At 39.4% G+C, this 144179-nt stretch overlaps 2 protein-coding genes and 3 pseudogenes across 3 annotated transcripts; 4 read left to right on the forward strand and 1 right to left on the reverse strand.

Annotated features, from left to right (window-relative positions):
- Positions 1-9388: 9388 nt before the first annotated feature.
- On the reverse strand, positions 9389-27346 carry Mtm1 (myotubularin 1). Of its 2 annotated transcripts, none has more exons than NM_001399293.1 (15): positions 27250-27346; positions 23471-23541; positions 22933-23005; positions 22522-22616; positions 22021-22131; positions 19278-19379; positions 17844-17927; positions 17181-17330; positions 15901-16089; positions 14848-15033; positions 13176-13382; positions 12793-12885; positions 11609-11722; positions 11034-11210; positions 9389-10476 (listed from the first exon to the last, which is right to left on the reverse strand). In NM_001399293.1, exons 2-15 carry the CDS (start codon positions 23531-23533, stop codon positions 10312-10314), a joined length of 1809 nt encoding a protein of 602 aa, NP_001386222.1. In that variant the 5' UTR covers positions 23534-23541; positions 27250-27346; the 3' UTR covers positions 9389-10311. The 2 variants fall into 2 exon arrangements, with proteins under 2 accessions (NP_001386222.1, NP_001013065.2); NM_001013047.2 differs by having other exon boundaries at positions 9389-10479.
- Positions 27347-27574: 228 nt separating this feature from the next.
- Positions 27575-83062, forward strand: LOC102553826 (uncharacterized; annotated as a pseudogene).
- Positions 62643-75440, forward strand: Rrs1-ps15 (ribosome biogenesis regulator 1 homolog, pseudogene 15; annotated as a pseudogene).
- On the forward strand, positions 76780-82202 carry Egln1-ps6 (egl-9 family hypoxia-inducible factor 1, pseudogene 6; annotated as a pseudogene).
- A 53076-nt stretch (positions 83063-136138) lies between the features above and the next one.
- Car13l1 (carbonic anhydrase 13 like 1) lies at positions 136139-144165 on the forward strand. Its single transcript, XM_039078103.2, has 2 exons — positions 136139-136210; positions 143107-144165. The coding sequence occupies exons 1-2, from the start codon at positions 136139-136141 to the stop codon at positions 143905-143907; spliced, it is 873 nt and encodes a 290-aa protein (XP_038934031.1). The 3' UTR covers positions 143908-144165.
- Positions 144166-144179: the final 14 nt, after the last annotated feature.

Raw genomic sequence — 144179 nt, forward strand, 5'->3', positions numbered from 1 at the left:
TTGTGCTGGGAGTCTTCACTCTCTTCTATACCTATTATTCTTAGGTTTGATCTTCTCATTGAGTCCTGGATTTCCTGTATATTTTGGACCAGTAGCTTATCCATTTTACATTATCTTTGACAGTTGTGTCAATGATTTCTATGGAATCTTCTTCTCCTGAGAGTCTCTCTTCTATCTCTTGCATTCTGTTGGTGATGCTTGTATCTATGGCTCCTTGTCTCTTCCTTTGGTTTTCTACATCCAGAGTTGTCTCCCTTTGTGCTCTCTTTATTGCTTCTGTTTCCATTTTTATTTCCTTCACCTGTTTGATTGTGTTTGCCTGGAATTCTTTCAGGGATTTTTGTGCTTCCTCTCTATAGGCTTCTATTTGTTTATTTATGTTTTCCTGCGTTTCTCTAACGGAGTTCTTCATGTCTTTCTTGAAGTCCTCCATCATCATGATCAAATGTGATTTTAAATCTAGATCTTGCTTTTCTGGTGTGTTTGGATATTCAGTGTTTGTTTTGGTGGGAGAATTTGGCTGCAATGATGCCATGTAGCCTTGGTTTCTGTTGCTTGGGTTCCTGCCCTTGCCTCTCACCATCAGGTTGTCTCTGGTGTTACATTGTTCTGCTATTTCTGACAGTGGTTAGACCCTCCTATAGGCCTGTGTGTCAGGAGTGCTGTAGACCTATTTTCTTGTTTTCTTTCAGTCAGTTACGGGTCAGAGTGTTCTGCTTTCGGGTGTGTAGTCTTTCCTGTCTACTTGTCTTCAGCTGTTCCTGTGGGCCTGTGACCTGAGTCCACCAGGAAGGTTGCTTGAAGCAGAAAAGTTGGTCTTACTTGTGGTCCTGTGGCTGAAGTTGCTCCTGGGGAGCTGCTTTTGAGCTCTCCATGAAGGTTGCAACCTAGAGGGCTTGCGTAGCCTTTTCCTGGCCCCCGAACCCCTGCACCAGGGTCCCAGATGGCATTAGGTGTTTTCCTCTGCAGTCAGAAATGTGAGCAGAGTGTAGTCTCTTCTGGCTTCCCAGGTGTGTCTACCCTCTGAAGGTTTAGCTCTCCCTCCCACAGGATTTGGGTGCAGGGAGCTTTCGCCTTACATGAGTTCTTGTGGAGTCGTGTCATCCCGAGATTTGAGTGAGGGTCTCCCAGCTTCAGGGGTCTTTCAAAACAATACTGAAAATAGAAAAGACACAGAAAATACTTGAAGATTTTTTTGGGAAAATAATCCTCAAATAATTAAAGACACAAAAATATTTAAGGAAAATTACAAGATTGTTTAAAAATAATATTGAAAATAGAAAAGCCACCAAATAGATTTCTGGAAAAAATTTGACGAAATGTTGGAAAATAATCCTCAAAATATAAAAGATACAAAATATTTCAGAAAAAATTTGAAGATTTTTTTTGAAGAAAATCTTCAAAATATTAAAGACACAGAAAACATTTTAAAAAACTACAAGATGCTTGTGAAAATAATCCTGAAAATAGAAAAGACACGGAAAATATATCAGGAAAAAAATTGATGATTTTTTTAAAAATATTACTCAAAATACAGAAGACACAGAAAATATTTCAGACCAATTCAAGATTGTTTTTAGATAATAATCCTGAAAATGTAAAAGACAGACAATAAAATATTTCAGAAAAAAATCAAGATTTTTGAGAAAATAATCCTGAAAATAGAAAAGACAACAAAAATATTTCAGAAAATCTTGAAGAATTATTTTGAAAATAATCCTCAGCATATTAAAAACACATAAAATATTTAATGAAAAAAATAAAAGTTTTTTGTGGAAATAATCTTGAAAACAGAGAAAAAACGAAATTATTTCTGGAAAAAATTGACGATTTTTTTTTATAAATAATACCGAAGTATAGAAGACAGGAAATATTTCAGAAAAAGTTCAAGATTTCTTTGGAAATTAATCCTCAAAATGGTAAAGACAGCAAAAATAGTTATGGAAAAAATACACGAATTTTGAGTTAATTATCCTAGACATTTATAAGACAGAAAACATTTCAGAAAATCTTCAAGATTTTTGAGAAAATCATCCTGAAAATAGAGAAGACACAGAAAATGTTTCAGAAAAAGATTTGATGTTTTTTTGGAAAATAATCCTCAAATAATTAAAGAAACAGGAAATATTTAAGGAAAATTACAAGATTTTTATGAAAACACTCATGAAAATAGAAAAGATACCAAACATGTTTCTGGAAAACATTGATGAAATTCTGGAAAATAATCCTCAAAATGTAGAAGACACAGAACATCTCTCAGCAAATTTAAAATTTTTTGGAAAATATTCCTCAAATATTAAGCACACGGAAAACATTTAAGGAAAAACATTGACAATTATTTCGAAAATAATCCTGAAAACATAAAAGCCATAGATAATATTTCAGAAAAAAAACAAGGACTTTTAGGTAATAATCTTTAAAATATAAAAGACACAGCAAATATTTTAGAAAAAATTTGAAGATTTTTTTTGGAAAATAATATTCAACATATTAAAGACACAGAAAAATGTTGAAGGAAAAATATAGGATTTTTGTGAAAACAATCCTGGAAAGAGGAAGACAAAGAAAACATCTCACAAAAATTTGAAGGAAAAATTTTTTGGAAAATGATCCTCAAAATATTAAAGACACAGAAAATAATTAAGAAAAAATAAATATTTTTGTAAAAATAAGTTTGAAAATAGAAAAGACGACGAAAGTATCTGGAAAAAATTGTCGAATTTTTGAAAAATAATCCTGACAATATTAGAGAAACAGAAAATATTTCAGAGAAATTAAAATTTTTTTTGGAAAATAGTCCTCAAAATATTAAAGATGCACAAAATGTGTACAAAAAACATTGACTTTTTTGGTAAATAATCCTGAAGATATTAAAGACAGGGAAAATATTTAAGGAAAAATACAAGATTTTTATGAAATTAATCATGAAAATGAAGACTCAAAAATTTTTTTTGGAAAATAATTTTCAAAGTATTAAAGAAATGGAAAACATTTAAGGAAAAAATTGATAATTATTTAGATAATAATCCTTAAAATAAAAAAGACACAAAATATTTCTGAAAAATTCAAAATTTTTTAGATAATAATCCTGAAAATATAAGACAGAAAATATTTAGGAAATAATCCTGAATATAGAAAAGACTCAGAAAGTATTTCAGAAAAATCTCAGATTTTTTTGGAAAATAATCATCAAGTAATTAATGACACAGGAAAATTTAAGAAAAAAAAATGATTTTTTTTTTAAAAATAATCCTGACAATACAAAAGACACATAGATTGGTTCAGAAGAATTCAAGATTCTTTAGTTAATAATCCTGAAAATACAAAAGAAAATAAAAAAATTTCAGAAAATATTCCACATTTTTGGGAAAATGATTCTGAAAATAGAAAAAAATTCAGAAAATATTTCATAAATAATTTGAAGATTTTTTCATAATAATAGTCAGAATATTAAAGATACAGAAAATATTTAAAGAAAAAATAAATGTTTTTGTGAAAATAATCCTGAAAAATAAAAGACAATGAAAATATTTCTTGAAGGAAATTGAGAATTTTTGGAAAACATTGATTAAAATATAGAAGACACAGACAATATTTCAGAAAAATTCAAGATCTTTTTTTTGGAAATTAGTCCTCAATGTATTAAAAATACTGAAAATATTAATGAAATAGATGAGAATTTTTTTAGATAATAATCCTGAAAATATAAAAGACAAAGAAAATATGTCAGAAAAATTCAAGCGATTTTGGAAAAATAATCTTCAAAATATTAAAGATACCGAAAATGTTTAATAAAAGATGGTGATTTAGATAATAATCCTGAAAATATAAAACACACAAAATATATTTATGAAAAAAATTTGACATTTTTTGCATAATCCTCAATATATAGAAGACACAGAAATATTTTAACAAAACTCAAGAAGTTTTTGGAAATTAATCCTAAAAGTTTTAAAGACACACAAAACATTAACGGAAAAAAAAATTTTGAAAATAATCCTGAAATTATAAAAGATGCAAAAAAATTTCAGAAAAATTCAAGATATTTAGATAATAGTTCTGAAAGTATAAAATGTACAGAAAAGATTTCAGTAACAATTCAAGATTTTTCCAAAGTAATCCTTATCATAGAACAGACAGAAATTATTTCAGAAAAAATTTGAAGATATTTAAAAAAAAATATCCCTCAAACTATTAAAGACACAGAAAGCATTTAAGAAATAAAATTGATGATTTTTTTGGAAAATAATTCTGCAAATATAAAAGACACAGAAAATGATTCAGAAAAATTCAAGATTTTTTGGATAATAATGTGGAAAAAATAAAAGACACAGAAAAGATTTCAGAAAACGTTCAAGAGTTTTGGGAAAATAATCCTGAAAACAAAAAATACACAGAAAATATTTCAGAAAAAATTCAAAAATCTTTTTGTAAGATAACCCTCAATGTATTAAAGAACCAGAAAACATTTAAAGGCTTAAAGTGAGGATTTTTTGGAAAATAATTCTGAAAATATAAAAGACAGAAAATATTTATGAAAACATTTGAAGATTTCTTTTTGGAAAATAATCCTCAAAATTAAAGAAACCAAAATCATTTAAGGAAAAAAATTGATGGATGGAAAAAAATTGTTTAGATAATGATCCTTAAATTAGAAAAGACACAAAAATATTTCAGAAAATTTCAAAAGTTTTTAGATGATAATCCTGAAAATGTAACAGACACAGAAAATATTTCAGAAAATATTCAAGGCTTTTGGGAAATAATTCTGAAAATAGAAAATACACAGAAAATATTTCAGAAAAAATTCAAAAATTTTTTGTTTGGAAGATAATCCTCAAACTATTAAAGACAGAAAACTTTTAAGGAAAAACTGAGGATCTTTTGTAAAATAATTCTGAAAATATAAAAGACAAAGAAATATTTAAGAAAACGTTTGAAAAATTTTTGGAAAATAGTCCTAAAAGTATTAAAGAAACCGCAAACATTTAAGGAAAAAAAAAAAAAACCAAGTAATAACCCTTAAAATATAAAAGCTGGGTTGGGGATTTAGCTCAGTGGTAGAGTGCTTGCCTAGGAAGCGCAAGGCCCTGGGTTTGGTCCCCAGCTCCGAAAAAAAAAAAAGAACCAAAATATAATATTATATATATACATATATGACAAAATATTCAAAAAATTCAAAATCTTTTAGACAATAATCTTGAAAATAGAAAAGACAGAGAAAATATTTCAGAATACTTCAAGATTTTTGGGAAAATAATCCTGATAAGACAAAAGACACAGAAAATATTTCAGGAAAAATTTGAAGTTGTTTTGGGAAATAATCCTCAAAATAGTAAGGACAGAAAATATTTAAGGAAAAATACAAGATATTTGGAAAATAATCCTGACCAAAAAAAAGAGACAACAAAAATATTTCTGGAAAAATAATTGATGATCTTTAGAAAATAATCCTTAAAATATAGAAGACACAGAATATATTTCAGAAAAATCAAACATGGTTTAGGAAAATAGTCCTCATAAAGACACTGAAAATATTTAATGAAAAATGAGAATTGATAGATAATAATTCTGAAAATATAAGACACAGAAAATATTTCAGTAAAATTCAAGGTTGTTTTGGGAAAATTATCCTAAAAATTGAAAGGATACTTCAAATATATCTGAAAAATTTTGACATTTTTTTAGAAAAAATACTCAAAATATTAAAATTCAGAAAGTATTTATAGTTAAACACAAGAATTTTGAAAAAATAATCATGAAGATATAAAAGACACCAAAAATATTTCTGGAAAAAAATTGACAATATTTTTGGAAAATAATGCTCAAAATATAGAAGAAACAGAAAATATTTAAGAAAAAAATCAAGATTTTTTTGGTAAGTAGTCCTCAAAATATTAAAGTCACAGAAAATATTTAAGGAAATTAATTTAGAAAATAACAAGACATATAATATTTCAGAAAAATTCAAGATTTGTTAGATTAATAATCCAGAAATTATAAAAGACGCAGGAAATATTTCTGGAAAATACTTTAAGACTTTTTTGAAAACTATCCTCAAAACATGGAATACAGACAAAATATTTCAAAAAATTCAAGATTCTTTACATAATAATCTGAAAATTAAAAAAAAAAACGCAGTAAATGTTTCAGAAAAATTCAAAAGTTTTGGAAGAATTGTCCTGAGAATAGAAAGACACAGAAAATATTTCAGAAAAAAATATGAAGATTTTTTGGGAAAATAATCTTCAAAATACTAAAGACACAGACAACATTTAAGGAATAAACGTGATGAGATTTTGAAAAATATTTCTGAAAATATAAAAAACACAGAAAATATTTCAGAAAAATTCAACATTTTTTCTTTTTAGATAACAATGCTAAATATATAAAAGACACAGAAAGTATATCAGAAAATTTCAAGATTATTGGGAAAATAATCCTGAAAATAGAAAAGACAGAAAATAGTTCAGGAAAAATTTGAAGATTTCTTATAGAAAATAATCCTCAAAATATTAAAGACAACGAAAATATTTAAGGAAATATTCAAGATATTTGTGAAAATAATCCTGAAATTAGAAAAGACAACGAAAATAAACAAACAAACAAAAAACAAAGGAGACCAAAAAAAAAAAAAAAAACCCAACCAAACAAAAAAACCCCTCAAGAAACAAATATGGAGCAGCCGAGATTTTTGCTAGAAAACAGACTATGTTTTAATAGTTGAATGGAAGCCTGCGCTGTGGTTGAACCCACCCAAAGGAGCTGCATCGAAAAAATGGTGGCAGGGTGGGGCAGGGCAGGGCAGGGCAGGGCAGGGCAGGGCAGGGCAGGGCAGGGCAGGTTGAACTGCCCTCAGGTTGAACTGAGGTTCCTTGAGGTTTTTTTAATTTTTTAATTTCTCCACTCCACTTGTTTACGGATCTTTAGTGCAGTGGGAATGCAAACTAATTTCAAACTCTAGATGTTGGCCTTCACGGCTGGTTATTTTTATTTTTATTTTTTAATCACCATGAATGAATATGAATCACACAGAGGCCACTACGAATTAATTTCTTTTTGCTCCAACACGTTTATTTTATTTTTTAAAATTTATTTATTATATATGTGTGTACACTGTAGCTGTCTTCAGACACACCAGAACAGGGCATCAGATTCCATTACAGATGGTTGTGAGCCACCATGTGGTAGCTGAGATTTGAACTCAGGACCTCTGGAAGAGTAGTCAGTGCTCTAACCAATGAGCAATCTCTCCAGCACCTCTATTTTTATTTTCTAATCACCACGAATGATTATGTATCACACACACGTCACTAAGTTCTCTGCTGGTAGGGGATGCGCCTTGCTCTGTAGAGGCTGTGAATGCATGAAGCTCTACATTCGACCCCAGCATTGCATAAAAATAATGCAAAAAAATATTAGAATATTAATATTAGAAAACTGTCATCCTATCTTTATATATATAAAACTGTTATCCTATTTTTATATATAAAATATGTACATAAATATAGAAAACTGTCATCTTATCTTTATATTTAAATTATATATAAATAGAACACTGTCATCCTATCTTAATATAATATATATGTCAAACTGTCATCCTATCTTTATATATAAAATATATATTTATATTATAGTGTTTGGGAAGTAGATGGAGGAGGACCGGGAATCCAAAGGTCATCGACTACATGGAGGACACCCTGGAAACTTGAGACTCCTTTTTTTAATTTTAAATTCTTTACCTTCTCACCCTTTGAATGCGTGTTTGGGGCAACACTATTGCATTTTATGTAGACCTTGAATCTTTTTCCTGTGCAATAATTTACATGTTGTCTATGTTGTTGTTTTGGGCTTTTTTGCACCAACCCGTCAAGGAGTGTTTAGGGTGTACTTCCAAGGATGTTTCTAGATCTTTCCATTATTAACTTAGGGTGTGGCAGGATACGACTGAGAGACCGGTGCAGGAGGATCAGATGTTCCAGGCCAGCTTCGGTGACACAGTGTGCTGAGAGCTAACCTGGGCTACATGAGACTTCAGGTCAAACAACAGATATAACAAAAGAAGACAGATACTACTCCGGACAGAGTAAGAGTGAAGAAAAGCTGGAAAAGCAGGTAAGCAAATAAGATGGACGCTGTGCGCGTCTTAAACATGCACAGTTGTGTCCGTGGAAACACTGTCAAGTTTTAGTTAATTTATTACTATTATTATATTATTATTATTATATTATCATTAATTCATTTATCATTTTTACTATTACCATGAAAATATTTTCATGAAATTTCATTTATTACAGCAGGTCTTTTAATATTTATTACAGTGGAGATATTTTCACAAATTCCTGTGATGAAAATATTTTCATTATTATTATTATTATTATTGTTATTATTATATTTATTTATTATTTTTTAATATTTACTACCATGGAAATGTTTTCACAAATGCCTGTGAACTGTCAGTGTTAGTTTTTTTCCCTCTTATGCAGTGACACTTTTTTTTTTTTTTTTTTTTTTTTGTGGTTCTTTTTTTCGGAGCTGGGGACCGAACCCAGGGCCTTGCGCTTCCTAGGCAAGCGCTCTACCACTGAGCTAAATCCCCAACCCCGCAGTGACACTTTTTAACTTATGAAGCATTTACAGCATCTACAAAAAGCAAAAGAGTATCTAATGATTTTTTTATACTTACAAAATCCATACATTATCCTACTATATCTGAGTATTTGGTGGGTCTTATTTGGTGGGTCATTAAGCTATGAAATAAAAAAATTTACAAAGATAAATTTAATCTCTCTTAATTCCCTGAAAACAAAACTACATCAGCCATAACTAACCCTTGACAAATCGCTGTGAAACATTGATTCAACTTTAGCTTTTACAGATGTATAGATATATCTAGATATATTAATCTAGATTAATATATCTATATGATATGTTATATCATATTATATGATATATTAATATATATCATATGATAATTATATAATCTAGATTAATATATCATATAGATATATTAAAATAAAGATATATTCACTAAACAAATCAGTTCAGATATCAAACAGAACTGCGCATTTAAAAATTTTACTTCATGGGGTTGGGGATTTAGCTCAGCACAAGGCCCTGGGTTTGGTCCCCAGCTCCGAAAAAAAGAAAAAAAAATTTTTTACTTCACACCGTAAAACAGAATGAAAAAAACCCGAAAAAGCAAATTGCCCTGTACTTCACGTAATAATGCGCAGGACTAGTTTTATGCCCTCGTGTGGGGCAAAGAACCCAACACCATTTAAACATGCACCCGGGGCCTTAATGTAAAGAAAGAGACGCTCAGGGGATGATTTAGGAAGCAAGGCTGAGAATGATGGGGAAGAAAAAAAAAATCAAACCTCGCTGCTTTTTCGATATAAAAATATCTTTAATATAAAAATCCGCTTCTCTTTAGAAACGATTGGAGAATCTTTTATTTTCGAAAATTCAAAGCTCGTCTTTACTTTTTCTCCTTATCCATGCCCTGTTCTTGGGATCCACTGGGGAGGACACCGGGCACAACTCAGCTTTGGCAGCCATGCCCATCTCTGATGTTTGCACTGATTTTAGAGAATGCAAAGCAACCCCTCTGGATTTAAAAATAACATTTCAACTAAGCCCACGAAATACACATTATATACGTAGAATTTATTTAATTAAATATAACTATATAATGTATATAATCATTTGTATAATTAAATTTAACTTTTATTTTAACTTTTTTATCTTTGCAAAATAAGTGGCTGGAGGAAAAATCCATTTTACAAAAAAAATCTCCCCTCTGGATTTAAAATAACGTTTCAATTAAGCGCACAGAGTACATATTATGTATGTCTGGATTTATATAGAGGTAAACTAAATTTAACTTTTTAATCTTTGCAATATAATTATAATAATTTATATAATTATTGATATAATTTAATTTTAATCTTTGCACAAGCGCTTTGTAAAAAAGTGTGAGGATTTTTCCGGGACCCCCCCTACTCTGTACTCACGACTGGCACACAAGCGCAGTAGATTCCTTGCAAAACATGTTACAGGAGGTGCACACTCACGAACTTTACACAAGGCGCACACTTGCACGTATCACACAGGGTACACATTCACACATGTCACACAAATCGCACACTCACACGTCACAAAAGGCGCACACTCACACGTGTCACACAAGGTTCTAGGGTGTTAGTTCGACTTCTACACAGAGGCGGAGACTTTATATCCCCTTTGCACAAGCGCACAGAACGGAAGTTGGTGACGTCACTTATTCAGGGTTTGGGGCCCGGAACCCCCTCAGAAGTGAGTTTGCATGCGGGGAGCTATCTGTGCGGAACCGGAAGGCGGGGTGGAGGAGTCAGTGAGCTTGGTGGGCGTGGCCAGCTGCAGCTCCTCCAGCTTCTTGATGTAATCGTCACGCAGGGCCAGGAGCTCATTATATCGCTGCTCCATGGGGTGGGGCTGCTGGGGAGAATCACAGACACAGGTCGCCATGTTTGATGGTAGCCATGTTTTATGGTGGCCATGTTGTTTTATGGGAGCCGTGTTTGATGCTAGCTATCCATCCGCCCACTGCCTTCAGAAGAAGCCCCTAAGGACTGACACATGCATCTTCTTTCCTTATACACCACGATGTGTGCATACACGGTGGGGAAACAGCCACCGTCCTAAAATACACAGCGCATTGAGTGCTGCCCGGACATGGAGTGCACATAGTTCTTCTGCGCATGTGCATTGCATCTTTAAGGATTTATCAGCTGATACAGACCCAGTCTCAGATTTGACTTATCAATGACACAAAAAATTCACTAACCACAGGTATACGCTGCTATCTTCTAGAACTTTTTCTTTTCTTTTGAGAGAGGGTCTCATGCAAGCCTCAGATTGACCACGTGGCACAGGCTGGCATCGAACTCCTGACTCTCCTACCCTTCGCCTCCTAATCGTTAGACATATACCACTGCACCACACTGCTCGGGAAACAAGTAGTCGCGTGAGAGGGTCGTCTTCGCACTCACCTGCTGCCGGATCCTGGGGTTCCACCGGATGTAGTAATTCACCCACAGTTCCAGGTGGCGCACGCTGGTGACCGGGTAGATCACGCGGTTGCTCTCCCTTGCGTAGAACGGGTTTGTGAATTCGTCTTTGTTGCTGTTGATCAGGGACCACACAGACACCGTCCTTTCTGCGAGTCTCTGTGCCGGGAGAGAGCGGAAAAAACATCGCTGATGAGACAGCTCCATGGTTAGAACACTGAACTATACCTGGTTTCCGATTCATTTTCTGTTCGTGGGAAATATTTGAACCGGGGCTAGAGGAATAGCTCAGTGGTTACTAATAAATTTTAAAATTCCTATAAAATCAATAAAATTCTCAGAGATTAAATTTTAAAATCCCCCCTCACGTCGCTTTCCACGGAGCTTCACACGGGAGAACCTGTGCACTTTAAAAAAATCACTATTTGTGGAGCGCAAAAGCTTCATGAACTTCCCTAACCTTCTATGTCAGCAGCTGTGTTCTGCTCACCTGTCCCTCCCGTGCCATCTCATGAACTTCCCTACCCTCCTAACGACAGTAGCTGTGCTCTGCTCACCTGTCTCTCCCGTGCCGCCTCACAGTTTAGTAAGAAAGTCCCGAACCGGCAGCTGTACAGGTGATCCAAGATGGCAACCAGGAAGCACTCGTTGAACTCGAAAGCTGTGGGGAACTGGATCGGAAACACGCAAGTGAGAAGGACATGGGAAATCAAACTCGCATGTACACCATGAGCGTCATTACATTAAGAGAAACACACAGACACGCATGCTCACCATGGCTGGAAAGGACATGTGCATCCGCAGCACTGCAACCCTAGTTACTCATGGTGAATATGTAAATATCATGTAAATGTGGGCTGTTCCCTGAGAATATGTAAAAATTATACAAATATGGGTGATTCACTGTGAGTATGTAAACATTATGTAGATGTGGGAGATACATGTATGTAAATATTACGTAAATGTGGGTTATTCACTGTGAATATATAAATATATAAATGTTGGTTATTCACTACGAATATGTAAATATTCTGCAGATGTGAATTATTCACTGTTAATATGTAAATATTATATACATGTGGGTTAAGGGTGAGTATGCAAATATTATGCAAATGTAGGTTATTCACTGCAAATATGTAAATATTACACATGTGGGTTATTCGGCGAGAGCATGCAAATATTATGTAAATATCAGTTATTCACAGAAAAAATGTAAATATGGGTGATTCACTGTGCATATGTGAATATTATGCAAATGAAGGCTACTTGCAGTGAATATGTAAATATGCAAATTATAGGCCATCAGCACAGACCCTGGAGGATTTGTTTTTGGTTCGGTTCATTCCTGTGTATTTTATGAGACGGACGTGCATGCTTGTCAGGTCCAGGAATAAAGAAGAACCAGTGGCCACGTTGACTTTTTAAAATGTTGTGAGTCAGCAGACATGAAGTAAAATAACGTAGTGATATAAGGTCAAAGGTCACGTAAAATAATGCAGTGACATAAGTTCACATATGATGCAAAGTAACATAGTGATATGTCACATGTGACGTGAAATAACGCAGTGCTAATTAAAGAAATAATATCCTATGTACCCATTACTCGGATTCAATGCGTGTTCATTCCTGGTCATGCCCGAGCCTCTTTATTTATTTATGCACTGCTGTGTTCTGCACACGAACCCCAGATGTTATGGCGCTATGTAAACAAGTAACATATGACAGCCCCGTATGTCCTCACCTGCTTCGTCATCTGCCACACGCAGTCGATGAACTGCAGGAAAATCGGGGAGCGGTCGGCATCCGCGTGGTTCTTGTCACCGTGGCCAATTCTCTGAAATAAATGGGTGAGGAAAATTTAAAGGCTGGAGAGGTGGCTCACTCGTCAGTTTTGGGATTAAAGGCCAACACCGCCTTGCTCCGCAACCTCTTATGCAGCACAGAAACTAATTCTTTTTAAAATCCCGACTGGTTCAGTGGTTAGAGCACCGCTTGGAAGTTACTATTTACACTGGGCTGGCTTAGAACTCATTGAGATCCATCAGTTTCTGCCTGAGCACTGGGCCAGAGGGGTGGCCCAATGGTTAGAACATTGAAAGGGCGGCACTCTTTGCGTGTACTCACAGATGAAAACTTGTGTCCGAAGCTGATCCACTCCTTCTGCACCAGGATCTCAAAGCCCTCGATGCTGCGGTAGAAGCCATCGAGCATCAGCATGGCCAGCGTGGTCAGTTGAGCCGTCCGGTCCCAGCCGTCACTGCAGTGCACGAGGACTGAACTCAGCCCCGATGCCACCTTGTCTGCGACCCGGATGGCACCAGTGAGGAGAAGCTGGTGGGGAAAGACATGCAAGGTGTGTGCATAACTTCACGCACGTGTGCACACCATGGTGCATGTGTGCACATTTGTACCTAACTTTACACACGTGTGCATACCATGGTGCATGTGTGCATATTTGTACACAACTTCACACACAAGTGCACAATGCAGTGTTTGTGTGCATATTTGTACATAACTTCACACACGTGTGCATACTGTGCTGCATGTGTGCAGATTTGTACATAACTTCACCCACGTGCGCATAGCATGGTGCATGTGTGGACTCTTTTGTTGTATGTGAACCGTGTGACACATATGAAAGGTCATCTTTTCACATAAATCCCAGAGACAAACAGGAAGAAAGTTGGGGGATCCATACATGGCAGGCAGGTATGTGCAGTGGTCAGCGCTCCTGAGAGGCCTCCCTGCCGTTCTGTCTGCAGGTCTGACCTGAGGCACCTCTGAGAGGAGTCACTGACTTCCTGGGTCACCGCAGCCCAGTTTAGCAAAGCTCGGGTCCCAGTGCGTGCTTACAACAAAAAGGCGACTATTTTGGAAAATATTATATTATATATTATATATCACGTATCCTGTGCTTTCCGATTATATCCCTGCAATATTATTATTATTATATTATTATTATTGTTATTATTATTATTATTTTTAAATCACATCCCCGAAAACAAGACAGGTACTACTGTTGGCGATGATGGGAAGAAGCGCTCAGGAGCCCAAAAAGCATATAATAGAAAATATATAATATAATACAATACAAGGAGCCTAGGTAACAGTTTTCTATTATTATTACTTATTATTTATTAATTGTTATTCTTATTTATTATTACTATTATTAACTACTTATTATTATTATTGCTCATTATTCAATAAATTGGCGAATCCTAAATAAACCCACATGAGACTTATTTACCACTAATGAGACTGGAAGACACATCTCTACAGGCTCTAAAAATAAGACATAATAATATATAATAATATAATAACAATAATACATAATATCTAAAAATAAGATACAATGATGGTATGGAATCTTCAATTCAGGCCCATCAATTATAAGAAACGTAAAGCTGTTGAATGTAGAATCTTCCGCTATAGCCTCTCCCAGGACTCAAAACTTTTAAATATTTAAGGGAAAATATCACCTCCAAAATATATATTATACTGTATTATTTTTATTATTATTACTTATTGTCACTTTTATTATCATTTACTATTATTCTCATCATTATTTATTATTATTTTTATTACTATTATTTACTATTATTATTATTATTATTATTATTATTCATTATTCAATAAATTGGTGAATCCTAAATAAACCCACATGAGACTTATTTACCACCGATGAGACTGGAAGACACATCTCTACAGGCTCTAAAAGACATAATAATATATAATAATAATATGATAACATCACCTCTGAAATAGTTACCATTCTATACCTTTAAGGTTTACTTACCTTGATGTGCTCTAACCAATGGGTGGACTCCAAGCTGGACAGCCAATGAGCTTCCTCCACGTGGGGGTACACGATGTCCCTCACCCTCCGTAAGGATTCCCGCATCACGTGGATGTTGTGGATGTCCAGGAAGGAGAGCTCCGCGTGAGGGTACGCGTCCTCGCCCTCATAGCCGCCTCCCGTTGCCTGGGAGATGACAAGGTTACAGTCACATGGGTTTTCTGGTTCATCTGTCACTCACTGAGCCACACCGTCTCATTTTAAAATTTTCAAAATTTTATCTCTAACCTCTAAAAAAATTAAAATTTTAAAAAAATTTAGAAAAAATAGTTAATGTGAAAAAATTTCTAAAAATTTAGAACAATTAATGTGAAAATTTTTTAAAAATTTAAAAAAGTAGTTAATGTAAATTAAATGTAAATTACTCAAAAAAAAAATCAAGATCCGTGTCTATGATCATAAAATATATACGTGGACCCGCTCACGCTCATTTCCTACTCACACTCATTTCCTATTCACTCATTTCCTATTTACACTAATTTTCACGCTCACACTCATTTTCACACTCACACCCATTTCCTACTCAAACTCATTTTCACACTCATTTCCTACTCACTCATTTCACACTCACACTCATTTTCACGCTCACACTCATTTCCATACTCACACTCATTTTCACACCATCCTATACAATGGCCATTTACGAGTACAAATGTGTACAAAGGAATCTTTGGATAAAACGATAGATTTCAGGTTAAATGGCAGCAGCTTCCCACAATTCCCTGAGGAGGCCCCACTGCATTACAGGACAGGGGTGGGCGTGCAGGATGGCTCGGGCTCCAGGGACTGTGTTTTGCATGAGGTGACTGACAGTTGTAGATGACCGCATCAGTATTTTATCGTTCATTTATTCTTTTATTTATTCTTCCATCTGCCCATTGCTGGGATTCGAACCAATGAGACTTCGAAAATAATGACACGAAAATTCAAAATAAATCCGCGTGTCATGGCTAACATGGCAGTTCCTACTTGAGGTTCACGGGCCACGCTCACCTTGTTGGCCACCGCATTGACGCCGGGCCGCGCATCGTAAATTGTGAGCTTCGAGGTCTGCTTATTGGTTTCCCGGATGATGTCCAGGTATCTCTCATCATCTCTGCTTCTCTTCCCGCCCACACCAACCAGAGGCTGACTGCACCGCATGATCGCCGCCCTGTTCTCTGGGTGGATCCACGACAGCACCTGAGGCGGGTCAGACAGTTCAGTCTGTGGAGAGTCTCTAGGAGGGCTGAGGGGGTGGCCCAATGGTTAGAGCATGGGCTATCCTCTCAGAGGTCCCGAGTTCAAATACCAGCAACCACATGGTGGCTCACAACTATCTGTGATGGGATCTGATGCCCTCTTTTGGTGTGTCTGAAGACAGTTACAGTGTCCTCATATACATTAAATAAGTAAACTTATATATAATAAATAAATAAAAATTCTTTGCTCTTCCTCAATGCAACATACGAGGAAGAAGACGCAAAGGAAGCGAAGAGAAAAACAGTCTGCTTTCCTGATGTGGCTCATCCTTAGACACTGTTTGCAATTGGCTGGGAAGCCCAGTGAGTGGTGCTGAGCTTCTCAGTTTCCCAAAGCAATTAAAAAAAAAATTAAAAAATTAAAAATGTTTGTCATACCTTTTACTTTCAGAATATACATTCATTCATTCATTCATTCATTCATTCATTGAGCAGGTTGTGAATGGGCCGAGGGTTTGCAGAAAACCCTGTGCACACACACGTCCTCCAAATCCCGTCTCCTCTTTGCAGCATGGCTTAATCAACGTCAAGTGAGATCCTGCACCACACCGGGTGTTGCACCACGGTGCAGACGGCAACCACTGTCCTGCCCTTCCTTCCTCCATCACCAAGGTGGGCTGTGAACTGTGACAGGACCTCAGGAAGGGCAGTCAGTGCTCTAACTACTGTGCCATCTCTCCAGTCCCTGACCGAAGCTATTTTTTTTTTTTTTTTGTCGGAGCTAAGGACCGAATCCAGGGCCTTTCGCTTGCTAGGCAAGCACTCTACCACTGAGCTAAATCCCCAACCCGCTTTTTTTTTTTTAAAAAAAGATTTATTTATTTATTCATTTTATGTATAGGATTGTTCTCTTTTCACGCACGCCAAAAGAGGGCGTCGGATTCCATGAAACACGGTTGTGAACCACCAAGCAGTTGCGGGGAACTGAACTCGGGACCTCAGGAAGCACATAGCCAGTGCTCTAACCACTGAGCAATCTCAGTACTCTAACCGCTAAGGTATCATCTGAGGGAACTGGGACATGGTACTCACGGGAATCCGGTTTCTGGACCTAAAGGTTGCAACTCTTCTGAGGTCATCATCGGACGCACGGTAGGGGACGACCAGGAGGGCAGGGTAGGTGTCACAGAGCTCGTAGCGCTGATTGACGAAACTTATCCGCCAATGGCGATCGGGGAGGCCCTGCGGGGCAGAGAGAGGCCTGGAGTCGGCAGGAAGTGACTCAGTGTGTGCAGTGTCCAGGGTGTGATTTCCTTCTGCCATGACAGGCGCATGTGTGTGTGAGCACAGCGTGATTGGCAGCCTGGCTGTTTACAATGGGGATGTCAATCAAGGATGTCGATCAAGAATCCAGACAACATGAGTACTAACCACAGCATGATTAGCAGCCTGGCTATTCACGATGAGGATGCCAATCAATCAAGGATGTCAATCAACAATCCAGACAACACGAGTGCTGACCTCAGCGTGATCGACAGTCTAGCTATTCACGATGGGGATGTCAATCATGGATGTTAATGATTGGCAGCCTGGCTAATTACTATGAGGATGTCAATCAATCAAGGATGTCAATGATTGGCAGCCTAGCTATTTACCAACAATTTGCATTTAATAACAATATTAATGATTTATTTATCATTTCCTGTTGCATGTTTGCGACTCAACGCACACCACACGATGTGTTCACCGACTCACCTGCCTTCTGTACTCTTCAACCGGGTTGTAAATCGCCCATCCATCCACTTTAAACTTCTCCTCGTTCACGAATGCAAACAACGGCTAGGAGAGGCCAGAGACAAGAGAGTCAATTCCATGTGGTCCATGACAGTCTATAAATTATTCTCTGGTGTATATAAATCATTTATGCTTTAATTTTTCACATTTTTCACAAATAAATTTGTTTTAATTTTTCACAAATAGATTCCATAGATTCATTAACTGTGAAATTGCAACTCACACTGAAAGTCACAACAAAAAACAAGTGTGGAAAATTAAGACGAGTCTCATGTTAACTTCCGTCTTCAGGAATCATTACTTTTAAAACTTTGATTTTCCTATGGCTATGAAAGTCACCTTTGTGCTTTTTTCCCCCAAAATGACGGTACACACACACACACAAACACACACACACACCATACACATACATACATATGTATATACATATAGGTATATGGGCTTAGCAGGTTGCACTTATGTGTGTGACAAATAATGTGGCCTGATCCTAGTAACGTAGAAAATATTTATATAGATTTTTAAAATCTATAGAATCTATTTGATGGGCTGGGTTTGGAGCCAATTCTTCCAAAAGCTTCCTTCGGTGTCACTACGGGGCAGGAAGCGCTCATGAACCCCTCCTAAAAACCGATAAAGCCACACACCCCAAAAACCCTCTAACTTCCTCATTAAAATGAGAACTACAACCACCTACTACAGCAAAAACCCAAAACGCCAGAGAGAGAAAATGGAGGGTGGTTTTGGGGTGCGACCCTTCTTCCTCAGTCTGTTCACCCTGCTGACATTTTGGTATGCAGCTCCTTTGGGAGGGTTCAACCCCAGCGCCGGCTTCCATTCAGCCCTGGGTTTGGGACACAGCTCCTTTGGGAGTGCTCAACCCCAAAGCTGGCTTCCATTCAGCCCTGAGTTTGATCCTCATTGCCACACCAACTAGACACTGACCCCTACACTGCAGAGGTGGAAGCATGAGGATTGGAAATTCCAAGTCATCCTTGGCTAAATGGTGAATTCTAGGCCAGCCTTAGCTACTTCGAGACCATTATATATATATTTTATTATTATTATTATTATTATTATTATTATTATTATATTATGTTATAATATTAATATATTATACATATAATTGATATTTATATGTTTATTATAGATTTATAGATTTTTTTATGATTTTTCAATAGCGATTTCTTTCCCTTGTCCTCCTACTCGTGGGTGTTGACCTCGTATGTGTTGAGAGCTGGGGGTGAGAGGATGTCCGCCATGCTGGGCGACATGTGTCTTTCGCTCAGGAGGTCGGGGTGATGACAGGATCATGAGTTTTGGGTTAGCCTGGGCAAATGTAGTTCTAGAGAAGATGTTGCAGGCCACACCAATGCTCAGGCGAGTCCAGAACATTACCAGGTTGTAAGCCAGGGGGAAGGCGTGTCTGGTGAGGACGTCAAAGATGTCCCTCCTGCTGTGTCCTTCCTGCTTCAGAGCGAACCTCAGGTTCCTCAGGTCCTAGAGGTGAAGAAGAAGGCAAGGCTGAGTCTTTGGGGATAAACATGAGAATCAGCAACGTGTAAATTAGCAAACAAACAACAACAAAAAAAATAAATAATAAATGAATTAATAAAAAATAAATAGTAAGTAATAAAAATAACGAATGATAAATAATAAAAATAAATATTAAATAATAATAATGAAAAATAAAAAATAAAAAACTTTTCAATTAAGTGACAAACATGAAAATTACCAAAAAAGAAAAAACCTTTTCGGGGTTGGGGATTTAGCTCAGTGGTAGAGTGCTTGCCTAGGAAGCGCAAGGCCCTGGGTTCAGTCCCCAGCTCCGGGAAAAAAAAAAAAAAAAAAAAAAAAAAAAAAAAAAAAAAAAAAAAAAAGAAAAAAGAAAAGAAAAAACCTTTTCATGAAAAATAGCAGGCGCTGGGGATTTAGCTCAGTGGTAGAGTGCTTGCCTAGCAAGCTCAAGGCCCTGGGTTCGGTCCCCAGCTCCGGAAAAAAAAAAAAAAAAGAAAAAAGAAAAATAGCAAAAAATACAAATAAACAAAAAAAAAAAAAAAAAAAAAAACCCAACCAAAAAAAACTTTTCAATAAAGTGAGAAGATTCACCTACGTACAAGGGTAAATTATTTTAAACTATATTTCTATATGCTATCTTGACATAACATATTTGAAGGAGAGGCAGATACAGAACCATCGTAGCTTATTCTCTGCCCACCTCTATGTGCACTGCTTTGCACGAAGTTCTTAGTTATTAAATAGCCATCATATACCACCTCACAGCGCTATCTGCTACCAAACATAATCTTGTCGTTGCAACACGCAAATGCCCACCCCCTAAATGGTTGGTTGGTTGGTTGGTTTGTTTGTTTGTTTGTTTATTTATTTATTTATTTTATTCTCACACAAGGGATAAACTTTTACTGGCGATTTTATGTTCAGAGGGTTCTATATAAACCTCATTAATGTCTTCCACGTTGGATATCATTTTACCCTCAGGAGCTGTGAATTAATGGTCAGAACTGGATCTTAATGGCGGGTCTTTAATAGGCAAGAAGGACTTTTAAACCGAATCTAAATGACATAGGGTCCTCAAACATCTGTTTGCATTAAACATAGGGTTCTACCTTATTTTTAAGAATATTTATAGGTTGTGTGGGAGTTTTTCACTTCCTGCTATTCTTACACACGACAACATCCATACTTTGCACGGGTGATTTCTGTCTACCAATGGTGACCACGGTGGCCCTGTCAAACATAGGGGTGAGGAAGAGAGGATAGAATATAATATAGTATATAATATATAATATATAATATAGTATGTATAATATAGAATATCAGAATATAATATAGTTTATAATATGTATGATATATAATACAATATATGTAATATAGAATATATAGAACATATTAATTTTAGTATATGTGCTGCCGAAGCAAGCACTATAGAACATATTAAAAACACTATGTTTGACAATGTAGTAAACATTAACTGATATGAGAATATAAATAAATAAATATAAATGTAAATTTTCCTATGGATGGGGCGGCAGGTTCCTTACTGGTATGACAGTCACTTCCATGTCGCCAACCTGTGAGCTATACTGTCTCCAGTGACTTTTTCCGTAAACCATTTGACACGAAACACAAAGACCCTTCGTCAACGTAAATCTGAGCACATCTAGTTATGAAAACTATACACATCTGGGCAAGTCTCAAATCACTTTGATTGGCAGCAGGAGAACACGTAGCAGATGCCTTCCGTGACCCTTCTGTGACCCTAAAACATCTGCTATATGGACAAGTGTGTTCTGAAATAAGCATGATGAGTCGTGTACTGCCAAGATGTCTGACGGGCGAGCTAACTGTGCTGTTTGCACAATGGTTAGCGTCCTCGCATTTGGAGTGTGGCTTGGGCACTCATGGCACCATAGCAGCCAAGCTCCCTGACCCTTCCCAGAGGCTTCTATGTTGTGTCCGAGAAGTTTGCGACTGGTTTTCCCACTCACCATCCCAAATTTTATATATATATATGTGTGTGTGTGTGTGTGTATAAAATTATTATTATTTTTATTATATTTTAGCCACTGCCACTCCCAAATAAACTATTAAGCCACTGGCTCACCAACCCAAATAATATATATATAATATCTCAGCCACTGCCACTGGAATGTTTGCTGTAGTAAGGATGCACCCTGTTCACAGAGGGCAAAATCTCCTCTACGTCTCCTTCCTTGCGTCACACGAGGGTGTCAAGGCGGTGACGTGCAGGACATAAAGACCCATAAAGCCACCCTGACCACCAAGCTACCGTGATTATGGTGCCCTGACAGTCTGGGGAGGAGGAGGAGGAGAACAAAATGAAGGTTTATAAAATGTTATCTATACATTATCTAAACATGTATATGTCTCTTTTCCACCCCAGCCAGCTCATGGGTTGACTATGTCTCTGACAAAGTCTCTCTCCCAACTATGAGTCCACAACTTTACATTATTAATAAGAGATTCTGATGATTTGAAACCATAGATAACTCTCTACCTATAGATGACTCTCTATCGTTCAATGCTAATATACACAATGCTAATGTATATAATGCTAATGTATATTTTTCTTTGTGGAAGGATGTATTGAATCCCTTACTTTGCAGGTGATATCAAGGCCGTAGGAATTCTCTCCTCGACTCGTCACGCCTCCCATTTTCTCTATTCTCGATATCACGCCTAGGGGGACGTCAAGAATCGGAGCCAAGTCCTGCAGTGAATAAAAATCACAAAACTCAGTATTTCTGTCAATGTAATGGGCACATCAAAGATGTGTAAAAATAACCATCAGCTTTCAAGGTATCTTTCCTTGCATCGGTGCATTCACCACTTCAGGGTGGAAGGGTTTGAGTATTAAAATAGGCAAATAGATCATCAAAATGCATCCCCAAAATGTGCGCTAACCACTGTACTCTAACCACCTCTCCTTTATTCTGAGGAAGCATCTGTGTAGCTTGGTAAACATCTCTAAGTTGTTTGTTTATCTGTGCGGCTGGTTAAGAACCACTGTCCTGCAACAATGTGCGCTAACCACTATACTGTCCTGTACTAATGTGTGCTAACCACTGTACTCTAACCATCTCTCTCATGATCTACTCACCGTCTCCAGACTTCTCAGGTAGAGACGGTAATTGGTGATGTAAAGTCGTCCCTTTACGGGGCCGCTGAAGGGACAAATGTAGATGACTTCCTTGTCTGAGAAGATAAGAAAAGTGCCCTAAAATAAGGGAAATGGACACCGAGATACACGACAGAGTGACTAACCACTAGGCTGGGTGTTACAGTCGACAACCACCAACCACGCATCACTAACCACTAGGCTAGCAACCACCAACCACACGTGACCAACCACTAGGCTACAGAGGTCATTTCCTTACACTGAGGACATTCCTTACACTGAGCTCTCGCTCACTCACTCACTTTGGTGCACAGGTAGCCTGCTGAGCAGCGCGCTCTCGAAGAACTCTATGGTCAGGAAAGGTGTGTGGCCCCAGGCATAGAAGCTCCTTACCAGTGATGGCTGATTCCCCTGGGAGGCGAGGCCCACTCTTGCTCATATCCTGACGGACTCCATCTTGAGACACCTGCAAGTGAAAGGAGCATGGGATGGAGGTGGCTGCTTCACACCTGAGTGTGAGGGCTGACAACAGAGTATAAACAAGGCTTGGGGTGAGCGTTTGCAAAAGCGAATGCCATTTTACAAATATTCTATTTAAATCTTTCCTAAATAAAATAAAAGATAATTAAATAAAAACAAGGTTGGGTGATCAATAAAATCATGGGATGAACAATAAAAAAATCGATAAAATAAAAAATAAAAAAATAAAATCATAAAATAAAAAATAAAATAAATAAAATAAAAATAAATGAAATAAAAATAAAATAAAAAATAAATAAAATCGCATCTCTATCGCCTCATGCTGTACGAACGCGCAACGAAATTCACGGTTCCATGTGACCCAGATGACCACGTAACACAAATACTGGGAGAGAGAGAGAGAGACGTGGAAAGATTCAGAGAAGCGTGAAAAACACAAACGCAAACTCACCTTCCTCATGGACTCACGCTCCACGGGGTGTGCATCACAGTCAGAGGCTGACGAGGACGCCATCCTGGAACCTAAGGGAAACAAAATTCTCCATGAGCCAAACGTGCACCATGATTTTAGACACATGACATCAGAGAGTTAATTATTATATTATATTATATTATTTATTATTGTTTGTTATTTATTATCAACTTGCATCACTATTTCAGGCATGCGACATCCAAGAGTTATTATTATATTGTCAAAGAGTTATTATTAAATTATATTATCTATCTATTATTTATTGCTGGTTTTTTGTTATTATATTTCTATATCATCGAAAAGCTATTATATTATTATATCATCAAAAAGTTATTATTATATTACTTATTACTTATTGTTTATTGTTTATTATTATTTATTATTATATCACCAGAGAGTCAATTATTATATCATTATACTGTCAGTTATTATTATATTATTAAATTATATTATTTATTATTTATCACTTATTATTCATTATTTATTGTTTATTATTTATCATTATATCATCAAAGAGTTAATTATTTCACGAGAACACACAGCACTTGATGTCGCAGGCCCTGCTTGTATCCCGTGGCCAACACAGCAAACAGCACAAACATCTGGCCAGATGTGCACAGGCGGGAAACGTCCATAAGAGAAAGGCGTTTGAGGCCACTACATAGTCTATAGGTAGCAGTCATGATAATTAATTAATAACCTATAGGTTAGGGTACTCCATAATCTATAGGTCACAGTCACGGCAATTGCTGCATAACCTATAGGTCAGGGCACTCCATAATCTATATAGGTCACGATCACGGCCATTACTGCATAATCTATAGGTTACAGTCACGACAATTACTGCATAATCTATAGGTCAGGGCACTCCATAATCTATATGTCACAGTCGCGGCCATTGCTGCATAATCTATAGGTTATGATCACAGCAATTACTGCACAACCTATAGGTCAGGGCACTCCATAATCTATAGGTTACAGTTACGGCAGTTGCTGCATAACCTATAGGTCAGGGCACTCCAAAATCTATATAGGTCACGGTCACGGCCATTACTGCATAATCTATAGGTTACAGTCACGGCAATTACTGCATAATCTATAGGTCAGGGTACTCCATAATCTATATGTCACAGTCGTGGCCATTGCTGTATAATCTATAAGTTATGGTCACCGCAATTATTGTGTAAACTATAGGTCAGGGTACTCTATAATCTACAGGTCACAGTTGCAACGATCCTTCCATAATGTAAAGGTCACAGTCGCGACAATTTCTCTGTAATCTATAGGTGACAGTTACAGCAATCACTCCAAGGCTATGCATTTCACTCTGGTTTATATTAATATTAAATATTTAATATTTATATATTAAATGGCAGATCCCGCAGAAGACATCAGATTATTCTAGAAAAATTGTATGCACGGCGCTCGAGTTGCCATCTTAAAGAAAACAAACAAATAAACAAAAACCCTGTAATATTTACCATGTACAACATGAATGTAGTTTCTACGCCATTTAATGTATAGGCAATGTATAGGCATTGAAGTAGAACTATGGAAGAATTATATCACTCATATAATTATATATTACATATTGTATAATTATTATATATTTACTCAGGTAAATGATATATACATGCAATATATAGACAATATATAGGCATTGAAGCAGAACTATGGAAGAATTATATCGCTCATATAATTATATAATATATATAATATATTTTATACATACAACAGGCATGAAATTTCTACACCACTTAATGGAAAGACAGTGTATACACAATGTACAGGCACTGAAGCTGAACTATGAAAGGAGTTATACAATATATATTGTAATTATATCATATCCCTCACACAATTCCCCTTTGAGAATTATTTTCCGCATTAAGGAATTTAACGAGAAGCAGATTTGACTGACATCCAATTCGTAGAAATTATTTAGGATTTTCTAGTCCTCACTGAACGCAACACTGTCTGAAGCGCTGAGAGGAAACCCTTTGATTATTTATTTATTTTTTATTATTTATTTATTATTTGTTATAATTTGTTATCATATATTTATTATTCATTTGTTTATCACTTATTTATTTACTGTTTGTTATTTGTTATTATCATTTATTATTCTGATTTTTCAGATAAAAGCAATGAGCCGCCCATGTAAGCAGCTTGTAAGCATGTAAGCACCATGTAAGCACCGTACGCACGGGCTGGACCAATGGAGCCTCCGCAGGGTGAGCGTCTGGGACTCAGATTTGTTTTGTTTTGTTTTGTAATGTGCGAGTTTGACCGGAATAAGAACTAAAACGTTGGCTCCTCTACCTGTAAACGTGACGTTGGGTTTTTTGTTTTATGTTCGACACACCCTATATCAACTCCACCCCTTATATCAAATATATATAATATATGTCAAATATCACATCACATCGTATTTATGCCTTGATGATGTGCTTCCTTGTCTTCCTGGTGCACGCATAGGCCACGTTTAAGGAACACATGGCATCTCTGATGACTGGAGAGAGATAAGTTAGGCCTTTAACATAAAGAGACCAATCGTATATAATGAGAGCAATTATAACCCCAAAGAACAAATAGCTGCTTTTGCACACTTTTGCACACGTCGCAAACCTGCTGCACCGCTGCCAGTCTCCACGTCCTCCGCACACGGAGGCTCCCAAAACCTCGCTGTGACCCTGAGAAATGGCTTCAACTCCTCTGTCATCGAATCTGAGGAATGCTCAGATCCTTCCCAGTGCATATGAGGAATAAAAAGCCCGGTAGTAAAGTGGGTGGTTCCTTTGGGGTGGGTGATCCAACATGGCCTGAACTGCGGTAAAACTTCTGGGTCAGTACTGAGGGTGGACACTTCACAGTGACCCTAAATGACCTGTGATAAGAGGGATCCAGGCCTGACGGATGCCGGGAAACCCCCAGAGACCTGACTTGTGACGTCAGTTTTGTCCTTAAGTTGCCTGAAGCCTGTGTCCAGTCAGCCTTTCCCGCGCCTCAGTTTCCCCATTGAGGAAACCACTGAACTACCCTGTCAATGCCCGGTCATTTGCAAAAGGCTCTGATTGCACTGTGGCTAAGATGGATCTGGTTTAGAAACCAGCTGCAACCAGCTTGCCTCGTGTCCCTCACGTGTCCATCAAACCCATAATGTATATTTTTCACGAGCCCATAATGTATATTTTTCACACGAGAGTGGCTTTATTTCTTGCTAATTTTACTAAAATTAGTTTTCACTTCCTGAGCTCCAAAGACAGTGCAGCTCACCCAACAGAGCTTCTTACTGACCATGCACACTTTCGGTCGGGTCTATTTACACACCCGAACTCAGGAAACGCCCCTGGGGGCTTGGCCTCGGACTGATAACTTGACCTCTGCTGCGCCACGCACTGGGCAACCTCAGACAAGGAAGCACAGCGCACGCAATGCGGGGTCAGGCTCGGCCTCCGACTGATACTTGACCTCTGCTGCGCCACGCACTGGGCAACCTCACGCAGGGAAGCACAGCGCACGCAATGCGGGGTCAGGCTCGGCCTCCGACTGATACTTGACCTCTGCTGCGCCACGCACTGGGAAACCTCACGCAGGGAAGCAAAGCGCACGCAATGGTGAAAAGCAGAGCAGAGCGAGCCCACAAGGAGTAGCCTGCCTACAGCTACGGGGCCTTCGCGCTGCCCGGCAGGGGATCGGGGGTCTCCACTTCTCCCATCCGGGTCCCCGCAACGCCAGGGCCACTGAAAAAGAGAACCCACCTGAGACTCCGGGGGCCGCTGGTGCCAACGCGCTCGCCACGCCCCCGCCACGATCGCCGCGCCCCCGCCACGATCGCCGAGCCCCCGCCACGCTCGCCGCGCCCCCGCCACGCTCGCCCCGCCCCCGCCACGCTCGTCCGGTCCCCGACACGCTCCTTGCGGTCCCCCAGACGCTCGCCACGCTCGCCCCGCCCCCGACAGGCTGGCCACGCCCCTGACATATTCGCCCTGCCTCTGAGCCCTTCAGGACTGCAGGCTACCATTGCCTCCCATGCTCTCGGTTCTGATTGGCTGGACCTGGACACGTGATGGGAGGTGCGTGCTGGATGACGTAATAACCTCTTTCAGCGCTTCACCCCGGAAGCTGCTGGGAAACCTCCAGGGCAGCGTCCGTCCGGAGCGTAGAGGCCTCTGGGAATTGTATTTTAGGCACACGGTGACCTCAGTAGGCCACCCCTAAGGCTTTTGGGAAAGTCCGTTGGCCGCGTCCGGAGCGCAGAGGCCTCTGGGAATTGTAGTTTCACAACGAGGTGCTGGGAACGGGTCGGGCAGATAGGCAAGTCCGGACATCGGTGTACAAAAGGGAGAAACGTCGAGGGGAAAACTATTCCAGATTAAAATAAAGGGGTCAAAATGTCTTCTGGTTTGTGAGGTTTGGGTCAGGTGACCCTGGAAACAGGAAGTGGAAACCCGAAGCCGGGAGCGGGTGAGAATTTAAGAAGAGAGTTTAAATTTCACAAAGTGATGAAAGGTTTCGCGGAGCCTACTTATGTTTGAAAAAATATTTGTTTAGCAAATTGAACTTGGGTATCCTGTATTTGAAAACCCTACCACCAGCCAATGCAAGGAACTTAGACCAATGCCTGATTTCAAGTCCTACTTCGTTCTCCTCCTGGAAGCCTGTTGGGAAACGCCACCCACCCACCTACACAGCCTGGTCGGTCCGGATGTAGCTTCTGTCATTTGGCGTCGATTGCACATGGCCTTAGCGCTTGAAGGAATCAGTCACAGGCATTGGTTTTACTGTTTTCTTAAAAGCAAGGCATAAAAATAGTGCACGGGCTAAAAATTGCACCCCTAAGTTTAAACCCAAAGCATTGAGGCACAGGTTCAGTTGAAAACATCAATGTCCATATTATAGAATATATAGAATACAATACACAGCGCAGAGTCCGTATTGTAGAATATGTTGTACGCTTTTCCCGAATGAAGGATGGATGCAGGAGTGCACCATGAATGGTGTCACCCCAGGGGCACATGATCCCGAGTAGCACAAGAAAGAAAGCTGTGGTGATCTAGCCAGGAAAACACTGTTGCTTCACGGCCTGTAAGTCACTTCCTGTCTCTGGGTTCCTTTTCCGACTTCCTGCCTTGGCTTTCTTCAGCCCTGTGCCATGATCTACGAGTGTGTGCTAAATAAATAATTAAATGCTTTTTTTTGAGTTGCTTTGGTGTTTTTTTATTTCCACAGAAAACCAAAGCAGGACAATGGATGATGCTCCGAACAGGGTTCCATCTAACAGAATCGAGATACAAAACGTATATATATATTTATATTTATTTATATATTTATATTATTTGTATTATTTGTATATATTTATATTTATATTTTTATATATACATATATTTACACATATTTATATATTTACATATTTATACAATGTGTTTATATATTTTTATATTTATTTATGTATTATATATTTGTATATATTTATATTATTTATATATTTGTATTTGTATTTATATTATTTATATATTATATAGAAATATATTTATACATATATTTATATATTTACATATTTATATAATATATTTATACATTTTATATATAGTTTTATATATTTGTATTTATATTATTTATATATATTTATATTTGTATTTATGTTTATTTTGTTCATATAATTTATATTTAAATATATATTTATACAGATATTTATATATTTACATATTTATATGATATATTTATTTATATTTATTTTTGTATATTATATTTATATTTATATTATATATATTTATATTTATACTTATATTATTTATATATATCATATATATATATTATATTGGAAATGTCCAGAATGGGAAATCTATAGAAGCAGAAGGCAGATGAGTGGTTGCCAAGAGCTGGAGGGTGAGGGGTAACTACTGAGTGGGTGCAGGGTGTCCTTCTGGGTGACAGTACTGTTTTACACCTGAGTGGGCGTGTTTGTAGTGCGGTGCCATATTTGTTGTAAATGACACCAAATCGCATACATTTAAACGGTTCATCCTATGCTATGTGGATTCACCTCTCTTTAAAATGAGTTCTCAGTGCACATAGGACTCCAAGTGTTCCATTCTGCAACCTTCCATTAGCCTTTCCCCCTTTGTGATGAGAGGTACAGCGATGGCCGCTGGGAGAGAAAGACGAGTATATACATATACACACACATACAGTCCAACTAGGATAGAGCTGCACACTAACTAGCTTCCTGGGAGTGGTTGGATGTTGCAGTAAAATTAAAAGAGCTTGTACATCCTGATCCCATGAGTTCCCATTTCACATGAATCTGCACATTCTTTCTGTTTCTCTGTCAGCTGTCCCCATGGACACTGTCCCCATGGACAGTTGTTACCACACCTGTTACCATGGATGGTGATAGCATGGCCCCACACCACACTATCTCTAAGCATTCTATAGCCTAGCACAGCTTCCTGTCACAGAGTCTGCTCACACTCCCAACACCCTGTGCAATCATTACTCAGCAAACTGGAGCCCAACAACCAGATTTATGTGTTCCATGCTCAATGTGCAATACATCCACACAATTAACTTACAGACAATTGATAAGGATATAAACTGTCCACCTAGTAAAGATATAGTTTATTCATCTAGACATACAAATCCTGTACATATCCATCCCTTAAGAATAGTCATACCAACCTGTAAACATGCAGAGAGAATCTTAACATTTGCCTCCATGTTCTCTTAGATGCTCCCCCTCTCACTCCTGTCTCCTCCTCCTCTAAAACTTTTCTCCCACCCATCCTTTCTTCTCATCCCATGACAGGCTTCGATCTATTCTATAACTGCCTTCATCTGCATAATGACATCAACCTATATTTCACCCTTTCTGTCTAATTGAAAAAAAAAGAAAAAACATTTCTTAAAAATATAAGCTGAGCATAACTATTCTCATTTTGTAATTTAAAAGCATAAAATATACCTAACACCTAGTCCTACATTTTATCAGTTAAACAGAACATTTAGTTATCTATTCCAGCTTAAGAAAGGCTTAATATCTATGTTATATCCTGGCTAGCTTGAATACTCTCTGATAACTATTCAACTTAATATGTATTTTCAAGGTTAAGCAGCCTGAGTAGGCTATGAGACTATAATTAGTCTCCAACCCCGTCAGAAACCTGTGAATGACCAAATATCTAAAAACATAGGAAGCCTAACATGACTTGCAGAAAAGAAAAAGGTTGTAGAGACAAATCTCCACTAGCACAGTCTTCTGCTAGATACATGTGAGCACAAGTCTTCAGCCTTCTGGTCTAGGATCAACTGACAGACCCTTGAAATGCCGAAATCTTGAAGGCCTGATAATTCTGGCTTGGCAAAGTCTATCAGTCAAGTATTATGCATGTGTTCCTTTTTGGACAGTTTTAGTTTGTAGATGAAATAAGCAGTTTCTGCCCAGTGGCTACCTAGCCACAAAGTACTACCTCACCTAAAGGTAGAGATGCTCAACTTCTTCATTAAATCCACCAAAGGAGATCTGTTAGGAGCAGATGTGTCTCAACAAAAGTAAATAACTTTAAATGTCATATTTGAGGATTTCTCATGTTTTTGAAAACCATCTATTTATATAAAGTAATTTGGACTGTTGTCCATTAACTATCCCAATCTATTATCTTGAAAGCACTCTATCAATAAACGTAGAGCCATAAATTTGCTATTTGGCCCTTAATTCACATGTTTAATCAATTCAGAAATTTGGTATGGCATCAATAGAAGGGTCCAAACCTTGTATTTTTAAAATTTTGTAAACAATAAATTCTATACCAAAGTAAAGATATGATTTTACTCTAGTTATCAAATGAGTTTATGGCTTTAAAAATCCATCTAGCTAATTGCTCCTTGTTAAATTATGACCATTTCTAAATTCCTCATAGAAACAAACTTAGAATAACCACTTTCAGCCCCATCCAAATCCAGGGAATCAGGGCAATGACACATCAATAACTTCTTCAAGTTGTACCTGTGCATTGATACATCCTTGGGCAGGGGGTGGTGGTGGTGGTAGGGAATTGGAGCAGATGTTGTAGCTGGATGTGTCTTTCTTGATTGGACCCAGCTGAAAGTCCTAGAGATCAGGAATCCAAGTAGGTATGTTCTCCAAAATATAATTCTCAAGACAAATGTTTAGAATTGAGATATCTTTTTGTATGATTCTCTTGAATTTAGTTCTCCAAGCAGTCTCCCTCTATCAAACCTAATCCATATGACTCTGAAATGTGTCCAGAGCCTAATTACCCTTTTAAAAACACAAGAACAAAACCTTTCTCCCAAAATATCGTGTTTCTTAGTCTGAAACCAGAAAAGTTTGTATCCTGCAGTCTCTCCCAGAGCAATAATATAACCAAAAAATTCAAAGTCACACCCATTATGAAGACTAAACAATTTTAAAAAAGAAGTAAGCTAAACAATAGGGTATGAGCCTATTTAGGCTTTTCTAGTCTGTCCTTTCAGGAAATGAACCCAAAATTCCCGTGGAGCCCACTTTATGAGAACCTGAGCTTCCTGTTGTGGTAAATATCAAAAATAACCATGAACCCTCACTAGCTGGCATCATCGAGCCATATAGCCTTAGTGGGATAATTTATAAAACAAATTAAACACCTTCTATCAATTCTAATACGAATAAGAAGTAAGCAACTTATTGAGCCAGAATTTTAGCCTAAAATACATTGATCTGTCAAGCTCTCTACCTGGAGCCTCAGATTTTATTTATTATTAACTTCCATAATATATGTCTGTATTCTATTTTTTAACACCATATTAACTTATAAATATCACAAGTCTCAACTTAGATTCAGGGACTAATTTTCCCTAAGTTCCCAACTATGGGTGAAAATCCCCAAGTGATTCAGTTAAACTCTAATATCTTCTAAAAACAAACTTAATCTCCTTTCAATGACACCTGTCATTAAGAAGTAGGCAGCTTGTCTAACTAGGATTTTGACCCAAAATTCCCGTGGATCCCATATTAGAAAGAATATGAGTATATTGTAAAACTTATCAGTGTCACTAATCAACATCTGCTAAGGAAGCAGGCAGCGTCCATTTTTTAGTTCTTTGTAGCTAGGAGCAGCTCAGACAACCTAGAGTCTGTGAGCAGATCCCCTTCTATTCCTTTGTTTGAGGATTCTGTGTTTGGGCCATAACGTGACTCAACATGGTTCCATCACCCTCTTACTTAGAAAATAAAACTTTCAACTCTCAGGGTAATAATCTTAACTTACTGGTGGATTCTTGCCCAACATGTTTGATCAACACCTGTTGCAGTATATATAATAAAGGCATTTCTTTTATCCCGCACTAGTGCCAGCACCATAGGACAACATGGCATCTGTGGGATATTTTCATTTCTTTCAACAAAGAGTCTCCTTCCCACATCGCACTGCCAATGGCTGCTCTCTGATCCCAGCAACAATCTCTCTACCCACCTCGTTCCCATGGCAGGTTGCCACCATGCCAGACATACACATCCCGATTCCATGGCTGGCCCAGAGTATCCTTCCACCACACAATCTCTTGAACTCAATTAAATCGTGAAAGAACACACCATATAATAACCTCTGATTCAATTGATATGATTTAATTGCTCATGTAGACATACAAAATCCTGCACACATCCATCCCTTCAGAATAGTCATAACAACCTGTAAATGTGCAGAGAGAAATCTTAACTTTGGTTGCTTTGTTCTCTCAGCTGCTCCCTCCTCTCGCTCCCATCTCCTCCTCCTCCTCTAAAACTGTACTCCAGCCCATCCTTCCTTCTCATCCAATGACAGGCTTCGTTCTATCCTGTACCTGCCTTCACCTGCATAATGACATTAAGCTACAATTGGAGGTGCAGAAAAAAGGAAATTCAGTAAAGTTACATTCTTGTTGTTTTTGTGAAGGACTCTTTATCACAATTATAAAAGTTCTATTTTTTACACTGTGTTCTGATCATAGTTTCCCATCCCAAAGCTCCTCCTAGAGCCTTCTCACACACTCATTTCATCTCCAGTTTGCCATCAGGTTTTGTTTATATACCCATTTGAGACTCCTTAGGAGAAAAAATATTTCCTCTTATTGTGGTTGTCAATTGGAAGTGACCCTTGTTCTAGGAATTTAAGACTTGTTTCTCTTTTACCCTATTAGAGTTTTGTTGACCTGTTGCATGCCATTGGTTTTGTAAAAAAAATAATGTAGCAAACACATGTGTGCACACAAAGGGGTTGTTGGATAATTTTGAAGAAAGTACATTGAAAAGCTTCCTTAATAAAGCAAAGTTGAAACCAATATACACAAAGGGGTCATTATCGTGAATTAGGATTGCTTGTGTATATAGAAATAGTTTTCTGTGTTTTTCTTTTTTCTTTTATGGAGAAATTCAGCTGGTCAAGTTGGTGTACATCATTAATCCCAGTACTTCTCTTTTAAGAGATTTTTTTTCTTATTTATATAAGAGCTCTAATTGGAAGATCATACTAAATTTATGAATTACCTTATGTTTGTTTCATTCTTTCCTCCTTCCTTCTTCCTTGGATTAATCTAAAAAATGATCAAATTTGTAATGTAAGCTTAAGTAACCTTTAGCTCATATTATTGGAGAGTCAGAAGAACTTCCCAACCAAAAAGTAGAATAAACAATAAAAACAGTCAACAGTTCCTCTGCCTATAGGTGATACAGGAAAATACAAAAAAAGGTAATACTGTGATGCAGGGGAAATTTAGAGCCACCCTGCTTTCAATTTAACAGTCTTCTACCTTCCATTTATAGAACATAAGAAATTTTCCAGGAACTCAGACTCTTAATTCAGAACATTAAAGTGTTCTCCCAATCTTATTTATTGTACCTTTGCTTCTAAGACCTTGGCCCAAACAAATCTTTTATCTCCATTTGAGTCCTTGTGCTGTCTCCCAGACACTTACTTTCAAGCTTCTAAGGCAATAAAGGGGTACTAAATTCCTAATTAAACACGCTGTCCTCTCAGCTCTCATTCTTTCACAAAGAAAGGGAGTACTGAGTAAAAGACCCTGCAGGAGTAAAGGAAACAGACACAACTGCTGCCAGGAAGAAGAAATAAATCTGTGGCTTAGAAGCCAAAGAGTAAACATCAAGGAAACCTGTCACTTCAGTGTGTTCCTGAGATCTTAGCCCCATCCAACCAAATACAGTATTCAGAGCCCAAGGAGATTTACTACCTTCTCACACAGCTAGACAATAGAGAATAACCTGTCCAGCATTTTAATCCACGAGGGTTCCTTCAGTTCTCTTTATGTGTCTGAATAATAATAATAATAATAATAATAATAATAATAATTCTCAACCCTACTGGGTCACAAACCCTCTGGGATTGAATAGCCCTTTCATGGTGTTCAAATATCAAATGTCCTGCACATCAAATATTTACAGTACAATTCATAACAGTAGCAAAAATTACAGTTATGAAGTAGCAATGAAGATAATTTTGTGTTTGGGGTCAACACAGCATGAGGAACTATATTGAAGGGTCACAGCATTAAGATTGTTGAGAACGACTGCCTTTGCATTAATGCAAAGGTGTCAGTTACAATCATAATTCAAGATCAACCAAGGGACCTGGGGCAACCCAAAGTATTTGCCCTTGCCAGCCATCCAGCCAGCCAGACATCAAATCATGACTCCAGATCTCACTTGCAACCACAGTCAAAGGGCAACTCTTTGGCCAACCAAAAGAGCTCACTTTTGACAGTAGATAAAGGCGCTGTTGAGACCAGAGCAGAGTATGGTGATACAGCATTTGCCTAGCATCCAAAGCACAAGAGTCAATCTTCAGCACCTTAAAAAAAGAAAAAGGTTGGGGGAGCAGAAAAGAATCAAACTACTGCAAGAACTGAGAGTCAAAGCAATGCCAGTCAACCAGATGATCAGCACCCCACTCAGTAAAGAGTCTGTAATACTATGTTTTTCTCTGATCTCTTTCATTTGTGCAGTGATTTGTATGTGCTCAACATTATCCAAGATCATATACAACAGGAAAGTTAATTTACAATGAAATAGCATACCATATCCTATTATAAAATTCCATAACACACCATGCCATATGTTCCCTGCCCCTCTCTTCATTCTAGAGTCATTCTGGTTTGTCATTTAGTAATAGCCATTCTGCAAGCATTCACCCAACATTCACATGTGTGCTCTGAGTACAGGCTTTAGAAGCACTTATTTGCATGCTTTGGTTTTTAAATCTTACTCAGAATCATCTATTTCATTCTTGAGAGTTAAACTGCATTTAGAAAGTCTTCCTGCTATTACACAATGTAGAAATGAGGGACAGTGTCCTCATAAACCATTAGAACATCTGACAGAGATGGAGAATTGGACATAAATGATTGAGGAGGAGGAGAATGCATCTTCTGAATGCCTTGACGTGGGGGTGACAGGACGGCTCAGTGGATAGAGGTGCTTACTGCCATGCTTGATGACCTGAGTTCCAACCTGAGAACCCAAGTGTTGGAAGGAGAGAACCAACTCGCACAGGTTGTCTCCTGAAATGTACACACATGCTGTGGCAAACACCACACACACACACACACACACACACACACACACACGCTCACACAGCGAGAGCGAGAGAGGAGATTGCTTAATATCTAGAACCATGATTACATTTTGTATTTTAAAATATCTTCAGTTCTTTCCTCACCAACATACATTTGTAAATATGCCCTATCATTCTCTAGCCCTCTTGGCTAAAACACATTTCATGTCTAGGACTCCACATTTCTTACTGAAAAAAAAGAAAGAAAAATTATACCACTGATACTTAAAAAAATGTTACCTTTAAAAGTAAATGTAGACTTCCTGAGTTGAAAAAGTAAAAAAAAAATGATGTGGGTTTAGTAACATATGCCAACAATCTCAGTGGTTGGGACGCTGAAGCAGGAAGACGTTGAGTGTTGATGTCAGTCTAAGCTCCATAGAGTGTTCAAGGTTGGTCTGGGTTACTTATCAAGACACTGTGTCAAAACAAAACCAAAGCCAGACATGATGACAAAAGAAATTTCAACTCTTCAAGAAAAAATATTTATTTAAAACTTAGAAAATCGGGCTAGAGGATAGCTTAGTAGTAGTAGTACTTGCCCATCGTGTGCAAGACCCTATGCCCAAATTTCAGTATCATCATAAGGATAATTGATGATTACACTAATGATGATGGTAACATAATAATAAATAAAAATTATGAAAATCAACAAAAACATAAGGAGGAAAATTAAAATTACTCCAAATTTAACATAGCCAAAATTTTCACACATAAACTTGTAATCATGTTTGTTGACACAGATGTAGAATGTTCTAGAATCACAACCATATACAGTTGTCCATGTACTGTTCTTAACCCTTAGCATTTTATTGTTGATAATTTCTATAGGCATTCATTGTCATTCTATAATTTTTTATTAGTTGCAAAATAGTCCAAGATGATATAAAAACAGTTATGAAGTGTCGCGCCCACCTCAGCTGGCAAGGAAGACGCAACACAGTTGGATTCTTCTCAACAGCCTTTACTGCAGGACACCTTCATTGTTGACACGGGGACTCGAGCAGCAAAAGCGCTCGCCTTATATACACAACAGTATGCTAATATTCTTTCAGGGATTGGCGGGGCACGAGTCACCCCGCTGTCATCCCAGCTACTTGTCCTCCAGAGATTGGCGCGGCATGAACCTCCATTAGCATAGTACCGCCCCAGCCAGACTGACAGCAGGTGCAAAACCCCGCGCATGCGCAGTACTGTTGTTCACCACAGGAGGGCTCTGGATCACCTCATTATCATTCAGCTGCCCTGACGATGGGACAAGCCTGCGCATGCGCGGTAAGTTATTCATCGAACGGGGCTGGCTGTTGGCACCATCTTTACTTCGCGCGCCGCTCACTACAATGAAGAAACATCTTTATCTGTTCTTGTTAAATAACCAATTACATAGTTAGATGTGTATTAGTGATGTATAAATTACATGCTTTAGCAATGTGTGAAATATGTCTGGCAAATTAAAGAAACAAAGACAAGTGAAATGCTCAGTCACTCAGCGTCACACAAGCTGAGGTCTATAGATTTCAATAACATTTTGACTGAAACAAAGACATCAAAATCTAGGCTGCAGTAGGCTGCTGTCCTCTAAAGCAAATCAGAGAACAGAGGACTCCTTTAGATAGGACTCCAAGGGGTCCCAAGTAGGTCTTGAATGGATGAGTGCACAATGGAACTGCACATCTGAGAAAACTCCCCATGTCTCTGACAGCCAATCTGCTACCACAACCAACCTGACCCCAGCTTTTCCAAGACTTGAGAATTGCCACCATGGCAAGAGGCCCAAGGCACACTCCCAAAGGAAGAGAGGTAGAAGTCCATTTCAGAAGACAAAGGATACCACACACACACACACACACACACACACAAACACACACATACACACACACACAACACACACACACCCACACCCACACACACACATACACACACACACACACACACACACACACACACACACACACACACACACACACACACAGTCTCCTTGATCATATACCAGGTGGACAAGATTGAGTGGAAATGGTCCTGGGCAGAATAGAAAAGGACCATGAGCTAGCTGCCCATTATCAACTATGAGCATTGAGAAGCCAGCAGAGACAAATACTTGTTGGGAGAGCTGACTTTCAATAGATCACGGCAAGAGAGCTGCTCTGCTATGTAGGAAACCCTGAACCAGAAGGCAAACATATTGTAGTTAATAGAATTAGTTAAAGTCACTTAATGAAACATCCCTATATAATAAAACATTCTCTATGTCCATAATATTGATGAATATGCTGTAAAATATTTATTGTTTGAGAGTTTCTACTAATGTATTTTGATATTTCTCCCATTTATTCCACCCACATCATCTCTATTTCTTAGATTCCTATGTTTGTATCTCTTCTAAATTAAATTATTGTTTAATAACACCATGATAAACCCTTACAGAAAATTGTTCAAGCCACCACCAGAAGACACTAACTGTCCATAGTATGTTAGTCATGAGTGGGGGCTCTTGACTTTCCCACAGCATTCTTGACTGTTGACTGGATTGAAGCTGTTCAGGGAACCACAGCTGCTATGTGTCATGAGGGCAGTACTCCTGTCATACCCGGAAGACACTGTTTTCTTTTGATCCTTTCTGAATTCAGGCACCTACAGTCTCTTTACCCCATCTTTCAGGATGGCCTTGAGACTTGTGGAAGGGGTATAGCATAAGTATCCTATTCATCATGGCTGAAATCAGTTAAACAAGGAAAAAAATATAAAGAGTCAATGAAAAGAAGAAATGGTTCTTTGAAGATATCAACAACATTGTTAGTTAGGCAAAGGAAAGAAAAGTGTGGAATTAATAAATTAAGGAGAAGAAAGAAGACATGGAGAAAACACAAGTCTTTTTAAATTTACATTGCACCAAACTAGAATATTCTTTTTTTTTTTTTTTTTTTGGTTCTTTTTTTCGGAGCTGGGGACCGAACCCAGGGCCTTGCGCTTCCTAGGCAAGCGCTCTACTACTGAGCTAAATCCCCAACTAGAATATTCTTTTAAGTATTGATAATTTTCTGGATGTATATGATATACAAAAATACTGGCATACTAACCAATAATATAGAGTCTGGTATTTAAAATCTCCTACCTAAGGGGATCACAGGCCACAATATATTAAGTTTTACATTTTGATTAGACATTTAAAGAGCATATAAATTTTCTTAGACTATTCGACCAAATAGAAGAAAAGTATCACATACATTAAAGTTCATTTTTGAATCCAGTGTTATCTTACAATTGAGGGAGAAGGACTGGGAGAGGGAAAGAGAGAGAGAGAGAGAGAGAGAGAGAGAGAGAGAGAGAGAGAGAGAGAGAGAGAGAGAGAGAGAGAGAGAGATGATTGAGAGAGAAATAGAGGAAGAGTAAAAGAGACAAAGTATTAAAGACCAATTTCCACCTATAAATACATATTCTCAACAAAATTGTATGAACAAATTCAAAATCACATTAAAAATAAGCTTCAGAAAGGGGCTGATTCTGTGCCACAGCACTCTATGTTTGGATACCTAAGGGAGAAAGCTGGTCTCCTAGGAGTGCTGACACACAGAACTACGGAAAGGCAAAGTCACTGCCAGAGTCAGGCAGGACTAATACTTCTGTTCTGAAGGACCTACCTGGGGCCCACTGGACACAGAAGTTGGGGAGTTATCGGGGACAAGATCCTTCTGGTTTCTGTCTGTGCCTTGAGCTGACCCTGTGCCACAGCTCTCTGTACCCAGATCCGTGGGGAGAGAGCTGACCTCCCAATAGTGCTGACACACAGGCTACAGGAAGGTCAAGCCATTTTCAAAGACAACAAAACTAGCTAACACCAGAGATAACAAGATGGTGAGAGGCAAGTGCAAGAAACCAACAGAAACCAAGGCCACATGGCATCTTCAGAACTCAGTTTTCTCACCAAAGCAAATCCTGGGTAACCCAAGGCACCAGAAAAGCAAGATAATGATTTAAAATCACAACTCGTGATGATATTAGAGAACTTTAAGAAAGACATAAATAACTCCTTTAAAGAAATACAGGACAACACAAGTAAACAGGTAGAAGTCCTTAAAGAGGAGACAAAAAATCCCTTAAAGATTACAGAAAAACACAGTCAAATAGGTGAAGGAATTAAAGAAAAGCATCCAGCATCTAAAAATGGAAATAGAAACAATAAAGAAATCACAAATAGAGACAACCTTGGAGATGAAAAACCTAAACCAGAAAGTTGTACACCAACCCAACCAAAAAACTTTCACTCTACAGTGGTGACCAAGTTATATGTTTGTGTAATTGTGGAAAAAACCTTGTGGAAGTAACTAACCACTATATGACTTGATTAGAATCTCACTCCATAAGGCGAAACCCATATATAATACTGCTTGGGTGACCATGAACCTGAAATTGGATTGGCCTGGGGCCAAGAGGAAAAGTTAATACTCCTGTTCTGCCTAAGGAAAATTGTTACTTTAATTTTTTCCAAAGCTTCTTTTAATGGTGTTTCTTAAAAGCTTTAACCTTCATTTTAGTTCACCACCCATCAGAGGTAGTAGAGAAGTATGGATAAGTGGGGAGTGGATCTGTTTAGACTGCATTCATTAGAGAAAATCCTATACGTGTTGTCAGAAAATCAGCAGTTCAGTACAGAGGAGTCAGCAGTGGCAGCTCAATCCACTTGCAAACATTTTATGGATAAGCTAGCAGTTCAGTATGGTAGAGTTGGGATAGCAAACACAAAGTTTATTTCTCTCTGTATATTGACTCCCTGAGGGTCTTTGTATTTGATGCCATCCACTGCAGGAGGAAGCTTCTCTGTTGACTGTGAGAAAGGCATTGACCAATGAGTATAGCAGAGTTATTGTTAGGACTCAGTTCGGGCTAATTTCTGAAGTAGAAATTTAAGGTTCTTTGGAAAGTTAGTTGTATTTGAGGAATTTTTGCTGGAGCAATCACATGAATGGTTTTCTGAAGTGGACACAGGTAAAAACTAAGGAATACTCATGAAGGAGTGTTTTTCTGAAGAGAGCACAGGAGAAAGAGGTAGGCAGACTTATGAAGCAACATTTTGCTGAAGCAAACCCACAAGAAAGTATGTTCTGCTGAAGCAAGCACCAGAGTCACCCATTGGTTGCTTTAGAATCTTGAGGGCAATTGACTGATCAAAAATTGCAGTCCAAGTGGCAACAGGGAAACTACCTTATTACCCCTACACAACAAAACATTGAATGGACCTGGGGACTGAGACAATATCTCACAGCTTATTGATCATATCTGACTGACCAAGCACGAGAACTCTTCCTTAAAATGAAAGCAACAATCATAATCTCTGGAATAAGGCATGGGTAGAATTGCAGTAAGTAAAAAACAAACAAACAAACAAACAAACAAAACCAGGTGGTGTTTAGCTGAAAAATTTTCCCTAATTAGAAGATAGAGTTGGACTATTTCTAAGATTTGCAGCAAAGATTCCCCAGGGAATAGGTAAAAAATAACACTTCAAGAATGGCTGTAAACCACATTGCTATAAATGTTCAATGAATGACTTCTGCTATTCTTGTCCATATTAATGAAATACTTAGTGATTCTAGAAGCAACAGAGGGTATTAGAGTCCACATTTCCCTCCTCAGATTGATAGGCATACTGATGCCCTGATGACCTCTCTTGAAGGAATCACTCTTAATTGTGAATTAGCCTTGGAGCTCTAATTATACAACTGTCCATGAGCTGAGGAAATGTTGTAAGACCCCAAAGTAGCCCTACATCAGGAGTGCAACCCACAGAGCACAAATTGTCAAAGTGACTGCTGCAATAGCAAGAGGGTATAAGGTTTTTAATCCACATACGTGGGGTTGCTCATCCACGCAGGGAGAGGTAACTCCAGACCCAAAAAGCACACAACTTTTATTCATTACAGAGGGTAGACCAGCAACAGGGCTAGTTGGCTTATTCTCGTTGGTGGTACACAGGACAAAGGATCTGGACAGGTATTGGCTGACCTGCTCAAGGGGCTGTTCTTGGCTCAGTTGGTCTCTTTCCTCATCCTGCCATGCACCTGGCCTTGGGGAATCACTTGGAAAGGGGTACGTTGGCATGTCCCTTAGAAGGGGGAGGAACTGGGTGGTTGGGCAGGGTCAGGATGACACCGTGTGGTTGTTCTAGGGATTCACCACAGGGGTATCTTTCTGAGAACAGTTGTTTTTGTTTTGGCTAGTTTCCATTAAGCCTAGTCACTCTGACCACCAAGACCTTGCTCCTGTATTCCCAGAACTTTGTTCTTACAGATTTGTTTCTCACATCTATGAAACTTTATTTCTTCAGAAAGTGCATAAGTAGATTGAGACTATACACTCCACAGATCCAATCCTATACATTCTCATGAGTTTGAACCCTCAGGAGAAATAGGTATAGTCTGTTTTGTACCTGAAAAATACATTGTACAGTCAGGGTAGGCTTGAATTTTTCAAAACGTAATTTTCTTAATGGTTTTCAATGTCTTTGAGCCACCTTCTAGTCCACCATCCAAGGGTAGGAGAGAAAAGATAGGTAAACAGAATATTGGATATGGACCTGTTTAGAAGTATTTCTTTGGGAGCAATTCCAATCTCCATTGTCAGGATACCAGTTCAGCAGTGTTGAGACACCAAACAGGAATTAGCAGCCATGGCAGGACTCAGCAGAAACAGCCATGGTTTGAATCTGCGCCAGTCATTGTGACCAACAGAATCAGCTGAGACCCCAGGAATGTCTTGCCTCTCTCTCAAAACAGTGAAGATGAGTGAAGACAAAGACCAAAGAATATTTTCCAAAGCAATTATGCATGCACCCCATTACCATCCGTGAGTGCTATTTATACTTTCTTTAAACATAATATGTTCTCCCCAGAGCCTGACCTCAGCAAAACACCACGTGATTCTGACTAAGCAAAAACCATGTGGCTCTGCATTACATGACACACCCATAAGATACTACTTCAAGCCACCCTCAGTCAAAGGTGATTAAATTACATTTTGAATGACAGAATCAGAGGGTTAAAGTGAGCAATTTGTTTAAAACAGAAGGATTTAAAATTTTCTCCAGCCCTGTTTGATGAGACACTAAGTGCTGACCTCCTGCCCTCTTTTCAGAAGTTTCTCATGACCCAACTCTTACAGTATGTACATGATCTCCTCCTATCTTTCATCCTGAACTATATTCTAAAGGGACTTGGGAGGAACTGCTGCACAGGGTACAGGCATTGGTCTACAGAGTGTCAGCTGAGAAAGTCCAACTTTGTTCATAACATCACAAACCTGTATTAGATACCAACATAGTGGAACCATAGGAGCTCAGCAAAGAAATCCTAACATCCTACAGAGACCAGACTAAGAGACAGGTTTATCTGATCCCATGTGGTTTGGTATTGCATACCCTGGATTCTAGGGGTTACAGATAAGGCAAGGACTCTATAAACCAGCACTACTGAGGAACTTTATCCCCTAATGAGGAAGGAACTGAAAAAAAACTAACAGAGATGATTTGGATCCAGACCTAGCACTTCCAGATGCTTCTAAATGCTTTCTTGTATTTGTCCATGAAACAAAAGGTACTGCAAAGAGTGTTTCAACGAACAATTTAGGGCCATGGAATTGCCCTTTATTGTACGTGTGCAAACTACTGGAACCTATAACCTCAAGCTGGCCCATGTGTCTAAGACCTATGGTGGCTGCCACCATTAGTGAAAGAAACAGAAGAGTTGAGTCTGGGTCAGAATCTTCAACTCTTATCACCCCATAGAGTTGTGTCTGTCTTCTTCTCTTGCCTATCTGGCTCATTTTCCACCTCTTGGCAAACTCCTCTTGTTGCTCTTATCTGCTTGTTGGAGGCCCTAGTCACCTCCAGAGGAGGTTTTTTGCTGTTCCTGACTCAAAGTAGCTCTAATTGGTTCTTTTTCTGGGTTGTGAAGTCCCCAAAGAGGGCCTGAAACTTCCTCTTTTTGCCAGAGCCCTAAGACACTTTCTCCTTGGGGAGGTGCTCTCAGAAGCATCCCACTGAAGCAGTGGAGACCTTGGCCACTTGCATGGTGCAGCCCAGGTCCTCCTTATTCTGGTGTCCCATGGATGCAGGCTGGCTGAGCTGGGCATCTGCATCTTGTGTGTGTGGGCAAGGTTCTGCAGATAGTTCAGCTCGTTTTCGGCCATGTATTCTTTCTTGGCCTGAATCCTCTTGGTGAACTGGTCTTCCATGGGATCAGTGCTCTCAGATACCTCAGTCAGCCACTCCTTAGTGTCATCCTGGGCGAACTTGTAGCCACAACAACATCTTCACTGGCTACTCACTTCGTGACACAAGATGTTGGTCCTCTTCTTGCGATGGATTCCCTTAAGGCACTAACTTCTATTTATTAGGGGAATGCATTTTATTGGGTGAGCAGTCTATAGGCTATGCTGACTATGTACTTATGCCATTCAAGGTTTTTTATCTTATGCCCCAATAGTAGCCGGGGTGATCTCTTATATTACCATTAACTGGGAATCTAAGCCCATTCTGCAAAGTACTCTGATTGGATGTATGAACAAATGTATTTGGGTGTGTTCAAATGTTTGTATGTCTGGGTTTCTGTCTGGCTGTCTGGCTGTCTGGCTGTCTGGCTGTCTGGCTGTTTGTCTGTATACATGCATGCCTTGATGGACAATATAATCTTCTAATGACCAGGATGAGGACACAATGGACAAAAGGCTGCAGGGCCCCCTGAAGCAGAAAGAACTGGTCACTGAGCAAAAGGCCTTGGCTGAGAAGATGCAGCATCATTTTTGTGTCACTGAGATGAGTTAAAAGCATAAGATGGGGGACACTAGTAGATTACTTGTAATCTGCCAAGTAGTACTTGTAAATTGCCTTTTTGGGTGTCTGAATTTCTACATAGTTCTCAGTTTCTGTCAGCTAGGAACAGCTCAGAATATTGTTCCAGTCCATTTTAAAAGAAATTCTTTCCATGAAATATATGTGATCCATAGAGATTCTGTCTATTGTGTACCCATCCTGCCTGTCTGAGCTCTCTAGTATTATCTGGTCCCATTCCCTTTAAGTCTCCTCACAAATATTTTTACAATACCCATAAAAATGGAAGTATGTAATTTCTGTATGAGCATCTCCTTTAGAGTTCAATGCTTTTCCTTGGGAAGATTTCCATGAAGCATATACTTGCTGATTAAATATTACTCGTGTGCATGTACTTCTTGAGATATTGTTTCTCTGGGTCTTTGCAGATATCGAGGTTGTCAACTGGAACCCAGGCAGATTGCTGTACTGGAGTAAAAATAATAACCTTCATTTCAGTGATGGCCAGGCTTCTAAGGCCTTCACATTGCTTTCTAGGTTGTTCACATCTCTCCTCAACTGATATTGAGACATTGCAACATGATATTAAAATATCATATATATGGACGATTGGAGTAATGTGATGTTCACAGTTCAGTTTCTAGCATTTTTTAAAGCTGAGAAAATATGCAGGCCTGTAGGATCTCTTACTCTTCTCTCTTGGGCATGAGAGAATGACCTCGGCTGAAATATCATACTGGATTATCCTGCAGAATAATGCTGCTGTGGTTGGGTAACTGACATGGCAAGTCCTCACCAGGCCTTTTCCTCCCCTAGGTCTGAAATATTCCAGTAGAAGGCTGCACAGTGCAAAGACCAGGACTACAGCTCTCAGAGACAGAACTGTCCACCAGGAGCACTAAGTGTGCAAAGAATGTCAACACTTCCCCCATCTCATTCCTAATAACCAGAGCAATTTTGGGCTGCATATTTGTACCTTTACTTTGGTTTCCTCTTTGTGATGAGGCTTTTATTTTGTCTAGCATATGGTTGAGCAAGAGTTATTTTGGAGGACTTCAGAGGAATGCTGATGGACATTAAGAACTGTTGGGCATTCAGGAGGATTCTGTGAGTGACAGTTTTTGCTAGCCCTGATGGATCATCAAGTATAATTTCATGGAGATCAGTCATGCAAATTTGAAAGACCTTGAGATATCACGTGTAACATGTCTCATGCTTAACCTTGTGAGGACTTTTCCCTCAACAACCAAACCACCCCAATGAGGCATGTCTACATTCATCTTGAAGAGATTATTACCATCTTGCCTGCTGTTTTGCTGTTTGCATAGATCAGCAACAGGCTATAGGTGTATGTTGGAAAATCTGCAGCAATTGAATGTTGCTTAATGTACCTGTTGCATCTGTTTTTGGTTTGAAGTTTGATTGCTTTATGGGTTTGATTTTCTTTGTTTTCATTTCAAATTTTGTTATTTCTTTGTTAAATTTTTGGTTTTTAATTAATATACTATATTTCTAAGACTATATACATTCAACTCATTGACTCCCCACTTTAAGATGTTGTTGAATAAAGTAATGTGTGCTTATAAATAAAAATGTGGTATTAACATAAATAAATCCTTTACTCATAAGAACCTCCTGAGTCATGTCTGGTTCTACCTCCTGTAACAGCACAACTGTAAGGCAACAATGGTTTTTCTGCAAGTGTCATGCAACTTATGCTCCATATTCAGTTCACAGCCAGCTAGAGCTGCACAGAAAACTGTGCTCTCGATTAGATAGTGTGTCATGCTCAGCGGATCTCACTTTCATGATGAAAAATATCCTTGCTGTATCCTTGTGCTCATAAATTTAACTATCTTTATAATGAACTACTCTGTGGCTAATCATGTTGGCCAAACAAGGGAGAAACCCAGAAGTATTTCTCTAATACACTAGAGGAAAGAAAAACATTCAGCAAAGGAATATAAAAGAGATCAGGACACACAAACCTGTACGCCTGTGGATTCCTTGAAATATAGCATCAGCTATGACTGCAGATTGAAAGAATTCCACCAATTTTGGAGGAACAAATATTTTTATTATTATTGGTAGTGATTTGTTTGTTAATATTATCAATAATGATATTTTTGCTGGGTTCTTTCCGATATATATCATAACTTCTTTTGCGGGGGAGGGGGAGGTGTTTCAGTTTTGAATTATTTCTTTTTTTCAATATTTATTGGATATTTTATCTTCCTTTCAAATATTATGCCCCTTCCAAGTTTTCACCCAGAAAACCCCCTATTCTCTCCCCACAACCCCTGCTTCCATGAGGGTGGTACCCCACCAGCCCAACCACTCCTCCCACCCCCCCATGTTGGTTTGCATACAATTCTGCCAGCGGCCAGCAGAGGGCAGTGGATTTCACCTGGACCTGAAGTGACAGAGGATTGTTAGGTCCTCTTAGGTCCTCTGGGATTTAAATTCTCAAACAGATATCCCTTGTCTCCAGTCCCTTTCCTGGACTTTAGTTCTTCCTTGTGTGGTGAATTAGTTGAACTGGATCACACACAAAGGGAGAAGTTTCTTGGGTCCTGTAGGGACACATATAGGAGTAGTCATGCTAAGGGTCTAAACTGCCAGGCATCCATTTAGGGCCATCAGTGCATTGTCAGGGTTGGAGCAGATCTCTCACATCTCATCCTGGAAGGCAATGCAGATTGAGGCCCATCAGATGAAATGCAGAATTGAGGAACTCTCCTGGGAGTGGAGCTGTAAGTAAATCATGCTGATGAACAATCAAAGCAAGCTACAGATTAGACTTGGGTATGGAGTCTACAGCAGAGACCACACACCTCTGGTGGAGAATATGTGCTTTCTAGACCAGGATGAGAAAGGGTTGGTAGATGCTGCTATTTTACCACATTAGATCTCACAGTATAATAGGAAGTGTTTTTTCCCCCAATAAATAAGTGATTCCTGTGATGTTAACTGAATGATGTGACTTTTAAGACCATATGTCAGAGACATGATGCTAGAAGGAAGGAATTCCATCGGTCTATAGATTTCTGCTGTCAAACCAAGGTCAAAAGGAATCTACTCTTTATGAATGATAGAGAGACATACACAGAATACCAGTTTGCAGATATAGAGCTTCTTCAGTACCATGCCTGAGGTGATCAGAGTGAGTTATCTCAGCAAGTCCAGGAACTTGCCTCCAACTCTCCAAAGACACGTGTGATTTAAGGAAAGAACAAACCTGACACACACTGTCTTCTGATTTTAACGTTTTTGGAGGTGCAAGGTCTTAACCCACAGAAACCAAGACATCTAGTTAACATTCCTTTCTTATGCTCTAATCCCTCCATCTGATATAACCATGAAGATGCACTAGTTTGTGTTTCATTTGAGGGATTTCATTGGCTATATATTTTTGCTGCCTAGAAGCTATAGAAACTAGGAATGCCTGAAGCAGGGCAATTGTCTCATGAAAAAAATATGCCTTAAGGGAAAGTGATTACTGAGAATATGTAACTGAGCTGAGACTTATTTTTTTACCTTTTTTTGTTTACATTTTAAATGGTATCCCCATTCCTGGTTTCCCCTCCTGAAACCTGATACTGCAGGCCCTTCTTGCTTCTATGAGGGTGGTCCCTCTCCTACCCACACACTTGCTCCTCTCTACCACCCTGACATTCCTCTACTCTAGGGGATTGATCCTTGAGAGGACCAAGGGTCTTTCCTCCCATTGATGTCAGACAAGGCTATCCTCTGCTACATGTGCAGAGCAGATGGAGTCATACGTTCAATTCTGTTTTCCAGGGGAGGTGGTTTATTCCCTGGGAGCTCTGTGGTGTCTGGTTGGTTGATGCTGTGTTCTTCTTCTGTGTTGCAAACCTCTTCAGCTCCTTCAGTCCTTTCTCTAATTGTCCCATTGGGGACCCAGTTCCCAGTTCAATGATTGACTGCAGGCATCTGCTTCTGTATTTGTCAAGCTCTGGCAGAGCATCACAGCAGACAGCTGTATCAGACTTCTGTCAGCACCCACTTCTTGGCATTTGCAATACTGTCTGGGTTTGGTGTTTGTATACGGGTTGGATCCCCTAGTTGGGCGAGTCTCTGGATGGCCTTTCCTTCAGTCTTTGCCACACATGTTGTATCCATATATCCACCGGTGAGTATTTTTGCTCCTCTTTCTGAGAAGATCTGAAGCATCCATACTTTAGTCTTCCTTATTTTTGAACTTCTTGTGGTTCGTGAATTATATCTTGGGAGTTCTGCACTTTTTATCTAATACCTGCTTATGAGTGAGTGCATACCTGTGTGTACTTTTGTGATTGGGTTACCACACTGAGGATGGTAGTTATGGATTCCATGCATTTGCCTAAGAATTTCATGCAGTTATTGTTTTCAGTGAGCTGGAACTCTCATGAGACAAGCAGTGCTCTTAATGGTCTTCACTAGATAGGTCATGTAGTAGTCAGGTATACTTAACAGATTTTATATGATGAAACTCTTGGTCCACATAAAGGCGATTTTTTTGGGAATAATTCAAGAATTTGGAGCAGCTAATTCAACAATAGCTGATTATGAATGGAGAGTCCAAGAATGCAGGGGCTGCTCATTGCACGAGGAGGCTGATGTCTCAACTTGTCCTCAATATATTCTTGAATCCTGAATAAACTGGTTCTGATTGCGTTTGGAAAAAAATGGACATGCTAGTAAGGTGAGTGCAAGCATGTTACAAATAAGAGTTTATTTAGCTTTAAGTTAGGTTTCTAGAAGAAATAATGGTCCAGACTGTATCTGCATTACACTTGTGGATTCAGACTGAGTTAAGCAGAAGTTCCTCACAGTTGTGCCCTCTATTTTTGGTTTGATTTAATTCCAGATGAAGTCCAAGTTGAAAACCAAGAATAGCAATCACAATCATATTCTCTGGAGAGCACTGGTTACACTGAAAGATCAAAGGGAGAAATGACGGAAATTAAGATACATCTAGTTTTCTCTAGAACTCAAGGTCATAATGACATTTAAGGGGCTCTTTGTGACCGTAGATTCTTCAAATATGTACTCTTGGATTCGGTTTGCCAGAACTTTATTGAGTATTTTTGCGTCCATATTCATAAGGGAAATTGGTCTGAAGTTCTCTTTCTTTGTTGGGTCTTTGTGTGGTTTAGGTATAAGAGTAATTGTGGCTTCATAGAAGGAATTCGGGAGTGATCCATCTGTTTCAATTTTGTGGAATAGTTTGGATAATATTGGTATGAGGTCTTCTATGAAGGTTTGATAGAATTCTGCACTAAACCCGTCTGGACCTGGGCTCTTTTTGGTTGGGAGACCTTTAATGACTGCTTCTATTTCCTTAGGAGTTATGGGGTTGTTTAACTGGTTTATCTGTTCCTGATTTAACTTCGGTACCTGGTATCTGTCTAGGAAATTGTCAATTTCCTGAAGATTTTCAAGTTTTGTTGAATATAGGATTTTATAGTAAGATCTGATGATTTTTTGAATTTCCTCTGAATCTGTAGTTATGTCTCCCTTTTCATTTCTGATTTTGTTAATTTGGACACACTCTCTGTGTCCTCTCGTTAGTCTGGCTAAGGGTTTATCTATCTTGTTGATTTTCTCAAAGAACCAACTTTTGGTTCTGTTGATTCTTTCTATGGTCCTTTTTGTTTCTACTTGGTTGATTTCAGCTCTGAGTTTGATTATTTCCTGCCTTCTACTCCTCCTGGGTGTATTTGCTTCTTTTTGTTCTAGAGCTTTTAGGTGTGCTGTCAAGCTGCTGACATATGCTCTTTCCTGTTTCTTTTTTTTCTTTTTTTTTTATTAACTTGAGTATTTCTTATATACATTTCGAGTATTATTCCCTTTCCCCCATTGCCGCCCTCCCCCCCCAGAGTCTAGTTCACTGGGGGTTCAGTCTTAGCAGGACCCAGGGCTTCCCCTTCCACTGGTGCTCTTACTAGGATATGCATTGCTACCTATGAGGTCAGAGTCCAAGGTCAGTCCATGTATAGTCTTTGGGTAGGGGCTTAGTCCCTGGGAGCTCTGGTTGCTTGGCATTGTTGTACATATGGGGTCTCGAGCCCCTTCAAGCTCTTCCAGTTCTTTCTCTGATTCCTTCAATAGGGGACCTATTCTCAGTTCAGTGGTTTGCTGCTGGCATTCGCCTCTGTATTTGCTGTATTCTGGCTGTGTCTCTCAGGAGCGATCTACATCCGGCTCCTGTCGGTCTGCACTTCTTTGCTTCATCCATCTTGTCTAATTGGGTGGCTGTATATGTATGGGCCACATGTGGGGCAGGCTCCGAATGGGTGTTCCTTCAGTCTCTGTTTTAATCTTGCCTCTCTCTTCCCTGCCAAGGGTATTCTTGTTCCCCTTTTAAAGAAGGAGTGAAGCATTCACATTTTGATCATCCGTCTTGAGTTTCATTTGTTCTAGGGATCTAGGGTAATTCAAGCATTTGGGCTAATAGCCACTTATCAATGAGTGCATACCATGTATGTCTTTCTGTGATTGGGTTAGCTCACTCAGGATGATATTTTACAGTTCCAGCCATTTGCCTACGAATTTCATAAATTCGTTGTTTTTGATAGCTGAGTAATATTCCATTGTGTAGATGTACCACATTTTCTGTATCCATTCCTCTGTTGAAGGGCATCTGGGTTCTTTCCAGTTTCTGGCTATTATAAATAAGGCTGTGATGAACATAGTGGAGCACGTGTCTCTTTTATATGTTGAGGCATCTTTTGGGTATATGCCCAAGAGAGGTATAGCTGGATGCTCAGGCAGTTCAATGTCCAATTTTCGGAGGAACCTCCAGACTGATTTCCAGAATGGTTTTACCAGTCTGCAATCCCACCAACAATGGAGGAGTGTTCCTCTTTCTCCACATCCTCGCCAGCATCTGCTGTCACCTGAGTTATTGATCTTAGCCATTCTCACTGGTGTGAGGTGAAATCTCAGGGTTGTTTTGATTTGCATTTCCCTTATGACTAAAGATGTTGAACATTTCTTTAGGTGTTTCTCAGCCATTCGGCATTCCTCAGCTGTGAATTCTTTGTTTAGCTCTGAACTCCATTTTGTAATAGGGTTATTTGTTTCCCTGCGGTCTAACTTCTTGAGTTCTTTGTATATTTTGGATATAAGGCCTCTATCTGTTGTAGGATTGGTAAAGATCTTTTCCCAATCTGTTGGATGCCGTTTTGTCCTAACCACAGTGTCCTTTGCCTTACAGAAGCTTTGCAGTTTTATGAGATCCCATTTGTCAATTCTTGATCTTAGAGCCTAAGCCATTGGTGTTTTGTTCAGGAAATTTTTTCCAGTGCCCATGTGTTCCAGATGCTTCCCTAGTTTTTCTTCTATTAGTTTGAGTGTGTCTGGTTTGATGTGGAGGTCCTTGATCCACTTGGACTTAAGCTTTGTACAGGGTGATAAGCATGGATCGATCTGCATTCTTCTACATGTTGACCTCCAGTTGAACCAGCACCATTTGCTGAAAATGCTAGCTTTTTTCCATTGGATGGTTTTGGCTCCTTTGTCAAAAATCAAGTGACCATAGGTGTGTGGGTTCATTTCTGGGTGTTCAATTCTATTCCACTGGTCTATCTGTCTGTCTCTGTACCAATACCATGCAGTTTTTATCACTATTGCTCTGTAATACTGCTTGAGTTCAGGGATAGTGATTACCCCTGAAGTCCTTTTATTGTTGAGGATAGCTTTAGCTATCCTGGGTTTTTTGTTATTCCAGAAGAATTTGCAATTGTTCTGTCTAACTCTTTGAAGAATTGGATTAGTATTTTGATGGGGATTGCATTGAATCTGTAGATTGCTTTTGGTAAAACGGCCATTTTTACTATATTAATCCTGCCAATCCATGAGCATGGGAGATCTTTCCATCTTCTGAGGTCTTCTTCAATCTCTTTCCTCAGTGTCTTGAAGTTCTTATTGTACAGATCCTTTACTTGCTTGGTTAAAGTCACACCGAGGTACTTTGTATTATTTGGGTCTATTATGAAGGGTGTCGTTTCCCTAATATCTTTCTCCGCTTGTTTCTCTTTTGTATAGAGGAAGGCAACTGATTTATTTGAGTTAATTTTATACCCAGCCACTTTGCTGAAGTTGTTTATCAGCTTTAGTAGTTCTCTGGTGGAACTTTTGGGATCACTTAAATATACTATCATATCATCTGCAAATAGTGATATTTTGACCTCTTCTTTTCCGATCTGTATCCCCTTGATTTCCTTTTGTTGTCTGATTGCTCTGGCTAGAACTTCAAGAACTATATTGAATAAGTAGGGAGAGAGTGAGCAGCCTTGTCTAGTCCCTGATTTTAGTGGGATTGCTTCAAGTTTCTCTCCATTTAGTTTAATGTTAGCAACTGGTTTGCTGTATATGGCTTTTACTATGTTTAGGTATGGGCCTTGAATTCCTATTCTTTCCAGGACTTTTATCATGAAGGGGTGTTGAATTTTGTCAAATGCTTTCTCAGCATCTAATGAAATGATCATGTGGTTCTGTTCTTTCAGTTTGTTTATATAATGGATCACGTTGATGGTTTTCCGTATATTAAACCATCCCTGCATGCCTGGGATGAAGCCTACTTGATCATGGTGGATGATTGTTTTGATGTGCTCTTGAATTCGGTTTGCCAGAATTTTATTGAGTATTTTTACGGCGAAATTCATAAGGGAAATTGGTCTGAAGTTCTCTTTCTTTGTTGGGTCTTTGTGTGGTTTAGGTATAAGAGTAATTGTGGCTTCATAGAAGGTATTCGGTAGTGATCCATCTGTTTCAATTTTGTGGAATAGTTTGGATAATATTGGTATGAGGTCTTCTATGAAGGTTTGATAGAATTCTGCACTAAACCCGTCTGGACCTGGGCTCTTTTTGGTTGGGAGACCTTTAATGACTGCTTCTATTTCCTTAGGAGTTATGGGGTTGTTTAACTGGTTTATCTGTTCCTGGTTTAACTTCGGTACCTGGTATCTGTCTAGGAAATTGTCCATTTCCTGTAGATTTTCAAGTTTTGTTGAATATAGGTTTTTATAGTAAGATCTGATGATTTTTTGAATTTCCTCTGAATCTGTAGTTATGTCTCCCTTTTCATTTCTGATTTTGTTAATTTGGACGCAGTCTCTGTGTCCTCTCGTTAGTCTGGCTAAGGGTTTATCTATCTTGTTGATTTTCTCAAAGAACCAACTTTTGGTTCTGTTGATTCTTTCTATGGTCCTTTTTGTTTCTACTTGTTTGATTTCAGCTCTGAGTTTGATTATTTCCTGCCTTCTACTCCTCCTGGGTGTATTTGCTTCTTTTTGTTCTAGAGCTTTTAGGTGTGCTGTCAAGCTGCTGACATATGCTCTTTCCTGTTTCTTTCTGCAGGCACTCAGCGCTATGAGTTTTCCTCTTAGCACAGCTTTCATTGTGTCCCATAAGTTTGGGTATGTTGTACCTTCATTTTCATTAAATTCTAAAAAGTCTTTAATTTCTTTCTTTATTTCTTCCTTGACCAGGTTATCATTGAGTAGAGCATTGTTCACTTTCCACGTATATGTGGGCATTCTTCCCTTATTGTTATTGAAGACCAGTTTTAGGCCGTGGTGGTCTGATAGCACGCATGGGATTATTTTTATCTTTCTGTACCTGTTGAGGCCCGTTATTTGACCAATTATATGGTCAATTTTGGAGAAAGTACCATGAGGAGCTGAGAAGAAGGTATATCCTTTTGCTTTAGGATAGAATGTTCTATAAATATCTATTAAGTCCAGTTGGCTCATGACTTCTCTTAGTCTGTCTACGTCTCTGTTTAATTTCTGTTTCCATGATCTGTCCACTGATGAGAGTGGGGTGTTGAAATCTCCTACTATTATTGTGTGCGGTGCAATGTGTGTTTTGAGCTTTAGTAAGGTTTCTTTTACATATGTAGGTGCCCTTGTATTTGGGGCATAGATATTTAGGATTGAGAGTTCATCTTGGTGGATTTTTCCTTTGATGAATATGAAGTGTCCTTCCTTATCTTTTTTGATGACTTTTAGTTGAAAATTGATTTTATTTGATATTAGAATGGCTACTCCAGCTTGCTTCTTCAGAGCATTTGCTTGGAAAGTTGTTTTCCAGCCTTTCACTCTGAGGTAATGTCTGTCTTTGTCTCTGAGGTGTGTTTCCTGTAGGCAGCAGAATGCAGGGTCCTCGTTGCATATCTAGTTTATTAATCTATGTCTTTTTAGTGGGGAGTTGAGGCCATTGATGTAGTGATTATTGCTTCCTGTTATATTCATATTTGGATGTGAGGTTATGTTTGTGTGCTTTTCTTCTCTTTGTTTTGTTGCCAAGATGATTAGTTTCTTGCTTCTTCTAGGGTATAGCTTGCCTCCTTATGTTGGGCTTTACCATTTATTATCCTTTGTAGTGCTGGATTTGTAGAAAGATATTGTGTAAATTTGGTTTTGTCATGGAATATCTTGGTTTCTCCATCTATGTTAATTGAGAGTTTTGCAGGATACAGTAACCTGGGCTGGCATTTGTGTTCTCTTAGGGTCTGTATGACATCAGCCCAGGATCTTCTGGCCTTCATAGTTTCTGGCGAAAAGTCTGGTGTGATTCTTATAGGTCTGCCTTTATATGTTACTTGACCTTTTTCCCTTACTGCTTTTAATATTCTTTCTTTATTTTGTGCGTTTGGTGTTTTGACTATTATGTGACGGGAGGTGTTTCTTTTCTGGTCCAATCTATTTAGAGTTCTGTAGGCTTCTTGTATGCCTATGGGTATCTCTTTTTTTAGGTTAGGGAAGTTTTCTTCTATGATTTTGTTGAAGATATTTACTGGTCCTTTGAGCTGGGAGTCTTCACTCTCTTCTATACCTATTATCCTTAGGTTTCATCTTCTCATTGAGTCCTGGATTTCCTGTATGTTTTGGACCAGTAGCTTTTTCTGCTTTACATTATCTTTGACAGTTGAGTCAATGATTTCTATGGAATCTTCTGCTCCCGAGATTCTCTCTTCCATCTCTTGTATTCTGTTGGTGAAGCTTGTATCTACAGCTCCTTGTCTCTTCTTGTGTTTTTCTATATCCAGGGTTGTTTCCATGTGTTATTTCTTTATTGCTTATATTTTCATTTTTAATTCCTTCAACTGTTTGATTGCGTTTTCCTGGAATTCTTTCAGGGATTTTTGCGATTCCTCTCTGTAGGCTTCTACTTGTTTATTGTTTTCCTGTGTTTCTCTAAGGGAGTTCTTCACGTCTTTCTTGAAGTCCTCCAGCATCATGATCAAATATGATTTTGAAACTAGATCTTGCTTTTCTGGTGTGTTTGGATATTCCATGTTTATTTTGGTGGGAGAATTGGGCCCTGATGATGCCATGTAGTCTTGGTTTCTGTTGCTTGGGTTCCTGCGCTTGCCTCTCGCCATCAGATTATCTCTAGTGTTACTTTGTTCTGCTATTTCTGACAGTGGCTAGACTGTCCTATAAGCCTGTGTGTCAGGAGTGCTGTAGACCTGTTTTCCTGTTTTTTTTTCAGCCAGTTATGGGGACAGAGTGTTCTGCTTTCGGGCGTGTAGTTTTTCCTCTCTACAGGTCTTCAGCTGTTCCTGTGGGCCTGTGTCTTCAGTTCACCAGGCAGGTCACTTGCAGCAGAAAAGTTGGTCTTACCTGTGGTCCCGAGGCTCAAGTTTGCTCGCGGGGTGCTGCCCACGAGCTCTCTGAGGTGGCAGCAACGCGGAAGATCTGCGCCGCCCTTTCCGGGAGCTTCCATGCACCAGGGTTCCAGATGGTGTTTGGTGTTTTCCTCTGGCGTCCAAGATGTGTGTGCAGAGTGCAGTCTCTTCTGGTTTCCCAGGCGTGTCTTCCTCTCTGAAGGTTTAGCTCTCCCTCCCACGGGATTTGGGTGCAGAGAACTGTTTATCCGGTCTGTTTCCTTCAGGTTCTGGCAGTGTCTTAGGCGCAGGGGTCCTGCCGCTCTTGGGCCCTCCCCTACGGGAACCCAGAGGCCTTATACAGTTTCCTCTTGGGCCAGGGATGTGGGCAGGGGTGGGCAGTGTTGGTGGTCTCCTCCGCTCTGCAGCCTCAGGAGTGCCCACCTGACCAGGCGGTGAGGTCTCTCTCCCACGGGGTTTGGGAGCAGAGAGCTGCTGCCGATGGGCAGGATTAATATAGTAAAAATGGCCATTTTACCAAAAGCGATCTACAGATTCAATGCAATCCCCATCAAAATACCAATCCAATTCTTCAAAGAGTTAGACAGAACAATTTGCAAATTCATCTGGAATAACAAAAAACCCAGGATAGCTAAAACTATCCTCAACAATAAAAGGACTCAGGGGGAATCACTATCCCTGAACTCAAGCAGTATTACAGAGCAATAGTGATAAAAACTGCATGGTATTGGTACAGAGACAGACAGATAGACCAATGGAATAGAATTGAAGACCCAGAAATGAACCCACACACCTATGGTCACTTGATTTTTGACAAAGGAGCCAAAACCATCCAATGGAAAAAAGCTAGCATTTTCAGCAAATGGTGCTGGTTCAACTGGAGGTCAGCATGTAGAAGAATGCAGATCGATCCATGCTTATCACCCTGTACAAAGCTTAAGTCCAAGTGGATCAAGGACCTCCACATCAAACCAGACACACTCAAACTAATAGAAGAAAAACTAGGGAAGCATCTGGAACACATGGGCACTGGAAAACATTTCCTGAACAAAACACCAATGGCTTATGCTGTAAGATCAAGAATTGACAAATGGGATCTCATAAAACTGCAAATCTTCCGTAAGGCAAAGGACACTGTGGTTAGGACAAAACGGCAACCAACAGATTGGGAAAAGATCTTTACCAATCCTACAACAGATAGAGGCCTTATATCCAAAATATACAAAGAACTCAAGAAGTTAGACCGCAGGGAGACAAATAACACTATTAAAAAATGGGGTTCAGAGCTAAACAAAGAATTCACAGCTGAGGAATGCCGAATGGCTGAGAAACACCTAAAGAAATGTTCAACATCTTTAGTCATAATGGAAATGCAAATCAAAACAACCCTGAGATTTCACCTCACACCACTGAGAATGGCTAAGATCAAAAACTCAGGTGACAGCAAATGCTGGCGAGGATGCGGAGAAAGAGGAACACTCCTCCATTGTTGGTGGGTTTGCAGACTGGTACAACCATTCTGGAAATCAGTCTGGAGGTTCCTCAGAATATTGGACATTGAACTGCCTGAGGATCCAGCTATACCTCTCTTGGGCATATACCCCAAATATGCCCCAACATATAAAAAAGACACGTGCTCCACTATGTTCATCGCAGCCTTATTTATAATAGCCAGAAGCTGGAAAGAACCCAGATGCCCTTCAACAGAAGAATGGATACAGAAAATGTGGTACATCTACACAATGGAATATTACTCAGCTATCAAAAACAATGACTTCATGAAATTCGTGGGCAAATGGTTGGAACTGGAAAATATCATCCTGAGTGAGCTAACCCAATCACAGAAAGACATACATGGTATGCACTCATTGATAAGTGGCTATTAGCCCAAATGCTTGAATTACCCTAGATGCCCAGAACAAATGAAACTCAAGACAGATGATCAAAATGTGAATGCTTCACTCCTTCTTAAAAGGGGAACAAGTATACCCTTGGCAGGGAAGAGAGAGGCAAAGATTAAAACAGAGACTGAAGGAACACCCATTCGGAGCCTGCCCCACATGTGGCCCATACATATACAGCCACCCAGTTAGACAAGATGGATGAAGCAAAGAAGTGCAGACTGACAGGAACCGGATGTAGATCTCTCCTCAGAGACACAGCCAGAATACAGCAAATACAGAGGCGAATGCCAGCAGCAAACCACTGAACTGAGAATAGGACCCCCGTTGAAGGAATCAGAGAAAGAACTGGAAGAGCTTGAAGGGGCTCGAGACCCCATATGTACAACAATGCCAAGCAACCAGAGCTTCCAGGGACTAAGCCACTACCTAAACACTATCCATGGACTGACCCTGGACTCTGACCTCATAGGTAGCAATGAATATCCCAGTAAGATCACCAGTGGAAGGGGAAGCCCTGGGTCCTGCTAAGACTGAACCCCCAGTGAACTAGACTGTGGGGGGGAGGGCGGCAATGGGGGGAGGGTTGGGAGGGGAGCACCCATAAGGAAGGGGAGGGGGGAGGGGGATGTTTGCCCGGAAACCGGGAAAGGGAATAACACTCGAAATGTATATAAGAAATACTCAAGTTAATAAAAAGAAAAAAAAGAAATGAAGTATAGACCATCAATAAGGATAAGGTAAAGGGACCAGCAGAGGTAGTAAATTTCCTTGGGGTACACTGTTCCACTAAAGAACCATCCTACCACCTCAAGTAATTAATAAAATAATAAAAACTTACCAGGAGGAAAAAATAAAACAAAAACACAACATCTCATAGGCCTATTTGGATATTAGGGAAAACACATACCTTATTTACAGTTGTTGCTCAAGTCATTATATAACATAGTGAAAAAAGCATCTGACTTCACCTAGGGACCACCCCAGGAAGAGGCAGTAAAGACTATATTAAAATATATAGAGCAGTATCATAATTTAATCTATATTAATATACATGATAAGTAATAATAGACTATTTATGGAAGAATATTGGAAATTGGAATATTTTGTTAAGCAGCCTCAAATTAAATCTTTTGGATTTCATTGCAAATGCTTCCATTGGTGAGACAACAAGTATTCAATGTTTGAAGAAACAATATGGACTTTGTATGAAGCATTCCAGACCTACACAGTATCCTAAGACGGAACCTGGTGGTATCCGATCAACCAAACATGGGAGCAGTTCCAGAAAGGACTGAAGGAGATGAAGAGGTTCGCAACACAATAAGAGCAACAATACCAACCGTCCAGAGCTCTCAGAGAATAAACCACCATCCAAAGAGTACACATGGCAGACCCATGACTCAGGTGCATATGTAGCAGAGGATGGCCTTGTTCAGCACCAATAAGAGGTGAAGTCTTTGATCCTACCAAGGCTGGACCACAGAGTCTAGGAGAATGTAGGGCAGGGAACTGGGAAGGGGTGGCTGGTTGGCTAGGGAACACCCTCATAAAAGAATGGGGAGGGAATATGGGACAGGGGTTTTATGAACGGGAGACCAGGAAAGGGGATAACATTTGAAATATAAATAAATAAAAACAAAAATAATAAAATATATTTTGTTGAAAATTTATTTAATTCCCAGACAATCTAAAGGGCAATTTACAATCCTCTGTCATTTCATTTGCATGAGTAATCCAGCTACCTCTGCTGTCCTCTTGCAGTAATGCATGCAAACAAACATCAAGAGTTGGGACAAAGTGGGTGGGATGGCTGGGGAGACCCTCATGGAGGCAGGGTTAGAGGGATAAGATAGGGGACTTACTGAGGTGAAATGGGGGAGGGGGATAATATTTAAAATATAGTTAAAGAAAATATGCAATAATGATAAAAAAGAAATAATTCAAAAAACCTAAACAAAATCTTCCCCCTATGTCCCCTAAAAAAGAAGCTGTCAAATATATTGACGAGGTCTCAGCATTAAATTGGCATTATCAAGAACAAAAACAAATGACCACCACTAATAATAATAAAAAACTATTTGTCTCTCCAAGGATGTTGGAATTCATTATCTTTGTTCTCTAGTTGTAGCTGATGATATATTTCAAGAAAATCAAAGGCACACCACTCTTTCATTTATATAAATGTAAATGATTACATTTATATAAAAAGAGGATCGGAATGACTTGGGGGACTCAAGGAAAAAAGACAAGTTTGGGGGATGACATTTGCAATCTAAACAAATAAATGGATTTATATATATAACTTCACATTCTATGTTTAAGATGGAATCAGGAAAATGATTTTCACCATGAGTATACCCTGGCGTTGTAGACTACCATGATGTGAAGAAATATGGGCTTAAGAGACATCTCAAGATAGTCAACAAAGAACTTGCATTGTGACTACCTGTTGTTTAAGTCCTTTCTGGGTTAAAATGAAAGAATATCCTGGAGTTCTTCTCTCTCATTTTGCATCTTGTGGAGAGCAATTTTCAGTTTCTCTAAACACTTCATTCTCTCCTCCTCATCAGGGGTCATGGAGGGATGGGATGTTGCCTTCTGAGCAAACTCTGTAGGTAGATAAATGCAAGTAAACTGGCATATATGAGGACATAGTTCCAGGAAAAACTATGCTTAGTCTAAAACAGAAGTCTGAGGACAAACAGTTCTAGAGACACAGTGAATCCCTGATAGATCAAGAAAGATATCTTTAAGCTAAATTCAGCTATGTCCCTGTTCCCCACCATCATAGACAGATGATGACATATGCCACCATAGACATATACCACACTTTCTAATGCCAGTACCCTGGCGCTGAAATGCAAAAACTGGCCCAAACAAGAAGAAATGGAGGACATTCTCAGCTAATATCTGATGAAAGGCACGTAAGTCCTTGAGTCCAGGCTGCTTAATATCTTGAATCCCTAATTATGTGTGTTTAAGTACAACATAACTGAGACCTTGATATATGGCCGGGAAAGTATCCCTCCTGGCATCAATTACCCATGTAACCTACAGGACATTGCTGAGAATGAAGTACTTCAGCAGCCTATCCTGAGAAGGATTTTGTTATTCTTACAGAGAATAATCCTGGTATTCTTTGGCATTCCCCATGACATGAAAGAGCTCCAAGGAAAGCCACTTGACATGTATCAATTCTTGGCTCTCTGTCAACATATTGATCAGAAATTGTTGAGTCTGGGTCAGCCATTTAGGAAAATTGAGGCTCCAAATCATAAGACCTATTCCTGGAAGGACCAGCTCAAGCTAACCTCCCTCAGGAAGCTCCTCTATCCCTGCCTAGTACTCATTGGGCCTTCCCTAGAACTCTTTACTTTGTGTTGTTCTCCAATGTGATAGAAGGCTGGCCTCATTCTGCCTTGGTCTGGTCTCTGCATATATACAATTCTCCCTTTGAAATAGAATGAGTAGCCTAGAGAACATGCCTGCTTCTGAGCCCATTAGGCTCTGAAGTGATAGTGCAGAGGCAGTTGATGTCACTACAACACTGGTGATATCACAGAATATTCTAGGGTTCTCCTGAATACAAGAGAATGTCCAGGAAAGAAGCTACTGATGATGTCACTGGGAAATGCCATAGCCTACTTGCTAAGTACCTCTAACCAAACTGACCAGTTTCTGGAATGATTTTTCCAGAGACTCACTTTTGAGCCAGGGAATACCCATTTGCACACTCGTCTTCCAGAGCTACAGAGTTCTCACTATTTCATTACAATTCAGTTGCTGAGGATAGGGAGAGTTGGTTGAGACCTTGATATGGGTATATAAACTATTTGTTAACACCCAAAGATCTAAAGACCTTGAATGAGGGAGATTCTTCTCCTTGAAATATATAAACCAGGGTCCATTCATGTGACATACAGTCCAATTACCACAGTTTTTGCTGTTTCCCAGAGGCCAATATCTTTTTCCTACACCTTTAAATGTATGTAAGTTGGAGTATATTGTTCCTTTGAGTATGCCTTGAGAGGGGACATGGTTTCAATATATTCACCCATGTATTTTCCTGAAATCTGTCTTACATTCTCATTTTGTGCAATGAAAACTCCATTGCCCTGGCAACATAGGTCCTCACGTATAGGGAAAACATCAAATTGTAAACTTTTTGTCCATTCTTAAAAGTTAAAGTCCTCAAAAGAACCGAGCCTCAAGCAAGAGCCATGGGGGGGGGCAGAGTGTGGAGTTGCTGCTGGTCAAGGCAGGACAGGAAGAAGCAGAGAAGCTGCAATGCATTCTGGTACACAAGGAGCTAGAGCTGGAGTTTGAACTGGGCAACCTGATGGCTTTGGACAGCAACCCCCTGATGGTGCTGTACCAGGCCAGGCCCTCTAGAAGGGCTGAGCTGTGGTCCCTGGCGCAGGAAAACAGGCAGCTTCTCATGAACCAGCCATGGCAGCTGTAGACCCAGACTGAGACCATGGAGGAGGCAGTGGTAGTGTACTTTGCAAGAGCCCGCCACAAGTCTGCCCTGAAAGAAACCTCTGCACCAGCCACTGCCACTCACCTGCTTTCAGCAGTTCGAGTGCCTTAAAGTTATCCATCCCAAGAAGAGGAACAACATCCTTTGGGAAGAGGCGAGTAGCCAGTGACGATGCTGTTCTGGCTACAAGCTTGCCCAGGATGACACTTAGGAGTGGCTGATTGAGGTGCCTAGGAGCGCTGATCCCGTGGAGGAATACCAGTTCACCAAGAGGACTCAGGCCAAGAAAGAATGTGTGGACAAGAGCTAGCTGAACGATCTGCAGAACCTTGCCCACGCGCACAAGATGCAGATGCCCAACTCGGACGGCTGCAACCAAGTAACACCAGAGGCCGCACCATGCAAGTGCCGGAGGTCTCCACAGCTTTGGTGGGATGCTTCCAGGAGCATCTCCCCAAAGAGAAAGCCCCCCAGGTCTCTGGCAAGAAGAAGTTTCAGACCCTCTTTTGGGACTTCGCAACCAAGAAAAAGAACCAATTGGAGCTACTTCGAGTCATGAACAACAAGAATCCTCCTCTGGAGGTGACCAAGACCACCAATAAGCAGATGAGGGAAGAAGACCAAGAGGAGTTTGCCAAGAGGAGGATAATGAGGTAGATAGGCAAGAGAAAAATAGTCCAGCAAGGACTATCAAGCAGAAGAAAGGGTGGCCTGCCAGGTCAAGGAGGGAAAACAAAAGGAGGCTTATGGGGCAAGAAGCATTCCAGGCTGCAGGCTTTTGGTGGCAAGAAGAAAGGAGTTCTAAACCAAGGAGTGAAGAGGAGAAAGAAGTGTTTTCCCCTCTGGACCTGATCTGAAAAGCTAGAAATGTAAGTACTGTAGACTGGTTCAGGAGATGGCCGCTGTCCTCAATGAGCTTGACATTGAAAGGACAGGTTTGCCTCCTCTCAAGTCAGTGCTGTACTATGAATTAATGGAGACGCTGACAGGAAGTTGATGTATTTTGAGAATATGAGAATTATAGAACTAATATGGTCAGAACCAAAAATAAGTTAAGGCCTGCCTTTTTATCTTGACTTTGGAAGCTGGGTAAAGGTTGATCAAATTTCTAGGGTATAGTAGATTGGTTTCAACATTTCACTTTATTTTTGTAATAAAGCTTGTATATTTATCAAAGCAGGGAGAATGGGGGGGGGAAATTACAAGTATGTAAAGGTATACAGGTACCTGGTGTTGCTTTTAACTTTTGCTGTCATTAAAAGTTGTATGTGAAGCTAGTGACCTGGGTACCAATATGGAGTATGCTTGCAAAAAACAAAGTTACAATGGTTATAAAAAGGCTCCTTGAACTCGGAAAACTCAATTTTTTGGCACTAACTCTAAATAAATATAGTGATTCTTGATCTTAGTTCAGGTGGTGCATTTGACACAATAATTTGGAACCACACTAAATAATGGTAATTAACCTAGTTACTCAGAAAAATGACTGTCCTTTTATTTGTAGCAGGTGGTTTTTGTTTAATTGGCTTGGGTTTTAGATTTAGCAAATGCTGTCCTGGAATTCTCTATGGAGCTAAACAAGTCTGCCTGGAATTCACTCAGGCCGAGTGCTGAGGTTACAAATGAGCAGCCACATCCAACAGATACCATGTTACTTTCTGTCCTGGAAGTTTTTCCCTGTTTCATTGTCTTTTTTCCCTGTTTCATTGTCTTTTTTTATCTTAATAAACTTACCTTTGCATAAGAAAAAAATAAGTCAAAGTCCCACATCCTCACAATCTCCAATACAACCAGAAAATTAAAGTAGACATCAGTGGGCAAAGTTCAACAGGCACTGTCCTTTACATGGTCTCATCAACTATGAGTTCTCCAATATCTACCTTCCTGAATTCTCAGGTCCAGACCCAAGTTAGTTGTGGGCTGTACCATGATCTTGTATTCATAATATAGCTAAGACTAACAAGGATAGATAGGGAATGAAAAGCCTCAGATCTAGTGAAACCTCAATTTTCATTTGTTCTTAAGTGCCTGAGGGAGTCCCTTAGACACTGTCACCTGTGGCTTCTGCCTTCTTCAAAAGGGTTTGCAGAAGCCATTGTAAAATGCTGCCTAACCACACAGGTGTAAGAGTGGAAATTGATTTCATTAACATTGGCTACCCCCTTCAGCAGGCTGTATCAGGATGACAAGGCTCAAAGTGGGAACTGGGGGAAGTTTGGGGAAGTCAGAAGTCCAATGGATCTCCAAGATAGTTCAATCAATAGCCTTTATGGAGAACTAGAGAGCCTGGATAATGAAAGAATTGATTAGAGATTTTGGCCAACTGCTTACCTGTGAACCTGAAAAACAATGCACGAGGTATTTCAAACTTTAAAATTATATGGATGAATCCCTCCATGTATGTGGTACAATAGGCCCAAGTTAAATAGGAGGCCTATGCACCCTTTCTTCGACACTAATGAAAGTTTTGTGCTGTAAACTGTAATGTCCTTTCCTTTGTTTGCGTGTGACCAGAACTCTGAAGTCCCCATGAGCAATAAATTTCCTATCTAAACATATATCATTACCTTTAATTGACAAGTTTTGAGTATGAATGTTCAGCTCCTATCTGAAACAATCCTGAGGGAGTGGTAAAATGCTTGGAACAGTACCTGGAGAGATTTGTAGTTATTTTTTCAGCATTTCAATCTGGTGGAAAAAACATCTTCCCACCCAGAAAAGGCTTCATTAAAAACAATCATGTACCCTTAATCTCCCCTATCTGGCAGATATCAGAGAAGTCAGTTTCCCACTCTTGACCATAGTCTCAGCACCTCACATTGCCCACTTCTGAAAGAAGTTACCCTGTTTTAGATTTACATTACTACAGACCTGACACATTGCTTAGATATACAAGACCAGCCTATCAAGACTAGTTACAACATATTTAAGTGTGAGCAACTCAGTATTTTGGACCCCAGACAGGGTGCCTGGTGAAGGTTAGTTACCAGAGCTCTGCCAATATTTTCTGGCAGAGCAATCCTTCATATGGTGTCCTCCATCAATCTTTGGGCTCAAGCTCTCCTTTTGTCCTTTGTACATTCTCAAATTTCCCATGGTCATGCCATGGAGTCTCAGGTAACGGTGGGTCACAGTATTCAGCAGAATGTCAGTACATCCCACTGTTCTTTGGGCTAGTTTGGGGCAGCCAAGTCAGTGCCCTGTTAACCTCTGGCCTCTATGTAGACATTAATATGATATCCTTAGCCTTGAAACCAAGGATCTCATGGAGTAATGCAAATAATCACCAGGAGAGTTAAGAACTACTCTTTGATTTTCATGTCCTTTTGGAAGCTGTGAGGACACTTCTTTCCCTTTAGATCATACCATGGATATGTGCAGTAACAAAAGGATATTGACTTTTCTCGTATGCGATGACAAGTATTCATTTTCACCACGTACTCTGGCTCTAAGTCTTGGGTCCCTATTATTTCATTTGCAGTAACTGCCAAAGCCTCTTTGTACCTGTTTCCATGTTTAATGAAGGTGTTTTCATCCATATAGTGCATTACATCAGAAACTTTCATAGGAAGTAGGGTGTCCAATACCTCTAGACAGATTATTTAGAAAATGTTGGTTTCCTCATACAATCATTGATGAGCATGTTTGGGTCAACATTAGGTAAGAGCATAACAGGATCAATGGCAGTGTTTTTTTCAATACGAATTCCAGAATGGTTCAGGAATAGAACTTGCTACTGTTTCACACATGCAATAAAAATACAGAGTTCTGGTGTTCCTTTGAGGAAAGCCTCAACTGCATGCTGTTATATGAGTTTAAGTTTCTGACCCAGAGTTAACTATACCAATAGCGGTGGCAAACACAGCACTTAGACAAGTGGGCCAGACTGATGCTGCAGGGTTCATTAACTTGGACAGGTACATTACACAGAGATTACATGTAACTACAGTGAGTGGTTACACACCTATTGCAGTAACATTTCTTTCATGATATTATGAATGAAAATGTTTGGAGACATATAAAAGTTCTGGAATTGGATCCAAATCTTCTGTCTTTAAAGCTTCAAAAATGTTTTGTGCACTCTCCTTCCAGATTAGAGACCTAGTGCCCTCGTATTTGCGGGGCTATTTTGGTTAGGACAGTTATAAAGACTATATTTCCATAGATGTTATGGAACTGGGAAGATAGTTTAACAGAATGTGATTTAACTTTGTACATGGTATCTGTGTATAATGTCATATTTTTTTCTAGATTCCCCACTTCTGTTGAGTACAAGCTTTTCTACTGAGACCTGATTTCTTTGAATTTCCTCATTTTCTGTTGTTATTTCCCCCTTTTCCTTACTGATTGTGTTAGTTTGGATACAATCCCTGTGCCTTGTAGTTAGTCTAAAGGTTGCTCTATCATATTGAGTTTTTCAAAGAGCCAGTTCTTGGTTTTGTTGACTCTATATCTTTCTCTGTATTTCTATTTCAGTGAATTCAGCATTGTTTGATTATTTCCTCCCTTTTACTCTTGTTCAGTGTGTTTGCTACTTTTTTTGCAGGAGCATTAGGGGATAGAGTCTTTCATGTACATGCTCGTGTATAGAGGCTTTGCTATATGTGTAGGCCCTAGTGTTCAGGGTATACAATACCCAACCACATGGGATCAGATAAACCTGGCTCTCAGTCTGGTATCTATGGGATGTCAGAATTCCTTTGCCAGACTCCTATGCTTCCACTAAGTTGGTGTCTAATATAGGTATGCTCTTATGAACAAAGTTGGACTTTCTCAGCTCACACTCTGTAGCACATTGCCTGGAACTCTTGCATCAGTTTCATCCAGACCCCTTTATAATATAGTTCAGGATCAAGGGTAGGAGGAGATCATGTACATAGTATAAGAGTTGGGTCATGAGAAACTTCTGAAAAGAGGACAGGAAGTCAGCACTTTCTGTCTCATCAAACAGGGCTGGAGAAATTTTAAATCCTTGAGAAAATGTTCTAAGTAAATTACTCACTTTAACCACTCTCTGATTCTGTCATTCAAAAGGTCATTGAATCAAATTTGCCTAAAAGTAACTTGAGGAAGTACTGTCTGAATGTATCATGTAGTGCAGAGCCACATGGTTTTTGCTTAGTCAGAATCATGTGATGTTTTGGTGAGGCCAGCCTCTAGGGAGAATATGTTATGTTTGGAGAAAGTATAAATAGGACTCATGGACAGTGATGGGGTGCTTGCATAACTAGATTTGAAAAGCTTCCTTGGAAGTCTTCGTTTTCACTGAACTTCCTTTTTTGAGAGAGGCAAGACTTGTGCTGGTGTCTCAGCTGATTCTGTTGCAAGGCACATACCTCAACATAATAGAAGCAATATACAGCAAACCAACAGCAAACATCAAATTAAATGGAGAGAAACATGCAACAATTTCCCTGACTTCAGGGACAAGACAAGGCAGTCTCCACTATTTTCCTATTTACAAAATAGAGCACTCAAAGTACAAGTTAGAGAAATTAGACAACTAAAGGATATGAAATGGATACAAATCAGACAGGGAAAAGATAGGTTTTCACTCTTTGAGGATAATATGATAGGATACATAAGCAACCAACATATCCTACCATAGTACTCCTATACTTGATAAAAAAAAAACTTCATCAAATTGACGATACATAAAATTAACTCAAACTAAACAGTAACCTTTCCCTTCACAAAGGATAAATGGGCAGAGAAAGACATTAAAGAAAAAACATCCTTCACAATACTTGCAAATAATTTAAAATATCTTGGCATAACTCAAACTGAGCAAGTGAAAAACCATAGGACAAGAACTTGAATTCTCTGAGGAAAGAAATCAAAGAAGACCTCAGATGATGGGAGGATTTCCTGTGCTCATGGATCAGTAGAAGGAGCATATTAAAAGAAAGTCACCTAAACAAAAGCAATCTACAGATAAAAAATCTCCATCGAAATTACAACCCAAATTGCAAGAAAGGGAGACATGCCTGGGAAGCCAGAGGAGACTACACTCTGCCCACATTTCTGACTCCAGAGAAAAACACCTAACGCCATCTGGGACCCTGGTGCACGGGGGCTCCCGGAAAAGGCGGTGCAGGCCCTCCTGGTTGCCACCCTCATGGAGAGCTCAAAAGCATCCCCCCACGAGCAAACTTGAGCCGTGGGACCACAGGTAAGACCAACTATTCTGCTCCAAGCGACCTGCCTGTGTCCAAGGACACACAGAGACAAAATTCCTCTGGGACTGGACACTTCCGGTTTTTAGCTGTAGTCCCAACCTCGCTGATCTTGGCCCACAGCTCACTACTCCCAAACCCCTTTGGAGAGAGAGTTCGCCACCCAGACAGGTGGGCACTCCTGAGACTGCAGAGCAGAAGAGACCACAAATACTGCCCACCCCTGCCCACATCCCTGGCCCAAGAGGAAACTGTATACGGCCTTTGGGAACCGGAAGATGGGGCACTGGAGCGGCAGGTTCCCCCAACCCCTGCAGTCCAGACACTGCCCAGACCTGAAGGGACACAGTCAACAGTTCTCTGCACCCAAATCCCATGGGAGGGAGAGGGGCAGACATGCCTGAGAAGACAGAAGAGACTACACATTGCCCACATTTCTGACTCCAGAGGAAAACACCTAATCCCATCTGGGACTCCAGTGCATGGGGTCTCCCGGAAAAGGTGGCACAGGCCCTCGTGGTTGCCACCCTCACAGAGAGCTCAAAAGAAGCCCCTCATGAGCAACTTGAGCTACGGGACCACAGGTAAGACCCACTTTTCTGCTCCAAGCGACCTGCCTGGTGGACTCAGGACACAGGCCCACAGGAACAGCTGAAGATCAGTAGACAGGAAAGACTACACACCTGAAAGCAAAACACTCTGTTCCCATAACTGGCTGAAGGAAAACAGGAAAACAGGTCTACAGAACTCCTGACACACAGGCCTATAGGACAGTCTAGCCACTGTCAGAAATAGCAGGTAACACCAGAGACAACCTGATGGTGAGAGACAAGCGCAGAAACCCAAGCACAGAAACCAGGACTACATGGCATCATCAGAGCCCAATTCTCCCACCAAAGCAAACACTGAATATCCAAACACACCAGAAAAGCAAGATCTAGATTAAAAGTCATATTTGATCATGATGCTGGAGGACTTCAAGAAAGACGTAAAGAACTCCCTTAGAGAAATGCAGGAAAACATACATAAACAAGTAGAAGCCTATAGAGAGGAATCACAAAAATTCCTGAAAGAATTCCCGGAAAACACAATCAAACAATTGAAGGAATTAAAAATGGAAATAGAAGCAATAAGGAAAGGACACAGGGAAACAACCGTGAATGTAGAAAACCAAAGGAAGAGACAAGGAGCCATAGATACAAGCATCACCAACTGAATACAAGAGATGGAAGAGAGAATCTCAGGGGCAGAAGATTCCATAGAAATCATCAACACAACTGTCAAAGATAATGTAAAATGGAAAAAGCTACTGGTCCAAAACATACAGGAAATCCAGGACTCAATGAGAAGATCAAACCTAAGGGTAATAAGTATAGAAGAGAGTGAAGACTCCCAGCTCAAAGAACCAGTAAATATCTTCGACAAAATCATAGAAGAAAACTTCCCTAACCTAAAGAAAGAGATTCCCATAAACATACAAGAAGCCTGCAGAACTCCAAATAGTTTGGACCAGAAAAGAAACTCCTCCCGTCACATAATAGCCAAAACAACAAATGCACAAAATAAAGAAAGAATATTAAAAGCAGTAAGGGAAAAAGGTCAAGTAACATATAAAGGCAGACCTATCAGAATCACCCCAGACTTCTCATCAGAGACTATGAAAGCCAGAATATCCTGGACAGACCCTACAGACCCTAAGAGAACACAAATGCCAGCCCAGGTTACTGTATCCAGCAAAACTCTCAATTAACATAGGTGGAGAAACCAAGATACTCCATGACAAAACCAAATTTACACAATATCTTTCTACAAATCCAGCCCTACAAAGGATAATAAATGGCAAAACCCAACATAAGGAGGCAAGCTACACCCTAGAGAAAGCAAGAAACTAATTGTATTGGCAACAAAACAAAGAGAAGAAAAGCATACATCCAAATTCAAATATAACAGGAAGCAAGCAAAACTAAGATACTATTCCTTAGTATCTCTCAACATCAAAGGACTCAACTTCCCAATAAAAAGACATAGATTAACAAACTGGATATGCAATGAGGACCCTGGATTCTGCTGCCTAAAGAAAACACACCTCAGAGACAAAGACAGACACTACCTCAGAGTGAAAGGCTGGAAAACAACTTTCCAAGAAAATGCTCTGAAGAAGCAAGCTGGAGTAGCCATTCTAATAGCTAATAATTTTGATATTCAACTAAAAGTCATCAAAAAAGATAAGGAAGAACACTTCATATTCATCAAAGGAAAAATCCACTAAGATGAACTCTTGATACTAAATATCTATGCCCCAAATACAAGTGCACCTACATATATAAAAGAAATCTTACTAAAGCTGAAATCACACATTGCACCTCACACAATAATAGTAGGAGATTTCAACACCCCACTCTCATCAATGGACAGATAATGGAAACAAATTAAACAGAGACATAGACAGACTAAGAGAAGTCATGAACCAACTGGACTTAAAAGATATTTATAGAACATTATATCCTAAAGCAAAAGGATATACATTCTTCTCACCACCTCAGGGTACTTTCTCCAAAACTGACCATATAATTGGTCAAAAAACAGGCCTCAACAGATACAGAAATATAGAAATAATCCCATGCATCCTTTCAGACCACCACGGGCTAAAGCTGGTCTTCAATAATAAGGGAAGAATGCCCACATATACGTGGAAATTGAACAATGCTCTACTCAATGATAATCTGGTCAAGGAAGAAATAAAGAAAGAAATTAAAGACTTTTTAGAATTTAATGAAAATGAAGGTACAACATACCCAAACTTATGGGACACAATGAAAGCTGTGCTAAGAGGAAAACTCATAGCGCTGAGTGCCTGCAGAAAGAAACAGGAAAGAGCATATGTCAGCAGCTTGACAGCACACCTAAAAGCTCTAGAACAAAAAGAAGCAAATACACCCAGGAGGAGTAGAAGGCAGGAAATAATCAAACTCAGAGCTGAAATCAACCAAGTAGAAACAAAAAGGACCATAGAAAGAATCAACAGAACCAAAAGTTGGTTCTTTGAGAAAATCAACAAGATAGATAAACCCTTAGCCAGACTAACGAGAGGACATAGAGAGTGTGTCCAAATTAACAATATCAGAAATGAAAAGGGAGACATAACTACAGAATCAGAGGAAATTCAAAAAGTCATCAGATCCTACTACAAAAGTCTATATTCAACGAAACTTAAAAATCTGGAGGAAATGGACAACTTCCGAGACAGATACCAGGTACTGAAGTTAAATCAGGAACAAATTTAAATCAGGAACCGTTTAAACAACTCCATAACTCCTAATGAAATAGAAGCAGTCATTAAAGTCTCCCAACCAAAAAGAGCCCAGGTCTAGATTGGTTCAGTGCAGAATTCTATCAGACCTTCATAGAACACCTCATACCAATACTAGCCAAACTATTCCACAAAATTGAAACAGATGGAGTGCTACAAAATACATTCTATGAAGCCAAAATTACTCTTATATGTAAACCACACAAAGACCCAACAAAGAAAGAGAACTTCAGACCAATTTCCCTTATGAATATTGACGCAAAAATACTCAATAAAATTCTGGCAAACCGAATCCAAGAGCACATCAAAACAATCATCCACCATGATCAAGTAGCCTTCATCCCAGGCATGCAGGGATGGTTTAATATAAGGAAAACCATCAACGTGATCCATTATATAAACAAACTGAAAGAACAAAACCACATGATCATTTCATTAGATGCTGAGAAAGTATTCGACAAAATTCAACACCCCTTCATGATAAAAGTCCAGGAAAGAAAATGAATTCAAGGCCCATATCTAAACATAGTAAAAGTCATATACAGCAAACCAGTAGGTAACATTAAACGAAATGGAGAAAAACTTTAAGCAATCCCACTAAAATCAGGAACTAGACAAGGCTGCCCATTCTCTCCCTACTTATTCAATATAGTTCTTGAAGTTCAGGACAGAGCAATTAGACAACAAAAGGAGATCAAGGGGATACAGATTGGAAAAGAAGAAGTCAAAATATCACTATTTGCAGATGATATGATAGTATATTTAAGTGATCCCAAAAGTTCCACCAGAGAACTACTAAAGCTGATAAACAACTTCAGCAGAGTGGCTGGGTATAAATTAACTCAAATAAATCAGTAGCTTTCCTCTACACAAAGGAGAAACAAGCCGAGAAAGAAATTAGGGAAACGACACCCTTCATAATAGACCCAAATAATATAAAGTACCTCGGTGTGACTTTAACCAAGCAAGTAAAAGATCTGTACAATAAGAACTTCAAGACACTGAAGAAAGAAATTGAAGAAGACCTCAGAAGATGGAAAGATCTCCCATGCTCATGGATTGGCAGGATTAATATAGTAAAAATGGCCATTTTACCAAAAGCAATCTACAGATTCAATGCTATCCCCATCAAAATACCAATCCAATTCTTCAAAGAGTTAGACAGAACAATTTGCAAATTCATCTGGAATAACAAAAAACCCAGGATAGCTAAAACTATCCTCAACAATAAAAGGACTTCAGGGGGGAATCACTATCCCTGAACTCAAGCAGTATTACAGAGCAATAGTGATAAAAACTGCATGGTATTGGTACAGAGACAGACAGATAGACCAGTGGAAAAGAACTGAAAACCCAGAAATGAACCCACACACCTATGGTCACTTGATTTTTGACAAAGGAGCCAAAACCATCCAATGGAAAAAAGCTAGCATTTTCAGCAAATGGTGCTGGTTCAACTGGAGGTCAACATGTAGAAGAATGCAGATCGATCCATGCATATCACCCTGTACAAAGCTTAAGTCCAAGTGGATCAAGGACCTCCACATCAAACCAGACACACTCAAACTAATAGAAGAAAAACTAGGGAAGCATCTGGAACACATGGGCACTGGAAAAAATTTCCTGAACAAAACACCAATGGCTTATGCTCTAAGATCAAGAATCGACAAATGGGATCTCATAAAACTGCAAAGCTTCTGTAAGGCAAAGGACACTGTGCTTAGGACAAAACGGCAACCAACAGATTGGGAAAAGATCTTTACCAATCCTACAACAGATAGAGGCCTTATATCCAAAATATACAAAGAACTCAAGAAGTTAGACCGCAGGGAGACAAATAACCCTATTAAAAATTGGGGTTCAGAGCTAAACAAAGAATTCACAGCTGAGGAATGCTGAATGGCTGAGAAACACCTAAAGAAATGTTCAACATCTTTAGTCATAATGGAAATGCAAACCAAAACAACCCTGAGATTTCACCTCACACCAGTGAGAATGGCTAAGATCAAAAACTCAGGTGACAGCAGATGCTGGCGAGGATGCGGAGAAAGAGGAACACTCCTCCATTGTTGGTGGGATTGCAGACTGGTAAAACCATTCTGGAAATCAGTCTGGAGGTTCCTCAGAAAATTGGACATTGAACTGCCTGAGGATCCAGCTACACCTCTCTTGGGCATATACCCAAAAGATGCCCCAACATATAAAAAAGACACGTGCTCCACTATGTTCAGCACAGCCTTATATATAATAGCCAGAAGCTGGAAAGAACCCAGATGCCCTTCAACAGAGGAATGGATACAGAAAATGTGGTACATCTACACAATGGAATATTACTCAGCTATCAAAAACAACGGCTTTATGAAATTCGTAGGCAAATGGTTGGAACTGGAAAATATCCTCCTGAGTGAGCTAACCCAATCACAGAAAGACATACATGGTATGCACTCACTGATAACTGGCTATTAGCCCAAATGCTTGAATTACCCTAGATGCCTAGAACACATGAAACTCAAGACGGATGATCAAAATGTGAATGCTTCACTCCTTCTCTAAAAGGGGAACAAGAATACCCTTGGCAGGGAAGAGAGAGGCAAAGATTAAAACAGAGACTGAAGAAACTCCCATTCAGAGCCTGCCCCACATGTGGCCCATACATATACAGCCACCCAATTAGACAAGATGGTTGAAGCAAAGAAGTGCAGACCGACAGGAGCCGGATGTAGATCGCTCCTGAGAGACACAGCCAGAATACAGCAAATACAGAGGCGAATGCCAGCAGCAAACCACTGAACTGAGAATAGGACCCCCGTTGAAGGAATCAGAGAAAGAACTGGAAGAGCTTGAAGGGGCTCGAGACCCCATATGTACAACAATGCCAAGCAACCAGAGCTTCCAGGGACTAAGCCACTACCTAAAGACTATACATGGACTGACCTCATAGGTAGCAATGAATATCCTAGTAAGAGCACCAGCGGAAGGGGAAGCCCTGGGTCCTGCTAAGACTGAACCCCCAGTGAACTAGACTGTTGAGGGGAGGGCGGCAATGGGGGGAGGGTTGGGAGGGGAACACATAAGGAAGGGGAGGGGGTGGGGGATGTTTGCCTGGAAACCAAAGAATTATTATTAAGTATTAAATAAATTAAAAAAAAATCCTGCCAATCCATGAGCATGGGAGATCTTTCCATCTTCTGAGGTCTTCTTCAATTTCTTTCTTCAGAGTCTTGAAGTTCTTATTGTACAAATCTTTTACTTGCTTGTTCAAAGTCACACCGAGGTACTTTATATTATTTGGGTCTATTATGAAGGGTGTCGTTTCCCCAATTTCTTTCTCGGCTTGTTTCTCTTTTGTATAGAGGAAGGCAACTGATTTATTTGAGTTAATTTTACACTCCCTCCCCGCCCTTGTCCATCCTTCATTTCTTAAGTGTGCTATTAAATCAGCTACTGTTTTCTGTAGTATCTGTTTCTCATTTGATATTTATTAGTTATACATCATCTTATATGAAAAGATGGTGACTTCCTGTGGTCTCTGAAACGAGATTAATGCCCATCTTAACGCATTATGTACTATGATTGGACTGTTTTTATATCCTTGTGGGACCCTGGTAAATTGGTATTGTTTACCTTCCCATGTCAATGTAGTTATTTCCCTATAATTAGGGTGTAAAGGAATTCCAAAGAACATGTCTGTTAGATCTCTAGTGGCTAGCCATTTAGGTGCCACTTGTCTTCTTCTTAGGAGTATGTCTTCTACATCTGGCAATTATCCTGGCATTTGTTCTGTAAGTTTATTTATGTTTTTGTAGTCTACTGTGAATCTCCATTGGCCATTTGTTTTCTTAACTGTTCAAATGGAACTATTATAGTTGAAGCTCTGTGCTGGTTCTATGATGTTTTCTTTCAGTAAAGTTTCTATGGTCTCTTTTACTTCCTCCATCCCCCCGTTATGGAGTATTATTTTGTGAAGGAGGGTGGTATTTTGGGAAATTCTCTCTATGGGATTTTAACTGTGGCTAATAGTACCCTTGATATACCTTTTTGATTTAAAAATCATGAAAATAAATTGTGTATGGTCTGCAGTCCTAATATATTCTCTGGGCACTACATAAAGTGAAGTCCAATTCATAATTTTTGTCATAAACTTACAATGTTAATTTGGTTATGGGGGTTTTAATTTTTCCTCCAATTCCTTCTAGTTTTATATGGCCTATCACTTTTCCTATGTTTAAAATTTGTCCTTTTTCTTGGGTATATACATTTATTTCACTACCAGTATCCAATAGCCATTTTACCATCTTAGTGGCGCCATTGAGAAGCACAACTAGTAGTGCTATTCTGGGTTTCAGATGTTGCAACCATGGGATCTGAAGGGTTTGGATGTAAGACGGCCTCTCAGACTGTTCCTGAATTGACACCCGTTCCATGGCCTTGCACCTGCGTTTGGTCCTTGGTTGTTGTATCTTAGGTTTGTGGGTCCTTGGCCATTGGGCCCCCTCTGCCCTAAAAATGGTCTTCTAGGAGCTTGTCCAAAGAGGCATCTGATGGTATTAAATGATCTGCTTGGTCCTGGTCTAAGAGGGAGGTGGGTATTTGTTTTTTCAAATGATCTAATATTTTTAAGTCTTCTTATTCCATCCACCTTTCTATCCTTAATGGGTAGAGGTATTACCTTCTCTCATTCTAACACTCTGCATGCTTTTAAGAGGTCTATGGTGTGTGCCAGGGTCTGACTTCCTTACAGTGGTCCAGCTAGAGTCATCCTGATATGTTATGGAGCTCCTTTTACCAGGATTTTCCTAAATTGGGGCAACATTGGTGCTGCTTGTGGGGTAGGAACCTGGTTATAGATATAATAAAGTACTCCCTCGTTTTCTTGCTAATTGAATTGCTTCCTGCAGAGTATGCCTTTCAACTGATGCCTCAAATTGAGTTAAACCTAAAGAGGGGAACGCATGCCTCAAAGCTGCAGTTGTCCAATTAAGCAGTGGGTGTGTATCTCCTCAGAGCTTTCCAATATGTGTTCTAGAGTTTCAAACACAGTGGGATTTTCCACCATGTTCCTAATTTTGCACATTTCTTTATCTGATAATAATATGGCATCTTTTCCCTTCTCACACAGTTTTACTGTACAGGCTGCATCCTTCATGACATTTCGGGCATAATCTTTCCTTAGCTCATTTAATTCCTGTAGGCTGTATTCTCTGACTTCACGTATTGGGTTGGCCTGCCAGGCTCCCCATATTGGTTTGTGGAATTGGGAGGTTGTTAAAGATAATGAGGGGCCCAGTCCTCTTTCATTCAATTTCAGGGCATTTTTGAAAGGGTTAGAGTTCTTCCATTTCTTGGTAATATTCATGGCTAGCCTTTTGCCCATAAGTCTGTCTTTGTCTGAATCAACTATAGTCTTCATAAGCTTACTCAGTACTTCCTTTTGTGCTGCTCTCTCCATTATACATTCCACCTACTGTGGAGATGTTAGTGGGATGTGAATTTTACCCTTCTTCTACTTAGTTTTATTTTTAACTATGCAGTTAGTATCCTGCCAAGCCCTTTCCACCAAGTCAGAGGTCTCCCGATTCTTTGTTTTTGCCTTCTTTAAACCCTTGATGAGCCTTTTAACTCCACTCATTAGACCAATTTACTAGCAGTGTTGTAAAGAGCCTTTACTGACTTCGTTTTCAAATACTAAATAAAATGTCTTTTCGGTGGACGTTGTAATACGTTGTTGAATAATTTATCCTCCTGTCTCACTAGTCTTTTCAGTAACCACTCTCTCATCAAGTAAGGGTGACTTCTACACTTGCCCTTCTGAACTGCTCCTCCCCAGATCTAGGTCCAGTTTGACTTCCTGTTGTCATTCAGCCATGGGTGGTGGGCTCCAGCCCTCCACTTCTCTAGGTCTCGACCTTAGAGGTTCCAGAAACTCGGTCTATTGGTTTGCCAGTGACCTGCTCTTCCCCAGACTTAGGTCAGGGTTGTCTTCTTGGAGTCCCTTTAACTTGAGTAATTTGAAACTCAAGAGACTCAAGAGAGTACCCAATGAGTGAGAGGTCTCAGAAGTAACTAGGAGAATATCCAAATTCTACCGCCCAGAATATAATAGTCCACAGTTAGCAGTATGGCTAACCAGGTTCCAGTTTTGTTTTCTAGTTTAGGTCCTAGCATCTCTCAAGATGGATCCTGCCAACTATGTGAACTGTGGCAAACAGGGGCAAGAAGGAAGCCTCAGACTTGGAAATAAGTAATAGAATGTAGTCCTGTATTTGCCCAGCAGATGAGGAAATAGAATCGCAGTCACACAAGACCCATTCCTGACTAACCTACTGTCTGGCCCATAGCACTGTCTGCCTCTCAGGTAAGTTCCACAACCTACTTGTCCTTTTGCTTGCTGGAACTCGATCCACTGAGTGGATTTCTCTCAATTGGTGATGGGCATCTGGGTTGGTGGACTCAATGACTCTGTGAAAATGAGTGTGATTCTGGGAGAGAGTGCGTTGTGGTAGACAGACCTGGGTTTTTAAGCTATGTTTGGCCAATCCTCTTTGGAGCATATACATTAGTCTCTCATGGCACATTCTTATAGGGCTAACACCTAGCAGTCCCTTATACAGGGTGTTTCTTAAATATTACATTTCATTTTTCATTGTATTTCTCACATTAGGGCTCTTGCCCTGCCTGCTGACCAAGATACAGCCCAATGGGCCCCTGCTCCCTGCAGTACTCACCCTCTCAGGCACCTTGCAGTGCTTGGCAGCTCCAGGCAAGGCAGGAAAGGCCAAATCCAGTGTCAGTGAAAGGCACAACATGCTGAGTGCTGGAGAGTGACACTGGCAGGTGCAAGAGTTGTGCAAGGGTGGGGGTTGGGGGAGCAGGATGGAGAACCTACTGTGCTGCTGGCAAGTAGCAGCATAGTCAGGACTGGAAGAAGCACAAGCTGGTGTGCCAGGGCAGAGAGTACCCCAGAGCGCAGCAGGGTGTGCACTGCCCCACGTTGAGACCCTGCAGGGTGAAGCACCCGGAGCTGCGGCCTGATCAATACTTGGTTCAGAGACTGTCCAGGCCAGCCACAGCCCAGCTGCTAGGATCCTCCACCTAGCAGGTTTCTGGGTGTGAGGGCGCCAGCCTGTGTTCAGCGGTTGGTGACTGCTGGGAGGCGCTGAGTCCTGGTGGAGAGCTGTGGCCCAATGGGCATAGCAAGCCTCTGTCTGCGATGAAACTGGCACCGGAAGTGCATTGTGCCGTGCAAAAACAAGTACAGCATCTGCATAATGGACGACTTCCTGGGAAGAAAGACCAGGCAGCAGATCATCAAAGAGGTGCATGGCTTTGGCAAGTTCACATACAGGCAGCTGGACAGCCAGAAGTGTGACTCTTCCAAGGACATCTAGGAGGAACAAAATCACCTGGATTGATGGCAAGGAGACCACCCATTGCCCTGCTCATGAGCAACATGGACGACTGGTCCCCCACAGCAGCGGGGAGGTGGGCAACTACAGGATAAACTGCTGAAAGAAACTTTGGCCCCCAATTCTTGTCATACTCCCTTGGCCTTCTGGTGAGCACTCTGTTTCATCCTGAGGAACTAAAACAAATTTCCTGTGCTGACGGGATATCTAGATGTGGTACTGACTAGCAGCAGGTGAAGATCTGCCTTCAGACATGACACACCCTGCTATTGGTCAGGTGACCAAGGGATTCTGTTGAGACTCTGTCCAGCATTAACTGATCACATGTATATAACCAGAACACAAGGGTACTCCATGCCTCTGTGGATATTATCTTCTTGTTGTATCATGCTGGCTGGTCTCCTGAGCTGAGACTTGAGGACCTGAGTAGAACATGCTTTCCTTTCCCAGAGGGCTGTTTGCCTTGAGTCTGCTTTTCTTTTCTTCATTGACATGAAATGGGAGGATATTTGGAGTTGGCCATCTATTATGTTCAGCCAGTGCAGTTCAGAGTGGGGCAGTGCCAAGCCATGGTTGCTTGTCAGCTAGCCAATGAAACAGGCTATATCCATCACGTCAAATGCCCAAATGGAGATGGAAGATGCATGAACTGTATGTATTATCTAAATAAAAACTGGGATGCCAAGGTAAGTGGAGGTATCCTTCAAATTTTTCCAGAAGGCAAAGCCTAGTTTGCTGTCATTAAACCCAAATTTGATGGACTGCTGTTTTTCTAGGCATAACTCCCATCAAGTACAGACAGCGTACACTACAAGGTATTCAGTTTGCTATTTTGCGGCAGATGAGTGAGCAAAAGCTAAAATAAAATACTTAATAGGTGAGGAAGGTGTGAATATTGAACTCAAGCCACAATCAGTCAGCAAAATGGCTAGCAGGGCCTTGGATCCGGCAGTGCCCCCATCACCTATAGCCTCTTATTTGCCTTCTGTGGACTCAGGGTCATGTGGACAGGATGAACAGAGACACCTGCCAGATATTTCAGCTTGAAGCCAGGCAACTGTGACAGGTTTCATCCATTAGTAAATACAATTTATACTTAAAAATGCAACATTACAGAATATTAAAATATTTAAATAAAAACATAAGAAGCAAAATCTCAGGGGGATCCAGTAACCAGGTGATGTAGGGCTTTCCTCCTCCATATGTAATTTTTAGTACCATACAGTCATGATTCCTTTCCTGAATCCTTTCATAAGTTATTAGAATTCATTTCAGAATCTCCTTACCCATGCCATGAGTGTAAGCAATTTGTCTAACAACTTCATTGGCAGGAATAAGTAAGTGGGACAAAGTGAATCAATGGACTGAGTTGAGCAGACATTGAATTCATCTGAGTGGTTGGCATCTCCAGATCCTTCAGTTTAGTATCCATGGATCCAGGAGAGCACACTGTGCAGGGCTTAAATCAGATTCTGTAATGGGGAGGAGGAAGAAACTAAGTTTTTCTATTATTTGTTCTTTTTGAAAATACGAAATGGGAGATCAGTCAGTTTTCCTGTTTTTGCAACATCTTACTCTGAGCTCCAGGATATACAATGGGATATATTGCTTTCCAGATACCATGGGCTTTTCAGAAATTCCAGTTTCCTGAAACTGCATGGCCTACATTGGTGTTGGGATGTTGTGGACTGGCCAGTAGGAAGTGGAAACATCCTCTGAGGGGCAGATGAGGCTGATTATATGAAAGGCAAAAAGAAGAGGCAAGACTCAGTTATGGGTGACTGCTGCTGAATACCAGCAGGTGTTTCCTCAAAGCCTTATTTTACTATGGTACTGTGGGAAACATGACCACAAGCTAACAGAAACAAATTTTTAAAATATACAATTCATTTGTTCCCATTCCCCAAACCTCTCTGTTTTTTCCACCAAGGCCCATAGAAATTTAAGCCTCAAATACGTCTCCTCTTATTGTTCCATACCTCAGCAGACTGAGAAATCTGCCAATAGGCCTTGACCTGCCTTGACTATGCCTGGCAGGCAGACTTTTTCTCTCTTTTCTTCCTCTGTTTGAGAACATGAACAAATTGCTTACTACAGTGGGAGATTTCCGTTATCAACAAACATAAATTTTCCTAAATCATTAAAGCTAGAAAGCCAGTAATTGATGGGCTGGTGTGGTAAGGTCATTCTAACTAAACCACCCACGGAGAAAAGTAAAAGAGACAGCCACACCTGTCTTTAGGAAACAAGATGTTCACAGGTCATTTGAGTATGGGTGCTGATTGGGAGAGAAGAGGTCATGAATGGAGCTACAACACCACTCCTTTGGATCTGTTTTCAAAAGGCATGTATTAGAAATTTAACTGCAGCTCTCTTTTTCCAGCTGGAACCATGAAGGCTGTACCAGAGAAGGAAAAGAAGGTTGCCGCTGCGCCAGGAACCCTTAAGAAGAAAAAGGTTCCTTCTTTGCCAGAAACCCTTGAGAAAAATGGAAGGAATTTCGCAGAGTTGAAGGTGAAGCACCTGAGGAAGAAGTTTGCCCTGAAGACATTGCAAAAGGCAAGGAGGAAGCTCATCTAGGAGAAGGCAAGGCACTATCACAAGGAGTACAGACATATGTACTGAGATTCGCATGGCTAGGATGGCAAGGAAAGCTGGGAACTTCTATGTGCCTGCAGAACCAGAATTGGCCTTTGTCATCAGAACCCGAGGCATCAATGGAGTAAGCCCAAAGGTGCGCAAGGTGTTGCAGCTGCTTCGTCCTCGGTAGATCTTCAATGCCACCTTTGTTAAGCTCAACAAGGCTTCAATTAACATGCTGAGGACTGTGGAACCGTACATTGCATGGGGGTACCCCAACCTGAAGTCAGTAAATGAGCTCATCTACAAGCGAGGCTCTGGCAAAATCAATAAAATATGCATTGCCTTGACAGATAACTCCTTGATTGCTCGATCTCTAGGTAAATTTGGCATCATCTACATGGAGGATCTAACTCATAAGATCTATACAGTTGGGAAACGCTTCAAGGAAGCAAATAACTTCCTATGGCCCTTCAAACTATCTTCTCCACGAGGTGGAATGAAGAAAAAGACAACTCACTTCGTTGAAGGTGGAGATGCTGGCAACAGGGAAGACCAGATAAACAGGCTTATTAGACGGATGAACTAAGGTATTGCCTGTGATATTTTTATAATCTGGTCAGTTAATAAACAGTCACAGCTTGGCAAAAAAAATTTTAACTGCAATAAAATTGTGTCAGTAAATGTGCTCCAATGATAGGAGATTAGGTTTTGGGGGCCATATTGACACAGAAACTGGATTAATGGCAACATCCTGGAAAGTAGCTTGTGTCACAAGGAGAACTTCAGTTATCCCTTGCCTAGGCCATCTACTCTCTTTTATTCTCTTTTTCCTCTGTCACTGCTCTAGCTGGGCTGATGTAGCAAGAAGGCTCTTACCAGAGACAAGTCAAAGTAGAATTAAGGTGGAAACTTTAGTTTGTTTCCTTAGCGGTACATTGGACTGGAAAGGCTGTGAGGGAACCTAGTGGGAGGAGATGGAAAAAGGCAGGAAGAAGCAAAGAGGACAGTGGTCATGTTCCCCATTCTCTAACAGACCCTTCATAGAAGCATTTTAAGGAAGGATGGTTTCAATGGCTCAAAGATTGATAGGAGACAGTTCATTCTAGAAAGGCTCTGTGTGGTCACGAGAGGTCTAGTTGGTAGAAGTAGACTGGCTGGCAGTATGTGAATGAGACTTTCCATTTGGATGGAGCAGGGAACAGAAATAGGGAAATTCTAGCTCTTAGCTTCTTCTTTGTGATTTAGTGCAAGAATCTAGCCTAGGGGGTATGGTGTCACCACCATTCAGATTGAGTTTTGTGACAATTTTCTCTGCCTAACCCCGCAGAGACACATTCTAAGGTATGCTTCACTAACATGCTAGGTATTTTTTACTTACTCAAGTTGTTAATGATCATCAACAGAGCAAAGACAAGAAGGTAACATGGCCATTTAGAGGCAAGAATCAAGGAGTGATATTCATGCAAGCCACAAGAAAGCTACAGAAAAGCTGAGACATCAAAGAGCCATTCACATTTTCTTACTTTTTTTCATGGTTTTCCCAGGATGACATTTAGATGCCCATGGTAGCTTAAGGCATTTCTGGATGAAACCAGTTGTCCTCCTGTGTGACATTAGGACACAGTTGCATGAAAAAAAAATTGAAACAGCGATCTTTTTTTTTTTCTGATTCTGATGGACATAAGTCTGATACTAGGCTGGAAATGTCTTTATAATGTTCAGTACTTTTGTAAATAAAGGATAGATAGTATAATCTAATTGAATCTTAAAATATTGTCCACTCTGTATTTCTTGAAATATGCATTTACATGATACTCATTTGCAATTGTAGGAACTTGTACTTTCTTCTATACCTATGACCTCTCTGCTCATGGACAGAATTACTAAAGACTATGATGACTGGGGTTGTGTGTGTTTTCTATTTGTGTCTGTTTCTGTGGGTGTGTTTGTGTATTTATGTGTTTGTGTAAAAATGGAGGCTCTGTCAACCTTTGGTATTTTTTCATAGTAGCTATTGTCCACAATCTTTTTGAGATGAAGTTTTTATTGGTTTGAAAGTCAATAAGCAGACTTGGCTGCCAAAATGTCTTTATCTCTCCTCTGATACTTGCCATGTGTGTATATACCTGGCTTTTGACATGGGTTCTGCACATTGAACTAAGGTCCTACTGACAAGTGCCTGACAAGTACTTTACCCACTAAGATATCTCTGCAGCCCACAAAGAGTAATCTTTGATTGAATATTTCCTGAGGTAAGATCTTTTTTTTTTTTGGTTCTTTTTTTCGGAGCTGGGGACCGAACCCAGGGCCTTGCGCTTCCTAGGTAAGCGCTCTACCACTGAGCTAAATCCCCAGCCCCCTGAGTTAAGATCTTATTAACTATTAGGTATGCCCATTGAATTATTGAAGAAAAATTTCAAGGGAACATATAAGTCTCCCTTTTTTTGGTTCCTGTTCTATTCCCTGGCTACAAAATAGAGAAAGGAATAAGATTGCTTAATTCCGACTCAGTCAAACAACCCTTGAGAAATGTGAAAACGATCAATTCTTCCAATGGCTCAGTTCTTTTGTCAGTTGTGTATCAAACCGTCCTGTGTACATAGGTCTAGATGGAAGAGTAGAGGAAATAACAGAATTACAACACCAACCATATTTTCCTGCTAACTCCTTAGGAATAATATATTTTATAATTCTTCATCTTCCCATAAGACAACTTCTTACCTTAATCTTCCCCATCACAAGATAACATAGATTTGACCTTAGGAGGGACAGTCAGAGTTGACCTCTATTTTCACAGAGGCACTATTCGTAATGTCTACTTAAGGCCTTCGAGAGTTAAGTGAAGCCTAAGATCTCTCTACTAAGCTAGTTAACACTGGTATATATTCAGTAGATATTTTTCAGTCTTTTAAATTTGATTGTTTAGCCAAAGGAAGGAAGAAAGAAGAAAGGAAGAAATGGTGGAAGAAGAACATGCGTACTTGGTTATTATTATTCAATAGTGAATGTTCAAGAAATAGAAATATTTCTGGACTGCCAGTATGAGGAGTCCTCATGAATTTCTGTTTCTGCTTCATTAGATAAAATTCTGCAATTCCTTCAAATGGAAAGCAGCACAAATATTTGTCCTGTGATTGGAAAGACTATAGTAAATTGAGCATGACTGTAAATCAGACAAAATGCTGAAGGTCCAGCTAAACAGGAAGGTTAGTGATTGTGAGCAAGGGTGCAGTGAAACTATCAAACTGAACACAATCATGGGTAGAAGGAAGAAAACTTTTCCTAGGGAAGTTCAAAACTGCCATGGCTATATTTCAGAGGAAAGAGAGAGAGTAGCAAAATATCAAGGAAAATCCTTGACTGTTACCAAGACAGTATAGGTAGCTGCTGAGAAGGGTATGCAAGCTGAACAGATTGGAAGTTTTACAACAACAGGAGGAAGCAAATAAAGCCATGAGGGGGATTTGAGAATATGTCTACTTCAGCTCCTAGATCCCAATTAAATGTGTTTATTGTGGGGAAGTTAGTGCAGGACCATGAGGAAGCTGCTCACAGCTCCCAGGGAGTAAATCACCGACCAAAGAAAATTCTTGAGTCTGTGCATGGCTCCTCCTACATATAAAGCAAAAGACTTACTCATCTGGCATCATTGAGAGGGAAGATGATTGGTTCTGTGGAGTCTTGACACCACAGAGAAGTGGGATGAAAGAGGGGTGAGTTAGAAGTGGGTGGGTGCGAGAGCACATTCTTAGTGGCTGTGGGGAGGGTTTTGGTGTAGGCAGTTCATGGAGGAGAGAATGGAGAGTGGGCTAACACTTGAAATGTAAACAAAATGATTAATAAAGGAAAAAAAAGTGAGGTGTGACCTTGTTAGAGAAAGTGTGTCATTGTGAGCATGGAACTTGAGAACCTCATCCTAGCTCTGTGGAGGTCAGTTTTCTCCCGTTTGCATATGGAACAACATGTAGAATGCTCAGCTCTCCCTATAACAGCCTGCCTGGACTTTACTATGCTCCTGCTTTGATGATAATGGACTGAACCTCTGAAAATGTAAGCCTGACCCCCTACTTGAATTTTTTTGCTATAAAAGGTGCTTTGGTCATTGCGTATGTTGACAGCAGTAAAACCCTAACTAAGACAGTTTGCTTTGAAAGTTAATTAGTAGAAATGAATAGAAAATATTTAGCTTTGTGAACTGATACAAAAATGAATAAACCAGGCTCTGAATATGGCAGACTAGACACATAACAACTATATCTCTAGGAATCTGAAACAGAATCTTGCCTCCATGAATACAGCGAGAGGTGAGACTTATAAAAAGCAGCAAAGCCAACACAAAACAGGAGAGGTTTAGACACCAGAATTTCAGATTTGTAAAGTAAACCATATATATATATATATATATATATATATATATATATATATATATATATATATATATATATATATGTGTGTGTGTGTGTGTGTGTGTGTGTGTGTGTGTGTGTGTGTGTGTATGTATATGTATATGTAGAGCTGGAGAGATGGAAAATTTCTTATCTTGCTCTAAGTGGATTCACAGTGAAACAGGAAAGATCAGCCTTTATGCCACACAACCTCCTTAATTGAGTGAATCTTTAAGACACTTCCTAGTAATGTTGATACTCCCAATAAAATTATTTGAGTTGTTGTACATTAACTGGAATTTTGCTACTGTTATAAGTAATGCCCTATAAATGATCCTAGGTTGATAACATCCACTCTGAACACTCCACTGAGGAGCTAGCTGGCACTTCTGGAAAATGATGCATTAGATGGGAGTCATCCCATGATGCAGCTGAAGCAAGCTGATGCTGGAGGATGAGCTTACACTGGTGGTGCACAAAGGGTCAACACAAAGGAACTTCTGCAAAGACCACCTAGATTAGTATTGGCCACCATGCCACTCTTCCAGTAGCATTTAAATGTCCAAAGGTTTTCATATCTCCTGAGCTCAAAGATCCTCACTTTGTTTTCAGGCTAAGGAAGCAACCTTCCATGTTATTAGAACAACTGTCACTGGGGGGCAACAGGGTCATAGATGTGTGCTCTCCAATTCAAATTCAACTCTGCAGAGAAATCAGGTCAAAGGCCCTGTTCTGAGGAAAGTCGGTTGGTGGAAATATTGAGGCAAGTGTCAGCCAGTATTCTGTTAAAAGGACAAAATTCACTCAGAAGTATAAATTCACATATGAGTGGCAACCTCACCATGGCTTTAATGATTGTTATTCTGTCACATTCCCACTTCACTTTCTCTAACCTAATTGAGGACAGAATTAAAGTACAGACATGCTTCAATTACTTCTATCCCCTTTCTGCTCTGTAAATGCTTATAGATGGGACTCTTAAGATTACAGAACAATTACTCATTAAAAGAAGGTTCACAATATCCCTAGCTTTCTACCTTTCTTTGAGTCTATTTTTGCATCTTCTAATGCTCCTTGAAGAGAGGCATGGTGGCAAGTATTAATTTAGGGTGGTGTTTATGAAGGTTTTTTACAATGCCCCTTTGTGCTTCACCAGTGCACGTGCTTCCTATAGCATTTAATATTCACAAATATCAGATACAAAAAGTGTAGTAAGTCATGTTAATGTCTTCCAAGTAATAAAAGCCCAAGACAAAATAGATACACCATCTTATTTTGCCACAGATCTTTCAAGATCAGCAAATATTTCAATGAGTCAGACATGGAAGAAACACTAAGAGATTCCACAATGTCATTGTTGCACCCCCCCAAATAAAAGTTGTTAGACCACCATCAATACAACTAGCAACAACAGCAATACTAGTATCCCTGATAGTCATATAAGCTTAACAAGCACTGGAAAACTAAACTCAAAAACAAATTTGAAAGCCCGGTGTGGTAGCATAATACGACTAATCTCAGGAATTGAAGGGCAGATGTAGGCAGATCTCTGTGAGTTTGAGTCCAACATAGTCTAAAAAATGAGTTCGAAAACAGGCAGTGCTACATAGATGAACTTTGTCTCAAAAAATGAATAAACAGAGAGAGAGACCTCACCGCCTGGTCAGGTGGGCACTCCTGAGGCTGCAGAGCGGAAGAGACCACCAACACTGCCCACCCCTGCCCACATCCCTGGCCCAAGAGGAAACTGTATAAGGCCTCTGGGCTCCCGTGGGGGAGGGCCCAGGAGCGGCAGGACCCCTGCCTGAGACACCGCTGGAACCTGAAGGAAACAGACCAGATAAACTGTTCTCTGCACCCAAATCCCATGGGAGGGAGAGCTAAACCTTCAGAGAGGCAGACAAGCCTGGGAAACCAGAAGAGACTGCTCTCTGCACACACATCTCGGACGCCAGAGGAAAACACCAAAGGCCATCTGGAACCCTGATGCACTGAAGCTCCCGGAAGGGGTGGCACAGGTCTTCCTGGTTGCTGCCGCCACAGAGAGCCCGAGGGCAGCACCCCGCGAGCGAACTTGAGCCTCAGGACCACAGGTAAGACCAACATTTCTGCTGCAAGTGACCTGCCTGGTGAACTCAAGACACAGGCCCACAGGAACAGCTGAAGACCTGTAGAGAGGAAAAACTACACGCCCGAAAGCAGAACACTCTGTCCCCATAACTGACTGAAATAGAGGAAAACAGGTCTACAGCACTCCTGACACACAGGCTTATTGGACAGTCTAGCCACTGTCAGAAATAGCAGAACAAAGTAACAGTAGAGATAATCTGATGGCCAGAGGCAAGCGAAGGAACCCAAGCAACAGAAACCAAGACTACATGGCATCATTGGAGCCCAATTCTCCCACCAAAACAAACATGGAATATCCAAACACACCAGAAAAGCAAGATCTAGTTTCAAAATCATATTTGATCATGATGCTGGAGGACTTCAAGAAAGTCGTGAAGAACTCCCTTAGAGAAACACAGGAAAACATTAATAAACAAGTAGAAGCCTACAGAAAGGAATCGCAATAATCCCTGAAAGAATTCCAGGAAAACATAAATAAACAAGTAGAAGCCCATAGAGAGGAGACACAAAAATCCCTGAAAGAATTCCAGGAAAACACAATCAAACAGTTGAAGGAATTAAAAATGGAAATAGAAGCAATCAAGAAAGAACACATGGAAACAACCCTGGATATAGAAAACCAAAAGAAGAGACAAGGAGCTGTAGATACAAGCTTCACCAACAGAATACAAGAGATGGAAGAGAGAATCTCAGGAGCAGAAGATTCCATAGAAATCATTGACTCAACTGTCAAAGATAATGTAAAGCAGAAAAAGCTACTGGTCCAAAACATACAGGAAATCCAGGACCCAATGAGAAGATCAAACCTAAGGATAATAGGTATAGAAGAGAGTGAAGACTCCCAGCTCAAAGGACCAGTAAATATCTTCAACAAAATCATAGAAGAAAACTTCCCTAACCTAAAAAAAGAGATACCATAGGCATACAAGAAGCCTACAGAACTCCAAATAGATTGGACCAGAAAAGAAACACCTCCCGTCACATAATAGTCAAAACACCAAACGCACAAAATAAAGAAAGAATATTAAAAGCAGTAAGGGAAAAAGGTCAAGTAACATATAAAGGCAGACCTATAAGAATCACACCAGACTTCTCGCCAGAAACTATGAAGGCCAGAAGATCCTGGACTGATGTCATACAGACCCTAAGAGAACACAAATGCCAGCCCAGTTTACTGTATCCTGCAAAACTCTCAATTAACATAGATGGAGAAACCAAGATATTTCATGACAAAACCAAATTTACACAATATCTTTCTACAAATCCAGCACTACAAAGGATAATAAATGGTAAAGCCCAACATAAGGAGGCAAGCTATACCCTAGAAGAAGCAGGAAACTAATCGTCTTGGCAACAAAACAAAGAGAATGAAAGCACACAAACATAACCTCACATCCAAATATGAATATAACGGGAAGCCATAATCACTAATCCTTAATATCTCTCAACATCAATGGCCTCAACTCCCACTAAAAAGACATAGATTAACAAACTGGATATGCAACGAGGACCCTGCATTCTGCTGCCTACAGGAAACACACCTCAGAGACAAAGACAGACACTACCTCAGAGTCAAAGGCTGGAAAAAAACTTTCCAAGCAAATGGTCAGAAGAAGCAAGCTGGAGTAGTCATTCTAATATCAAATAAAATCAATTTTCAACTAAAAGTCATCAAAAAAGATAAGGAAGGACACTTCATATTCATCAAAGGAAAAATCCACCAAGATGAACTCTCAATCCTAAATATCTATGCCCCAAATACAAGGGCACCTACATATGTAAAAGAAACCTTACTAAAGCTCAAAACACACATTCCACCTCACACAATAATAGTAGGAGATTTCACCACCCCACTCTCCTCAATGGACAGATCATGGAAACAGAAATTAAACAGAGACGTAGACAGACTAAGAGAAGTCATGAGCCAAATGGACTTAACAGATATTTATAGAACATTCTATCCTAAAGCAAAAGGGTATACCTTCTTCTCAGCTCCTCATGGTACTTTCTCCAAAATTGACCATATAATTGGTCAAATAACGGGCCTCAACAGGTACAGAAAGATAGAAATAATCCCATGCGTGCTATCAGACCACCACGGCCTAAAACTGGTATTCAATAACAATAAGGGAAGAATGCCCACATATACGTGGAAATTGAACAATGCTCTACTCAATGATAATCTGGTCAAGGAAGAAATAAAGAAAGAAATTAAAGACTTTTTAGAATTTAATGAAAATGAAGGTACAACATACCCAAACTTATGGGACACAATGAAAGCTGTGCTAAGAGGAAAACTCATAGCGCTGAGTGCCTGCAGAAAGAAACAGGAAAGAGCATATGTCAGCAGCTTGACAGCACACCTAAAAGCTCTAGAACAAAAAGAAGCAAATACACCCAGGAGGAGTAGAAGGCAGGAAATAAACTCAGAGCTGAAATCAAACAAGTAGAAACAAAAAGGACCATAGAAAGAATCAACAGAACCAAAAGTTGGTTCTTTGAGAAAATCAACAAGATAGATAAACCCTTAGCCAGACTAACGAGAGGACACAGAGAGTGCGTCCAAATTAACAAAATCAGAAATGAAAAGGGAGACATAACTACAGAATCAGAGGAAATTCAAAAAATCATCAGATCTTACTATAAAAACCTATATTCAACAAAATTTGAAAATCTTCAGGAAATGGACAATTTCCTAGACAGATACCAGGTACCGAAGTTAAATCAGGAACAGATAAACCAGTTAAACAACCCCATAACTCCTAAGGAAATAGAAGCAGTCATTAAAGTCTCCCAACCAAAAAGAGCCCAGGTCCAGACGGGTTTAGTGCAGAATTCTATCAAACCTTCATAGAAGACCTCATACCAATATTATCCAAACTATTCCACAAAATTGAAACAGATGGAGCCCTACCGAATTCCTTCTAAGAAGCCACAATTACTCTTATACCTAAACCACACAAAGACACAACAAAGAAAGAGAACTTCAGACCAATTTCCCTTATGAATATCGACGCAAAAATACTCAATAAAATTCTGGCAAACCAAATTCAAGAGCACATCAAAACAATCATCCACCATGATCAAGTAGGCTTCATCCCAGGCATGCAGGGATGGTTTAATATACGGAAAACCATCAACGTGATCCATTATATAAACAAACTGAAAGAACAAAACCACATGATCATTTCATTAGATGCTGAGAAAGCATTTGACAAAATTCAACACCCCTTCATGATAAAAGTCCTGGAAAGAATAGGAATTCAAGGCCCATACCTAAACATAGTAAAAGCCATATACAGCAAACCAGTTGCTAACATTAAACTAAATGGAGAGAAACTTGAAGCAATCCCACTAAAATCAGGGACTAGACAAGGCTGCTCACTCTCTGCCTACTTATTCAATATAGTTCTTGAAGTTCTAGCCAGAGCAATCAGACAACAAAAGGAGATCAAGGGGATACAGATCGGAAAAGAAGAGGTCAAAATATCACTATTTGCAGATGATATAATAGTATATTTAAGTGATCCCAAAAGTTCCACCAGAGAACTACTAAAGCTGATAAACAACTTCAGCAAAGTGGCTGGGTGTAAAATTAACTCAAATAAATCAGTTGCCTTCCTCTATACAAAAGAGAAACAAGCCGAGAAAGAAATTAGGGAAACGACACCCTTCATAATAGACCCGAATAATATAAAGTTCCTCGGTGTGACTTTAACCAAGCAAGTAAAAGATCTGTACAATAAGAACTTCAAGACACTGAGGAAAGAGATTGAAGAAGACCTCAGAAGATGGAAAGATCTCCCATGCTCATGGATTGGCAGGATTAATATAGTAAAAATGGCCATTTTACCAAAAGCAATCTACAGATTCAATGCAATCCCCATCAAAATACTAATCCAATTCTTCAAAGAGTTAGACAGAACAATTTGCAAATTCATCTGGAATAACAAAAAAACCCAGGATAGCTAAAGCTATCCTCAACAATGAAAGGACTTCAGGGGGAATCACTATCCCTGAACTCAAGCAGTATTACAGAATAATAGTGATAAAAACTGCATGGTATTGGTACAGAGACAGACAGATAGACCAGTGGAATAGAATTGAAGACCCAGAAATGAACCCACACACCTATGGTCACTTGATTTTTGACAAAGGAGCCAAAACCATCCAATGGAAAAAAGCTAGCATTTTCAGCAAATGGTGCTGGTTCAACTGAAGTTCAACATGTAGAAGAATGCAGATCGATCCATGCTTATCACCCTGTACAAAGCTTAAGTCCAAGTGGATCAAGGACCTCCACATCAAACCAGACACACTCAAACTAATAGAAGAAAAACTAGGGAAGCATCTGGAGCACATGGGCACTGGAAAAAATTTCCTGAACAAAACACCAGTGGCTTACGCTCTAAGATCAAGAATCGACAAATGGGATCTCATAAAACTGCAAAGCTTCTGTAAGGCAAAGGACACTGTGGTTAGGACAAAACGGCAACCAACAGATTGGGAAAAGATCTTTACCAATCCTACAACAGATAGAGGCCTTATATCCAAAATATACAAAGAACTCAAGAAGTTAGACCGCAGGGAAACAAATAACCCTATTAAAAAATGGGGTTCAGAGCTAAACAAAGAATTCACAGCTGAGGAATGCCGAATGGCTGAGAAACACCTAAAGAAATGTTCAACATCTTTAGTCATAAGGGAAATGCAAATCAAAACAACCCTGAGATTTCACCTCACACCAGTGAGAATGGCTAAGATCAAAAACTCAGGTGACAGCAGATGCTGGCGAAGATGTGGAGAAAGAGGAACACTCCTCCATTGTTGGTGGGATTGCAGACTGGTACAACCATTCTGGAAATCAGTCTGGAGGTTCCTCAGAAAATTGGACATTGAACTGCCTGAGGATCCAGCTATACCTCTCTTGGGCATATACCCAAAAGATGCCTCAACATACAATAGAGACACGTGCTCCACTATGTTCATCGCAGCCTTATTTATAATAGCCAGAAACTGGAAAGAACCCAGATGCCCTTCAACAGAGGAATGGATACAGAAAATGTGGTACATCTACACAATGGAATATTACTCAGCTATCAAAAACAACGAGTTTATGAAATTCGTATGCAAATGGTTGGAACCGGAAAATATCCTCCTGAGTGAGCTAACCCAATCACAGAAAGACATACATGGTATGCACTCATTGATAAGTGGCTATTAGCCCAAATGCTTGAATTACCCTAGTTGCTGCTTATCTTTTTTTTTTTTTTTTTCGGAGCTGGGGACCGAACCGAGGGCCTTGCGCTTCCTAGGCAAGCGCTCTACCACTGAGCTAAATCCCCAACCCCTTGAATTACCCTAGATCCCTAGAACAAACGAAACTCAAGACGGATGATCAAAATGTGAATGCTTCACTCCTTCTTTAAATGAGGAAAAAGAATACCCTTGGCAGGGAAGGGAGAGGCAAAGATTAAAACAGAGTCTGAAAGAACACCCATTCAGAGCCTGCCCCACATGTGGCCCATACATATACAGCCACCCAATTAGACAAGATGGATGGAGCAAAGAAGTGCAGACTGACAGGAACCGGATGTAGATATCTCCTGAGAGACACAGCCAGAATACAGCAAATACAGAGGCGAATGCCAGCAGCAAACCACTGAACTGAGAATAGGACCCCCGTTGAAGGAATCAGAGAAAGAACTGGAAGAGCTTGAAGGGGCTCGAGACTCCATATGTACAACAATGCCAAGCAACCAGAGCTTCCAGGGACTAAGTCACTACCTAAAGACTATACATGGACTGACCCTGGACTCTGACCTCATAGGTAGCAATGAATATCCTAGTAAGAGCACCAGTGGAAGGGGAAGCCCTGGGTCCTGCTAAGACTGAACCCCCAGTGAACTAGACTGTGGGAGGGAGGGCGGCAATGGGGAAGGGGTTGGGAGGGGAACACCCATACGGAAGGGGAGGGGGGAGGGAGATGTTTGCCTGGAAACCGGGAAAGGGAATAACACTCGAAATGTATATAAGAAATACTCAAGTTAATAAAAAATGAATAAACATTAAAAAATAATTACACAAACCATAAAAATGTGCTATAATTATGAAAGGATAATATAATAGAGGTAAATCCAAATATTCTATCTCAGCACCAAAATAGTCTCCAAGATAGATGTTGCAATGTCATCACAATAACTACAGAAAAAGTTGTTGGAAAAATCCATCATCACCTCCTGATTAAAGTCCCAAAGAAACTACGAAGAGGAGAAACATGCCTCGGCATAATAAATGTTCTATTCAAGAAACATAGTCAACATTATATTAATGGGAGAGACAAAGAATTCTTTATAAATTGAGAAACAATACTAGGCTGTCTTCTTCCTGTACCTTATTCAACATAGTACTAGAGTCTTAGAAACAATGAGTGAATATAAGGAAAGAAGATAGAAACAGAAAATGTACACGTGGGTCTCTGCAAGCACCACTTTCATTAGGGAAGTGATCCTGGTGAGGTAAGAAGAAAAGTAAGGTCAGGGCAACTTAGCCATCAAGGCTGGTTCAAACTTATCAAGCCTGATGTCTAGTGGATTAATTTTTACACATTTTTTTCTGATCCAATCAATAAGATATAATTGTTCATCTGGATAACATACAGTTTGCTCATCTAGATACACAAAATCCTGTACACATCCATCCCTTAAGACTATTCATAACAACCTGTAAATGTGCAGAGAGGAATCTTAACATCCGCTGCCGTGTTCTCTTAGCGACCCTCTCCTCCAGGCTCATCCTTCTCTAGAACCTTTATCCTGCCCATCCTTCCTTCTTGTTCAATGACAGGCCTTGTTCTGTCCTCTACCCACCTTCACCTGCATAATGACATCATCCTACAAACACCCTAAAACAACTGATGCCGAAATCCTCCCCATGCATCTGTTATTCTTTTAATTGGTTATCACAAATTCTAAATAAATTTCTGGGTCAAAGGTTATTAGACTAGACGGTTAGCTCAGTGGGAGGGTGCACATTTAGAATGCATGAGGCACGGAGGTCCATCCTCAGCATGCATGCATGTACATACATATTATAATATAGGTATATATGTATATCTATGTACATATAACACACATGCATCTTAGAGGAAAGGTGCATCCATGACAACTGTCCCCACAGACTGCTATTTATTTGTCTTAACCACTCCTTCATTCTGTGTCTTTGTTGCTCACAAGTTCTTGGGTGACAGGTCCACTGGCACTTTCAATATGTCTCGCTGCTATAGCTTCTTGATTTATCACTTTCCCCCTTCAGGATATAGCGGTGTCACTACGTGGATCTCACAACTTTCCCGGGACCCTCCACCCTCTCGAGTGCTAGCATCAGATCCAAGCCACCATGCTTGACTCTGGTGTGATACACCAAACACCTTCCTTCTTATCATGCTCAAATTGTCTTTCATCAATTTAACTATAATGGCCTTTGTGTGGATCTTTAAACTTATCCTCCTGAGTTTGTGGGGCCTGGGTCTACAAACTGAGGTCTTTCATCAAATGTGGGAGATTTTCAGCTCCCAGCACACATATCCTTGTCCCTGTCTCTTCTCTTTGAGTCCACAGAAGACACCTGGTGCACCTGATGAGACCCTCCGGGCACTTCCTGTTTCTCAGACTGGCCAATTTCACCACCAGAACCTGATGTTTCCTCATCCTTGCCTCCTCCCTGCTCAAGCTGCCTCTGAAATGTTCTAGTGACTTTTCATTTTAGTGGCCCTTTTGGTATTAGATTTTACACTAGGTTCCTCTCTATTGAGAGTCTCCTCTCACTTCTGGTCTCCCTTGGTTTCTTTAATCTCTGCTCATGGTTTCATCTAGCTCATTGATGCACTTAAGGCAGTAGACTTAAAGTCTTTTTTTTTTCTTTTGGTTTTTCAAGACAGGTTTTCTCTGTAGACCAGACTGGCCTCGAACTCACAGAGAACCACCTGCCTCCCAAATGCTGGGATTAAAGCATGCGTCACCATCACCTGAGCCAGTTTGCACTCTTTATCTACTAAGCCCAATTTCCACTCCACAGCTACCTCCTGCATTTCTATTTCCTTCATTGTGGCAAACCTGGGACATTCCTCTAGGTTTCTAGCAAAGTTGACAGTTTCTGGTTTATTTAAACATTTATGTTGGAAAACAGGTCCTTGGAGATGCCCGTCTCGCCCACTTGTTCCACAGCAGCTTAGAGTCGTTCTCTAAGATAATGTTTATGGGTGTTTTGCCTGCACGAATGCATGTACACCATGAAGAAGTCTGGAGAGGGCACCGGAGGCCCTGGAAGTAGAGTTTGGATGGCTGTGAGCCACCTTTGTGGTAGAGAACTGACGCCCGGTCCTAGTACAAGGGGCTAAGAGAAGTCAAGTCCCTGGCATCCAGCTCTGGCCTCTTGAGTCTGTGCATGAAGCCTAACACAGATGATTCCTTAAAGACAAGCTTCGGGTGAGGCGGTCATCATCATTCCAGAATGAAGACACCAGTGGAGAATGGTTCCCAGTACCTGGCTGCTGATGGTGAGGGTGGATGGGTTCCAGTTTAACAGTGTAGTACAGGGGGGCCCACAGACTGAAGATCCAGGTGGGCCACAGCAGAGTGTCACGCAGACAAGCCTGTGCCACAGGAGTCCAAGGAAATGGTCTAGGAGCTGAGGGCGTCACCTCTGCCTCCTCGGAACGCACTCTGAGGGGGTTGGGTATAGGTGATGCCAAGGGAAGTCGTACCCGGCACGGTGTTTATAGGAGGGACCGTTACCATAGTCTGCTGCCCAAATCAACCGCCAATTTTTACACATTTAAACTCAGCAATACTTTGGAAAATGTTTTGAATTGGCCTGTATTACAGGAAAGCTTTAGACATGGCCATGTCAGAACTCCTCCTCAAAGTATATGTCTTAACCCAAGCAGACATGAACATTTTCTCAAGAACAAGTTGTCTTGACGGAGAAAATTCGTGGGAGTTCTACCTACAAAGTAAAAATTATGTTGAAGAAATGGTCCCCTTAGCAAATGTTGAAGGATATGTGGATCCTTATATGTTTAAAATTAAGTCAGATTCCAAGACTGGACTCAATTCATTTCAATATGCACCAGGATCTTAGCATAATAGGTGGAAATTTCTAGGGAAGTACACACCAAGATGTAGGTATGGACAAGGGGTTTCTGGGCAATATTCTAGTACTCCAGGACTTCACGGCTAATGAGTTGAGCAGATGACTCTCAAATGAGTATACATGTTGAATAATTAATTAAAATATTCAATATGATCAGGCATAAAAGGAATGAAAACTTACAAACCACATCAGGATACAATATCATTCCAATCTGAATGGGCACAGTTGAGGGAACAAAAAATAACAGTGACAGGTTTGTGGGGAAAGGAGCACTCTGCATTACTACTAAGCCTGTAAACTAGTAGAGCTCCTGAAAAAAACCTTGGTTCAGAGATTGCTCAAAGAACTGAAATAGAGCTGCCATACTTTGTTGCGATCCCACATTTGGACATTCACCTGAAGGATTGATGTCAGTAGAGATGCCTGAATATCAGGTATGTCCACTCTAGCACTATGCACAAAAGCCACATAATAGAATCAGCCTGGGAACCCATCACTGGACAAAAATATTGGGAAATGAGAAAGGTTATTTAGAAAGCAGTTAGGTAATCTGCTGGAAAATGAAGGGAATGGATGACAAATATAGGAATGGAATGAATCAAAATCAAAAGGACAAATACCCCACATTTTTCTCATCATTTAGAATCTAGACTTAAAAATAAGATGATATCAAAGGTTTCCTGGGACAGTTAATGGTAATAGTCAGTGTAAAAGAAAGTGTGTGTCAGGAGATGATAAAGGGAGAGAATACTATAAAAAGCATTGTGTGCATTTGTGACAATGCTAATACGTACACTTAGTATATGCTATCATAGCATATATAATAATATATGGTAATATATAATAGTATATAACAACTTGAGTCCTGAGTTCAAAGTCCTATTACCCATATCTAAAGCTTGTCATGTAGTCATATACCTGTAATACCAGCAGTGGGAGAGGGACATAGGCAAATCCCTGAACACACTGGGTAGTATAGCCAATTGAGGAGGTCCCTGATAAATGAGAGATCTCTTACTGAAAACTACAGTGTAAACGTGTTTGAGGCAGACACCCAGTACTGACCTCTGACCTCAATGTGTATGCACAGTTCACAGACCCAATAGAGAATTAACATTGTCATGGAGTAGATTTGACAAAGGTACAGATGTGATTGTTTATAAACTTATTATGTTTTATCATGTCTTCTCCTTCCACTGTGTTCAAACACATGATCATTTTATTTATTTATTTTTGTTATATTTAATTAAATAGCGTAACAAAAGTTAAAATCATGCAGTCGTCTTGGAATTCCTTCTGTATGCCAGGTAGACTTAGTTAGTTAGTTAGTTAGTTAGTTAGTTAGTTAGACAGCCAGTCAAAAATAGGTAAACATATCAACATAAATATCATTCACTAAGAAACCCTGTCTGGGGCTGGAGAGATGGCTCAGCGGTTAAGAGCACCCGACTACTCTTCCAGAGGTCCTGAGTTCAATTCCCAGCAACCACATGGTGGCTCACAACCATCTGTAAAGAGATCAGATGCCCTCTTCTGGTGTATCTGAAGACAGCTACAGTGTACTTATATGTAATAAATAAATAAATCTTTAAAAAAAAAAAGAAACCCTGTCTGAAGAAAATAAATAAATAAATAAATAAATGAATAAATGAATAAAGATGAAAACAGGCAGACTTACGTATTAAAAAAAAAAGGTCCCAATATCCACCAAAAATGAAAGGAAAAAACCCAACAACCAAACTTTACCAACTGCACATGTTCCTTCTCTCAGTATCCAACCACTCATAAAAACTGAAATTTTAGAAAAATGATTAAGACAATCAAATGTGACTCTAATGGACAGCAAGAGCACTCACAGCTGAAATATAAAACACACACACACACACACACACACACACACACACACACACACAAATACTCTGTAATAAAATCAATGTGCCTTCATGATCAAATCTCTATAGTCAATAGGACTAGAGAGAATATTTGTCTGTAAAATAAAATTAGAACCTCCCATACCATGACACACAACACCATCACACACAACTTGACCACCACCTTATCCGCACATTTTCAGCTTTTGCCTTCTAGAGTTACTGAGTTTATACAGTGCAGAGACCATTTATGAAAGACAACATCTCTCTACATAGTACCAAAACATATTAAGCAGACCAGGCTGGCCTCTCATAAATATCATTCACTAAAATACTCTTGTTCTGGAACTTCAAGAAACTTTCTAGGTAGACCTGGTTTCATATATGTGTGATTCCAGTTTAAATCAGTCTATACAGTGACTTCCCATACAACCAGAAATACATGGAGAAAGATTTCGCCACTATCTCAGTCTATGTAACCAACCTTGGTACATAACACTCCACAAACACTTGAAAATAAAATAATTCCTAAGAGAACATTTATAGTTCTACTTTCTTATTCTAAGAAAGACACAGAGTCAAAGCTCAAATAAAATCAGTCAAAAACTCTGTAGTAAAATTCAACTGGCCTTCCTTATCTAAGTTCTACAGACAATAGGACTAGACAGATCATACCTCTTTCTCTTTAAAAAAAAAAGCCAAAACATTTTGTTCTTGTTTTATTTCTAGATAGGCTTCCTCTCTGTTTTTCCTTTTCTTCTCTGAAATTTGGTCTATAGACTAGGCTAGCCTAAGCTTACACTGATCCACCTTCCTCGGCCACCACCACTGCTTGGCATATCTAGAATAAGAAAAAATGATGAGAAATCTAGCTGCTCATAGTGGTGTACAACTTTAATCCCAGCATTTGAAAAGCGGAGGCAGGCTTTTACAGGTTTGAGGCCAGCCTGGTCAAGAAAATGTGTCCAAGAGAGCAACCCCCACAGCTGGAGACAGAGACAGAGAAAGACAGAGCCAACATTATCCTTAATTGAGAAAAACTTGAAGGAATTCATTAAGAAACGAAAGGACTGGTATCCACTGAGTGTTTGCTTCTTCTTCTTCTTTTTTTTTAGGCAGCATCTAAGGGTGAAATTGTTAATTATTTTTCAAAACACTGATTTTTTTGGGTTGTTTCTCTCTCTCTCTCTCTCTCTCTCTCTCTCTCTCTCTCTCTCTCTCTCTCTTTTTCCGGAGCTGAGGACCGAACCCAGGGCCTTGCGCTTGCTAGGCAAGCACTCTACTACTGAGCTAAATCCCCAACCCCAACACTGAAATTTTTAAAGAGGACATAAGGATATTTGAAATAATTTCTCCCCTCAGAGGACTCAAGAACGTTTAAACAATTTCAACAATATTCTACGCATGTTTCAGTAATCTGACTATGGAGAAATTGGAGAAAGTCTGCATCAGTATATACCATAGAAACAAGAAGAGTCAGGGACCAGGATTATTTACTGCACTGTCTTTCACTAAAGATATAAATACAGATATTGGAGAGTCTGACCCTGTCCTTGCCTGCTAAATGTAATGACAGCAGCCATGGGTCAAAAGCACAAGAAATTCACAATCCCAGTCCATACCAAAACAATTTCTTTTGATGAGAATAATGAAAATTGAAACCAAAACAAAACTTCAGAACTTGTTAATCAGAGACAATCTCTTAGTTTTTGTTCAACAAGCAGCTGAATACCATCTATAATTCTAATTTGGTCAGATATGCCACCTTCCTCTGATTACTGAATGTACCATGAATAGGCAGGACTGAATATAGGTAGACAAGCAAAAAAAATGTTTGTTTTACCTTATAGACTATCCTGGAACATATCTTTCTTGAAAGTAACCCATGGCCACTATGTGCTCCCTGACAATCCTGCTTCTCCTTCTGGTTACACTTGCCTTATGTAGACCTTGAACATCCAGATAGAAACAGATACTGCTAAACACCTCTTCCAAATGATGAACTTGTGACTTCCTAGATGATATCTGTTGAATAACATTGACCAAAAAGGGATGGCAACTCTCATTGTGATTGTTTTGCTCCTCCCAAAACCAGATTTTTGCTGCCAGCACTCAGAAGGTGGAGGCAGGTCCATCTCTGAATTCAAGGCAAGACCAGTCTACAAAGTCAGCTCAAGGACAACCATTTAAAAACACAAAGTCTCAGCCAAACAAATAAGGGAAGGCAAACAAAAGGGACCAATTCAAGGAATGAAATCTAAAGATGTTTGGCCACCTCTTCTGCACTTTAGTCTTTGTGCCTTTTTAATGAGTAACTATGGTTCTCCACAGGATGGGAACTTGTCTAATATCACTGAAAAATTAAAAAAAACAGGCTTAGATAAATCATAGCTGTATGCTTACCAGTGACATAGCTCCACTTCTTCCACTTGCCTCCTTCCTGTCCTTCAGAGAAGTCCAAAGAAATAGTAAGGATATACAGCCATAGTTATTTTTGGAGAAAGCCAGGGTTATAGGAATGGTCCTTGGGGTGTTTTGTTAGTCAGTCAGTCAGTCAGTTTAGTTGGTTGGTCTCTTCTGTAACCACTCACTCATCACTCATCAGGCAAGGGTGGCTTCTACACTTGCCCTTCTGACCTTTTCTTCCCCAGATCTAGGTTCAGTTTGACTTCCTGGTGTCATTCAGCCATGGGTGGTGGGCTCCAGCCCTCCACTTCTCTAGGTCTCGACCTTAGAGGTTCCAGAAACTCGGTCTATTGGTTTGCCAGTGACCTGCACTTTCCCAGACTTAGGTCAGGGTTGACTTCCTGGAGTCCCTTCAACTTGAGTAATTTGAAACTCAAGAGACTCAAGAGAGTATCCAATGAGTGAGAGGTCTCAGAAGTAACTAGGAGAATATCCAAATTCTACCACCCACAATATAATAGTCCACAGTTAGCAGTATGGCTAACCAGGTTCCAGTTTTGTTTTCTAGTTTAGGTCCTAGCATCTCTCAGGATGGATCCTGCCAACTGCATGAACTGTGGGGAACAGGGGTAAGAAGGAAGCCTCAGACTTGGAAATCAGTAATAGAATGTAGTTCTGTATTTGCCCAGCAGACGGGGAAATAGGATCACAGTTACACAACACCCATTCCTGACTAACCTACTGTCTGGCCCATAGCACTGTCTACCTCTCAGGTAAGTTCCACAACCTACTTGTCCTTTTGCTTGCTGGAACTCGATCCACTGAGTGGATTTCTCTCAGTCGGTGATGGGCATCTGGGTTGGTGGACTCAATGACTCTGTGAAAATGAGTGTGATTCTGGGAGAGAGTGCGTTGTGGTAGACAGACCTGGGTTTTTAAGCTATGTTTGGCCAATCCTCTTTGGAGCATATACATTAGTCCCTCATGGCACATTCTTATAGGGCTAACACCTGGCAGTCCCTTATACAGGGTGTTTCTTAAATATTACATTTCATTTTTCATTGTATTCCTCACATTAGGGCTTATCCTTATCTATCAGACTGTCAGTCCCCTATGCAGGGTGTTTCTTAAGTGTTACATTTTATTTTTCATTATATTCCTTACAATCTGTCTCAGACAAGTGCTGGCAGAGCCTCTCAGGATATCAATATCAGGATCTTGTCTGCAAGCATACCTTGGCATCAGGAATAAGTGCTAGGATTTGGTTTCTGTGGATGAAATGATTCTCATGGTACAGTGGTCTCTGGATGGCCTTTTCTTCAGCCTCTGATCCTTTATTGTCTTTGCATTTTCATTAGACAGTGACAATTCTAGGTTAAAAATTTTGAGATCGGTGGTCTGCCCCATCCCTCCACTGGGGGCCATGTCCAGCTACAGGAGGCAGTCTCTTCAGGTTTTATCACCTGTAGCAGCTTGATCTACTTTCAAACAGTTCATGCATAAGCCAGCAGTCCATTATAGTAGACTTTGGGATAGCAGGCATGAAGTTCATTTTTCTAAGTGTATTCACTCTCTGAGGGTGTCTGTATTTCCTGCCATCTCTTGTAGGAGGAAGTGTCTCTGTTTATTGTGAAGAAGTCATTCACCTATGAGTATAGTAGAGTTATTGTTAGGACTCCGTTAGTGTTACTTTCTGAAGTGGAAATTCAGTGTTCTTTGGGAAGTCAGTTGTCTTTAATAGGGTTTTGCTGAGGGAAACACATGAATGAATGTTTTCCAAGTGGACACAGGTGAAAGCCTAAGGAAGTCTCGTTAAGCAGTGTTTTTCTGAAGAGAACCTAGGTGAAAGAGGAAGGCAGACTTGTGAAGCAACATATTGCTGAAGCAGACCCAAAAGAAAGTATGTCCTGCTAAATAGGTCACCCTGGTGACCCATTAGTTTCTTTAGAGTTTTGAGGGCAATTGACTGATCCTAAGATTGCAGTCCAAATGGCAACAGGAAAACTACCAGACCAGTCCAGACCGGACCAGACCGGACCAGACCGGACCAGACCAGTCCAGACTGATCTAGAATGGATCGGACTGGACCGAACCGGCACTTCGCAAACACAAAGATCAATGCAGTAAGGGCTTGAACATCTCAGGGATGATGGAAAAGCTGCCTGAGGAACTGAGGCAGGTCCAGGATAGAAACATGGGTGTTGACTCTTTAGAGGCAGCATTAACAGTGAGTTCTGAAATAAATCCTGAGCTGCTGAAGCCTAATGTGCATGCGCAGCCAAAGTTGGAGCCTTCTGGACTCTCATGAAAAGTCATGGAAGGGGCACTTGGGAAAGAATCACATGAACACCTGACTTGTCAAATCTGACTTGTAGAAGTTGTAGATGTGGAATGTGGGGACCGAGCAGACAAAAGCTATATTAAAAAAACATCAGGTGACTGGGACTTCCCCGTGGGGAGATCCACAAGAATTTGCTGAGTAAACACCCTATTTAAGAAGTTTCACAATAGAAGTAGGGGTGGGATCCTTTCCCACCCACTCTGTGTGCCAAAGATATCTCCCTGCTGGGAACCACCTCCTTGATGGAGCTTCAATGTATGTCATACTTACTAGCCAATAGATTTAAAGGTCAATATGCCTAGCCAATAAGTTTAAACTGTATCCTTGTTGATATAATTTGTACCCCTAAAAGGTATAAAAATTGTGTGCCTTTGTTCTTGCAGGTCACCTCTGACCTGATTGCAGGATGACCCCAATGCACTGGATCAGTAAACCTCTTGTATATTACATCGATCTCCTCTGTGTCTCTGTGAGTGGGACACCCCGAACGTAGGACTTGGAGATTTTTCTCGATTCTTACAATGAGGAACCTATCTCCATTCACTGTGATAGAAGATTAAGTGCAGAGCACTGTGCGTGACATTTTTCTGACAATGTGGAGTTGAAAACAATGGTGATATTGTCCAATGGTCCCGAGTTTGAGAAGTGGTACATTGACCAGTGCCTACAGATGACCCATTAGTAAATAAATGTCTTAGTTCCACTGTTGTGTTAAGTATAATATGTTTTTGCCTGATGAGTTACCAACCTGTTAAGTTAAAATACTTAAGTTATGTGGCCTTATTTATTTGTAATAACAGGGTTAGATATTTATTTTGGCTGATGGATAATATTTTCAAAATTATTGAGCTATTATTGCTAGGAACAAAAGGAGTTTGGGAACCCCAGTTAGTAGGATAATCACAATATTAGAATAAGCATGTTGGATGATATTCATACTTTTCATTTCATCATTTATTTAGATGTTTAAGTTCTCACACTAGGCTTTTACAAGCTGGTGAGCACTGACAACCTATTGCTCCCACAGAATTATAACCACACATTCCTAGACGGTAAAAATATATGGTAGAATTAACATTAATACACACCACCATTTTACCAAGTACATAAAAAAACAAATGATCAAGTATCTAATTATTAAGTTACATGCAACGAAAGCTTATACCTCTGTTAGGTTCACTAGAAGATCCCAGTTTTTCTTCTTTACAACAGATTGGAAAGAGAAGGGAAATACCATAATTCAAACAAATTGGAAAACGTCTGATGGATATGGAAAATACAAGAATTCCAGAAATTATGATTAAGAATTGGTTAGCTGCAACAACATAGCTACATTGAGAACTACCTCTACATCTTAAAAATATTTACTCAATTATGGAGCATACTCTACATGTTATGCACAAGACAAAGGTAAGTTATTACTAAAAATATTTAGTAGCCTCCCTCCTTTCTTTTTCAGGCCTTCCCTTTCACGTTGCACCTCTGAAGGCAAACATTAAATTACCTGTGAGGGTTACTGTCTGGAGACATTTTTGAAGATATGTGCCTCTGTAACAAAGTTAATTTTCAAATGGATAAGACAGAGACATTGAATAATCACCGCAATACTTAGTCTAAAAAGTAGAATGATGGCAAAGCAAACCTGTTGTTATTCTGCTGTAAGTGTAGGAGATATAAACAGATTACAAGAGAAGCCCTGCAGTGTTTGAGAAGACTGAAGAAATATACAATGGTAGGTCTAGATAGTTCTTAGTTCTTGGAGTTTCGGTTCTATATGATGCTAAAAATGTACAAGTATTATGCTGGTTATTTTGGTACCCAATCCTTTTAGATTCCTTATAGACTAGCAATATTCTGGCACAAGAATACATTTAATGACATTATTCAATTGGTACAAATAATGAGCACATTTTAGATGCTGACCAGCAAAAATCTTTTGATAAGTATCCAAACATGTGAATCATAGCTCAAATATAGAGATTGCAATTCTGTCAAGCTAGTGGCCTGGTAGAACTGTTTTGCAATATTCCCGTGGAGCTTGAGTAGACTTACTCGGTAACCCGACACATTGGGTAATTACGTATGACAAATCAGCTCCCATCTGAAGTTCCACTTCCAAGGCAATGGCATCAGTTTATTGAGTAAAACTGTTGTTTCCTATGCAGGGTACCTGTACCTCTGAACACAGACCTCTGACCTCTGCATGAAGCATAGAACACTCAGACGTGTGATCTTTAACATGTATTGTCTCAAGTACTCACTGAAATGCTGTGGAGTAGGTAATATTATAGTCATCACATACAGAGGAATAAAATGAAGCAACAGAAGTCATTAACCTGTCCAGGGTCATGGAATCAGTAAATGTAATAGGCAGTAAATATAATAGGCAGAATCTAGACTCAAGATATCAACAGGTTAAAAACAACTACAGCATTTACTTAGAAATTTTTACAAAGAGCTTATTAGAAACCAGGCACAGTTCTAAGTACCAAGGATAAATTTATGAATAAATCTAATGCAATCTCTACCCTGTAATTAGGAAGAGAGAGTCAAACAATTTATTGGGAATAATTAACAAGTGGAAAGTGTATCTAATAAAAAATACAAAAGAGTAAAAGAAAAAATATTTAATTTAAAAACAAGAGTCAAACAACAGCGAAAGACAGACTTGCTCCTATTTCAGGAAGGAGGAGAAGCTCCCTCAAGTAAAGAACAGCAATAGAAGACAAGAACAGCTGCCACTAGCCAGAAGATGTGTCCAGTCTATCTGCCTGGGAGCACCCTGAAGCCCAATAGTGAGAGTCATGGGGTAAGGCTAAGGTTAAGTTGTCAGCTGCCCAGTTGACAGGGAGGAGCTTAGATTCAATTCTGTATGTAACTCAGAGCTATTTGAAGATTTTGAGCACAAAAGATTAAATCCAAGTTCTTTTTCAAAAGATCATTCTGCTTGTAATGTGAGGAACAGCAGTGAAAATAGGATAACAGGGAGGGCACGAATCCAACAATCTAAGGAAGATAACACTAGAACTTAACACTTGCATCTGTGCATGGTTTACAAGGAAATGAGATACTAAAAGAACCTGCAACTTATCACTTTTCTTATACTCTGTTCATATATTACTGGCTAGAACTTAGTCACATGCATACTCTTGATTTTAGAGGCACCTAGGAAATGTAATTCATAGTTGTCAACTCTATACTCTATTAAAGATGTTAGAAATGTGAAAGGAAGATGGAAATTAACAGTACAAACTCTCTCAAAATTCTCATAGGCCTGTGGGTTTGTACTCCAGGGATTCTGGAGGCCGGCTCTAACTAGAGACATAGGAGACCCACCCTAAACAGAGACAGTACTACCTGACTCCCAGGAGACCAGCTGTCACCCAGCTCACAGAGCTCTACATTCCTCCAATGAGGCCGTAGCCAGTCAGAGACATCCATGACAGTTAAAACCAGAGATAACTAGTTGGGGAGAGGCACACTCAAGATCATAAGCCACAGAATCCAATGCAAAATCTGCTGCTCACTCAGAGAACCCAAAGGATGCTTAACAATCATCTATAAGAGGATATCTGATGCTCTCTTCTGGCCACTGAGGGAACTGCATGCAGAGGGACCAAAGACAAAAGTCAGCCAAAGAAATATTCACAAAAAAATAAATAAAAATGAATAAATGTTTCTTTTAAAAAGACATACAAATGTATGGTCAAGCCCAAAATTGCCCAAGAAAATGCAAGAAATGAAATATTTCATAACAACCCCGCACATTTACTGCCTAAAGTATATGAAGTCAACTGTACTGACAAATCTAAAGGAAACCCTCCCCTAGTGATTAGTAAAGAAAATCAAAACAAAAATGATGGACATTACACAGTAAATATGTTAATGCGGAAAGAAGCGAGGGATCACAGAGATGGGACACCAGTCGCAGTGCACTGGCCATACCTTCTTCCATTTTGTTTTTCTTCTTTTTTTCTCTCCACCTTTATTAAATAGGGTATTTCTTATTTACATTTCAATCGTTATTACCTTTCTAGGTTTCCAGGTAAACTTAACCCTAACAACTACCCTCCCCTTCTATATGGCTGTTCCCCTCCCCATCCAACCCCCATTGCCGCCCTCCCCCCAACAATCGCGTTTACTGGGGGTTCAGTCTTAGCAGGACCCAGGGCTTCCCCTTCCACTGGTGCTCTTACTAGGCTATTCATTGCTACCTATGAGGTCAGAGTCCAGGGTCAGTCCATGTATAGTCTTTAGGTAGTGACTTAGTCCCTGGAAGCTCTGGTTGCTTGGCATTGTTGTACATATGGGGTCTCGAGCCTGTTCAAGCTCTTTCAGTCCTTTCTCTGATTTCTTCAACAGGGGTCCTGTTCTCAGTTCAGTGGATTGCTGCTGGCATTCACCTATGTATTTGCTGTATTCTGGCGGTCTCTCTCAGGACAGATCTACATCCGGTTCCTGTCAGTCAGCACTTCTTTGCTTCATCCATCGTATCTAGTTTGGTGGCTGTATATGTATGAGCTATATGTGGGGCAGGCTGTGAATGGGCGTTCCTTCTATCTCTGTTCTAAACTTTGCCTCCCTATTCCCTGCCAAGGGTATTCTTGTTCCCCTTTTAAAGAAGGAGTGAGGTATTCACATTTTTGTCACCCTTCTTGAGTTTCACGTATTCTATGCATCTAGGGTAATTCTAGCATTTGGGCTAATAGCCACTTATAAATGAGTGCATACCATGTGTGTTTTTCTGTGATTGGGTTACCTCACTTAGGATGTTATTTTCCAGTTGCATCCACTTGCCTATGAATTTCATAAAGTCATTGTTTTTGATAGCTGAGTAGTATTCCATTGTGTAGATGTACCACATTTCCTGTATCCATTCCTCCATTGAAGGGCATCTGGGTTCTTTCCAGCTTCTGGCTATTATAAATAATGCGGCTATGAGCATAGTGGAGCACGTGTCTTTGTTATATGTTGGGCAATCTTTTGGGTATATGCCCAAGAGCGGTATAGCTGGGTCCTCAGTTAGTTCAATGTTCAATTTTCTGAGGAACCTCCAGACTGATTTCCAGAATGGTTGTACCAGTCTGCAATCCCACAAAAAATGGAGGAGTGTTCCTCTTTCTCCACATCCTCACCACCATCTGCTGTCGGAGTTTTTGATCTTAGCCATTCTGACTGATGTGAGGTGGCAATGCAGGGTTCTTTTGATTTGCATTTCCCTTATGACTAAAGATGTTGAACATTTCTTTGGGTACTTCTCAGCCATACTGCATTCCTCAGCTTTGAATTCTGTGTTTATCTCTGAACCCTTTTTTTAATAGGGTTACTTGTCTACCTGCAGTCTAACTTCTTGAGTTCTCTGTATGTTTTGTGTATAAGCCCTCTATCTGTTGTAGGATTGGTAAACATCTTTTCCCAAACTGTTAATTGCCATTTTGTCCTAACAACAGTGTTCTTTGCCTTACAGAAGCTTTGTAGTTTTATGAGATCCCACTTGTCGATTCTTGATCTTAGAGCATAAGCCACTGGTGTTTTGTTCAGGAAATGTTCTCCAGTGCCCATGTGTTTGAGACTCTTCCCCACTTTTTCTTCTATTAGTTTGAGATTATCTGGTTTGATGTGGAGGTCCTTGATCCACTTGGACTTAACGTTGTACAGGGTGATAAGCATGGATTGATCTGCATTCTTCTACATTCTGACCTCCAGTTGAACCAGCACCATTTGCTGAAAGTGCTATCTTTTTTCCACTGGATGATTTTGGCTCTTTTGTCAAAAATCAAGTGAGCATAGGTGTGTGGGTTCATTTTTGGGTCTTCAATTCTATTCCACTTGTCTATCTGTCTGTCTCTGTACCAATACCATGCAGGTTTTATCACTATTCCTCTGTAACACTGCTTGAGTTCAGGGATAGTGATTCCCCTGGAAGTCCTTTTACTGTTGAGGATAGTTTTAGTTATCCTAGGTTTTTTTGTTATTCCAGATCAATTTGTAAATTGTTCTGTCTAACTCTCTGAAGAATTGGATTGGTACTTTGATGGGGATTGCATTGAATCTGTAGATCGCTTTTGGTAAAATGGCCTTCTTTACTATATTAATCCTGCCAATACATGAGCATGGGAGATCTTTCCATCTTCTGAGATCTTCAATTTCTTTCTTCAGAAGCTTGAAGTTCTTATCATACAGATCTTTCACTTGCTTGGTTAAAGTCACACCGAGGTATTTTATATTATTTGGGACTATTATGAAGGGTGTCATTTCCCTAATTTCTTTCTCGGCTTGTTTCTCTTTTGTGTATTGGAAGGCTACTGATTTATTTGAGTTAATTTTATTCCCAGCCACTTTGCTGAAGGTGTTTATCAGTTTTAGTAGTTCTCTGGTGGAACTTTTGGGATCACTGAAATATACTATCATATCATCTGCAAATAGTGATATTTTGACCTCTTCTTTTCCAATCTGTATTCCTTAGATCTCCTTTTGTTGTCTGATTGCTCTGGCTAGAACTTCAAGAACTATATTGAATACGTAGGGAGAGAGTGGGCAGCCTTGTCTAGTCTCTGATTTTAGTGGGATTGCTTCAAGTTTCTCTCCATTTAGTTTAATGTTAGCTACTGGTTTACTGTATATGGCTTTTACTATGTTTAGGTATGGGCCTTGAATTCCTATTCTTTCCAGGACTTTTATCATGAAGGGGTGTTGAATTTTGTCAATTGCTTTCTCAGCATTTAATGAAATGATCATGTGGTTTTTATCTTTCAGTTTGTTTATATAGTGGATTACATTGATGGTTTTCCATATATTAAACCATCCCTGCATCCCTGGGATGAAGCCTACTTGACCATGATGGATGATTGTTTTGATGTGTTCTTGGATTCGGTTTGCAAGAAGTTTATTGAGTATTTTTGAATCAATATTTATAAGGGAAAATGGGCTGAAGTTCTCTTTCTTTATTGGGTCTTTGGATTAGAGTAATTGTGGCTTCATAGAAGGAATTTGGTAGTGCTCCATCTGTTTCAATTTTGTGGAATAATTTGGATAATATTGTTATAAGGTCTTCTATGAAGTTCTGATAGAATTCTGCACTGAACCCTTCTGGACCTGGGCTCTTTTTGGTTGGGAGACCTTTAATGACTGCTTCCATTTCTTTAGGATTTATGAGGTTGATTAAATGGTTTATCTGTTCCTGATTTAACTTTGGTACCTGGTATCTGTCTAGGAAATTGTCTATTTCCTCCAGATTTTCAAGTTTTGTTGAATCCTTTGCAGTAGGATCTGATGATTTTTTGAATTTCCTCTGATTCCGTAGTTATGTCTCGGTTTTCATTTCTGATTTTGTTAATTTGGACACACTGTGTCCTCTGGTCAGTCTGGCTAAGGGTTATTCTATCTTGTTGATTTTCTCAAAGAACCAGCTTTTGGTTCTGTTGATTCTTTGTACAGTCCTTTTTGTTTGTACTTGGTTGATTTCAGCTCTGAAAGTTGATTATTTCCTGCCTTCTACTCCTCCTGGGTGTGTTTGCTTCTTTTTGTTCTAGAGTTTTTAAGTGTGCTGTCAAGCTGCTGATGTATTCTCTCTCTAGTTTCTTTCTACAGGCACTCAGAGCTATGAGTTTTCCTCTTAGCACAGCTTTCATTGTGTTCCATAAGTTTGGGTATGTTGTACCTTCATTTTCGTTAAATTCTAAGAAGTCTTTAATTTCTTTATTTCTTTCTTCTTTGACCAGGTTATTGTTGAGTAGAGCATTGTTCAACTTCCATGTATATGTGGGCATTCTTCCTTTATTTTTAGTGAAGACCAGCTTTAGCCCGTGGTGGTCTGACAGGACGCATGAGATTATTTCTATCTTTCTGTATCTGTTGAATTATCTTTTATGACCCATTATATGGTCAGTTTTGGAGAAAGTACCATGAGGTGGTGAGAAGGTATATCCTTTTGTTTTAGGATATTATGTTCTATAAATATCTATTAAGTTCATTTGGTTCATGAGTTCTCTTAGTCTGTTTATGTCTCTGTTTAATTTCTGTTTCCATGATCTGTCCACTGATGAGAATGGGGTGTTGAAATCTCCTAGTATTATTGTGTGAAGTGCAATGTGTGCTTTGAGGTGTGGTAAGGTTTCTTTTATGTTTGTAGGTGCCCTTGTATTTGGAGCATAGATATTTAGGAGTGAGAGTTCATCTTGGTGGATTTTTCCTTTGATGAATATCAAGTGTTCTTCCTTATCTTTTTTTGATGACTTTTGGTTGAAAATCGATTTTATTCGATATTAGAATGGCTACTCCAGCTTGCTTCTTCAGACCCTTTGCTTGGAAAGTTGTTTTCCAGCATTTTACTCTGACGTAATGTCTGTCTTTGTCTCTGAGGTGTGTTTACTGTAGGTAGCAGAATGCAGGGTCCTCATTGCATATCCAGTTTGATAATCTGTGTCTTTTTGTTGAGGAATTGAGTCCATTGATATTGAGAGATATTAAGGAATAGTCATTGTTGCTTCCTGTTATATTCGTACTTGGATGTGAGATTATGTTTGTGTGCTTGTCTTCTCTTTGTTTTGTTGCCAAGACGATTAATTTCTTGCTTTTTCTCGGGTGTACCTTGTCTCCTTGTGTTGGGGTTTACCATTCATTATCCTTTGTAGGGCTGGGTTTGTAGAACAATATTGTGTAAATTTGGTTTTGTCATGAATATCTTGGTTTCTCCATCTACCTTAATTGAGAGCTTTGCTGGATACAGTAACCTGGCCTGACATTTGTGTTTTCTTAGGATCTGTAGGACATCTGTCCAGGATCTTCTGGCTTTCACAGTCTCTGGTGAGAAGTCTGGTGTAATTCTGATAGGTCTGCCTTTATATGTTACTTGACTTTTATCCCTTATTGCTTTTAATATGCTTTCTTTGTTTTGTGCGTTTGGTGTTTTTACTATTCCTGTGATGGGAGAGGTTTCTTTTCTGGTCCAATCTACTTGGAGTTCTGTAGGCTTCTTGTATGTTTTTGGGCATCTCTTTCTTTAGGTTAGGGAAGTTTTCTTCTATGATTTTGTTGAAGATATTTACTGGTCCTTTGAGTTGGGAGTCTTCACTCTCTTCTATTCCTATTATCCTTAGGTTTCATCTTATCATTGAGTCCTGGATTTCCTGTATGTTTTGGACCAGTAGTTTTTTCCGTTTTATATTATCTTTAACAGTTGCGTCGATAATTTCTATGGAGTCTCCTGCTCCTGAGTTTCTCTCTTCTATCTCTTGTATTCTGTTGGTGATGTTTGTATCTACAGCTCCTTTTCTCTTCCTTTGGTTTTCTATATCCAGGGTTGTCTCCCTTTGTGCTTTCTTCATTGCTTCTATTTCCCTTTTTAATTCTTTCACCTGTTTGATTGTGTTTTCCTGGAATTCTTTCTGGGATTTTCGTGATTCCTCTCTATAGGCTTCTACTTTTTTGTTTATGTTTTCCTGCATTCCTCTAAGAGAGTTCTTTATGTCTTTCTTGAAGTCCTCCATCATCATGATCAAATGTGATTTTAAATCTAGATCTTGCTTTTCTGGTGTGTTTGGATATTCATTGTTTGCTTTGGTGGGAGAATTGGACTCTGATGATGCCATGTAGTCTTGGTTTCTGTTGCTTGTTTCTTGTGCTTGCCTCTTGCCATCAGGTTGTCTCTGGTGTTACCTTGTTCTGCTATTTCTGACAGTGGCTTGATGGTCCTATATGCCTGTGTGTCAGGGGTGTTGTAGACCAGTTTTCCTGTTTTCTGCTTTCAGGCTTGTAGTCTTTCCTGTCTACTTGTCTTCAGCTGTTCCTGTGGGCTTGTGTCCTAATTCCACCAGGCAGGTCACTTGGAGCAGAAAAGTTCGTCTTACCTCTGGTCTCAGGGCTGAAGTCTTTCCTTGGGGGTTGAGTTTCAGCTCTCTGTGAGGGCAGCAATCAGAAGGGCCTGCCCTGTCTTTTCTTGGGTGTCTGTGCTCAGGGGGTCCAGATGGTGCTAGGTGTTTTCCTCTAGAGTCAGAAATGTGGGCAGAGTGTAGTCTCTTCTGGCTTCCCAGGCACGTCTGCCCCTCTGAAGGTTTAGCTCTCTCTTGCAAGTGATTTGGGTGCAGGGAGCTGTTGACAGGTCCCTTCAGATCTGGGCAGTGTCTGGACCTCATGGGACCTGCCCCTTGAGTGCCCCTATCTTCCTGTTCCCAGAGCCCCTATACAGTTTCCTCTTGGGTCAGGGATGTGGGCAAGGGTGTGCAGTATTGGTAGTCTCTCCAGCCCTGCAGTCTCAGGAGTGCCTACCTGTCTGGGCGGTGAGGGAGCAGTGAGCTGTGGGCTGGGATCAGTGAGGTTCCTTAATTTAAATTTTAATTATTCAATTTACATCCTTCTGAGTGGCCATTCATGGTCATGATGACCATAGGGGCTTTCTCCAGCCTTACACCTACCTGCCTCAGGGTAAGTTTAGGCCAGTTTCTATTCTCCACCTACAGGCACATTCCTGTAGAAAATTCTCAGTGCAATGCTTGGCTGTGAACATTTTCCCCATTGGAGGAGTTAGAGAAAGGATTGAAGGAGCTGAAGGGCTTTGCAACCCCAACAACAATACCAACCAACCAGAGCTCTCAGGGACAAATCCATTGACCAAAGAATACACATGGACAGACCCATGGCTCCAGCTCCACATGTAGCAGAGGATGGCCTTGTTGAGCACCAGTGGAAGGAGAAGCTCTTGGTTCTGCCAAGGCTTGAACCCCCAGTGTGGTAGATCTCAGGGCAGTGAGGCAGGAAGTGGTTGTTGAATGGGTGGGGGAATGCTCTCATAGAAGAAGGGGAAGGGAGGATGGGATAGGCAGAGGAAACCAGGAAAAGGGATAACATTTGAAATGTAAATAAAATTATCCATTAAGAAAAAGAATGCAAGAATTGGAAGTACACAAAAGAAAGTGTGCCCTCGCTCTCCCTAACTAATTGACTGTGTAAAGTCACTTGACACCTCAAAATAGTGATGATCTCCTCATCAGTCCAATAAACCCTGATTTTTTTCCTAAAGAGTGCACATCTATTTCTGTGTATAACAGAAATTAGCTAGTCCTTAATGAAGCTTCGAGTACCCCTATTATTTAATAAGTAAGTAATAAACTATACAGAAAAGGCATTTTAGACACCTGGTTGATTTTACCTACTTGGTTTTATTCTACATGAGCATGGAGCAAAAAGATCTGTTTTGTATAACAGGAATTTGGCATCTGGGATTTTTACAAGCAAAATGATTGTATGATTCTTACTTTAATGGTAGTATACTGGTGAATGAGTGAATTGTTTTAGTTTTAACAAGAAATCAGGATCTGAGTGTATTAAAGTCTTTCATTAGCTGACTGTGACTATTTTCCAAATTACTCTGGCTTAGTGGCATATTTTCCAAATAGTGAATAAGTTGATGCAAATACAAAGGCTGCTATGAATAACTTCTGGCCATTTTGGTGAGGCATAATGTTCATTTTCTGATTCTACTGTGCATAGGCAGAAAGAGGTGGACCAGGGCACAGACTTTTATTTCATTTTATGTTGCTTTTTTTCAGGGGTGGGGGGTGGATATTGAACATGAGCTCAGCTGTTCAGCTTTGTTGGCTGTTTATTTTCAGGGATAGAGTCCCATTTTACTCCTGTTGTGGAGTAAATCAGTAACTTACAGATAAAACTACTGAAACCTGATTTCACTTCTAGACCACTTCTTTCTTTACGTGATTCTTACTCAGAAGTACTAAAGTACTGAGGATACTTTTGAATTTGGGGACAGAAATTATAGTTTTCTTTTTCATGCTAAAACAATAAGCACTTCAAAGAAGATCTTTGAAAGAAAATCTGCTTCAGAATCTCCCTTGTTCATTTGGAAATAATTCATCAGCAATCCATGGATAGAAGATGTAGGGAAGGACTGGAGGATGTAATAAAGCTTGCTTGTGTTTCTGAAGACAAGCTTTATTACACAGCCACCTTCTGCTTATTCTTTAATGATCCATTGCTTCATGCTCTTTCATATCTTCATTACTTTCCTGGTATCTTGTAGAACTGAACTTAAAGAAACTATTTCTCATATTAAACTTAAATGATCAAAATTTTTATTTTTTATTAAATGTAATTATTCATGTTATGTCTCTTACATCAATATCACTTACATCAATCTCCATCTACTCTTTCTATCAGTACTCCCTCATGACGATCTTCCTCCTATTCTACCCTCCCTTCTCCTTGAATGCTACCTATGTGCATGGGGCCTGTGACCAGCCCATGCTATCTCTTTGGTTGGTGATTCAGGCATGGAAAACTCCCAAGGGTCCAGATTAATTGAATTTGTTTGTCTTTCTATGGAGTCCCTGTTTTCTTTGGATCCCTCAATTATTCTCCTAACCCTTCCATAAGACAACCTGAGTTCGACTTAATGTTTGTCTGTGGATCTCTGTATTCCTTTCAATTGAGTGCTGAGTAGAGCCTCTCAATGAACAGTTATGCTTAGTTTCTGTCTGCAAACATAACAGAATGTAATTAATAGTGGCAATGGGATGATTTTTAATTTGGGGCAGTTTTTGGTTGGTCACGCACTCTTTCTCTTTCCCTTCACTTCTTATAGGCAAGACATATTTTTCACCAATGGGCAGGATATCATGACAGAAACTTAATAGGGAAATAATGAAACTAATGGAAGTTATGATTCAAATGGACATAACAGTTATATAAAGACCATTTCACTACAAAAAATATACCTTTTTCTCAGCACCTCATGAGACCTTCACCAAAATTGGCCATACAAATGATCACAAAGTGAACCTAAATAGATACAAGAAGATTGAAATAGCTCCATGCATCAATATATTTTTATATTAAAATGTAAATGTGCTATTTGAACATAGAGTACAAATCAAATTTTCAAATTTCTCATAGCTTAATCTCTGATACTTCACTGGTATATCCAGAATTCTTTTTAATGTTTATATGACTGAATTAAGGAACCATAAATGTCTGTCTTTGAATACACTCTAAGAGATTTGGGTCATTGATTTTTCCGACCTTTTTTTTTTTCTTACAGAAAGAACCTACTGCACAATATTGGTTCACTGGCTTTAACTATAAGCAATAAGATGCTCCAGGTAATGGTTTTGAGTCTCAATTGATTAACCTGGCAACAACAACTGATTGTATGGTATAATGTATTAGAATAAGTTGAGACAATAGATTTTTCTGTGGGAAGGACATTCATTTCTTCTCTCATATCTCCTGGTTATACTTAATCATGGGGAAAATATCCATACCATGTGTGCTCTTTGTGATTAGGTTATTTTATTCTGGATGATATTTTCTAGTTCATTCCATTTTCCTGTGAATTTTATGAAGTCATTGTTTTCAATACATGAGTAGTATTCCACTGTGTAAATATATCACATTTTCTTTATCCATTCCTCAGATGAAGGACATCTTGGTTCTTTCCAGCTTCTGTTTATTATGAATAAGGCTGCTATGAACATAGAGGAAGCATGTGTCCTTGTTATATGCTGGAATATCTTATGGGTATATGGCCAGAAGTGGTATAGATGGGTCCTCAGGTAGTACTATGCCCAATTTTCTGAGGAATCACCAGACTGATTTCCACATTGGTTGTACAAACTTGTAATACCACCAACAATGGAGGAGTGTTCCTCTTTCTCCCCATCTCTGCCACTATCTGCTGCGACCTGAGCATTTGTTCTTAGCCGTTCTGACTGGTATGAGGTTGAATTTCAGGGTCATTTTGATTATCATTTCCCTGATGACTAAGGAAGGTTGTGGAAATTTTCTTTAGGGGCTTCTTGATCTTTCAAGATTCCTCAGTTGAGAATTCTTTGCTATATCTGTATTTCATTTTGAAAATGGTTGTTTCAAGACCAAAATGAATTTCATTTTAGAAAAATTCCTGCTATAGGATGCTTATCCTGTTAATAGTAAATATATATAACAATCACTAGATATTAGCCTACCGTTTTGATCAGATCTCTGCAGAACAAGGAGGATGGATGCAGTGGCAGGGATGTGGACAAATATAAATGTGTGTGTGTGTGTGTGTGTGTGTGTGTGAGTGTGTGTGTGTGTGTGTGATTTAATTATTTTTGATTATCCTTTAAGAATTCCTAAAATTATATTAATAATTGTTAAGATATTTTATAATAGGACTGGTATTAATTCTGTTATGATATCAAAATTTTAATAAGAACTCTACCAGATATCAAGCAGGCATTTGCAACTTAGAGCACGTTCTATGAGGTTGCAAAACAACTAAGCAAATATCATAAAAAAGGAACTAAGGTCTTATATATGTGAAAAAACAGAAGATAAAATATTGAGTGGGTTTATCTATACAATACTCCCTTGTCAAAAAAAACTTAAGTTTTTTTTTAACTTTCAATGAACTCTTTGAGGTATGATAATGAATGTTCAATCAGATAATTACTCTTAATGGTATGCATGTAAACATTCTCTATTGTAAACTTCTTAGTCAATTTTTGATTCAAATTTATGTTTGAATTTCGGTGAACTTGTATAAAATAAAGGATGCTTGGATAAAGCATATGATATATTCTCCTAGAAAAGGTACAAAAGACTAAGAAACATTACATTGGAATTTATAACATTGGAAGGCATAACACTGGGGAAATAGTAATGGGAATGTAGCACTGGGAATTAAGGCATTGGAAGTAAGGTACTGGAAGGAAAGTCCTTGTTACATCAAAGAAGGAGGAAAGAGCAAAGTTAGAAGAAGAATACAGAATGGAATAATTTAGAAATTATAAGTCAACTTATAAAAATTAAGAAAGCAATATGCAGAATGCAATGGAAAGATGAAAAGAGAAGAAGCTACAGAGAGAGAGAGAGAGAGAGAGAGAGAGAGAGAGAGAGAGAGAGAGAAAGAGAGAGAGAGAGAGAGAGAGAGAGAGAGAGGGAGGGAGCAGAATGATGAGGGAATCTCTCTAACCTTTAACATAGGATAGAACAGATCTTTTTTTAATAGCAAGGCAGGCTTAGTCTTACTAAAAAAGGACAAAGCTTTCTTCTTACAGTCTTGGGTTTAATTCATTTAGGAATAAAAGGGTAGAAACATTTTCTTTCTCTATGCAATGAAGATTTGCAGCTTATTTTTCATCCAGAATTAGTGGGTTCATACTTTACTGGTGTTTGATTTCTTTTACTCCATATAGACATGTAAGTATGTATGTGTGTGTATGTGTGTGCTTGTCCAGATGTAATTATGAGATAAGTATGTAGCTGAACTCAACTGGCTTGAATGGAGGTGTAAGAATGTAAAAATGAATTTGTATATGAATTTATGTGAATTTATACATATTTGCTTGTGTAAGTTTTACCTTCTACAAGTCTGACTCTCTTCTCCTGGTTCAACTGAAATTTATTGTTCCAAACCTCCCACTGGCCTGACAAGCAAGAGGCATCTGGACAATAGGGAAAATGCTTTATCAGTTAATCCCTTTCTGTTTTACAATGAAGTGCTAAGAGCCAGGTAGAGCAGCTTCTGGCCTCAGTGGAACTCTGACAGGTAAGTTAACTGCCACAGTAAAGTGATTTAGATTAAGATAGAAAAACATTTTATTATCAAATAACAATCCTAAATAGTTTTCCGATGTTCTTCCCCCTTAGCTCACCTTCAAGAGAGAACTAGAAAGAAAAAGTGCTGGGGCTGTCCCCTGCACTTTACACTTTATTCTTTAGGCACAAAAATTTCAGGAAAAAAGCATGACATATTTTTGTGAGATTCTTCACCCTACCTCACTTTTTGCGCATTGTTTAGCTTTCGGGCTTTGAATAAAGTAAAAAAATGGAGACTATTTTTCAAGATTATAATTTCTTCTGAATTAAAAGTTTGGTTCACGATGGTAAGACTATATACATATATATAATATATTATGTATGCCACTTTCTTCCTCTAGATTTTTTTTTTTTGAGCTGAGGACCGAACCCAGGGCCTTGTGCTTGCTAGGCAAGTGCTCTACCACTGAGCTAAATCCCCAACCCCATTTTTTTTTCATTTTTTAAGATTTACTTATTTATCTTATGTATGTCAGCACACTGTTACTCTCCTCAAAACACCAGAAGAGCGTATCAGATCACATTACACACCAATGTGAGCCACCATGTGTTTCTTGGAAATTGAATTTGAGATTTCTGGAAAAGCAGTCAGTGCTCTTAACAGTGGAGCCATCTCTTCATCCCCCAAAATTTGATATTCTTGAAAGTTTTATTTTTCACTTAAGTAAATCCTGGATATGATTATCTTATTCCAGAAAAAAATTCCTTGCATTTGTCTCCAAGAGATCTATTTCACTGTGAATAAGATTTTTATTTCCTTATATAAGAGAATGACATGGAAATGACATCTCTTAATTAACTGCTTTTAAAAATGCCATCTTTCTTTCTTATTGAAAGCTTTGATTTTGGGTTTTCTTTGTTTTTCTTTTCAATATTTATTTACACTTTAAATATTATTCCATTCCCAGACATAAGCACTCTATCCCATCCCTCTTCCCCCTTCTTCTATGAAGGTGTCCCTCTCTGAAACCAATCCCCCTTCCCACTCTGACATTCTCCTACACTGGTGTGTCCAGTCTTGACAGGACCAAAGGCTTCTCCTCTCATTGGGGTCCAACGACGACATCCTCTGCTACATATCCAGTTGGAGTCATTGGTCTTTCGATGTATAGTCTTTGGGTAGTGGTTTAGCCCCTGGTCTCTCTGGTTGGTTGGTATTGTTATGGGCTTGCAAGCCCCTTCTGCTCCTTCAATCCTTTCTCTAATTGCTCCAATGGGGACCCTGTTCTCAGTTCAATGGATTGCTGCTAGCATTCGCCTCTGTTATAGTGTGGCTGAGATTCTCAGGGGACAGCTATATCAGACTCCTATCAGCATGCACTACTTGACTTCATCAATATTGTCTTGTATTGGTGGTCATATATACATTTGAGGCCATTTCTTTTTTTTTTTTTAATGGAAGAAAGCATTTTATTTCAACATGTTTCCAAAAAGATCCCCAAGAATGTCATTTGAGAAAAGTGTTCTCTGGTTATTTTTTTTATTTATTTAATACTTAATAATAATTCTTTGGTTTCCGGGCAAACATCCCCCTCCCCCCTCCCCTTCTTTATGGGTGTTCCCCTCCCAACCCTCCCCCCATTGCCGCCCTCCCCCCAACAGTCTAGTTCACTGGGGGTTCAGTCTTAGCAGGGCCCAGGGCTTGAGGCCATTTCTTAATGGCCATCCTTTCAGTCTTGGATCCAAACTTTGTCTCCATATCCATTCCTATGAATATTTTTGTTCCACCTTTTAAAAACACTGAAGCAACCTTACTTTGGCCATCCTTCTTGAGCTTCATGTGGTCTGTGGATTATAGCTTGGGTAATTCAAGATTTTGGGCTTATATCAGTGAATGTATACCATGTGTTTTTTGAGATTAAGTTATCTCATTCAGGATGCTAATTATTAGTTCCATACATTTGCTTATGAATTTCATGAAGTCGTTGTTTTGATTACAAAGTAGTACTCCATTGTGTATATGTAGCACATTTTCTGTAACTATTCCAATATTGAAGGGCATCTGGGTTCTTTCCAGCTTCTGGCTATTATAAATAAGGCTGCTATGAACATAGTGAGCATGTGTCTTTGTTGTATGTTGGAGCATCTTTTGGTCATAAGCCCATGAGTGATATACCTGGGTCCTCAGGTAGTACTATGTCCAACTTTCTGAGGAACCTCCAGACTGATTTCCAGAGTAGTTTTACCAGCTTACAATCCCACCAACAGTGCAAGTGTTCCTCTTTATCCACATCTCCCCCAGCATCTGTAGTCAGAGTTTTTTATCTTAGCCATTCTAACTGTTATGAGGTGGAATCTTAGGGTTGTTTTGATTTGCATTTCCCCATGACTAAGGATGTTGAACATTTCTTTAGGTACTTCTCAGACATTCAATATTCCTCAGCTGAGAATTTTCTGTTTAGCTCTGTATCCCAGTTTTCAATAAGGTTATGTGGCTGTTGGGAGTCTAACTTCTTCAGTTCTTTTTATACATTGGATATTAGCCACCAGTCAGATGTAGGATTGGTAACGATCTTTTCCCAATTTGTTGGTTGCCATTTTGTCCTAATGACAGTGTCCTTTGGCTCACAAAAGATTTGCAATTTTACAAGGTTCCACTTGTTTTTTCATGATCTTAGAGCATAAGCCATAGGTGTTTTGTTCAGGAAACTTCCCCAGTGCCCAGGTATTGGAGGCTCTTTCCCACTTTTTCTACTAGTTTTTCTATTTTTTCTATTAGTTTGAGTGTATCTGGTTTTACGTGGAGGTCCTTCACCCACTTTAACTTAAGCTTTGTACAGGAAGATAAGAATGGGTCTATTTGCATTCATCTCCATGCTGACCTCCAGTTGAAACAGCACCATTTGTTGAAAATGCTGTCTTTTTTTTTACATTGAATAATTTTAGATCCTTTGTCAAAGATCATTGGTGTGCAGGTTCATTTCTGAGTCTTCAGTTCTATTCCATTGATCTGCCTGCCTGTCTCTGTACCAATACCACAAAGTTTTTTTTTTTTTTTTTTTTTTTTTTTTTTTTTTTTTTTTTTTTTTTTTTTTTTTTTTAATAACGATTGCTCTGTAATACTGGTTGAGGTAAGGGATAGTGATTCCCCCAGAAGTTCTTTTATTGTTGAGTGTAGTTTTTGCTACGTTGGGGTTTTTTTTTATTATTCCAAATGAAATTGCAAATTGCTCTCTCTAACTCTATGAAGAATTGAGTTGGAAATTTGATGGGGATTGCATCTATAGATTACATCAGGCAAAACGACCATTTATACTATATTAATCCTGCCAATCCTTGAGCATGGGAGGTCTTTCAATCTTTTTAAATCTTCTTCACTTGCTTTCTTCAGAGACTTGACATTCTTGTCATACAGATCTTTCACTTGCTTGGTTACAGTCATACTGAGGGATTTTAAATAATTTCTGTTTATTGTGAAGGGTGTCATTTCCCTAATTTCTTTCTCAGCCTGTTTATTCTTTGAGTAGAGGAAGGCTACTGATTTGTTTGAGTTAATTTTATACCCAACCACTTTGCCAAAGTTTTTTATTAAGCTTAGTTCTTCTCTCATGGAACTTTTGGGGTCACTTAAGTATACTATCATAACATCTCAAATAGTGATATTTTGATTTCTTCCTTTCCAATTTATATCCCTTTGACCTCCATTTGTTGTTTGATTGCTCTGGCTAGGACTTCAAGTACTATATTGTTTGAGTAGGGAGAGAGTGGGCAGCCTTGTCTAGTCCCTGATTTTACTGGGATTGGTTCAATTTTCTCTCAATTTAGTTTGCTGTTGTTTACTGGTTTGCTGTATGTGTGTGTGTGTGTGTGTGTGTGTGTGTGTGTGTGTGTGTGTATAATTTTTCCAAGATTTTAACATGAAGAGGTATTGAATTTTGTCAAATGCTTCTCAGAATCTAATGAGATTATTATCTTTTTTTCCCCTTTGAGTTTGTTTACATAGTAGATTTGGTTGATGTATTTCCTTATATTGAACCATCCCTGCATCTGTGGGATAAAGCCTACTTGATCATAATGGAGATCATTTTGATGAGTTCTTCAATTCAGTTTGTCAGAACTTTATTGAATATTTTTGTGTCAATATTATAAATGAAGTTGTTCAGAAATTATCTTTTTTTGTTGGGTGTTTGTGTGGTCTATGTCTAACCTGAATTGTTGCTTCACAGACGTAATTTGGTAGTGTCCCTTTACTTTCTATTTTGTGGAATCGTTTGGACAGTCCTGGTGTGAGGTCTTTTATGAAGGTCTGAGAATTATGCCCTAAACCAATATGGTGCTGGGCTTTTTTTTTTTTTTTTTTGGTTGGGACAATTTTAATAAGTGCTTCTATTTCTTTAAGAGTTATGGGACTATTTAGATGGTTTATGTGACCCTGATTTAAGATTGGTACCTGGAATCTATCTAGAACATTGTCTATTAAATCCAGATTTTCCAGTTTTGTTGACTACTGGTTTTTGTAGTAGGATTTTATGAATTTTCTCAGATTCTGTTGTTATGTCTCCCTTTTAATTTCTTTCTTTCTTTTTTAATCTTTATTAACTTGAGTATTTCTTATTTACATTTCGATTGTTATTCCCCTTCCCGGTTTCCAGCCCAACATCCCCCTAGCCCCTTCCCCTCCCCTTCTATATGGGTATTCTCCTCCCCATCCTCCCCCCCTCCCCATTACCACCCTCCCCGACAACAATCACGTTCACTATGTGTTCAGTCTTGGCAGGACCAAGGGCTTCCCCTTCCACTAGTGCTCTTACTAGGCTATTCATTGCTACCTATGAGGTTGGAGCTTAGGGTCAGTCCATGTATAGTCTTTGGGTAGTGGCTTAGTCCCTGGAAGCTCTGGTTGCTTGGCATTGTTGTTCATATGGGGTCTCAAGCCCCTTCAAGCTCTTCCAGTCCTTTCTCTGATTCCTTCAATCCCTTTTCATTTCTTATTTTGTTAATTTGGATACACTCTCTGTGCCCTCTGGTTAGTTTGGTTAAATATTTATCAATCTTGTTGATTTTAACAAAGAACAAGCACCTAGTTTTTTTTTTTTTATTCTTTTTTGTATAGTTCTTTTTGTTCCTACTTGGTTGATTTTATCCCCGAGTTTGATTATTTTCTGCCTTCTACTACTCTTGGGTGTATTTGCTTCCTTTTGTTCTAGAGCATTAAGTGTGTTGTCAAGCTGCTAATGTATACTTTCTCTAGTTTCATTTTGGGGCCACACAGAACTACACTATGAGTTTTCCTCTTAGCGCTGCTTTCATTGTGTCCCATAAGTTTGGGTATGTTGTACCTTCATTTCCTTTAAATCCTAAAATGCTTTAATTTCTTTCTTTATTGCTTCCTTCACCAAGTTATCATTGTTCAACTTTTATGTATATGTAAGCTTTCTGTCATTTTTGTTGTTATTGCAGACAAGCCTCAGTCCATGGTGATCTGAGAGAATGCATAGGATTTTTTTCAATCTTCTTGTATCTGTTGAAGCCTATTTTGTAACTGAGTATATGTTTAATTTTGGTGAAAGTACCATGAGGTCCTGAGAAGCAAGTAAATTCTTTTGTTTTAGGATGAAATGTTCTGTAATTATCTGTTAAAACCATTTGGTTCACAAGTTTTGTTACTTTCTCTATGTCTCTGTTTAGTTTGTGTTTCACTATCTGTCCACTGATGAAATTGTGTTATTAAAATCTCCCCCTATTATTATGTGAGGGTCAATATGTACTTTGAGCTTTAGTAAGGTTTCTTTTATGAATGTAGGTGCCCTTCCATTTGAAGCATAGATATTCATGATTGAGTGCTCATCTCGGTGGATTTTTTTCTTTGCTGAATATGAAGTGAGCTATTTTTATCTTTTTTGGTAACTCTTGGTTGAAAGTTGATTTTATTTGATATTAGAATGGCTACTCCAGCATGTTTCTTGGTACTGTTTGCTTGGAAAATTGTTTTCCAGTCTTCAACTCTGAGGTAGTGTTTGTCTTTGTCACTAAGTGTGTTTCCTATATGCAGCAAAATGCTGGGTCTTCTTTATGTATCTAGTTGGTCAGTCTATGTCTTTTCATTGGGGGAATTGAGTCTATTGATGTTAAGAGATATTAAGGAATAGTGATTGTTTTTTCCTGTTATTTTTGTTGTTAGAGGTGAAATTATCTTTGTATGGCTTTCTTCTTTTAGTTTCCTTGAAAGAAGATTACTTTCTTTCTATTTCTAAGGTATAGTTTCCCTCCTAGTGTTTGAGTGTTCAATTTATTATCCTTTGTAGGGTTGGATTTGTGGAAAGATATTGTGTAAATTTGGTTTTATCATGGAATATCTTGTTTTCTCCATCTATATTAATTCAGAGTTTTGCTGGATATAGTGCCCTGGGCTGGCACTTGTGTTCTCTTGGGGTCTGTTTGACATCTGCTCAAGATCTTCTGGCATCATAGTCTTGTGAGAATTCTGGTGCAATTCATAGGTCTGCCTTTATATGTTACTTGACTTTTCCCTTACTGCTTTTAGTATTCTTTCTTTTATTTTTGCATTTGGTGTTTCAAGTATATGACAGGAGAAATTTCTTTTTTAGTCCAAACTATTTGGAGTTCTGTAGGCTTCTTGTATAGTTATGGGTGTCTCGTTCTTTAAATTATGGAAGTTTTTTCTATAATTTTGTTGAATATGGTTGTACCTTTAAGTTGAGAGCCTTTGATCTCTTCTATACCTATTATCCTTAGGTTTGATTCTCTCATTGTATCCTGGATTTCCTGGATGTTTTGGATTTGGAGCTTTTTGCACTTTATATTATCTTTGATGGTTGTGTAGATATTTTCTATGATATCTTCTGTCCCTGAGATTTTCTCTTCTATCTCTTTTTTTCTGTTGGTGATTCTTGTGTCTATTACTGCTGATCTCTTTCCTAGGTTTTCTATCTTCAGGGTTGTCTTCCTTTGTGCTTTCTTTATTGTTTCTTTTTCAATTTTTAAATCCTGTATGGTTTTGTTCAATTCCTTCACTTGTTTGGTTTGGTTTCCTTTAAGAGATGTTTTTGTGTTTCCTCTTTAAGGACTTCTGCTTGTTCACTTGTGTTTTTCTGTATTTCTTTAAGGGAATTATTTATGTCCTTCCTAAAGTCCACTATCATCATCTTGAGATGGGATTTAAATGAAAATCTTGCTTTTCCTTTGTATTTGTATATCCAGTATTTGCTTTGCTGGGAGACCTGGGCTCTGATGAAGCCATGTAGTCTTGGTTTCTGTTGTTTAGGTTCCTGTCCTTGCCTATTGCCATCAGGTTGTCTCTGGTCTTAGCTTATCTTGCTGTCTCTGACAGTGGCTTGACCCTCCTGTGTAAGCCTATGTGTCAGCACTCCCGTAGACCTGTTTTCTTTCAGCCAGTTCTGGGAATAGAGAGCTGCTCCTGATTTTGTGTGTCCTGAAGCCTCCAGGCTGGTTACTCAGAGCAGAAGAGTTGGTCTTACCTTTTCTCTCAGGTTTGTCAACACTACAGGAAACTGACTCTTTGAGCTCAGGCAGAAACTAGAAAGGTCCTGCCTCTGACTACTCCTATGTCATTGTATCCAGAGTTTCTCTTGGGCCAGGAATATGAGCAGAAGTGGCTATCTCCCCTGATCTCTAAGAATTATCTGCATTTTTGGTAAGTCTATCTCTCTGCCCCCTGGAATTTGGGTACAGAGAGCTTTGGAAGTGGTTCAGCTAAGGGAGCAGGCAAAAACTAGAAGTGTTCTGTCCCAGACTGCTCCTGCCTTTGTGTGTCCTGAAGCCACCAAGTGGTTTGCTTGGAGCAGAATAGTTGGTCTTACCTCTGCTCTCAGGTGTTTTGGTGCTCCTGGTGACTGGCTTTAGGCTCTTTGTGCAGGCAGAAATGCAAGGGTTCTGCTCCTGACTGCTCTTAGGTTCCTGTGCCCAGAGGGCACAGAAAGCATTAGGCATATTCCTCTTAAGTCAGGAGTTCTCAGGATTGTCCACACTTCTGAGAGTCCAGTTCTCTTTCCCATGGGATTTGGGTAAAGAGAGGTGATTTCTATTCTTATTCATTTAAACATCTACTAATCTCTAACTGATAAAAATGGATTACCAGCACACTACATGAAAGATTCACTCCTTTTATTTCCTTTTCTCACCACTCCTAAAGCACACAATTTCATATTTTCCTCCCTCTTCAAATTTACTTAAAATTATTTTTCTTTTTTTAAAATTTCTTATTTTATTTTATTCAACTATAAAATGTCTTGATTATTTATTTACATTTCAAATGTTATCCCTCTTCCTGGTTTCCCTTCTTCAAACCCCTTGCCCCATCCTTTCTTCTCTATTTCTATGAGGGTGCTTCTACACCAATCCATCCAGCCTACTCCCATCTCATTTCCCTAGCATTCACCTACCCTGGGGCACTGAGTCTCCAGAGGGTCATCTTCTGCTACATATGCAGCTGAAGCCATGGGTTCCTCCATGTGTACTCTTTGGTTTGTAGTATAGTCCTTGAGAACTCTGGGGCCCTTAGTTGGTTGACTTTGTTGTTCTTCCTATGTGGTTGTAAACCCCTTCAGCTCCTTTATTCCTTCCCCTAACTCCTCCATTGGGGTCCATGTGCTCAGGTGGATGGTTGGCTATGGGCATTCACATCTGCATTGGTCAGGTTCTGGCAGAGCCTCTCAGGGGACATCTATACCAGTCTCCTGTCAACAAGCACTTCTTATAATCAGCAATAGTGTCTGGGATTGGTGTCTGCAGATGAGTACATTCCTACATGAGGCAGATTCTGGATGGCCTTTCCTTCAGTGTCTGCTCCACTCTTTGTCCCTGGATTTTCTTTAGACAGGAGGAATTCTGGCTTAGTTTACCTGGAATGTAAAAATGAAACCAAAGTATGTTAGAAGACATTTACTGTATCAATTCACTGCTAGCATGGTCAGTTATTGTAGAGGGATTCAGAACATTGCACCAGATATGAAATACGTGTGTGAATAAGCTTACTGAATGCTGACAATAAAATTCCACAGTGAGTAGCAACTTCCTGCTTCATCCCCATTCAAAAAGCTGTTTCATGGCAATTTACTGCTTTAATGAAAGTATCATATGGACTATATTTGTGAAATAGGAAAGAAAGAATTTCCTCTCTATTTTACTCCATTTGAATTTCATACCAGGCCAAACCCTCCTAAATAAGGATACATCATTCAGCTCATTTCAAAGTTGAGCCAAGAACGTTTATAATAAAAAGGAACATGCATATATAAAATTAGAGAATTTTATCACATGATAATGCTGATTCATTTCATACATATGTGGATCTATTTGTTACTTAGATATAGGCAAGGTTACATTTATCTACTAAGATGTTAGCTCAAACAGTTTATATAAATTTGAACCCAGGAGTGATAAACATCTGCTTATTTTCCAAATAACAATAGAGATAAAAACAAGTGGAATTGATCATTGTTTCTGAGTTTCAGAGTATCAGGGTCTATAGAAAAACTATATGAGTGGTTATAATGAGGGACAAGGGGAATGAGAGATTGAAATTTTGTTATGATAATGTTAACAGTACTTCAAAAGACTGCATTTGTGAAAACAATAAGAGTATTTTCTGTGTTGTGTCATCTGTACTGTAACAAAGGAATGAAAAAGACAGAGCTAAATATTAGTAAAACTAGGAAAAATAGTCATTTCTTGTTGAATAAGAAGGTATAAAGAGAGGAATATGGAACAAAACAGAAATTTGTTCATGATACTGAGATTGGAGACATAATCAGAAGATTTGGTGGGGTAACATACAGAGCAAATATGAGCAATGAGGATCAAGAGAAATGGCAGAGGTTATTTTGCATATGTGAGAAGTCTCTGAAATTGACAAACTACTTATGCACAAGGCACTAGCAGTCCGATTTGGGCCTGTGGACTTTCAGTTAATGCTGTGTTAAAGAGAGAATTAGATTGTATTAAGCAGAGAGGATGTGTCATGGTAGGAGTGAAAAGTTATTAGACAAGCAGAAAAAAATCGACTTCAGAGTGAAAAGTGTTTCTTTTTGCTATTTTTTGTTTATTTATTTAGACTTAAGCTTCAATTACTCAAAGGAAATCTAGCTTTCAGCCAAAGTATATACTTAATGTTTGTAGATTTACATCTAGATATGGTTCCCAGAAATTTGTATTTGAGAAAAGTTAATAATAATGATAGTTTTTTAAAAAAAGATACTTTTCACTGATTTTTGCTAATTTGAATAAATTAAGATATGATATTCTATTTTTATTTCTGTCCTTGTAGTAAAATATCTTGATAAAAAGAAATTTAGGAATGATAGGGTTTTCTTTAGGCTACAATTCCCAGTTACCATTTTTACTGTAGGGAAGTCAAGAAATAAAATGTGAGACAACATCCATTCAAGAGCTGAGTGAGAATATAGATATGAATCCATCGTGTATGCTTCATAGTCAGAAGTTCCTAACTAGATCATGATACTGCTTACTTTCAAGTTGAGTTTTCCTACATCAATTAATCTCCCACAACAGTTTCAGGAAAGCAGACTAGTTTTATTTACAAAACATTATTTTATATACATTTCTTCTATCTGTGGAGTGCCTCCAAATTTTTCTACAAAATTTAGAGAGTAGTTTCAACACAATAGTCAGATTTATAAAAGGAAGATATTACTTAGCTACCACGTGGCACTGTTTTTCCTATTGCTTTTTAATGCATTGGATACTTTCACATTAGCAGTCTCACAAATACTGACTTTTGGCATCAGCAATGACTCAGAACGTGTTTTTTCATACAACTGGCTATAATATAATTTCTACATGAGCAAACCCAAATGTCAAAATGTCAGAAGAAAGCAAGTGGGACCATCTCTGCAAAGTCAGATCTGAAAATTTTCCCCTTCTTGAAAAATACACTTCCTCATTTTGGAAGAAAAATAAAGAACTGCCCAGGCAGTTTGCTAAGGTCATGGTGTTTCTGGTATGGTCTCCATTTTCTGTTTCTTTTCCTCTATTAAAGCATATAGTCAGACCACATTAGTGCCATTTTCTTTTATGAGTCAGTAACTTTGAAGATTAGAATGTGAAAGTGGGAGCAAAAGCATTTTCTTGGACTAGCCTAGCTACCTGTTCTTTGTGATTCACCCTTTTGCTTTGCAGCAGAGACATTTCCATAAATAAATTGGAGATTTCTTGTTTTCCATGAAGACAACTAATCCAAACTTTAATGAAATTAGAATGCTAGGATCTATTTGCATTTCTGTTGCTGTAATGATTTCCACTGAATGTCAATGTGAACCCACATAACTATGGTCATTTGATCTTTAACAAAGAGATAAGACCATCCAGTGGGAAAAAAATAGCATTTTCAACAAATCATGCTAGAGGCCAGCATGTAGAACAATGCAAATTGATCCGTTCTTATAGCCCTGTACAAAGCTTAAGCCCATTCGGATCAAGACCTCCACATCAAGCCAGATACATGCAAACTAATAGAAGAAAATGTGGGGCAGAGTCTCAAACACATGGGCACTGGGGGAAATTTCCTGAACAAAACACCAATGGCGTATGCTCTAAGATCATGAATTGACAAATGGAACCTCATAAAACTACAAAGTTTCTGTAAGGCAAAGGACACTGTCATTAGGACAAAACGGCAATCAACAAATTGGGAAACGATTTTTATCAATCCTACATTTGATAGAGGTCAACTATCCAAAATATACTAAGAAATCAAGAAGTTAGACTCCAGAGAGGCAAATAACCCTATGACAAATTGGGGTAGAGAGCTAAACAATGAATTTCAGGTGAGGAATAATGAATGGCAGAGAAGTATCTAAAGAAGTGCTCAACATTCCTAGTCATCAGGGAAATACAAAAGAAAACACCCATGAGATTTCACCTCACACCAGTCAGAATGGCAAAGAACCAGTGTAGGAGAATGGGCAGGACAGGGATGGTGGATGGGGACAGGAACACACTTATAAAAGAAGAGGAGGTGGATGGGATAGGGAACTTATGTCCAGGAAACTGGGGAAGGGAATAGTATTGGAAATATAAATAAAAAATCCAACTAAAAGAAAGTAAAACAAAAACAAAAAAACACTCTGGTGACAACAGATGCTGGCAAGAATGTAGAGAAACAGTAACACTTCTCCATTGTTAGTGGGATTGCAAACTGGTACAACCACTTTGGAAATCAGTCTGGAGGTTCCTCCAAAAATTGGATATTGCACTACTGAAGACCTAACTTTACCTCTCCTGGGCATGTACCCACAAGATGCTCCAATATATAACAAAGATACATGCCCCACTATGTTCATAGCAGCCTTATTTATAATAGCCAGAAGCTGGAAAGAACCCAGATGTTCTTCAATAGAGGAGTGAATACAGAAAATGTGGTACATCTACCCAATGAAGTACTACTCAGCTTGTGGTACAATGACTTCATCAAATTCATAAGCAGATGGATTGAAATAGAGAATATCATCCTGAGTGAGATAACCCAATCACAGAAAAACACACATGGCATGCACTCACTGATAAGTGGATATTAGCCTAAAAGTTCGAATTACCCAAGATACAATCCACATACCACATGAAGCTCAAGAAGAATGACGACCAATGTGTGGATGCTTCACTACTTTTTTTTTTTCCGGAGCTGGGGACCGAACCCAGGGCCTTGTGCTTGCTAGGCAAGCGCTCTACCACTGAGCTAAATCCCCAACCCCTGCTTCACTACTTCTTAAAAGGGGGAACAACAATATTCATAGAAGGGTATATGGAGGCAAAGTTTGAAGCAGAGACTGGAGGAATGGCCATTCTGAGCCTGCCCCACAATATACCAATACATTCACCAAAACTAGATAAGATTGGTGAAACTAAGAAGTACATGCTGACAGGAGCTGGATATAGATGTCTCCTGAGAGGTACAGCCAGAGCATGTAAAATACAGAGGTGAATGATAGCATCAAGCCATTGAACTGAGAATGGGACCCCTGTTGGAAGAATTAGAGAAAAGATTGAAGGAGCTGAAGGGTCTTGCAACCCTAGAAGAGCAATAATGTCAACTCACCAGCTTTCCCAGAGATTAAACCACTGCCCAAAGACTATACATGGACTGACCCATGGCTCCAGCTGCGTATGTAGCAGTGAAGAGACTTGTTGGGGCACCAGTGGAAGGGGAAGCCCTTGATCCTGCCAAGTTTAGACCCCCAGTGTAGGGGCATGTTGTGGGGTGAATAGGAAGGGGAGCAGCACTATAGAAGAGGGGGAGGAGGATGGGATAGGGGACTTATATCTGGGAAACCTGGAAAGGGAATAACATTTGAAATGTAAATAATCAAACAAACAAAGAATGTCACTGTGCACTAAAGCTTACCAGGTAATTTAGCAAATGTGTGCTTTATTTGATGATACAGTCATGAGTATTTAAATATCAATAACCATGGTATTGTAGTACAATAAAATGGCTGCCAAATATTATGAATAACAGGCCTATGTCTTTAAAAATGTGTCATTTTGAAATTAGCAAGTTTAAATTTGTAATTAATTATGTGTCTTTGAAGAATTACCATTACTTTATTATAGTTATTAGATTTTTTCCATCAAAGAGCCACATACTTTGTTGAAAATATAGCCTTTTTCTTTTCTTTTTTTCTTTTCTGGTAGGAGAAGAGATGTTTTTAATATAATAACATTGTCTCTTTCAGCATTTCTACATGAAGATAATTTTATATGTTATATCATATTCATAATTTATACTTTATCACTTTTTCTAGATGTTTTTCATGCATTTATTAAACAATGGATTCTTTTCTGTAAAATGTGTAAATTATGCCTTGTGGATGGATTAAACATTGATGCAGTTGAGTTCGTTTCAACAAAGAATTCACCTGTCATTCAGGTTTCTAGTGGACCTCATACATTTACATAACTGGCCATACTAGGTAGTAAAATATTTTAAAATAAAGTAATGAGGAAAGAGAAAAGATAAACTGGCATTGCACGGGTTTAACCTGTTAAGCACTGACAAGAATATACCTCTTGTCATCACTAATAAGAATACAATATTTAAAATCCAGCTGCTACTATCTGAGTTGCCACAGGCCATTCCTGCAAGAAAGCATGTCAGCTAACTGCAGATCCTTGCTGGTCTCCCTTTTCCTCCAAGTGCACTACCTGGTCTTATTGTCTCCTCATCACTAGAACACCAGTAAAAGCCTGTACTCACACCTCATTTCTAGTTTTTCATGTATCTTTATAACTTCAATCTTTGCACTCTTGGCTTTATCTCTCACCAAATTTCATCAGGCACAACCTGAAAATGCTCAAACCACTTAGGACAGAGAAGCAAGAGAATTAAAATCACACCTGCCCAGTCTTACTCCCATCTTTGCAAATAGAATACTTATTAGAACCTCATTTCCAACCTTTCTCTCCATTTGATTTCACACATGCTCTTCCCTTTCTAATCTTCCTCCCCAAACTCCTTGCTTTATCCCAGCACAACTCCATATGTCACTCCCTAGAAGCCTACAGATATATCCTGACAGGGAAGCAGGTTAGCTAACTTCAGATCCTTACCTCTCTATTTCTCTAAGTCTAATTCCCTAGCCTCATCTCCAGCTCTAAAGAATACCCCTTGTGTACATTCTCCTCATTCTCTGTATTCATTCCTAGGGAATTAACTAACCAGAACACCCACATTTCCTTCTCCTTATGAAGCTCCACCATTGGTTCAGTCCATCCATAATCCTAAATTAAGATTCAAATTCAAATTCAAATACCTAGAAATTAAACATTGATGTAGTTAATACTCAAATTCAAATACCTAGAAAAATCTATAATGTCCAGTGACAACACCTATTAAGCCATTTTCCTACAGGCAACACACAGGCACAACTTTTTAGAACTAGAGATGAACAGAAACTAAGGAACAAAATACTCATTAAAAAAGATAGTACCAGATATCAGCACATAGATGCACATTTTCAAGCAGAGAAGCATAATCACCAGTGTCAATTAATTATCAGCCAGGATAATATGTCTCTACTAGACTCCAGCAATTTTATCAAACTGATACTAAGTATTATAAAATAATTGGGGCACAAATAAAGATCTTAAAACTGACTTTATGACAATAAATGAGGTGTTTAAAAAGAAATTCACTAATACCTGATTGAAATCTATGAGAATGCAACCAAGCAGTGAAAGAGAATAAATTCAACATTGTTGGGTTGCAAGTCTCCCTCGCTGCTACCATGTTGCTCTAGGAACACAGATTGTAGTCCAAGATCCAGATGTCAGGAAGTCAAAATACAGTCCAAGATAGGGGGTCTCCACATAAGAAACAACAGGCACTGAAACAGATGTTGTGGTTCTTTATATCCTGTGTACCCAGCTGCCAGCTGAGAATGTTTGTCTGAAAGTCCAGGCTTCTCCTACTTGCCAGGTAGGAAGAAAATAGTTGAGCCTAGGAAGGGTTGGAATCAGGTTTGGTTCTGAATGAGTGCAGAGAGTATGGAGGGGCTAAAAAAGAGAAGGCCTTCTCCAAGTACTTTAAGTTGATGGCAGCTATGAGCTTACTCTATACTGCCTTTATTATATTGAGTTGTGTTCCTTTTATCTCCAGGACTGTTATCATGAAGAGTGCTGGATTGGGTCAAAAAACCTTTTCTACATTTAATGAGATGATTTTGTGGCTTTTTTCTTTCAGTATGTTTATAGGTGTTCATAGGTTTGTAGGGTTGAACACATTTATTTATTAATTTGGTTACACTTTCAGTGATTTATTTTGTATTTTGTTGATTGTATTTTGTTCTCTAATTTTGTTGTTGTTTTTTTATTTTTTATTTTTTTTTAAGAAAGAACTTAGAGTTGGGTGAGTATGAAGGAAGAGAGATCTGGACTGAGGGGGTTCCTGCAGGTGTCAAGCAAGAAAGAAAGCACCTGCAAAGAGGTAAGAATAAAACATCATTTCACACTGACTTGGTAAGCCTGGATCAAGATGTGGTGGAGTCTGTGCTAGGTGGTTTATTCCCCCAAAATTCAAACATAATTTTGGGGAAAATATTTCCATAATTCAATCCCAGGTACATAAGAAGCATCATTACATTGAAACACAATTCAGGGTCCAGGCCATTTTTTCCACGAATATGGGGGTTTACAAATAGGTTGCCTTTATTCATTTTGTGGCATAAAAAAAGAGTCTGGTCTGGTCTGGTATTAATCATACAGATAACCTAGAGGTGATTTCATCCAATAGCTACCGTTGGTCTTGGTTGTAGAAGCTATAAAAACATTTATATTACCAAACAATAATGAGAACATGGGATAAATGACACATCTAAATGTGGACTACAAATCCACAGAAAAGAGATGTCCCAAGGGTAAGAGTAGACCCTTTACTTGCCCTGGTTCAATAGGTAATACAGATCACTAAGTTATTAATAACATCTAATTCCTAACAATCTGGATGAAAGAACAGGTCTTTCATCTTTCCCATTGGAAAGACAATCCTGCATGCTTAATACCAGGCTCAACAAACTTCATGTCGTACTGCCTAAATATTCTCCCTTATAATACTAAAGAAAAACTTTGACTGTAATAGAGAAGGTTGTGTAAATTGCCTCTATAGATATTTTACCTAATATAGGCAAACATTAAAGAATTATAAGAATAAATGAAAGGGAAAATCCACCTTAATCTGGAGAGACATTCAAAGGTCCCTAGAGAGATTTTGTTTAACACTTTATGTAAATTGGATTATACATGGCAGGAAACTTTTGCCAATAAAGACTAGGCTTGAGCAACAAAGAATCTATACTTGCTCTATTTTGCAAAATTGCAGCCCTCCATGCACATATCTCTACATTAATTTCTGTTCATATTTTTGTGGTAAGATTATTAGTAGTTTTACTTTCATATGAGCAATTTTGTGACTTCCCTTTGTTTTCTGGGATAGGCAATCAGAGAGCCATTGTGGTATTAAACATTATAGGATCCAGTAAATACAAAAATTATCACAATTTTCATGGAGCGCTCTCTTAATTCTATTGAACAGTTGCAAAGATTTACTAAGCAAAATGGGTATAATATGGAGTAATCCATATAAACCTTTATTACAAGTCCTTAATATAACAAAACATTATCATATTATCTTCTATCACAGGTAATCCTTGTATCTCACTCCCAACCTAGTAGTGATAATAATAATAATAGTAATAATAGTAATAATAATAATAATGATACAATAATACCACAAAATTGAATTCTGCATAGAGAAGTTGTTAACATATAGTACAGCCAGAAAACAAATTACATTTTTGGGGACTATACTATAATGTCCTTGCTGTTTTCCCAAGTTCTCTGGTTTGTGAGTTCAAAGTCCTGACAGCTCCCCAAGTTAAAAGGTTACTCTTACCCTTGGGACATCTCTTTTCTGTGGATTTGTTGTCCACATTTAGATGTGTCATTTATCCAGTGTTCTCTAGATGTCCTTCCTCAGATCAAATGCCCTCTGGAACTTTGCTGACTTTCTGGAAAGACAGAAGCATAACTTTGTCCTGATGTTAACACAGGTCATTTTCATTGATTATATTCTACATCATTTTATTTAACATATACTTTTAAATTGTGTCTCCCTTAAGAAAAAATGCTTTCAGGCAACAGATAAAAGCATTATCCTTTAAAGAGAAAAACATTGTTTTATTTTATTTAAAGTTAGTATAGCCATATAGTATCGACATGTAGTATAGCCATATGTGTGATGATTGAGGTGGGTATAAATACTCCCTTTAATTTAGTTAATTAATTTTTTATTTGAAAGATAAGTATTTGATTACTACATTCCACCATAGATTGGCTCTGTGGATATTAAGAAATTTTAGTAATATGAATAATATTAAAATTCTTCAAATCATTTGATAGAATAAGTGGAATCATTATTAGTAGTCATTGTAACAACAGTCCTAAAAACGTATGTATAAAGAGCTATTTGGCAAAGCTATGCTCCAGATATGATGCAATTATATTTCTCTGGAGTTTCCATGCCAGGGCTATGGCATGAATTAGACTAGATATGGGAATTGTTCAAGTCCATAGAGAACAGGTTTCTGTGTTCCTGACAGCAGAGAAGGCCAAGACATGTGATGAAGTTTCAGCTTTCAGGATGTATTCCACTCATTACTGATTATATACTAGAATGATGCCATTAATAGAGAAGAGGCTTTCATGAGCCTCTCCTAACTTTCTTTCTTGGCAAAGTCTAATCTTTTATCAAACCATGGGAAAACATTAAATTAATAAACAAACAAAACTTATTAAACTTACATCAGTCATTAATAATAAGTTTTAACTTACCAATTCAGATCTTTAAATTTTAGGACAGTTTCATTTTTTTGAGTTTTAAAAATCTTTACTTCTGAGAGAGCTGAATGCCCAGAAGTGCAGACATCCTGAGACCGCAGGACAGACTGCCACTTCTGCACACCTCTGCTCATATCCCTGGTCCAAGGGGAAACTGTACAGTGCCTCTGGACACAGGAATATAAGAACAGTCAGCTGCCATTACCCGTGATTCGGGTTTATGCCCAGGACTGAGGTGAACAGGTCAAACTGCTCCCTGTACCCAAATCCAGTTGGGGAGACAGCTGAACCCTCAGAAGTCTGGACACTCCTGAGAAATTATAGGAGACTACCCTCTGCCCACATTCCTGATCCAAGAGGGAAATACCTAGTGCTAACTGTGCCCCCTGGGTGCAAGAACCTAGGAGAGTCAGGGGCAGGAACCTTCTGATTCCTGCCTGCACTTAGAGCTGAAAGACAGTCAGCAGGAGCGCCTACACACCTGAGAGCAGAGCATCTGCTCCAGAAAAGACTGAAATAAAACAGGAAAACAGTTCTAAAGGAGTGCTGACATAGAGGCCTACAGGAAGTCAAGCCACTCTCAGAAACAGCAAGACAAACATAAGAGACAACCCAATGGTGAGAGGAAAGGACAGGAACCTAAGCAACAGAAACAACGACTATTTTGCAGCATGAGAACCCAGTTCTACCACCAAAAAATATACTGGATATCCAAACACACACACAAAAAAATAAGATGAAGATTTAAAAACGCATTTTATGGTAATGATGGAGGACTTTAAGAAGGACATAAATAACTCACTTCAAGAAATGCAGAACAACACAAGTAAATAAGTAGAAGTCCTTAAAGAGGAAAGACAAAAATTCCTGAAAGAATTACAGGAAAACACAACCAAACAGGTGAAGGAATTGAGTAATATGGTCCAGGTTTTAAAAATGGAAAAAGAAATAATAAAAGCACAGACAGAGACAACCCTGGATATAGAAAACCTAAGGAAGAGATCAGGCGTCATACATACAAGCATCACCAACAGAATACAAGAGATAGGAGAGAATGTCCAGGGCAGAAGATACCATAGAAAACATGCAAACAACCATAAAAGTTAATGTAAAACACAAAAAGCTCCTAGCCCAAAACATCCAGGAGATCGAGGACACAATGAGAAGATCAAACCTAAAGATGATAGGCATAGAAGAGAGTGAAGACTCCCAACTTAGAAGCAGTCATTAAAGGTCTCCCAACCAAAAAGAGCCCAGCTCCAGACAGGTTCAGTGCAGAATTCTATCAGACCTTTATAGAAGACCTCATACCAATACTAGCCAAACTATTCCACAAAATTGAAACAGATGGAGCGCTACCAAATTCCTTCTATGAAGTCACAATTACTCTTATACCTAAACCACACAAAGACCCAACAAAGAAAGAGAACTTCAGACCAATTTCCCTTATGAATATTAACACAAAAATACTCAATAAAATTCTGGCAAACCGAATCCAAGAGCACATCAAAACAATCATCCACCATGATCAAGTAGGCTTCATCCCAGGCATGCAGGGATGTTTTTTTTTTTCTTTTTTCTTTTTTTTTTTTCGGAACTGGGGACTGAAACCAGGGCCTTGTGCTTGCTATCCACAGGGATAGTTTAATACAAGGAAAACCATCAACCTGATCCATTATATAGACAAACTGAATGAAGAAAACCACATGAGCATTTCATTAGATGCTGAGACAAAATTCAACACCCCTTCATGATAAAAGTCCAGGAAAGAATACGAATTCAAGGCTCATAGTAACATAGTAAACATAGTAAAAGTCATATACAGCAAACCAGTAGCTAACATTAAACTAAATGGAGAGAAACTTGAAGCAATCCCACTAAAATCAGGGACTAGACAAGGCTACCCACTCTCTCCCTACTTATTCAATATAGTTCTTGAAGTTCTAGCCAGAGCAATCAGACAACAAAAGGAGATCCAAGGGATACAGATTGGAAAAGAAGAAGTCAAAATATCACTATTTGCAGATGATATGATAGTATATTTAAGTGATCCCCAAAGTTCCACCAGAGAACTACTAAAGCTGATAAACACCTTCAGCAAAGTGACTGGGTATAAAATTAACTCAAATAAATCAGTAGCCTTCCTCTACATGAAAGAAAAACAAGCCGAGGAAGAAATTAGGGAAACGACACCCTTCACAATAGTCCCAAATAGTATAAAATACCTCGGTGTGACTTTAACCAAGCAAGTGAAAGATATGTATGATAAGACCGTCAAGCTTCTGAAGAAAGAAATTGAAGAAGATCTCAGAAGATGGAAAGATCTCCCATGCTCATGGATTTGCAGGATTAATATAGTAAAAATGGCCATTTTACCAAAAGCCATCAACAGATTCAATGCAATCCCCATCAAAATACCAATCCAATTCTTCACAGAGTTAGATAGAAAAATTTGCAAATTCATCTGGAATAACAAAACCCCCAGGATAGCTAAAACTATCCTCAACAATAAAAGGACTTCAGGGGGAATCACTATCCCACTATCCCTGAACTCAAGCAGTATTACGGAGGAATAGTGATAAAAACTTCATGGTATTGGTACAGAGCCAGACAGATAGACCAGTGGAATAGAATTGAACACCCAGAAATGAACCCACACACCTATGGTCACTTGATTTTTGACAAAGGAGCCAAAACCATCCAATGGAAAAAAGATAGCATTTTCAGCAAATGGTGCTGGTTCAACTGGAGGTCAGCATTTAGAAGAGTGCAGATAAATCCATGCTTATCACCCTGTACAAAGCTTAAGTCCAAGTGGATCAAGGACCTCCACATCAAACCAGATACACTCAAACTAATAGAAGAAAAAGTGGGGAAGAGTCTCAAACACATGGGCACTGGAGAACATTTCCTGAACAAAACACCAATGGCTTATGCTCTAAGATCAAGAATCGACAAATGGGATATCATAAAACTGGAAAGCTTCTGTAAAGCAAAGGACACTGATGTTAGGACAAAACAGGAACCAACAGATTGGGAAAAGATCTTTACCAATCCTACAACAGATAGAGGCCTTATATCCAAAATATACAAAGAACTCAAGAAGTTAGACCGCAGGGAGACAAATAACCCTATTGAAAAAATTGGGTTCAGAGCTAAACAAAGAATTCACAGCTGAGGAATGCCGAATGGCTGAGAAACACCTAAAGAAATGTTCAACATCTTTAGTCATAAGAGAAATGCCAATCAAAACAACCCTGAGATTTCACCTCACACTAGTCAGAATGGCTGAGATCAAAAACTCAGGTGACAGCAGATGCTGGAGAGGATGTGGAGAAAGAGGAACACTCCTCCATTGTTGGTGGGATTGCAGACTGGTACAACCATTCTGGAAATCAGTCTGGAGGTTCCTCAGAACATTGGACATTGAACTACCTGAGGACCCAGCCATACCTCTCTTGGGCATATACCCAAAAGAAGCACCAACATATAACAAAGACACGTGTTCCACTATGTTCATAGCAGCCTTATTTATAATAGCCAGAAGCTGGAAAGAACCCAGATGCCCTTCAACAGAGGAATGGATAGAGAAAATGTGGTAAATCTACACAATGGAATATTACTCAACTATCAAAAGCAATGACTTTATGAAATTCATAGGCAAATGGATGGAACTGGAAAATATCATCCTGAGTGAGTTTACCCAATCACAGAAAAACACACATGGTATGCCGTCATTGATAAGTGGCCATTAGCCCAAATGGTTGAATTACCCTAGATGCACAGAACACATGAAATTCAAGAAGGATGACCAAAATGCAAATGCTTCACTCTTTGTTTAAAAGGAGAACAAGAATACCCTTGGCAGGGAATAGGGAGGAATAGTTTAGAACAGAGGCAGAAGGAACACCCATTCAGAGCCTGCCCCACTTGTGGCCCATACATATACAGCCGCCAAACTAGATAAGATGGATGAAGCAAAGAAGTGCAGGTTGACAGGATCCAGATGTAGATCTCTCCTGAGAGACACACCCAGAATACTGCAAATATATTGGTGAATGCCAGCAGCAAACCACTGAACTGAGAACGGGACCCCCATTGAAAGAATCAGAGAAAGGACTGAAAGAGTTTGAAGGGGCTCGAGTCCCCACATGAACAACAATGCCAACCAACCAGAGCTTCCAAGGACTAAGCCACTACCCAAAGACTATACATGGACGGACCCTGGGCTCCAACCTCATAGGTAGCAATAATAGCCTAATAAGAGAAACAGTGGAAGGGGAAGCCCTGGGTCCTGCCAAGACTGAACACCTAATGAATGTGATTGTTGGGGGGAGGGTGGTATTGGGGGGAGGAAGGGGAGGGGAAGCCCATATAGAAGGGGAGGAAGAGGGGTTAGAGGGATGTTGACCTGGAAACTGGGAAGGGGAATAAGAATCAAAATGTAGGCAGACGCCCTGCCACAGGTCCACAGTGTCCCTGCTACAGGCTTTCCATCGAGGACCATGGCGAGGCTGGGGATACGATGAGCACTACGGTCCTATTCACTGGAATGAATTGTTCCCTATTGCCGATGGTGATCAGCAGTCTCCAATTGAGATTAAAACCAAAGAAGTGAAATACGACTCCTCACTCCGACCTCTCAGTATCAAGTATGATCCTGCCTCGGCTAAAATCATCAGCAATAGTGGCCATTCCTTCAACGTTGACCTTGACGACACAGAGGACAAATCAGTTCTGCATGGAGGGCCTCTCACTGGAAGCTACAGGTTGCGGCAGTTCCATCTGCACTGGGGGTCAGCAGACGACCATGGCTCTGAGCATGTGGTGGATGGAGTGAGGTATGCTGCAGAGCTGCATGTTGTCCGCTGGAATTCAGACAAATACCCCAGCTTTGTAGAGGCAGCTCATGAGTCCGATGAGCTAGCTGTCCTGGGAGCATTTCTACAGATTGGGGAACACAATCCTCAACTGCAAAAGATCACGGACATTTTGGATTCCATTAAGGAAAAGGGTAAACAAACACGGTTCACAAATTTTGACCCCTTATGTTTGCTTCCATCATCCTGGGACTACTGGACATACCCTGGTTCTCTGACGGTTCCACCTCTTCTTGAGAGTGTCACGTGGATTGTTTTAAAACAACCTATAAGTATCAGCTCTCAACAGTTGGCCAGATTCCGAAGCCTCTTGTGCACAGCTGAGGGCGAGAGTGAGGCTTTCCTGTTAAGCAATCACCGTCCGCCACAGCCCCTGAAGGGCCGCAGAGTGAGAGCGTCTTTCTATTAGCACCAACCAGTGGATCAGCACAACCAGAACACGAAGGGAGCAAACACAATGGAGCTGAGACATTCCTATTTATGGCTTTTTGAGAATTTCACGTTTGTGGGTTCCACTTGCCCAGCAGCTTTGGCACCACAGAGAAAACCGGAGGTCTGAAATAACTTAGCTCATCACTCCTAGATTTGCCCTAATGGATGTACAATTGCTAAATATTGGATGTATGTTAAAGTCACGAAGTACACTGTTTCAGCCTTCCTGACAATAATGTAAGCCTTCCA

Source organism: Rattus norvegicus, chromosome 6, assembly GCF_036323735.1.
Source record: "Rattus norvegicus strain BN/NHsdMcwi chromosome 6, GRCr8, whole genome shotgun sequence".
Taxonomy (NCBI): domain Eukaryota; kingdom Metazoa; phylum Chordata; class Mammalia; order Rodentia; family Muridae; genus Rattus; species Rattus norvegicus.

Coding starts and splice junctions, on each gene's coding strand:
- Car13l1 (XM_039078103.2), top strand. CDS start 136,139: ATGAAGGAAGAGAGATCTGGACTGAGGGGGTTCCTGCAGGTGTCAAGC. Junction 136,211..143,106: donor AAGAAAGCACCTGCAAAGAG/GTAAGAATAAAA, acceptor TCCCTGCTACAG/GCTTTCCATCGAGGACCATG.
- Mtm1 (NM_001013047.2), bottom strand. CDS start 23,533: ATGGCGTCCTCGTCAGCCTCTGACTGTGATGCACACCCCGTGGAGCGT. Junction 16,090..17,180: donor GGTCCAGAAACCGGATTCCC/GTGAGTACCATG, acceptor GACCCGCCTCAG/GTGCTGTCGTGGATCCACCC. Junction 15,034..15,900: donor TCAATGCGGTGGCCAACAAG/GTGAGCGTGGCC, acceptor GTCATCTCCCAG/GCAACGGGAGGCGGCTATGA.